The 114,431-nt window shown below is 47.6% G+C and overlaps 3 protein-coding genes across 5 annotated transcripts; 2 read left to right on the top strand and 1 right to left on the bottom strand.

Annotated features, from left to right (window-relative positions):
* The first annotated feature begins 4,549 nt into the window (after positions 1 to 4,549).
* ZSWIM1 (zinc finger SWIM-type containing 1) lies at positions 4,550 to 8,459 on the top strand. Of its 2 annotated transcripts, none has more exons than XM_075347528.1 (2): positions 4,550 to 4,721; positions 6,496 to 8,459. In XM_075347528.1, the coding sequence occupies exon 2, from the start codon at positions 6,540 to 6,542 to the stop codon at positions 7,947 to 7,949; it is 1,410 nt and encodes a 469-aa protein (XP_075203643.1). In that variant the 5' UTR covers positions 4,550 to 4,721; positions 6,496 to 6,539; the 3' UTR covers positions 7,950 to 8,459. The 2 variants fall into 2 exon arrangements, with proteins under 2 accessions (XP_075203643.1, XP_075203644.1); XM_075347529.1 differs by lacking the exon at positions 4,550 to 4,721 and adding an exon at positions 5,106 to 5,282.
* Positions 8,460 to 26,976: 18,517 nt separating this feature from the next.
* On the bottom strand, positions 26,977 to 43,462 carry NEURL2 (neuralized E3 ubiquitin protein ligase 2). The gene is made up of 2 exons (XM_075347527.1): positions 42,751 to 43,462; positions 26,977 to 28,263 (listed from the first exon to the last, which is right to left on the bottom strand). Exons 1-2 carry the CDS (start codon positions 43,457 to 43,459, stop codon positions 28,148 to 28,150), a joined length of 825 nt encoding a protein of 274 aa, XP_075203642.1. The 5' UTR covers positions 43,460 to 43,462; the 3' UTR covers positions 26,977 to 28,147.
* A 4,489-nt stretch (positions 43,463 to 47,951) lies between these two features.
* LOC142311382 (lysosomal protective protein-like) lies at positions 47,952 to 71,733 on the top strand. 2 transcript variants are annotated; one of them, XM_075349758.1, is made up of 15 exons: positions 47,952 to 48,042; positions 50,690 to 50,853; positions 51,150 to 51,261; positions 51,371 to 51,421; positions 51,515 to 51,601; positions 60,403 to 60,558; positions 61,296 to 61,387; positions 61,831 to 61,915; positions 62,039 to 62,130; positions 63,029 to 63,101; positions 64,840 to 64,988; positions 65,902 to 65,977; positions 66,113 to 66,202; positions 67,088 to 67,189; positions 71,193 to 71,733. In XM_075349758.1, the coding sequence occupies exons 2-15, from the start codon at positions 50,690 to 50,692 to the stop codon at positions 71,274 to 71,276; spliced, it is 1,413 nt and encodes a 470-aa protein (XP_075205873.1). In that variant the 5' UTR covers positions 47,952 to 48,042; the 3' UTR covers positions 71,277 to 71,733. The 2 variants fall into 2 exon arrangements, with proteins under 2 accessions (XP_075205873.1, XP_075205875.1); XM_075349760.1 differs by lacking the exon at positions 47,952 to 48,042 and adding an exon at positions 48,857 to 48,869.
* Positions 71,734 to 114,431: the final 42,698 nt, after the last annotated feature.

Raw genomic sequence — 114,431 nt, 5'->3', positions numbered from 1 at the left:
GATGTGTATAGTGTGCAGTGCAGAGCTGTTGGGATGTGCATAGTGTGCAGTGCAGAGCTGTTGGGATGTGTATAGTGTGCAGAGCTGTTGGGATGTGTATAGTGTGCAGTGCAGAGCTGTTGGGATGTGCATAGTGTGCAGTGCAGAGCTGTTGGGATGTGCATAGTGTGCAGTGCAGAGCTGTTGGGATGTGTATAGTGTGCAGTGCAGAGCTGTTGGGATGTGTATAGAGTGCAGTGCAGAGCTGTTGGGATGTGTATAGTGTGCAGTGCAGAGCTGTTGGGATGTGTATAGTGTGCAGTGCAGAGCTGTTGGGATGTGTATAGTGTGCAGTGCAGAGCTGTTGGGATGTGTATAGTGTGCAGTGCAGAGCTGTTGGGATGTGTATAGTGTGCAGTGCAGAGCTGTTGGGATGTGCATAGTGTGCAGTGCAGAGCTGTTGGGATGTGTATAGTGTGCAGTGCAGAGCTGTTGGGATGTGTATAGTGTGCAGTGCAGAGCTGTTGGGATGTGTATAGTGTGCAGTGCAGAGCTGTTGGGATGTGCATAGTGTGCAGTGCAGAGTTGTTGGGATGTGTATAGTATGCAGTGCAGAGCTGTTGGGATGTGTATAGTGTGCAGTGCAGAGCTGTTGGGATGTGTATGATGTGTATAGTATGCAGTGCAGAGCTGTTGGGATGTGTATAGTGTGCAGTGCAGAGCTGTTGGGATGTGCATAGTGTGCAGTGCTGTTGGGATGTGTATAGTGTGCAGTGCAGAGCTGTGTGTGTATATAGTATACATTGCAGAGCTGTTGGGATTTGTATAGTGTGCAGTGCAGAGCTGTGTGTATAGTGTGCAGTGTAGAGCTGTGTGGGTGTGTATAGTATGCAGTGCAGAGCTGTTGGGATGTGTATAGTATGCAGTGCAGAGCTGTTGGGATGTGTATAGTGTGCAGTGCAGAGCTGTTGGGATGTGTATGATGTGTATAGTGTGCAGTGCAGAGCTATTGGGATGTGTATGATGTGTATAGTGTGCAGTGCAGAGCTGTTGGGATGTGCATAGTGTGCAGTGCAGAGCTGTGTGTGTATAGTGTGCAGTGCCGAGCTGTGTGGGTGTGTATAGTATGCAGTGCAGAGCTGTTGGGATGTGTATAGTGTGCAGTGCTGTGCGTATAATATACAGTGTAGAGCTGTGTGGGTGTGCATAGTATGCAGTGCAGAGCTGTTGGGATGTGTATAGTGTGCAGTGCAGAGCTGTTGGGATGTGTATAGAGTGCAGTGCAGAGCTGTTGGGATGTGTATAGTGTGCAGTGCAGAGCTGTTGGGATGTGTATAGCGTGCAGTGCAGAGCTGTTGGGATGTGCATAGTGTGCAGTGCAGAGCTGTTGGGATGTGCATAGTGTGCAGTGCAGAGCTGTTGGGATGTGCATAGTGTGCAGTGCAGAGCTGTTGGGATGTGCATAGTGTGCAGTGCAGAGCTGTTGGAATGTGTATAGAGTGCAGTGCAGAGCTGTTGGGATGTGTATAGTGTGCAGTGCAGAGCTGTTGGGATGTGTATAGTGTGCAGTGCAGAGCTGTGTGTGTATAGTGTGCAGTGTAGAGCTGTGTGGGTGTGTATAGTATGCAGTGCAGAGCTGTTGGGATGTGTATAGTGTGCAGTGCAGAGCTGTTGGGATGTGTATAGAGTGCAGTGCAGAGCTGTTGGGATGTGCATAGTGTGCAGTGCAGAGCTGTTGGGATGTGCATAGTGTGCAGTGCAGAGCTGTTGGGATGTGTATAGTGTGCAGTGCAGAGCTGTTGGGATGTGTATAGTGTGCAGTGCAGAGCTGTTGGGATGTGTATAGAGTGCAGTGCAGAGCTGTTGGGATGTGCATAGTGTGCAGTGCAGAGCTGTTGGGATGTGCATAGTGTGCAGTGCAGAGCTGTTGGGATGTGTATAGAGTGCAGAGCTGTTGGGATGTGTATAGAGTGCAGTGCAGAGCTGTTGGGATGTGCATAGTGTGCAGTGCAGAGCTGTTGGGATGTGTATAGAGTGCAGTGCAGAGCTGTTGGGATGTGTATAGAGTGCAGTGCAGAGCTGTTGGGATGTGCATAGAGTGCAGTGCAGAGCTGTTGGGATGTGTATAGAGTGCAGTGCAGAGCTGTTGGGATGTGTATAGTGTGCAGAGCTGTTGGGATGTGTATAGAGTGCAGTGCAGAGCTGTTGGGATGTGTATAGAGTGCAGTGCAGAGCTGTTGGGATGTGTATAGTGTGCAGTGCAGAGCTGTTGGGATGTGTATAGAGTGCAGTGCAGAGCTGTTGGGATGTGCATAGTGTGCAGTGCAGAGCTGTTGGGATGTGCATAGTGTGCAGTGCAGAGCTGTTGGGATGTGTATAGAGTGCAGTGCAGAGCTGTTGGGATGTGTATAGAGTGCAGTGCAGAGCTGTTGGGATGTGCATAGTGTGCAGTGCAGAGCTGTTGGGATGTGTATAGAGTGCAGTGCAGAGCTGTTGGGATGTGTATAGTGTGCAGTGCAGAGCTGTTGGGATGTGTATAGTGTGCAGTGCAGAGCTGTGTGTGTATAGTGTGCAGTGTAGAGCTGTGTGGGTGTGTATAGTATGCAGTGCAGAGCTGTTGGGATGTGTATAGTGTGCAGTGCAGAGCTGTTGGGATGTGTATAGAGTGCAGTGCAGAGCTGTTGGGATGTGCATAGTGTGCAGTGCAGAGCTGTTGGGATGTGCATAGTGTGCAGTGCAGAGCTGTTGGGATGTGTATAGTGTGCAGTGCAGAGCTGTTGGGATGTGTATAGTGTGCAGTGCAGAGCTGTTGGGATGTGTATAGAGTGCAGTGCAGAGCTGTTGGGATGTGCATAGTGTGCAGTGCAGAGCTGTTGGGATGTGCATAGTGTGCAGTGCAGAGCTGTTGGGATGTGTATAGAGTGCAGAGCTGTTGGGATGTGTATAGAGTGCAGTGCAGAGCTGTTGGGATGTGCATAGTGTGCAGTGCAGAGCTGTTGGGATGTGTATAGAGTGCAGTGCAGAGCTGTTGGGATGTGTATAGAGTGCAGTGCAGAGCTGTTGGGATGTGCATAGAGTGCAGTGCAGAGCTGTTGGGATGTGTATAGAGTGCAGTGCAGAGCTGTTGGGATGTGTATAGTGTGCAGAGCTGTTGGGATGTGTATAGAGTGCAGTGCAGAGCTGTTGGGATGTGTATAGAGTGCAGTGCAGAGCTGTTGGGATGTGTATAGTGTGCAGTGCAGAGCTGTTGGGATGTGTATAGAGTGCAGTGCAGAGCTGTTGGGATGTGCATAGTGTGCAGTGCAGAGCTGTTGGGATGTGCATAGTGTGCAGTGCAGAGCTGTTGGGATGTGTATAGAGTGCAGTGCAGAGCTGTTGGGATGTGTATAGAGTGCAGTGCAGAGCTGTTGGGATGTGCATAGTGTGCAGTGCAGAGCTGTTGGGATGTGTATAGAGTGCAGTGCAGAGCTGTTGGGATGTGTATAGAGTGCAGTGCAGAGCTGTTGGGATGTGCATAGAGTGCAGTGCAGAGCTGTTGGGATGTGTATAGAGTGCAGTGCAGAGCTGTTGGGATGTGTATAGTGTGCAGAGCTGTTGGGATGTGTATAGAGTGCAGTGCAGAGCTGTTGGGATGTGTATAGAGTGCAGTGCAGAGCTGTTGGGATGTGTATAGTGTGCAGTGCAGAGCTGTTGGGATGTGTATAGAGTGCAGTGCAGAGCTGTTGGGATGTGCATAGTGTGCAGTGCAGAGCTGTTGGGATGTGCATAGTGTGCAGTGCAGAGCTGTTGGGATGTGTATAGAGTGCAGTGCAGAGCTGTTGGGATGTGTATAGAGTGCAGTGCAGAGCTGTTGGGATGTGCATAGTGTGCAGTGCAGAGCTGTTGGGATGTGTATAGAGTGCAGTGCAGAGCTGTTGGGATGTGTATAGAGTGCAGTGCAGAGCTGTTGGGATGTGCATAGAGTGCAGTGCAGAGCTGTTGGGATGTGTATAGAGTGCAGTGCAGAGCTGTTGGGATGTGTATAGTGTGCAGAGCTGTTGGGATGTGTATAGAGTGCAGTGCAGAGCTGTTGGGATGTGTATAGAGTGCAGTGCAGAGCTGTTGGGATGTGTATAGAGTGCAGTGCAGAGCTGTTGGGATGTGTATAGAGTGCAGTGCAGAGCTGTTGGGATGTGTATAGTGTGCAGTGCAGAGCTGTTGGGATGTGTATAGTATGCAGTGCAGAGCTGTTGGGATGTGTATAGTGTGCAGTGCAGAGCTGTTGGGATGTGTATAGTGTGCAGTGCAGAGCTGTTGGGATGTGTATAGTGTGCAGTGCAGAGCTGTTGGGATGTTGTGTATAGTGTGCAGTGCAGAGCTGTTGGGATGTTGTGTATAGTGTGCAGTGCAGAGCTGTGTAAAGTACAGTGTGCACAGTTCCCCTGTTCTCTATATTACACGTCTATATGAGCTTCTCGCCAGCACAGTCTCACACACTGGAGCACTATCCCCATAGAATCCTCACCCAGCAGCACAGCGCAGCGCCTGACTCCTCCCACACAGGTGACTGATCACATGGTTATGACATCATCAAAGGTCCTTTCGCTCAGTCCATCGTTACCGGTGGGGGCTGTTATTTTCTTCCGCTGTAGTGGTGGTGTGCTGTACCCGCCGGTAAGGCTGCTGATTGGGTACAGCCGTCAGGTGCTCACATACGCCACGTCATCACTGCCTTACAAGTGTCCCCACTGGAGATTTATCAGGTATGGTTTTCTATAGTTGAGCCTAGAATGTATGGGCTCCTTCCCATTTAGTGGGCGTGACCGGCTTGGTTAGTGGGCGTGTCCACTATAATCATGCAAAGTGGGTGCTTGGACCCCCACCCTGCATACTCCCCGCCTGGGGGGTCTTTACCCCCCAGACCCTCGCTTCTGTTATATACAACTGCATGCCCACGTGGACTTGAGAATGTTTATTCCGTCTGGAAAGCATGCCGCTGCATTTTGAACACGCCCCCATCACGTGACAAATTACGTCATACCTGGACGGAGCCCATACATTCTAGCATCTATCGGGGTTTTTTTTTCCCTACTTTAGTAAAATTCCCTTTTAAATGAAGCAGTGGGGGAAATGAGTAGAAAAAAATTAAAGGGATTTTCCAGTCTCAGAAAAAAAAATCCATGACTGCATACTGCTAAATAGTGACACTGTGCAATCTGTACTCTGCTTTGACTCCCCTTTCCGCCCCGCGTAGGAGGGCAGCCATGACCGGTGTGATCAGCAGAAGATCATTCATAGGTGTGCCGTTTGGACAACCCCTTTAAGTACGCTGTGCGGTAATAGCAGTAAAAAAAAATGTGATATTTTGGGTTACTCATTGATGTTTGGTTATTTTATAAACAAAGGGTGACGGGGGAGGGTAAACGAGCAAAGCGCTATTAACAGTAGTTTGAAAACCATCTATATTGTAAGAAAAATGATGTTTTGTCTTTTTTAGCGCACGTTCGTAGATGTGGCAGTGCCAACTATGTGCCGATTTTCCCTGGTAGGTGCAATATGTACCCACAACCACGAGCAGTTCTGGGTGTATATTGCTAATCCCTGCCTAACAGTCCCTGTATACACTAGAATAGATAGAGATCTTTAGAAAAGGTATTTCTAAACATCCTTTATCATATGCTAATGAGTGCAGGGACTAGTCACAAGGGTGATACTTCCCTTGGCTAGTTGCCCCCCTTAGCATCTTACCACGCCCCTGTGGCGTGCTAACATGCTAATGAGTGTGCAGTGTCATAGGCATGGCTGGGCTCACCTCTGCTGCTACCGCTGGTTTCCGACTCAGTGCGCAAGATCAGAATGTCCCCAAACTTCCGGTCATGCGCACTACAAAAATTTGAAGCCAGGACTCATACACCCGGCTTCATAGTACGTATGACTGGAAGTCCGGGACTTCTGATCATGCGCACTAAACCAGCGGTGGCTGCAGAGAGGTGAGAGCGAGCATGCCTCTGACGTTGCACGTTCATTAGTATGTTAGCACGCCACAGGGGTGTACTAACATGCTAAGGGGGCTGACTATCCAAGGGATATAACGCCCTTGTGACCAGTCCCTGCGCTCATTAGCATATGGTAAAAGATCTTTAGAAATACTTTTTCTAAAGATCTCTTTATCTATGCTAGTGTATACAGGGACGGTTAGGCAGGGATTAGTAATATGCACAGAACTGCTCGTGGTTCTGGGTGCATATTGGACCTGACCGGTTCCCTTTAATACACTGCAATACGCCTGTGCACTGCAGCTGGTTCCAGGTCCTTGCCATTTATAGTCGTATGCAATGACATCACATGCACCACAAAGTCATCATACAAGAATCGCTGTGCTGGGCCTTAATTGGCTGCCATGGTCATGCAATGTGACATTACATACTATTATACACAGCTAGGAGCAAGGATCGTATCTTCTATGATGCAGAAGATAATTATGTTACATTTTGGCGGTTTGTTTTTACATTTTCATATTTTTTTTCGTTTTTCTAGGATATTAAGGACTGGAAACCAGATCTTTTTGTGATTCTGCAAACATGAATATTGAATTTTTGCAAAAGCTCCTGACTGAAGACCCCAGTGCAAAAGTCGTTTGTCAAGTCAGCAAAACACTCAGTTTAGATTACGTCAGTGTCCAGACCAGCATGATGGGCAGCATATTCAGCAAATTCCCTGAAGTTCTGCTGCTGATCCGCTGCCACAACGCTGACCAAAAAGCTCTGTACACCTTTCTGGCAGACGGGCCTCGTGTTGGTGCCCCATATGAAATGACAAGAATTGTCCATGTAGCGGTGCCAACGGATGAAACCCCGCAGGGACTTGCAAATATGTTTCACATTATGAAGGAACTGAACCCCTATTGGCCTTCAATTCAGATATTTTTGGTGGATCCTGATTTTGTGGAAGTTAGTGCTATCCTTGAGGCATTTCCATCTGCTGAGGTGGTTCTTTCTGCCTCCTTTGTCTACGCTCAGATCCAGCAACATGTCCGTGAGCATTTCTTAACAGACAAGGCGGAGAAGATTGTGCTGACCGCGCTAAGGAATACAATGTGTTCAGCCACAGACAGAAATTTAAAGGGTATGTACAAGATTCTGCAACAGTTTGCAGATCCCAGTAAGTTCGTACAGGCAAAAGCCAACTGGCTTCTAACAGATCGGATCTGGGCACTGCACCGCTGGAGAAGCTGGAACGATTGCTTGCAGTATTTTGAAATGGTGGAAGGTTTGTGGCATGAGTTGAATGTAGTCTTTAAAGTATCACCTTGCTTGATAAAGACCATGAACAGTTTTGTGTTATTTTTGGGGCAGGCTGCTCTGAAAAGCAAGCCAGAGGCACGACTCTGCAGTCCTGAGGACCTGGAATGTTTAAAGGGCAAAAGTGAGATATCTGCAGGACCATATGAGGTACCCAAGATGGAGCCTGAAGCTGCAGCTTCCATGTTTGAATCACTAAACCTTATGTGTAACACCACAGCCGTCCACCTCTGCGCGAATGAACTAGATGTTACCCACAACTCAGTAGAACTTGTAGGGGCCAGGGCGGACCAAGTGTTTGTTCAGGTTCTTGAGAACCAAAATGAAGTCAGTGGTGATAAATGTAAGACGTGTACCTGCAGCTTTTACCGAAGCACAATGCTTCCCTGCCGCCACATCCTGGCAGTGCTCAATGCCCGTGAGGTGACCATACAGAAAGATATGCTTCACGCAGCCTGGCAGAAGCAGACTAATCCTACAGCTGTGCTCCCTGTCACTCCAGAAAACCAGGAAATCAAGGAGGCCCAAGGGCAAAAGGTGTCCGAAAAACATGTCCCTATTAAAACCCTGACGAGCCAGATATCGGAACTATTGGCACAGTGCAGTGATGAGGAATTTCACCACCGATATGATGCCCTACGAGAACTGGCAGACTCGTGGATCGGGCCCTACGAAGAAGTGAAGCTTTAGAGTGGAGCTTACTAATTACACTGAGGCTCCAGCTTACTTCTACTGTTACATGTCCTATTGTAGATATAACAACATGTGAATAGGCTGCATTTAACTATTACAATCTGTGCAAAAATGAACAATTGCATAATTATCACTGTGTGTAAATGGGCAAATTGTACCGATCGCAATATTTTCTCCATAGCCGAGTTTACACAAGTGTATATACAATTGTCCGAGTTTTCTGTATGCTATTCCTTTTTTTACAGTTAATAATTTACAGTTTCCTATGTTACAGAGTTGCAATATATCCATAATAAACAGGTGCTGCCAGGGCTGTGGAGTCGGTAAGCCAAACCTTCGACTCCGACTCCTCAAATTCTCTTGCACCGACTCCGACTCCGACTCCGGCTCCGACTCCGACTCCGGCTCCGACTCCGACTCCTACATATATTGCTTATAGTTAGGTGAAAAATTTATTGTAGTACATGAATATGTGTATGTGAACATCAGACATTTAATAATTTTTATGATACAATAATCAAGATATTTGGATAGAACATAAAATATATTTATTGGAATACAACTTTAGAACACAAAAAACTGTAATAAATTGTAAATATGTAATACACCATGTAATATACAGTAGATTACATATATATCTTGTGTGTGTATATACACTGTATATTTTATATATATATATATATATATATATATATATATATTACATATTTACAATTTATTAGTTTTTTGTGTTCTCAAGTTGTATTCCAATAAATATTTTATGTTCTATCCAAATATCTTGATTATTGTATCATAAAAATAATTAAATGTCTGATGTTCACATTGTACTACAATACATTTTTCACTTAAATATAAGCATTATACTAAATGTTATTATTTAGTAAAATATTCAGCACATTCTGCATTGCACTCCTGTCCCCAATTTATTATATATTTTAGGAGTCGGAGTCGGTGCATTTTATACCGACTCCGACTCCGACTCCGACTCCACCAAAATGAGCTCCGACTCCGACTCCGACTCCACAGCCCTGGGTGCTGCACAGATGTTCCATATGGGTTCCAGTTTTGTATGTGCACCCATTGATTTGAATGGGCAAGTTTCACCCAACACATGGTGTGATTTTTTTATTTTTTTTTTTATTTATTTCTTTTGTTTTGTTTTGTTTTTCACCAATTTAAATAACATTGGTCCTAGTTCTGTACATTTTGTCACTGCCAGCACTCAGACTGAAAATACGCCAAGAACCTACCCTGGCCATGATTATCCTCACCGCTGCATTTACGATGATCTTAGAGCAACTTCTTAGGGGCTGGATTGATTTTTGTGACATTTGATGTATAGTTATTTCTTTTTCTCCATATGGTGTGCAGGTTGAAATGTGTTGCAGTTCTGTGGAGGTCCAGATCCTTAAACGTCCAATGATTACTCAAAATACTATACAGCAGCACTTCAGGAGGCAGAAGGGCTCAGCTCTGAGCACGGAACAGTGTATGAGCTCCTAAGCTTGAAGCACCACCGCAGCGTTTTGCTTTTTTTTTAGTGCTGGGGTGGTGCTTTAAAGTCTTATACTTTCCCTCTGGTGTCTTCACTTTGTTTCAGCGTTGCTCCAGTTCTGTGACAGCATCTTTTTTTGTGACTGTAGCTTTTGACTGGCTGGAAGTCAGACGTTACATCACAAGCCCTTAATACAACTCTATGAGAGCCAGAACAAGGCTCTCATAGACTTGCATTGAGTTGTGACCTTCGGCGTGCTCCAGGAAACATTGGAGCTGCCGGCAGGTTACAAAGTACTGGAGCAACACTGGAAAAAGATGAAGACACCAGAGGGTGAGTATAAGACGGGGACTTAGATATACAGCAAAATTCCAGTGGTGCAATAAAACAATGCTGCAGTGGTGCTTTAATAAAAAAAACCTATACATTGCTCCCCCACCAATCTGCAAGTCCTTTTAAAGGGGTTATCTCATCCTATTAAATGGGTAAAGTGCTTGGAAAAATAAGCAACTTTGCACCTTACCTGTTCTAAGAAAATCTCCTTCCTCAAGATCAGAGAGAGATTGATTTCTTTAGTGTACTGCTTGTTGCCAATGTGGCAGGGTCTCTAGCCAAGGAGAGCGGGCAGCAAGCTGTTTAGTTTGCAAGGGCCGCTCTGAAGTTAAGCTGGACACATGGCCAGGTTCAAAGCCCCGGTTCTCCTCCGATGTTCCAGCATTGATGAATTAGCAGTTCAGGCCGGTGAATCAGCGAAGCCCCTGGCCCAAATTGTCAGCTTGCAGGAGTGCACCACCCACTGACAAGCAGGAAGCCGGTGGGCCGTAGAAAAGCAAGGACCTGAGACATCCCCTCTAAAGGGGTATTTTGACTACACTCATTTCCATGTCTGAAGGGGAGCTGGCACCATTAATGCTAGGACGAGCGTGCAATTGGCAGATATTGTGCACCTCTCCAATTCATTCGAAAAGGATGGGTGCAGTATAACTTGCTAATAAAGTTCTCTTAGGCCAGTTGCTGCCATTCTCTAATCCCACACCTATTCAGGTCCTAGCAGTTTGGATTCCAGGACATAGGATTAAGAAGCTTCTGGTAGAAATCTTACACCTAGTGTAAAAGAGCTATACAGTATTAGTAAGTTACATAGCTTATGATTTACAGTGAAAGCATGAATACTGTTTGCCTGGAAAACTCCTCTAAGGTTGTGGAAAATGTGGAGATTCTAATACAGACATGTGCAGGAGGCATAACTATGGTAGCTACAAGATGTGATCCAAAAGCTTCATCGTTAAAGTATCATGAAGGATTAATTTACACACAAAGATAGCTTCGACCATTACCACATATTTCCCTGTGTCATGAAAATATAATAAACAAAAATGGCATAGGTGATCTCCTTGACTGGAGACTGCCCTTCCCGTGGTTGTTCCTTCCCGGTGAAAGACCTGGCTAGTTTCCTGCCAGCGTTGAGAAACATGTGATGGTGTCTCCGCGGCTTCCTTGTTTTGCATATTTCTCAGGGGGCATTGCTCTAGAATCACTGCGTTGAGAAAACACGTGATGGTGCTCCGCAGTGCTGGATGTTGATCTCCCTAAGGTCAACCATCCTTACCTATATGAAAATATACCGTAATAGTCAGATATGTCTCCATGACCCGTGGATCAGGAGTGACCTTCTCCATCAGGAGAGCTCTACATACAGGCAAATGTTCACCTGGCAGACCAACTTAATTAAAGAAAGGAAATAGTTCTCATTTAAAGGGAACCTGTCAGGTCCAATATGCACCCAGAACCATGAGCAGTTCTGGGTGTATATTGCTAATCCCTGCCTAACCATTTCTGTATACACTAGCATAGATAAAGAGATCTTTAGAAAGAGTATTTATTCCCCAGGGCGTTGGTTCCCCTTGATAGTCAGCCCCATTAGCATGTTAGTACACCCATGTGGGCGTGCTAACATGCTAATGAATACACAGCGTCACAGGATGATCTCACTCACCTCTCCACCGCCATCGCGTCCAACGCAGGATTTCGGCTCAGTTTGCATGACCCCGGAGTTTGGCTCATGCGCACTACTTTAGTTTGAAGCCAGGACGCGTACATCCGGCTTTATAGTGCGCATGACCCAAACGCCGGGGTCATGCGCACTGAGCCGAAATCCCCCGTCAGACGTGTTGGAGGCGGAAAGGTGAGTGAGATCATCCTCTGACGCTGTGTATTCATTAGCATGATAGCACACCCACAGGGGCATACTAACATGCTAATTGGAGCGACTGGCAAGGGGAACTAACGCCCATGGGACTAGTCCCTGCACTCATTAGAATACGGTAAAAGAACTTTAGAAATACTTTAGAAAAAGATCTCTTTATCTATGCTAGTGTATACAGGGACAGTGTGGAAGGGAATTGCAATATGCACCCAGAACTGCTCGTGGTCCTGGGTGCATATTGCCCCTGACATGTTCCCTTTAAATTCAGGAAACCCCCTGGTGCTAAGAAACACATATTTTAGCTTAATCGTAGAACATATACAAGAACCCCAAATTAATATCTGCCAATCAGAACATACTAGACACCTCTTATTTACTATCCACATTCTGCTAAAATCGTCTTCGGGAATATGACGGCAATATCTTCACAGGCAGAGATATGAAGAAAGTGGGAATTCCATAATTCTGTGAGAGTGAAGCCCCCTCCCCCATCCTATGTCACTAGAAGGGGGTAGTATAAGCAAATACTTCATTACAATCTGGGTCAATGCCTAGAGGAATACATGCTGTGTATAGGATGGTCCACCTTCTTCTGGGGTGTCTCTCCCCCTATATCTGAGCCATATCCATGACCGGGTGTAGCAGTGTGCTTTCATTTTTCCCTTTTTATTTTATGTAACTGTGTAGATTGTATTGTATAGTTCCCTTCTGTATATTCCGGTATATTTTATAAACGTCTTTTAGTTTGGATTAAATAGTGTAAATGTAATAGCTTCTTTCCTCTTGCTCTATATACAAACCTCGAACCCGAAAAGCCTTATGCTATCTGAAACGGGTGTCCAGTCGACTTACAGATTGGTGGTGGCAGAGAGATTATTTTTGTTTAGGATTATTGTGGTGTTACCAGCAAGGTTACCGAGGTATATATATTCCATTAGTGGGAATCGGGGATATATATACATTACCCTCACTGTGAGACCTTCAATATTCAGCATATTAGCAGAGGGCCGCCTCATTTACTTATTGTCAGGTAGTTCTGTAGTTCACCTGACAGTAAGGGGAGCGCTAGAGAGCAGCTTTTTATGACACCCTGTGTAAATGTTACTGACAATTTCTATTGTGCTTCCGTTAAACTATAATGTATCCGTTCCCTCCCCAATAAATACTAAATGGTTGTCCTTGTGACCTCCTGCACAAAGCAGAGCCAACAGACTTTGCCGATTTGTTCTAGCGAATGGCATGCTGGTAATGTATACATTTGCAATCATCCCTAGGAAGCTAAAGGAAAAAGTCTAAAGAAATATTTTCCAGTCAGCCATATTATGTTAGGGGTCTATTGTTCTCCTTCATGGCGTCAAGTTTATTGTGGCTTCGAGTCAAGAACCCAGATTTGGATTTTTTTCCAAAAACTGTTGTGCTGCTTGGATCATCTCTTGGCTCACTCCAGGAACAGTAACGGTGGGTATACCTGCAATCGTCATGGCCAGAGCCAGTATAGACATATTGGACGATGGTGGAAGTTTGGCTCTTCGTGAACCCCCACACTCCATGCTTGGCAGTGATATAGACTTCTCTGCTCAGTCACTACAACCCCTTCACATAATAGACCACTGCCCCTCCCCCATAAACTTCCTCCCCACCATCACCGAAGAAGAGCTTGCACTTCTTCTCTCAAAAGCGCACCTCACCACCTGCGCACTTGACCCATCCCATCCCACCTCCTCCCCAACCTCACCACTATCCTTATTCCAGCCTTAACCCGTCTTTTCAACCTATCTTTAATGACTGGTACCTTCCCCTCTGCCTTTATACACGCAACAGTCACACCTATCCTAAACAAACCTTCCCTCGACCCAGCCTCTACTAACAGCTACCGCCCCATATCACTACTTCCGTTCACCTCAAAACTCCTGGAACAGCACGTCCATGCTGAACTTTCCTCCTCACTTCTCATCTAATTCTCTCTTTGACAACCTACAGTCGGGCTTCCGTCCTCATCATTCTACCGCAACTGCCCTGACTAAAATCACGAATGACTTACTGCCAAAGCTAACAAGCACTTCTCCATACTCCTACTTCTAGACCTGTCCTCAGCCTTCTATACTGTCGACCACTCCCTCCTATTACAGATCCTCTCTTCCCTTGGTGTCAGAGATCTCGCCCTCTCTTGGATCTCATCATATCTTTCCAACCGCACTTTTAGTGTCTCCCACTCCAACACAACCTCTTCATCCCGCCATCTCTCTGTTGGCGTCCCTCAAGGCTCTGTCCTGGGACCCCTACTTTTTTCTATCTACACATTTGGCCTGGGATAACTCATAAAGTCCCAAGGCTTCCAGTACCACCTATATGCCGATGATACTCAGATCTACCTCTCTGGCCCAGATGTCACATCTCTGCTGTCCAGAATCCCAAAGTGTCTATCTGCTCTATCCTCCTTTTTCTCCTCTCGCTTCTTAAAGCTCAATGGGGCCAAAACTGAACTGATCATCTTTCCTCCATCTCACGTACACTCTCCACCTGATCTATCTATTACAATAAATAACACCAGGCTCTCGCCAGTACCCAAATTTCGCTGCTTCGGAGTGACCTTTGACTCTGCCTTGTCCTTCATACCACACATCCAATCCCTCACCACCTCCTGCCGTCTTCAATTCAAAAATATTTCCAGAATCCGTCCTTTCCTCAACTCGCAATCTACAAAAATGCTACTACATGCCCTCATAATCTCTCGCCTCGATTACTGTAACATCCTCCTCTGTGGCCTCCCTGCTAACACGCTCGCCCCTTTCCAGTCCATTCTTAATTCTGCTGCCCGTCTGATCCACCTCTCTCCTCAATACCACCCCACTTCTCCTGTCTGCAAGTCCCTCCACTGGCTCCCAATCTTCCACCGTATCCACTTCAAACTACTAACACTGACCTACAAAGCTGTGCATAATCTGTCTCCTCCGTATATCTCCGAACTAATCTCCCACTACACTCCAACACGTCACCTCCGGTCCTCCCAAGATCTCCTTCTCTCCTCCTCTCTCATTCGCTCCTCATGCAACCGACTCCAAGACTTCTCCCGAGCATCCCCAGTCCACCACGACCACCGTGCGGAGCCGCCGCCTGACCACTGAGCGGAGCCGCCGCCCGACCACCGAGCGGAGCCGCCACCCGACCACCGAGTGGAGCCGCCGCCCGATCAATCTACACCCCACCTACTGTCTCCTCCCCAAAATCCTATAGAATATAAGCCCGCAAGGGTAGGGCCCTCTTCCCTCTGTACTAGTCTGTCTACTGTAACTTGTGTTTGTATTCTGTATGTAACCCCTTCTCATGTACAGCACCATGGAATTAATGGTGCTCTATAAACAAATAATAATAATAATAATAATAATATAGACGATGGTGGAGGTTGAGCTCTTCGTGAACCCCCACACTCTATGCTTGGCAGGGATATAGCAGAGCTTGATATGTTGTGACACATATTATTCTCGTAGTTGCTTGTAACTGACTGATTTAGGACCAGATTAGGGCTTTCTGGATGAAGTACCACCAGTTCAGGGTAGGATTGTGGCAGCATTCTATAGATCTGACTTCTGAGTTCGCTTGGAGTAGCTGTGAAATAGGCTAAACAGGTAAAGGTTTTGGCTAGTCTTGTTCTGGATCTTGCCGGGGGTCTATTTATTAGAATATCACCAATTGTAGATTGTGCCTTCTAAATAGAATGTGTTACAGGCAATTTTGGCCTGAGAGTAGGGATCTGATGGTGTAAAACTGCTCTTTGCTAATACATGGTAGATTTTGGTGGAGGCATACATTAGATACGGGGTCTTGTAAGCATTGCTTGTTTTTGGACTCACTATATCATAAGGCCTTTAGTAAGATATACAAAGTCAAACAAATCTACCGATCTCCACCGGATCAGCTGACCATCTGATGTGTATGAGGACCTCTCAACTCTTCATACCGCATGATGTCAGGTGAGGCTATGAATTCAGACACCCAATCCTTTTGTTCTACAGCTAGATATCTAGCTAAATTCAGATAAGAGCTGAGCTTTACAGATCTCTCCAGAATTTGACCTTTTCTCACCTTTGAAACTGCAAAAACTCTTAGGTCCCACGTGCACGCTGAAGTTTTTGATGCTTTTTTGGTGCACTTTGTGGTGACCTTTTAGGGCAGACCTGGGCAAGGGGCGGCCCGCGGGCCACATCCGGCCCGCCTACTCTCTGTGACCGGCCCGCCCGTCTTCAGCCGGTGCAGTGGAGGCGGGCTGCAGCGTGCCGGGCAGGGAGAGATCCTGCAGGTCTGCACAATCAGTGCAGGCAGCGGAACGCAGGAATCTCTCCTCTGTTCCCTGCCGGCACTTTCTCTGTGACACACGCGCGCTCTCTGATGTTATCAGTACTGCGCGGCGTGTGTAATTTCAAAAGTTCCCGCCCGGCAGGAGAAGAAGCGGCACAGCGGGGGCCTTCACAGAGAGAAGCAGCGACGAAAGCCCCTCGGAGAAGAGCATCAGCGCAGCCAGGGCCCATACAACAGAAGGAGCAGCTCAGCGGGGGGCCTGTACGGAGCTGCCTGAGGATGGGGACAATAAGAAGACAGAGGTTAGTAGTGACTAATAAGCTGAGGAGGGGACAATGGGGGAGGGGTGGACTGGTGACTAATACTGGGGGTGTAGTGGTGTAGGTTTACAGGTGTAGTATATGGCGTTGTGTATATAGTGATGTAGTATATAGTGGTGTAGTACATGGGGTGTAGTGTTGTAGTTTTATTACAGGTGTAGTATATAGGGGTGTAGTATATGGGGGTGTTGTATATAGTGATGTAGTATATTACAGGTGTACTATATGGAGGTGTAGTATATTACAGGTGTAGTACATGAGGGGTGTAGTATATTACAGGTGTACTATATGGAGGTGTAGTATATTACAGGTGTACTATATGGAGGTATAGTATATGGGGGTGTAGTATATTACAGGTGTACTATATGGAGGTGTAGTATATAACAGGTGTATTATATGGGGTGTAGTATATTACAGGTGTATTATATGGGGTGTAGTATATTACAGGTGTATTATATGGGGGTATAGTATATTACAGGTTTATTATATGGAGGTGTATATTACAGGTGTAGTACATGAGGGGTGTAGTATATTACAGGTGTATCATATGGAGGTGTCGTATATTACAGGTGTACTATATGGGGGTGTAGTATATTACAGGTGTACTATATGGAGGTGTAGTATATTACAGGTGTATTATATGGGGGTGTAGTATATTACAGGTTCATTATATGGAGGTGTAGTATATTACAGGTTTATTATATGGAGGTGTAGTATATTACAGGTGTATTATATGGGGGTGTAGTATATTACAGGTTTATTATATGGAGGTGTAGTATATTACAGGTGTATTATATGGGGGTGTAGTATATTACAGGTTTATTATATGGAGGTGTAGTATATTACAGGTGTATTATATGGGGATGTAGTATATTACAGGTGTATATAGGGGTGTAGTGATGTAGTATATTACAGGTGTAGTATATGGGGGGTGTAGTGATGTAGTATATTACAGGTGTAGTATATGGGGGTGTAGTGATGTAATATATTACAGGTGTAGTATATAGGGGTGTAGTGATGTAGTATATTACTGGTGTAGTATATAGGGATGTAGTATGTTACAGGTGTAGTATATAGTGGTGTAGTATATGGGGGGTGTAGTGATGTAATATATTACAGGTGTAGTGTATGGGGGTATAGTGGTGTGGTATATTACAGGTGTAGTATATAGGGGTTGTAGCAGGGTGGGGGTCCCCCAGGACGACAAAGAGGCAGTGACCTAAAAAGTCCAATCAACATAAGTTTATTTACCGCTGCTGCACAGGATATACGTCCTCCAGGATACAGCCAGGCTATATACAGTCCATAGGTTACCACGTCACACAGGTACCCGCTGCCGTAGGAGACGGTCTTACTGTACCCCGTACTGCTTTTCAGGGGGCCCACAGACCTGTGTTATCACACCACACGGGTCTGAACTCCTCTCAGCTTCTTGCTCTGCAGCTTACAAAGCAACTCTGCCCCACCCAGGCCTTTACAAGGAGCTTTTAAATGAGAACTGTAGCCATGAGCCACCTGCATAACCCGGACTGGAGGTTAGTGGACTGCCCACTATGTAGGGCTCTAATATGTTTCTGTACGCATTCTGGGAGATACGTACCGTCCGTCACATATGAATGTCCCCACTATCTCACAGGGTGTAGTATATGGGGGGTGTAGTGATGTAGTGTATTACAGGTGTAGTATATGGGGGGTGTAGTGATGTAGTATATTACAGGTGTAGTATATGGGGTGTAATGATGCAGTATATTACAGGTGTAGTATATAGTGGTGTGGTATAATACAGGTGTATATGGGGGTGTAGTGATGTAGTAAATTACAGGTGTAGTATATAGGGGTGTAGTGATGTAGTTTATTACAGGTTTAGTATATGGAGGGGGTGTAGTGGTGTAGTATATTGGGTAGAACTGAGTTAATTATATTAGTCCGGCCCTCTAAACCAATCCCAATTTCTCATGCGGCCCCATGGGAAAATTAATTGCCCACCCCTGTTTTAGGGTATGTGCCCATGATTCGGACATGCTCCGCAGGAGACCATAGCTGCCTGTGCCCACGATCAGGGTTCGGAAAGCTGTGGACTTTCTCTCTATTCTCTCCATGGAGAACATTCGCGGCTCCACAGCAATAACTTGACATGCTGCAGCTCCGGAAGCTGCACCGAAGGTCAGTTCACGCTGCAGGAAAAACAAGCACAATGGACATGGGATTTCTAGCAATACATCCACTGTGCTTGTACTGTTCAATGCAGCATTTTGGACATGGTGAAAACACTCTGCGTCCACAATGCTGTGAACCATGATCGTTGGCACGCAGCCTTAGTCACCACAAATTTCATTCTCTTCCTTCCCCAGCAAAGTCTATGAGATTTCATTTTTGCTGTGCGCACGTTGAAGCTTTTTGCGTTTAACCTCCGTTTTTCACCCATTGGTGATAAAAGAAAATGCATCAAAAATGCATGGTCAAAAATGCATGAAAAAACGCATGGTCAAAAAACACATCAAAAACACGTTTTTTATGATTTTTTTTGTCACAAGATGTGTTTTTTTGGCCACAGGGTGCATTTTTGTGGTTAGCACAAAAATGCAGCATGTGGTCATACCCTAAGAGCAATAGGAAGGCTATGTCTGCATGCTGTAGTTTTGTCATAACAACAAAAATGCACCCTGTGGCAAAAGAAAGTCGCTGACATCAACCTCAGGGGTTAGTAAGGGGAAGGCATCTATCAGACATCCCCATTACTAACCCAACAAGTATAAAGTTAAAGGGGTGGTTCACCCATATTTTTTATTGTCTAGATCGATATTATATTGAGAAACAATGTTTCTCTCAAATACCTTCTGTTGTCAATAGTGCCTGTGAGAGGCGCTATTGCAGACCGCTGCTCCCCGTCCAGTGACGTACCCGTCCAATGCTGCCACGTCACATCCGTGCAGCCGGCTACAGTCTTCCAGACTCTGAGCTGTGAGTGGTGTTTCACTGCTGTCACAGCCCATTTGCTCCCCCCTCCTCCTCCCTCCTCCCTCACAGCACGTCTCCTGCTCCCCCCTCCCTCCTCCCTCCTCGCAGAATGCTGCAAGCAAGAGACGTGCTGTGAGGGAGGAGGGAGGGGGGAGCAGGGAGCAGATGGGCTCAGAATGTAGCCAGCTGCACGGATGTGACGAGGCAGCATTGGACGGGTACGTCACTGGACGGGGAGCAGCGGTCTGCAATAGCGCCTCTCACAGGCACTATTGACAACAGAAGGTATTTGAGAGAAACATTGTTTCTCAATATAATATCGATCTAGACAATAAAAAATATGGGTGAACCACCCCTTTAACAAAAATAGACACTGGGAAAAAAAATAAGTTTATTTTAATAAAGACTCCCCCACACACTCTCATTCACCAATTTATTAATGCAAAGTAAATTCTGGAAGTTTATTTTTATTTTATTCCCTTCTAAAGCGCCATTAATTACATAGCGCTTTACAAAAATTGCAACGGAATTTAAAGTGTAATGTCCCACGATGTCCATTGATTCCTATAGAGCTTTGTTCTGAGAACTTTCTCAGAATAAAGGCCACTTTACACGCAACGACATCACTAGCGAGATGTCGTTGGGGTCACGGAATTCGTGACGCACATCCGGCCTCGTTAGCGACGCCGCTGCGTGTGAAACGCACAAACGGCCATTAACGATCAAAAATACTCACATATCGTTGATTGTTGATGCGTCGTTCAATTCCAAAATCAGATTATCGTTGCTGTTGCAGGACACAGGTTGGTCGTCGTTCCTGCTACGTGTGACACCGCAGGAACGAGGAACATCACCGTACCTGCGGCCGCCCGCAATGAGGAAGGAAGGAGGTGGGCGGGATGTTCATCCCACTCATCTCCGTCTCCACCCCTCCGCTTCTATTGGGCGGCCGCTTAGTGACGCCGCTGTGACGTAGCACGAACAACCCCCTTAGAAAGGAGGCGATTCGCCGGACACAGCGACGTCGCTAGGCAGATAAGTATGTGTGATGGGTGTAAGCGATGTTCTGCGCCACGGGCAGAGATTTGCCAGTAACGCACAACCGACGGGAGCAGGTACGCTCGCTAGCGATATTGATAGCGATATCGCTGCGTGTAAAGTGCCCTTAAGGCTCCAAAGGTCACTGCCGGTCAGCGGCAGCTCAGAATTTAATAAATAATGAAAAAAAAAATGGCTTGGGATCCCCTCTATTTTTGATATGAAGCCAGGGTAAAGCAGACAGCTGAGGGTTGCATGCGCTGGTTGTCAAAAATAGGTTGGCGCACAAGACTTCTTTTTGTATTCACAGCAGCATACAGCCATCTTCCGCATGCAGTAAAGCTTGTTGATTGGCCACACTGCAGCCTTTCAACAAACTTTATTAGCATATGAACTGTCCCAGAACTCAAATACAGACTTTCTTTTAAAAGTTGAAGTTCGAGCCCCGGACACCCGGTGTCCAGTATGAACCCCAAACTTACAATCGGGTTCGCTCATCCCTAGTCCCCGCTATTGCCTTATATATGTTAAGCTTGTGAGCTGGGCCATCACTCCCTCTGTAACTCTTGAAATATGTGTTACTTCATGCTGTCTTTATTGTCTGTACATGTTTCCACTTAATTATAAAGACCTGCAAAATATGTTGGGGCTATATAAATAAAATAATTATTTTTTATTATTTAGACCTATCACGTCTGCAGATTTTTGATATGATTGTGTCTGTGTGCTCATCTGCATACCGGACCAATGGAGGAGCTGCCTTCTATTTATTCTATGGATGTGTCTGTTACATAAATAGGACCAGACCAGCTCATGCTGCCATTTTTTCCAACACAGTTTGGATGCAGTCTGTTGTGAAGAAGCTCTTCTGGCAAGCCGAGCGTTTATGTGTATTGTGAAGCCAGGAGAGATGTCTATCAGCCAATATAAAGGGTTATTCCCATCTTCATTTTCAGGTATTGTCAATGCTTGTAAAAACAAACACTTGCAATTTAATGTTTATTAAAACATTCCTCTGTTTTTGAAATGTTTACAGCTCGTTCCCTGGGAGACCGGCTACCGCTGGCCAAACATGCACAGTGCTTATAAGCTCCTGTATTGAGCTTGTAAGCACTGCTTTGAATCTGGCTGGGATAGTTGGATTGCGTTGCTACCCCCTAATCCTCACCAGTTTTATTGCTGTGCTTACAAGCTACACAGCAGCAGTGGTCAGTCTTTAGTACGAGTAGTAAACAAAAGGAGAATTGTGATATTAAACTGAAAATTGCAAAGTGCTTGTTTTATAAGCACAATCTGATACCAGATGAAATAACCTTTTAAGACAGATTGTACAATAGCAGGGCATAACAAGCACTTATGAAAAAAATGACTTTATAAATGTAAGTATTTCCAGCTGAGACACTTATGGCATATCCGCAGGGTATTAGAAAGGTGCAGGTTCCACCAGCTCGAGAATCCAGGAAGGCACAGGGTTTCATACATTTGGGAGTTCTGAAAATTGCTGCAGAAGTGTGCTCACACATTTTGGGGATTCACATAGAAGTGAAAGGAGAGAGCTGCCAAAAACAGGTGTTCTTGCATGTATAGCTATCCTGTATTCAATCCCTATACAAGCGAATGGAGAGAGCTGTGCATGTGTGACCCCATCTACATTCACTGCGGCGCAAGATAGGGCCCCATTCTTGAGTCAGGTGTAGGTCCCAGAGGTAAATATGTCATAAATGTCCACAATAGGAGTAAGGCCGCTTTCACACTGCGTGGTAATCTCCGTTCAGTGGTCCCGTCGAAACTTACATGTGAACTCCCTTCCCCCACATAACAGGTTTCGGACACATGCGCCGACAGGGCCATTGACTATAATGGTGCAGCCGCAGTCACCGTGTGCTCTGTCGTGCACCATTTTCAGGCGTATACGTTTTCTGGAGGCGGAGTGAGGTAGTAGTCTGCGTCTGGGTGTCCTCCTCCTGTAAGTATACTCACGAAAATGGTGCACAATAGAGCAAACATTGCCTCCATCTTTATTATCATTTATTATTATTATAGCGCCATCAATTCCATGGCGCTTTACATGTGAAAGGGGTATACATAATAGGGTCAAGTACAATAATCATAAACAATACATGACACAGACAGGTACAGGAGGATAGAGGTCCCTGCCCGCGAGGGCTCACAGTCTACAAGGGATAGGTGAGGATACAGTAGGTTAGGGTAGAGCTGGTTGTGCAGCGCTGTATCAGACTCAGGGTTACGGCAGGTTGTAGGCTTGTCGGAAGAGGTGGGTATTCAGGTTCCTTTTGAAGCTTGCAAGGTAGGCGAGAGTCTGATGTGTTGTGGCAGAGCATTCCAGAGTATGGAGGAGGCACGGGAGAAATCTTTGATGCGTTGGTAGGAAGAGGAGATGAGAGGGGAGTAGAGAAGGAGATCTTGTGAGGATCGAAGGTTACGTGCATGTAAGTTCCGGGAGACTAGGTCAGAGATGTAGGGAGGAGACAGGTTGTGGATGGCTTTGTAGGTCATGGTTAGGGTTTTGAACTGGAGTCGTTGGGCAATAGGAACCCAGTGAAGGGATTGGCAGACAGGAGAGGTCGGGGAGTAGCGGGGGGACAGGTGAATTAGCCAGGCAACATAGTTTAGAATAGCTTGTAGAGGTGCGAGACTGTTAGAAGGGAGGCCACAGAGCAGGAGGTTGCAATAATCCAGGCGGGAGATAATAAGGGGATGTACTAGGGTTTTTGCAGCTTCTTGGGAAAGGAATGTGCGGATCTGGGAAATATTTTTGAGTTGGAGGCGGCAGGAGGTGAAGAGGGCTTGGATGTGTGGCTTGAAAGAGAGATCAGAGTCTAGGATTACTCCCAGGCAGCGAGTACGAGAAACTGGGGAAAGTGAGCAACCATTGACATTGATGGATATGTCAGGTGGGGGAGTTGAGTGATGAGGAGGAAAGACAATGAATTCTGTTTTGTCCATGTTCAATTTTAAGAATCGAGCAGAGAAAAAGGATGAAATAGCAGACCGACATTGTGGGATTCTGGTTAGTAGGGAGGTGATGTCTGGTCCAGAGAGGTAGATCTGTGTATCATCAGCGTAGAGATGATACTGAAAGCCGTGGGTCTCTATGAGCTGCACCATTATAGTCAATGGCCCCATTGGCGCATGCGTCTGAAAACCTGTTTTGCGGGGGGTTCAGACGGGGCCACTGAACGAAAGTCAGAACGCAATGTGAAAGGGCTCTAACTCTTTTAAGGACCCATGCACACGTTGAGTATTCAGTAATTGTAGCCAAAACCAGGAGTGGAACAATCAGAGGAAAAGTATAATAGAAACACAGGCACCACTTCTGTATTTATTACCCAACCCTGGTTTTGGCTTACAAATACTGAGGTAAAAACTCACCATATACTCAATGTGCACAAGGTCTAAAGAGTGCTTTACACGCTGCAACATCGCTAGCGATGTCATGCGCAATAACACCCGCCCACGTCGCTGTTTCGTCATGGGGGTGATCACTGCCATAGCGAACAATATCGCTACGGCAGCGTCACACGCACATACCTCCTTAGCGACGTCGCTGGAGACACCGAACAATCTCTCCTTTAAGGGGGAGGTTCGTTCGGCGTCACAGCGGCGTCACTAAGCGGCCGCCCAATAGCAGAGGAGGGGCGGAGATGAGCGGCCGGAACATTCCGCCCACCTCCTTCCTTCCTCATTGCTGGTGGACGCAGGTGAGGAGATGTTCGTCGTTCCTGCGGTGTCACACATAGCGATGTGTCGTGCCGCAGGAACGATGAACAACCAGCGGCATGCACCACCAATGATATTATGAAAAGGAGCGACGTGTCAACGAGCGACGATTTTTGACGTTTTTGCGATTGTTGATCGTCGCTCCTAGCTGACACACGCTGTGATGTCGCTAACGATGCCGGATATGCGTCACAAACACCGTGACCCCGACGATATATCATTAGCGATGTCGCAGCGTGTAAAGCACCCTTAAGTCTCCTTTGGAACTGATCTTGTGTGTTTAGAGATAATGGTGATGTCACAGACTTGCCAAGTGGAGATCTGTGAAAGTCGCAATCTGAAGAAGCTATAGGTTCTCTGTGACATGTCAGAAGACGTTCTGGGGTCAATCTTGGAAAGACAAAAACATTTTAGCATTAAATGAAGGATATGACAATGTGTTTTATTACATTTTCAATTTAAATCTTGTAACTTAAAAATACAGCATATTCAATGGATGTTCCACAAGCGTGAAGCCTCAATCTCAACCACTGAAGAAAAAAAATGGCACTAAAGTTTAGGCCATGTTCAGACATTGAGTATTTGGTGAGTTTTTCACATCAGTATTTGTAAGCCAAGACCAGGAGAGGAACAATCAGAGGAAAAGTAGAATAGAAATACGGGCACCACTTCTGTATTTATCACCCACTCCTGATTTTGGCTACAAATACTGAGGTAAAAAACTCACCAAATATTCACCATGTGCACATAGCCTAACACTGCCTTCACATGTGTGTGATTCACGGACCGGTCGTGGGTTTCCTGAACCAAACTCAACAGCTTCATAGGCCTGGAGGCCCATGTCGTTCCATATAATCGTAATCGGACCATGACACAGGTATGTGTGAATTCCGCCTAATTATTACTTGCTTTACCCTACAGAGAAATGTTACCTTGGTTAGGAAATGTTTGCACAATAGTCAAGACGAATCGCAATATCAGATGTTAGGGTATGTACACACACAGTGAGCCGGTCAAACGTTTTTCAAGCAAAAACCACTTTGTGTTCGTGTTTTATTAACATTTCCTTAAACATTTTTAAATTGTTTTTAAAGCGTCTATTTTCTCATATTTTTTTTCAGAAATCATTAAACAATGAATAAAACACTAGTGTTTTATATGGTGAAAATACCTGATAAAATGTTTTAAAAGATGCAGAAGGTGACCTCAGTTTGGATGGTCCCTAAAGCCTACTTTACACGTTGCAATTTCACATACGATATCGTATGCGATCGTAACCGCCCCCTTCGTATGTGTGGCACGTTCAATTTGTTGAACGTGCCGTACAAACGATTAACCCCCGTCACACGTACTTACCTTCCATACGACCTCGCTGTGGGCGGCGAACGTCCACTTCCTGGATTGGGAGAGACGTTCGGCGTCACATCGACGTCACGCGGCAGCCGGCCAATAGAAGCGGAGGGGCGGAGATGAGCGGGACGTAAACATCCCACCCACATCTTTCCTTCCGCATTGCAGGCTGGAGTTGCGGAACGCAGGTAAGATCTGTTCAATGTTCCCGGGTGTTCCTGCGATGTGTGCTGCCTCGGGAACATTGCACAACCGCACGTTCAATTCATGAGGAATGAATGACGTGCATGCGATGAACGGATTTTCGTTCAATCGCAATCGCACGTACCTGTCACACACTACAATGTAACTTACGATGCCGGATGTGCGTCACTTACGATGTGACCCCGCCGACACATCGTAAGATATATTGTAGCGTGTAAAGTGGGCTTAACTCTAGGCACTAATCTCTTCATGTGCCCAGCTAGGCCCCAAATAAAGTGAAGAATCGGTATGAAAAGATTTTTAATAGACACTTCAGTAAAACGCTGTTTGGTGGTTTTCACCTTTTTAAGAGCTTTCTGTATGTAAGATAGTGGCAGCCTCCAAGTGGAAGCTGCTATTAGAATGGACTGGCCATTTCTTTTAGCCACTTCACAGCTTTTGGAGCCTGGGGTGAGTAAAAGAAGTTACAAAACACAGAACTTGTGCATGGCAAGTCATTTTGACAGGGGGGTTCCAGGGGGATGTTCATAAACTTAAAATACTCAAAAAATTGAGCGTATGAACAACACGTTTTTGTGCAGTAAACATTAATTGAGTGTTTTAGGCAGAATTTTAGCTATGGAGGGCACACTGAACATTGCACTAAAAATATCACAGCATGTCTTACTTTTATCTGTATCCTGAATCAGGCTCCCCCACTTTCACATATGGGTCCATTTCATGGATTCATTACAATCATTAAGATGGGAAACTGTACTTGACCTTTATTATATATTATATACCTTTATTATTTGTTAAAGGGAACCTGTCATGTGCAATATGCACCCAGAACCACAAGCAGTTCTGGGTGCATATTCCCAATCCCTGCCTATCAGTCTCAGAAGCATAGATAAAGAGATCTTTACAAAAAGTATTTCTAAAGATCCTGTATGATATGCTAATGAGTGCAGGGACTAGTTGAAAGGGCATTATTTCCCTTGGCTAGTCAGCACCCTTATTGTAAGCACATCCCAAGGGCATGCTAACATGCTAATGACGGCGCAGCATCAGAGGCATGCTCATGCTCACCTCTGATGCCACCGTCGCTGGTTTTCGGCTCAGTGCGCTTGATCAGAAGTCCCCGGACTTCTGGTCATGTGCACCATGAAGCCAGGTGTATGCATCCCGGCTTCAAACTGTTGTTGTGCATATGATCGGAAGTCCGGGGACTTCTGATCCATGCACACAGACCCTAAAACCAGTGGTGGCAGCAGAGAGGTGAGAGCAACAATGCCTCTGACGCTGTGTATTCATTAGCAGGTTAGCATGTCCACAGGGGCATGCTTACATGCTAAGGAGGCCGACTAGCCAAGTGAAATAACGTCCTTGCGACTAGTCCCTGGGCTCATTAGCATATCATAAAAGAACTTTAGAAATACTTTTTCTAAAGATCCCTTTATCTACGCTACTGTAGGCTGGGACATTTCAGAAGGGTTTAGGAATATGTACCGAGAACTGCTCGTGGTTCTGGGTGCATATTGCACCTGACAGGTTCCCTTTAAATTGAACATGTAAAAAACAGGTGCCATATGCATGTTGTACACAATAGACACAGGTATCCAGAATAAGGATTAAAGTAGCGCATGCTGCAATTGTTTTACACGTACACCATAGGTTCGTGTGTAAAAATGTTCATGTGAACTACCGCTTTGACTTGCATTGGTCATTGAGTTTTCTGTATGCGATCAGTTTTGCATACAGACAGCAGATGGAAATGATGAAGTGACAGCAGATGAAAATTTTTCAACCTTTTCCCACATAGTACGCTCCTCTGAACAAGCCCTAAGGCCATGGTCAGAAGAGCACATGAAAACTCATCCAGTTGTCATCCAGCTACTCGGACAATTTTTATCCATATTGACATTCATGTGCCATCTGTGGGTCCATATTTAAGATCAATGTGGTATCTGCATTTATATAACAACAGTTTAAAAGGCACAAAATCAAATACAGTTTGTTAATAATGACAATACCGTATATCGACAAAATATCAGATTCTATATGGATGATCCGTAAGAGATCCGATTTGTTTTTGCATGCCCATAGACTTATATGGGCTAATCTGAAATATGGAAGAGAATAGTAGATGCAATTGTTTTACACAGTCTGTGAAAAAAACTGTAATCAGTCCTTGTGCTGCCATATTCTTACTAAGCACGTGTCCGTATTATACACTTTTTGTATTAACGAGCCTTTATTAAAAGCTTTGCCTCCTTACTGCTGTTGTCAACTGTGGAGCAAAAGACCCAAATGACTGCTCAGGATACTAGCTGTTTGGTTCTGGAAGTTGTAACCAGTCCACAAGTGAAGAGAGTTAGCATTAGTGTACACGGTTCTGGTTCCAGTAGGAAATTCTCAGGTAAGTCATCAGTGGTATCTCTTGCAGTCGGCAATCTTCCTATAGTAAACGTCACTCTCCTTTGGATGCACTAGGTGGTCCACAGATGAAGGTGGTCCACAGATGATGGTGTCGCCACTCTTTTCTTGGCTACGTAGATTCTAAATAGTGTGAAGTCATCTGTTTCCTAAAAGACAGCCATTGTTTTCATTATTCATACTTGCAGAAATTCTTTAGTAGCTGTGGTAAATCTAACCAATCGATTGCCAGTCTATGGACCACATGCTTCTGGATAACTAAGCGGCACAGGGTCTGTAGGGAGGGAACTGAGAGAAAAATATCATGTCTAGATTATTTCATCACCGCATAGGTCCCCTCAATCATCACATGTAAATATGCCATATCTGAACCATGTACAAGCTAACATATTAAAAACTCTAGTACTAATGAACACTATATATGTGTATATATATATATATATATATATATACATACATACATATATACATATATATATGTATAATATATATACAGTGTCTTGCGAAAGTATTCGGCCCCCTGGAATTTTTCAACCTTTTCCCACATTTCAGACTTCAAACATAAAGATGTTAATTTTATCGTGAAGAATCAACAACAAGTGGGACACAATTGTGAAGTTGAACGAAATTGTTTGCTTATTTTAAACTTTTATAAAAAATAATAAACTGAAAATTGGGGAGTACAATATTATTCGTCTCCTTTAATGTAATACTTTGTAGTGTCACCTTTTGCTGCGATTACAGCTGCAACTCGCTTGGGGTATGTGTCTATCAGTTTTGCACATCGAGAGACTGAAATTCTTGCCCATTCTTCCTTTGCAAATAGCTCAAGCTGAGTGAGGTTGGATGGAGAGTGTTTTCAGTTTTTTATTTTTTAAAATAGTTTAAAATAAATAATACATTTTGTTCAACTTCACAACTGTGTCCCACTTGTTGATTCTTCACCATAACATTACATTTTTTAGTTTTATATTTGAAGCCTGAAATGTGGGAAAAGGTTGAAAACTTCAAGGGGGCCGAATAAAACCTGTTGGAGTCTGCAAAAGACCTGAGACTGGGACAGAGATTTGTCTTCCAACAAGACAATGATCCAAAACTTAAAGCAAAATCTACAATGGAATGGTTCACAAATAAAAGGTATCCAGGTGATAGAATGGCCAAGTCACAGTCCAGACCTGAATCTAATTGAGAATCTGTGGAAAACTGCGGTTCACAAACGCTCTCCATCCAACCTCACTCAGCTCCAGCTATTTGCAAAGGAAGAATGGGCAAGAATTTCAGTGTCTCGATGTGCAAAACTGATAGACACATACCCCAAGCGACTTGCAGCTGTAATCGCAGCAAAAGGTGGCGCTACAAAGTATTAACTTAAAGGTGAGGAATAATATTGCATGCACCACTTTTCAGTTTATTATTTTTTAAAAAAGTTTAAAATAAGCAATACATTTCGTTCAACTTCACAATTGTGTCCCACTTGTTGTTGATTCTTCACCATAACATTAACATTTTTATCTTTATGTTTGAAGCCTGAAGTGTGGCAAAAGGTTGAGAAATTCAAAGGGGGCGAATACTTTCGCAAGGCACTGTAGGTGAGTGGTGACAGTAGGGGAAGGGGATGCAAGGAGGAAAGAGAATGCATTATCATTGGAGACTTGGAGATAATTTTCTGTCATATATGGTCATTTTATTCTTTAAAATAATTGTCCAGATCGTCCGTGCTGAGGTTGGTGGTTGGGGCCTTCACTCTTGAACCAAGGAAGGAATGAAAAGTATCAAAGAGCGATTCAGATTATTGGATACTGAGGTGATGTAAAGCTTGTTTGGAGAGATGAAGGGCAGAGTTGTATGTTTTAAGCAATAGCATTAAAGGATAGCACTGCTATTATCCACAGGTCGTGTCTGGTATCGCATTTCATGCCAATTCATTTTTCCCTCTCTATTTTTATATGACAACTTTAGTATATCATACTGTAAATATTTAGATAAATGTTTATGTGTAAATCAATCAGGGGCTGACCCACCATTGGTGAAACCTAAGCATCTGTAAAGGAGGCCAATAGCTTACAGGGGGCACTGTCATCTTAAAAGCTGTTTCCTACTAGCAATTAGATTATACATAATAGCTTGAGGTAATAAATTTGATAGCTCACAATTACCGGTGGATTGTTAGAGAATAATATTTTGGTGCTTTATGATGAGCTATAATAAGAGGGGGCCCTCAGTTCTTGCAGAAGAGCCTTCTACTGTCTGTGTCCACCCCTGAAATTAATCACACAATCTTAATACAATCCTCAACATTGACATTGGAAAATAAACAAGGAAAAGTCGTGGAATTATGGAAATCACAGGATGGATAGACATGTTATTGACACCCAAATGATGAAAAATGGAAACATTTTCAAACTTCAGAATTAATTTAGTATTGAGCATCATTGCAACATGCTGAAATACCCACACATAAGGCCCCATCACACACAGAGATAAATCTTTGGCAGATCTGTGGTTGCAGTGAAATCATGGACATATTGTTCCATTTGTACACAGCCACAAACCTGGCACTGATTGTCCACAATTTCACTGCAACCACAGATCTGCCGCAGATTTATCTCTGTGTGACAGGGCCTTTACACACCTTGGCATTGCCGACCAATGACATCCCAGATGTGCTGAATAGGAGACAAGTCTGGGACACTACAGGCCATGGTAGCTTGTTTAGGCCACTCAGATTGCTCAAGTACAAGTAACATGTTGCCTGGCGTTGTTATGTCGAAAAATAGCTACTAGGACACTTTGGAAAAATGGACTTACCACTGGTTCCACGATTGATACATTCAAGACTAAGGGGTACTTTGCACGTTGCGATATCGCTACTACGATATCGTCGGGGTCAAATCGAAAGTGACGCACATCCGGCGCCGGTAACGACGTCGCAACGTGTAAAGCATAGATGCGCCGATAAACGATCGCAAAAGCGTCGAAAATCGGTGATCTGTGTAGCGGCGGTCATTTTCATAATATCACAGCAATAGGAGATGCGATGTTCCTCGTTCCTGCGGCAGCACACATCGCTGTGTGTGAAGCCGCAAGAGCAAGGAACATCTCCTTACCTGCCTCCACCGGCTATGTGGAAGGAAGGAGGTGGGCGGGATGTTTACGTCCCGCTCATCTCCGCCCCTCCACTTATATTGGCCGCCTGCCGTGTGACGTCGCTGTGACGCCGCACGACCCTTCCCCTTAGGAAGGAGGCGGGTCGCCGGCCAGAGCGACGTCGCAGGGCAGGTGTGTGTGAAGCTGCCGTAGCGATAATGTGCGCTACGGCAGCTATCACAAGATATTGCATGTGCAACGGGGGTGGGTACTATCGCGCTCGGCATCGCTAACCGATGCTAGCGATGTCGCAACGTGCAAAGTACCCCTAAGGTATTAGTTTCTTCACAAACCATCAGAAGGCGTTTGCAGGTCATTGGGCTATGATTCAGATGACCACTCACAAAGGCTATCGTTGTGCAGAGCAAGATAGCAATGGAGCCTGGAATGGAGGTCTATAATCTTTAGTGATGAGTCTCGCTTTTGTGTTTTATGCTTTTATACCTATAATGCAGGCACTGGTGTCACCCCACTGTCCTGCCTCCCTCTCCCGGCAGGGACGCCGGCATGCTCCCTCTCCTGGGTGCTCAGTGGTGGCAGCTCCGTCCCTGCTTTCTGCTGCCGGTTCCCAGGACCTGCGCACACAGCACAGGTCTCCTGGGAGTACACTTAGGGGGTACTTTGCACACTATGACATCGCAGGTGCGATGTCGGTGGGGTCAAATTGAAAGTGACGCATATCCAGCATCGCAGGCGACATCGTAGTGTGTAAAGCCTAGATGATACGATTAACGAGCGCAAAAGCATCGTAATCATATTATCGGTGTAGCGTCGGCGTAATCCGCTGTGTGTGACGCCGCAGGAGCGAGGAACATCTCCTACCGGCGTCACCGCGGATCCTGTAGGATATACGGAAGGAAGGAGGTGGGTGGCATGTTTACATCCCGCTCATCTCTGCCCCTCTGCTCCTATTGGCCGCCTGCCGTGTGACGTCGCAGTGACGTCGTACGACCCGCCCCCTTAATAAGGGCGACGTCCCAGGACAGGTGAGTCCATGTGAATCTGCCGTAGCGATAATGTTCGCTACGGCAGCTATCACAAGGATATCGCAGCTGTGACGGGGGCGGGGACTATCGCGCTCGGCATCGCAGCATCGGCTTGCGATGTCGCAGCGTGCAAAGTACCCACTAGGGTGTGTGCCTGAGCACCTATTCTTAAAGGGGCAGTACACCCTGACCCTTAAGTTCCTATCAGCCATAGGCACGTGACAATGTGGTCTAGACGTTGCTAGTTGTCAGGTGCCTTATGCTGCTGGTGCTGCAGCTACTATCTTGCTGTGTGCTGTATCACTAATACGTGTCTATGTTCAAGTACCTGACGTACCGACTGCTGCATCAATCAGTACCAGCTGTATCTAATGTTCCCGCCGCTGCACTGATCCGTACCAGCTGTGTCTGCCGAACCCACTGTTGCATCCATCAATACCAGCCATGCTTGTCGCATCAGCCATCCTGGCTGCACCTGCCATATCTGAGACTATCAGCTGTCACAGCACCATGTTTCTGAGTGGCACCTGGTTGCTACTTGCAACCAAATCCAGCCTCACCATTAGCTCCGGTGAAAACCTGGTGTGAGCCATAATCAAGCTCTCAGGTGTACTGTGTGCTGCAACCCAGTGGGTCCATTCCCCGCTCGCACTCGCTAACATTACAAAAGCCAAAAATTGGTCATGAGACCATGTGGTCAATGCCATGAAGAGGATTTCACAAGAAAACATTACACCAGTCCCACCTTAGGGATTATCGCGAGAGGTGGAATAATGTACGGTAGCTGGACCCCTCTAATCTACATTACCATTACACTAAGGGCGGCGTCACACGCTACGATATATCGGACGATATGTCGTCGGGGTCACGGAGTTTGTGACTCACATCCGGCATCGTTAGAGATATCGTAGAGTGTGACAGCTACGAACGACTGTGAACGAGCAAAAATACTCACCTTATCGTTGCTCGTTGACACGTTGTTCATTTTCATAATGTCGTTCCTCCTTTTGCGCGCCGGTTGTTCGTCGTTCCCGAGGCAGCACACATCACTCCGTGTGACATCCCGGGAACGACGAACACAGCTCACCTGCGTCCCGTCGGCAATGAGGAAGGAAGGAGGTGGGCAGGATGTTACGTCGCGCTCATCTCCGCCCCTCCGCTTCTATTGGGCGGCCACTGTGTGACGTCGCTGTGACGCCGAACGTCCCTCCCCCTTTAGGAAGAGGATGTTCGCCGCCCACAGCGACGTCGTTAGGGAGGTAAGTACGTGTGATGGGTGTTTAACGACTTTGTGCGCCACGGGCAACAAACTGCCCGTGATGCACAAACGACGGGGGTGGGTGCAATCGCTCATGCGATCGTACGATAAATCGTCTCGTGTGACGCTGCCATAACATTGATTTGGACGAAAAAACAGTGGTACAGCTACTTGTCAGCCATGGAGACTACTGGTCGGCAATTGCAAAGGGAGCTGCCAATAGCAGATCTTAATGATTTGCATGTCCAAGTGCATTCAGCGTGGCAGAACATAACTGACAACCATTAATAATGTTATTGATACGTAGCAGCCAAGCGGTGCTAACAGTCCATACTGGATACATTTAAAATGTTTTGAAACATTTTTTCCATGTTTTCATCAGTTCCTTATCATTAACATGTCTATCCATCTTGTCATTTCCATACCTCCATGACTTTTTTTTCTTGGTGTGGTGTTGCAAATTCAATGTTGAGCAGTGTCTCTTGCTAACCACATGTTGGCCTATGTGATTTATTTACATTTTGTGTAGCGTCTTTCCTCTATCTGATCTTACATAGAGAGAGATGCTGCTGCATGTCTAGCAGGACAATAGAAGGCAACCATCCGATGTCCTGCAGGACATGATGACATGTCCTAGTAATCGTGCCTGCAGCAGCGTCTTCCCTTTCCGGACATTGGATCCAGCAGAAAAGAGAGGTGCTGTGTCGCGGGCGGAGGAGGGGACGCCGCGCTCTCCCTCTGCTTGGGTCCGGCTGCCGCTGCTGCTGCGGCCTCTGCTGCTTGGTGGCTCGAGCGATGTGCCGGATCCCGGGGACTCGAGCGGCGCTCCTCGCCCGTGAGTGAAAAGGGGGAATTGGGTTTAGGGGATTTATTGTCCGTGACGCCACCCACGGTTGTGGTGATTGTGTGGACACCACCGCTGCTCTGTATGGGGATCCCGGGAGCGATGGTATGGAGCAGCTAGATGTTGGCCCTCCCCTCCGTGGGTAGGGGATTTGGTGGTCCCGGGGCCCGATGATGGAGAGTTAGTATGGTTGACAGGCGAGTTATGGGGCCTGTTGAGGTGCAGGGGCGCAGGGGCAGCGCTGTGCCGCACGGCACGGAGGTACTCACTCAGCCCAAGGATGATGACACAGTTCACGGTAAACAAGCGGCTGGTTGGACGGCTCCCTCGGACGGCTGCGGTGTTGATGTTCCCTGCAAGTTAGCGGTGACTGTCTCTTTCCTGCACCTAAATACGGTTGTTGGTAGCGATGGATTCCCACCGGTAACCCGCTCCCCAGCTTGGATATGAGCCAGAGGAGCCCCTCTTTTGCCCGCAGGCGCTGGCCCTGAGAAACTGGTGCCCTGGCGGTGGCGGTGTCTCTCCAATATGGTTGGACTGTTGCCTTCAATCGGGACTTTGGCTGTTGGGAGAGCCAGGAGGTCCCCTTCACTGACGGATTTGGCAAATTCACGGCGACTCCTAGCCTTGCCGGGATCCGAAAGGCCCCTGCCAATGGTGCTGGCTTCTCTTCGTATACCGCTCCGGTACCGCCGGGCCACCACCCGTCCACGGTCCTTTCGGCAACCTCCGATCAGCCTCTCCTGCAAACGGTCACCGCCATCTGCCAACCTTGCTATCTCAGTCCGGGGCACACACCCGGACCAACTTCAGGTTCTTAACTGTCACTTTCTCTTCCACCTTAATGCCTCACTCTAGCTCCTCTACCACTTCACTTCTACTCTCCAACTCAACTGCAACTAATCTGCCTGGTTTTCCCACCTCCAGGGCTGTGAACTCCTCGGTGGGCAGAGCCAACCGCCTGGCCCACCCCCTGGTGTGGACATCAGCCCTTGGAGGAAGGCAACCAGGGTTTTGTGTTCTGACCTTGGTGTTCCTGCAGGGAATGTGGGGTGTGTGGTGGTGTCATGACCTGTGACCCCTGGCTTGCCCAGGGCGTCACATTCCCCCTTAGCAAAACGCAGACCGTCCTCGGGCTGCCCGTCCAACACCGGTTTTATTTTTCTGAAAAAGATAAAAAACGGTAACATATACAAGTAGAAGAACATCATCCCACAACGGGAGGCACTTTTTCTTAAACGTTACGGTAACATTTAAACGGTTGCTGCTGCCGCTCTCTCCCACCCAAGTAACCTGGCCCTGATGCTGCCTCTAAGAAACAGGCAGCACCCCTTGACCCCAGTCCTGAACCAAATTACCCGAGCGGGATCTGTCCTTCCCCTCCAGAGGGTAGCCACCGGTTCCTGTGGTGGCTGGGCCCCAGCCTGCTCCACTGCGGGCCCTCCGTCCAACCTGCCTCTCCGGAGGCGGTAACGGTGCTGCAACAAACATATTTTATTTACATGCCACTTAATGTTTGTGGTTGCCCTGCAAGTTCTCGGGCCTGTTCATAGAAGTTCCTATGCATAAAATGTGGATGGTCCCCACGGGGACAACGGTGCCGGCAACGGCTGGTTCAATCACGGTGCTGACAATCAGGTTACTCCATCAGTTGATCATTTTCATTTTTCTCTTTCAAACTTAAAACTTTCAACACACACACTGGTGGTCCCAACGGGGACGGTGCAATGGTACTCCGCTGCCATCACTCTGAGTCCTCAGCATCACCTGAGGGAGGGGGCGCGGCGCTCACACGGGCCTCCTGGCTGCCCCTCAACTTAGCATCCAGCGCGAACCACCCCCTCTCCCCACAGTGCCAGGTGTACTGAACTATGTCGCCCGGCATCAGGTTACGTACGGGGTGCTCCTCTGGCAGGTGAGCATTCACATCCCGCCGGGCTATAAACACTTCGGCCTCCAGGCCCGGTTCATAAATAAATCCATAGCCCCGGCGGACATCAAACCGCCTCACCTGCCCCTCATACAGCGGGCCTCGGACCCGGAAGGTAGCTTGTCTCAGGCTCTCCTTCTCCCGGATCGTACGGGCCACCATCTCCGCCTTCTTTCTTTCTCTCTCACCGATTTCCAGGCCCAACGGTACCGGCTCCCTGTCCCAGTACGGCGCTGCTGCGAGCTCCGCCGCATGGGTCGGGCCCCGCGAGACCTGTTGGACGCTGCCCACTACTGTTGGTCTGGGCGGCAGGTCCCGCGGTGACTTGGCCTTGGACGCCGCCTTGCAGCGGCAACCCGGCGCAACCTCAGCCGAGGTGTGGGGGATGGGCACAGGGGCTTTCCTCTGCTGGGCCTTCGGCACGGAGCGGGCTGTCGGCCCCGGCTCGGGGAACTTCTCGGGGGACGCCTCCGATTCGGGCTTCGGGGTTTTCCAGGGCAGCACCTCCGGTTGCGGTGGTAGCGGGCCTAGTGGCCGGGTCACGGCTTCCGGGATGGGTGGCGAGGGAGGCAGCAGGGTGAGAGGGTTTAGACCGGGTCCCGCAGCCGCGATGACCGGCCCTTCAAGGGCATCGGGGCGTGGGTCACTCACCCTCCCTTCCGCAGCTTCCTCCTCACGTCTCCGCACGGTCGCTATGACATCCGCCATGTCGATCTCCCACTCCTCCATGAGGAGCTGCATCTTGACCTGCAGCCTCTGGTAGAGCTGCGCGGTCCGGATCTCCACCCACGCCGCGGTTCAAGGCGCGGGGGCTACGGTGCTTCGGGACGGCATCCACATGTTGCTGGCGGCCTCTCCCAGGAACAAGATGGCTGCAGAGTCCTGGCGTCCCTGCTTTTATAGCCGCGGCTACATGCGTCCAGTCGCCATTTCCTCCCCCTTAGCCTTTTTTCCGGCCCCTCCTCTATCTGGGCGGGGTTTTGGCCTTCGCGCCTCCACTACTCGAGAAGACGCTCGAGAGGGTACTTTTCGCGCCAAAGATGGCGGCTTCTGAAATTTTGCGGCCGGACACCTCCGGTGGTAACAAGGCGCACCTCTACCAGACGGCAGAGCGGTAAGATCCTGTTCGTGACGCCAAGTTGTCGTGGGCGGAGGAGGGGACGCCGCGCTCTCCCTCTGCTTGGGTCCGGCTGCCGCTGCTGCGGCCTCTGCTGCTCGGTGGCTCGAGCGATGTGCCGGATCCCGGGGACTCGAACGGCGCTCCTTGCCCGTAAGTGAAAAGGGGGAATTGGGTTTATGGGATTTATTGTCCGTGACGCCACCCACCCTTCAGATTCCTGGGTTCAGTATGCTAGTCCAGCATCGACTCTTCAGGGGACATAATGCTAGATGTATACCAGGTCCTTATTGCCAGCACTCACATGCCTCAGATGTCAAAGGTTGACAAAGCTTAGGGGTCCAACTCTGCAATTTAGATGTGGACCATCCTTGTTAGGACAGGAGTTTGGGGCGGCAGGTAACTTTGTTATTTTTTGGTCTCCTGGTTGGATAGGGAGAGTGAATGCTGGACTAGCATACTGAACCCAGGAATCTGAAGGAGAGACTGCCTGCCCCTCTTTTTGGAAGGATTTGGTGAGACAATTCCTTTTTATATGCCTTAACATATGTTAATAATTATGGTATCTGACCATTGTCAGTATCAGGTGTGAATTGACAACATTTTCTGTTAGGTATATTTATTTTTTATGCTTAGTTTTTCTATCAAACTGGACCATTGTCCGTTGACCTGGGCATAATCACTTTTTGTTTTGTTTATTGTGTTGGTTTGTTAATTTTTTTTTTTTTACCTAGTGGCCACCACCATGTTTATCCACATGCAGTATGATTTGCCTATAAGCTACCTGGGCACTCATGTTACATATACATGGTGAGGGCTTTGTGAGCTGATGTTATATGAATTAGAGGAACTGTTGTTCTTCTTTTTAGATTAATTATAATAAAGGATTAATTTTAATGCTATTATACACTAGGTTAATCATGGCAGGCGTCTATGAGACACCCCCCATGATGAACCTGTAAGTTAAAGAAAATAAACACAAACACCGAAAAAATCCTTTATTTGGAATAAAAGACAAAAAAACCCACCCTCTTTCACCACTTTATTAATCCCCAAACACCCATCCAGGTCTGGCGTAATCCACACAAGGTCCCACAAAGCTTTCAGCTCTGCTACATGAAGCTGACAGCAGCGGCCATAGACCACGACCACTCTCTGTCAGATCCACGCAGCAACTGAAGTGAGTCACGCGATCACGTCACTCAGGTTACCCGTGGCCACCGCTCTCAGGTGGAGGACTCCAGCTGTGGCCGCGGGTAAAATGAGTGACTGTACCGCTGATTGCGTGGTTCACTTCAGTCACTCAGGGGATTTGCGGTCACCGGTGAGTCCTTCACCTGTGATCGCAAATCAGGCCACGGCACACAGAGAGAGCCGCGGGATGACAATGAAGTCGGGTGAAGTTCATCTGAGTTCATTCTGATCGCGCGGCTCTGTCTGGCAGCCAGCCATGCTCTATGGGGATGTAGCAGAGCCGAGTGAGACCGCACTGTCAAAAATGCATCCAAAACGCATTCAAAATGCAGGCGTTTTGTATGCATTTTTTTTTGTCAAATGCATTGTTTATGTCGCGGGCGGAGGAGGGGACGCCGCGCTCTCCCACTGCTCGGGTCCGGCCGCTGCTGCTGCTGCCGCTGCTCGGTGGTGGCTCGAGCGGTGTGCCGGATCCCGGGGACTCGAGCGGCGCTCCTCGCCTGTGTGTGAAAGGGGTGTATTGGTGGTGGGGATTTGGTTATTGTCCATGACGCCACCCACGGTTGTGGTGATTTTTGGTAATACCACCGCTGCTCTGTATGGGGATCCCGGGAGCGGTGACAGGGAGCAGCTGAGTTGTTAGTTCTCCCCTCCGTGGGTAGGGGTTGGTTGTCCCGGGGCCCAGTGATGGGGTGGAGGATGGGTGATGGCAGGCCGGTTGCGGGGCCTAGTGAGTGCAGGGTCGCGAGGGCAGCGCTGTGCCACACGGCACGGTGGTACTCACTCAGCCTGAGACGATGACACAGTTCTCGGTAAAATACACGGCTGGAAAGACGGTTCCCACGGACGGCTGCTGTTGCTTTTCCCTGGTAGTTAACGGTGACTGTCTCTTTCCCTGCACCTAGTACTTCTGTTGGTTCCAATGGGTTCCCACCGGTAACCCGCTCCCCGGCTTGGATATGGGCCGGAAGAGCCCCTCTTTACCCGCAGGCGCTGGCCCTGAGAAACTGGTGCCTTGGCGGTGGCGGTGTCTCTCTCTGCTGGTTGGACTGTTGCCTTCAATCGGGACTTAGTTGTTTGGAAACTCGGAGGTCCCCTTCACTGACGGATTTGGCAAATTCACGGCGACTCCAAGCCTTGCCGGGGTCCGAAAGGCCCCTGCCAATGGTGCTGGCTTCTCCTTGTGTACCGGTCCGGTACCGCCGGGCCACCGCCCGTCCACGGTCCTTACGGCAACTCCGATAGGCCACTCCTGCAGATGGTCACCGCCGTCTGCTAACCTTGCTGTCTCTGTCCGGGGCACACACCCGGACGCTCTCCGTCAGTTGCTCTACTCCACTTCACTTTTACTCCTTCCACTTTCACTTCCCTAGCTCAACTCCACTCTTTTCCCGCCTCCAGGACTGTGAACTCCTCGGTGGGCGGGACCAACCGCCTGGCCCACCCCCTGGTGTGAACATCAGCCCCTGGAGGAAGGCAACAAGGATTTTTGGGCCTAGCTTTGATGTGCCTAACCGGGGTGTAGGGTGTGGTGATGTCATTACCTATGACCCCTGGCTTGTCCAGGGCGTCACATTTACAAATGTCCAGTCTGCCAGAGGATACATTTTTTTCTGCACTTGACAGAACGCAGCGTGCGCACATACCCTAAGAGCATTGATGCTCCGTCTAGAGTCCTAATTGTGTGCACATACCCTAAAATTGCCAGCATCAGTGAAAGGCAGCAGTCAGGGCATGCTCGAAGTTGTAGTTTTACAACAGCTGGAGTGCTGCAGGTTGCTGAACCCTGCTTATGTGTTTCAATGATCCCACATTCTCAATGTTGGAAAAATAAGAAACTACTATATGGGCAGAACTGACATCTGTAGTGAACAAGTCCAGTCTGAATCTGCATGCAGTTTTTATTATGTATTTTTTTGTTTTGTGCTATATTCATATTTATTATCTTTACACATTGACTGCAATGTATTTATGTTACTGTTTAAATTTATAACGCATGAATTCCAGTTTAAAGGATTTGTTCACAAATCAATACCATTCAGAGAATAAGTGTCTGGACACTACAACCCCCACAATCAAGAGAACACGGGTCCAATGTCCACAGGTTGAATAAAGCCGTAGTAAAAAAAAAAAAAGTACTCTGCAGCTTCATGTAAAGTCTAAAGAACATACGGAGATAGCCGAGAGCTATACTCAGTTCATGATTAGACACTTATCACCTATCCTCTGGATATGTAGTAAGCTTTCTTGTTGGGAAACAAAAGCTCTTAAAGGGGATGTATCAACGCCACCCTGGCCCGATATAGGAACATATGGAGTCCCTATAGGTCATTGTACATGCAGTTTCATCTGTCGACAGCTTTGTATAGAGAAGCTGAGCAGAATTATATATATATACAGTATATATTTGGTAGGTTTCTGGGAAAAGATCCAGTATAACTTGTATATTATTCACTGAAATCCCTGGTGCTTGTATGTATGAGTCCAGTGGGCAGTCCTACTAGTGATTGACATTTATCACTGCATGGCAGGCTGTCAATCACTCACTAAGACCGCCCACTGGACTCATACATACTATCTATATATATATCTAATATATAAAGCTGAATGTGTGTATGTGTGTGTATGTATGTATGTATGTATGTGTGTATGTCCGGGATTGGCATCTGCACCGTCGCAGCTACAGCCACAAATTTTTGCACAGTCACACTTCTGGACCCCGAGAGCATCATAGGCTATGTTTTGAGGTGAAAGTTTAACCCCGCGCTTTCCAGTTATTCGCCAAAAAACCTGCCTCCATTAAAGCGAATAAAGCTGGGAGCCACAGTGCAGCCAGAACTTCAGAAGAATGCACAGCCACGCCCTTATATGGAATGTTGGCATGTCACAATGCAGCCAGGGAAAGAGACAGACACAGACAGGGAAAGAGGCAGACACAGACAGGGTAAGAAACAGACAGACAGGGTAAGAAACAGACACAAAGAGACAGACACAGACAAAGAGACAGACTGACAGGGAAAGAGACAGACAGGGAAAGAGAGGGAAAGAGAGAGACAGGTTAAGAGACAGACACAGACAGGTAAAGAGACAGACACAGACAAAGAGACAGACACAGGGAAACAGACAGACAGGGAAAGAGAGGGAAAGAGACAGACAGGGTAAGAGACAGACAAAGACAGGTAAAGAGACAGAGAAAGAGACAGACACAGGGAAAGAGACAGAGGGAAAGAGGGAAAGAGACCGACAGGGAAAGAGACAGATAGGGAAAGAGACAGACAGGGAAAGAGACAGACAGGGAAAGTGACAGAGATAGATAGACAGACAGGGAAAGAGATTGAGACAGACGGAGAAAGAGACAGAGACAGTCAGAGACAGACAGGGAAAGAGACAGACAGACAAAGAGATAGAGAGAGAGACAGAGAGATATAGACAGAGGGGAAGACAGACAGAGAATGGGAGAGAGAGAAACAGAGGGCCCGTTACTATCCCAGGCAGCGGATATTGTGTGCAGAATAAATTTTTATTAATACATTCTATTTTGTTAACAACAGTTATTAACCCGGGCAAAGCCGGGTAGTACAGCTAGTATATATATATATATATATATATATATATATATATATATATATATATATATATATATTTAGATAAACACTATCATGGTTTACTTAATTTTTTTCCCATAAAAATATACATCGATCTGCTTAGATCTACATGACCTGTATCATTCTGCCTGCAGATGAAACATGATTTTCATAGGTTCCTTTAATGCAGAGCCATTGTCTGTATCACCCAAATGATGCCATAGCCTATAGCTCACTATACATCGAATGCAATGGTTTCAGCATCATCTTACCGTTTCAGTTCTAAAATATGTAGTATGACTTTACAGTATGATAACCCAAAATCCTAGCAGGACTAGCAACTATAAAAAACAACCCATCTACTGCTGATGGCTTATTGGGACCATCTAACTATAGACAAGAGCTGTGAGGACATGCATTGTACAGTAGATATCTTTCTTGGATCCAGTAATAAATCTCAGCCAGTCATATGGAAATCTAGGGCAGGTATGTTGACTGATGAAATACAAAATGATGTTGTCTCCACCCGCCGACCCAGATCAGGAGAGAGAATGGCAGACTATAGATAGATAATGACACCATGCCAGTGATAGGAAGATGTGACAAAGTGCAGGAATGTCTGTGGGAGAACAGCTCTGTCTTATTTGGAAATCTCGCCCAACCCCTAATTTACAGAGTCCTATACCCACAGCACACGGCTGAACGTGATACATACATCCATATTCCAACTGGATCACCCGGACACTCTTGGTGGAGGCAAAGACGTCAATCACAGCAAATAATGGTTGAGATCCTGGAATCCCACGAGCACTGGCACCCATGTCTTCTCCATTAATGATGATGTGCATTTGACAGGTGCCATCTGTCTGGGGCTCATACAGCACCCCGACCCGGCTTCTGCGAGCAGTGGGTGGCAGAATATTGGTTTTGTACAAATCATCCAGGATATGACTGAAACGACCAGGCCTACTACGGGCTATTAGTTTGTCGCGAGGAATTTTAAATTTGCCCACTTTTAGATAAGGATCTGAGAGGTCTTTTCCTAACCTGGACATGTCCTCGTCTTCATCTGGCAGCACCCTGTTGTGGTTCCGAGTGATAGCAAATATCCAGCTATCCCCCTGGTTTACAAGATCTGGTAGTGAATATTCTGGCACTATGTCCAAGCTGCGAGGATCCCGGGCCATAAGCCCAACTCTTAGGTGACCACACCAGCCCAATTCTTTTTCTTCAATTTCCACCAAAAACAGCTGCCCAGGTGCCAGCGGGTCTCGACTGAAGCAGATGCCATTAGCAAAGCTTTCTACTCTGGTGGCTTGAGTGCCCGAAGGGTCGATACGAACGTTTGTCCCATGGACAGTGTGGAAACATGTAAATGGCTGACCCTGCATGGCCATTGCTCCGGCACAGAGCTCAGATGACATGCAGCCTGGTGCTATTTTTAAAAAAGGCTCTGACTTGTAGTGAGACAGCTGCAGCGGTGTGCTGGAGAGCCATTTAGGGGACGCGGAGCTGCCCACCACCTATGCTATCTCCTATTACAAGGAGTAGTGTGGACTTCATCAATACAACAGCTGAACCCTGCTAAATTGTGCAGTAAGCGGACTGTGACCTCTGACAACTGAACTATGTGCAAATTTGGCTATTCGGCCTCTACTAATACTACAACCAAGCCATAAAAATCCTGTGTGGGTAGGGCTATGTTCACAGAGGGTTTTTTCAACAGTTTTCTTGACAGTAACTGCTGCAAAATGCCCCTCAAAAATGCTTTAAAAACTTTTTCTATTCATATGTATGGGATATCTTCATATGTGCACACAGATTCTTTTTCAGGCAGTGTCCGCGGGGAATTTGCCTGAAACCGCGCCCCATAAAGGTCAGGCAGTAGGCAACACAAGTGAACCCTGGTTAAAGGGAACCTGTCATCACTTTTTTGGCCTATAAGCTGCGGCCACCACCACCCTTTATAATACTTATAATACCTAGAAGGTCGCTCCGGTGCACAACAGTCGGATGGATGGCGCCGTTCTCCGGGACCGGCGCCTCCCCTTTCGGCCATCTTGGTCTTTCTTATTCTGAAGCCGCGCTGCATGACGCATCTACGTCATACACACGCGCCGGCATTGAGGTCCTGCGCAGGCGCACTACAAAACTTTGATCTGCCCTGAGTAGGGCAGCTCAAATTGCGCCTGCGCAGGACCTCAATGCCGGCTCTTGTGTATGACGTAGACGCATCTGCAGCGCGGCTTCAGAATAAGGAAGACCAAGATGGCCGAAAGGCGCCACCCAGCTGACCAGTCTGCACCAGAGCAACCTCCTAGGTGAGTATTATAAAGTGTTTGTTATGTTATACCCCCGGCCTGAGCTCTTATATACAGCAGGTTAGAATGCTGTATATAAGAGCCCAGTGGTGGTGGCCACAGCTTGTAGGCCGAAAAAGTGATGACAGGTTCCCTTTAAGTGTTGCATCTAACGAAGGTAATTCACAATAATGTCAAAATGACATTACTGTACACGTTCCGACTTATGTCATGTCTTTTAACCGCTTCGGAGTTAGGAAACCATGAAGTGGTTAATAGACGATACATGCTCATTTTTTGGACAGCTCCAGATGGGAAGTTGCCTGCTCTATTTACTTAATGGGTTTTCCCACGAAAAAAGTACATGTTAATTAATAGATCTTGAAATATTACTTTCCACAATTGGATGTGTTAAAAAAGATGTTCCTGTGCTGAGATAATCTTATATATGTGTCCCTGCTATTTACTGTGTAATGGCCGTGTCTGACCGTACAGGACATGGTCTGATCATACATCTCCTGACCAGGGGAGGACTCAGGAGTATACAGACAGGAAGGCATGGGATTACAGCTGATTCTTTTTGTGAGGTAAAACATTTCCCTGTCTGTTTTTATTTTTTTTTCCTGTGCTGAGATAATCTTATAATTGTTCCTGCTAAGTACTGTGTAATGGCTGTGTCTGACCGTACAGGGATATGGTCTGATCATACCACAGCTCCTGGGAGAGGGAGGACCGAAAAGAGTATACAGACATTACAGCACGATATCATAGCTGCTGCTTTCTTTGAGGTAAAGCAAGTTTTTAAAAAGGCAAGTAAATGTTTTACCTCACAGAACAAATCAGCACATGAACATTTTTTTTAACACACCCAATTTTGGAAATTATTATTCCAAGACCTATTGAATAAAGTAAACTTTATTGATAGGACAACCTCTTTAACAGTATAGAGTCAAAGTTGGTGCAAAATCGACAGCAAAGCCACATCAGGAAAACTTGGCGACTGCACATGTGCAAATGCCCGAACTCATGTATACCCTAATACATATGTGAAGTTTTTTTTTTAAGAGGTTTTTATTTGTCATAAAGAGGTTTTGGGAAAAAAAAGGACATGCCACTTCTTTTAGGTACATCCTGATGAGAATTACTACAAAATAAGGCACTGCAAAGGTTGCAAAAGAAAAGCCTCCTTCAAAGAATATGTGCACACATAAAACATGGAGGACTATGTGTAAAGTATAATATATGGAGAACTATGAGGTGAATTATAATTTATGGAGGACTATGGGGTGAATTATAATTTATGGAGGACTATGGGGTGAATTATAATACATGGAGAACTATGGGAAATGCATTATAATACATGGAGGACTATGTAGCTGCATTCTAATATATGAAGGGTTATGTGGAACCCTTTATACTATATGGAAGGCTATGCAGGGGCCATTATAGTATTTGAAGAACTATATACAAGGGGGGACAAAGATACAATCAGGGGATGGGAATGTTCTGTGCTGAGGGAAAAAGGCTCTTTCCCTCAGCACCCAGCTTTCCCATGCTCTGCTATACATCTTCTCTCAGCACCCAGCTTTCCCATGCTCTGCTATACATCTTCTCTCAGCACCCAGCTTTCCCATGCTCTGCTATACATCTTCCCTCAGCACCCAGCTTTCCCATGCTCTGATATGAGAAAGCTGGGTGCTGAGGGAAAGATGTATAGCAGAGCATGGGGAAGCTGGGTGCCGAGGACAAGATGGATATCAGAACATAGGAAAGCTGGGTGCTGATAGAGGGATTTCAGATCATGGGAAATCTGTATGCTGAGGGTAAGGCTATGTGCGCACATTGCGTATTTACATGCAGTTACGCTGCGATCTGCACCACAGCGTAACTGCATGCGTCCTGCGTCCCCAGCATAATCTATGGAGATTGTGCAGGAGCCATGCGCACGTGGCGTATTAGAGTGCAGCGCTTTGGCTGCTGCCCGAAGCGCGCGTTCTAAGAAGTGACATGTCACTTCTTTCCTGCGCTTTGCCTGCAGCACCCGCTCTGTCTATGGGAGGGGCTGCAGTCAGTGCGCATGGAATCGGCTTTTTTTTTTTCCATTACGGACTGTTTCTGCAGCGATTTGAAGCGCACGTGTGCTTTTCAAATTGCTGCAGAAAATTCTGCAGGGACAGTACGCAACGTGCGCACATAGCCTAAGAGCCAAGTGTCAGCGTCATTATCCCATACCCCAAGTGGCAGTGTCATTATCCCGTACCCCGAGTGGCAGTGTCATTATCCCGTACCCCGAGTGTCAGTGTCATTATCCCGTACCCCAAGTGGCAGTGTCATTATCCCGTACCCCGAGTGGCAGTGTCATTATCCCGTACCCCAAGTGGCAGTGTCATTATCCCGTACCCCGAGTGGCAGTGTCATTATCCCGTACCCCGAGTGGCAGCGTCATTATCCCGTACCCCGAGTGGCAGCGTCATTATCCCGTACCCCGAGTGGCAGTGTCATTATCCCGTACCCCGAGTGGCAGTGTCATTATCCCGTACCCCAAGTGGCAGTGTCATTATCCCGTACCCCGAGTGGCAGTGTCATTATCCCGTACCCCGAGTGGCAGCGTCATTATCCCGTACCCCGAGTGGCAGCGTCATTATCCCGTACCCCGAGTGGCAGTGTCATTATCCCGTACCCCGAGTGTCAGTGTCATTATCCCGTACCCCAAGTGGCAGTGTCATTATCCCGTACCCCGAGTGTCAGCGTCATTATCCCGTGCCCCGAGTGGCAGTGTCATTATCCCGTACCCCGAGTGGCAGCGTCATTATCCCGTACCCCGAGTTTCCCGTAGCCCGAGTGGCAGTGTCATTATCCCGTACCCCGAGTGTCAGCGTCATTATCCCGTACCCCGAGTGTTTGTGTATGTGGATGAGGGGGAAGGGGCAGGTCCGAACATTGCATTGGGCCCCATCAAACTCCAGTTATGCCACTGGAAGGTCCTGATACTGTCCCATCACTGCTGATATGTCTCCTGCTTAGAAATAATAGAATTCCCATTCTCACACAAGCATATGAAAAATGGCTCCCATCCTCCTCCAGTAAAGTGGGGTGATCTTTTTCTCGTCATCTGTGTGCTATTTTTTTCCTCAGCAGCTATTTTTCATTTACAATAATTTAGTGTCCTATGTGTCTGTAAGAAAAAAAAAAATGGATTCCGCTAGTATGGTATGCGATATTTTTCTCGTACCTATAGACTTGCATTTGCGAGTCTTGTTTGATTAACGCTGCGGTTTTTTTCAGGTCGAATACACCAAGAAAAAAATTGCACATCTGCGCTGGCTCATTGCATAACATGGGTCTGAGTGCAAGCCCTTTTTATCTCACATTGCACTCCTCTGAGTTATACTCCCGTGAGTGAGCCCTGATATACGGACTTTCCACCCTGTATAGTGCAGCAATTCAGCTACAGCTGGTAAATAGAGCCGCTGCTGCCACTGGGACATAGTATGGACGGCACATCAGGCGTCTGCCCACACCTGTGCCAGCACTCAGCATGGAGGATCCTTGCAAAGCATCTTGGGAATCGTAGTTAACGCGGAGACACGTGACCTCCTGCCACGTGATAAGAGCACGTGACCCGAGTCATATGAGTGAGGAAGTGGGAGACGTACTAGAAATTCGGGGAAGAAGGAGGAAGTGCGCGAGGACCGGGCGGAGGGAAGGTAGGCTCTGGGAGGTTGGGGGGACCTGGCGGAGGGAAGGTAGGCAGGCGCTGGGAGGTTGGGGGACCAGGCGGAGGGAAGGTAGGCACTGGGAGGTTGGGGGGACCGGGTGGAGGGAAGGTAGGCACTGGGGACCGGGCGGAGGGAAGGTAGGCACTGGGAGGTTGGGGGGACCGGGCGGAGGGAAGGTAGGCACTGGGGACCGGGCGGAGGGAAGGTAGGCACTGGCGACCGGGCGGAGGGAAGGTAGGCTCTGGGAGGTTGGGGGGACCGGGCGGAGGGAAGGTAGGCACTGGGGACTGGGCGGAGGGAAGGTAGGCACTGGGGACCGGGCGGAGGGAAGGTAGGCACTGGGGACCGGGCGGAGGGAAGGTAGGCACTGGGGACCGGGCGGAGGGAAGGTAGGCACTGGGGACCGGGCGGAGGGAAGGTAGGCACTGGGGACCGGGCGGAGGGAAGGTAGGCACTGGGGACCGGGCGGAGGGAAGGTAGGCACTGGGGACCGGGCGGAGGGAAGGTAGGCACTGGGAGGTTGGGGGGACCGGGCGGAGGGAAGGTAGGCACTGGGGACCGGGCGGAGGGAAGGTAGGCACTGGCGACCGGGCGGAGGGAAGGTAGGCTCTGGGAGGTTGGGGGGACCGGGCGGAGGGAAGGTAGGCACTGGGGACCGGGCGGAGGGAAGGTAGGCACTGGGGACCGGGCGGAGGGAAGGTAGGCACTGGGGACCGGGCGGAGGGAAGGTAGGCACTGGGGACCGGGCGGAGGGAAGGTAGGCACTGGGGACCGGGCGGAGGGAAGGTAGGCACTGGGGACCGGGCGGAGGGAAGGTAGGCACTGGGTGTGACTGTCCTGGTGTGCCTCTTACACTGGCACCAGGTCTGTGCCTCCAGCAGTAATGGCGCTCTGTCCGGTACAATCGTGCCTCCTGTCACACGGGTCCCGTCATGTGGAGCCCCTCCCTGCCTTCAGCCTGAGACCTTTGACTCCTTCCCACTCATGGCCTGTGTTTTCTAACCCATCCTGTGGGTGGTGGTCTCGTACTAGGCAGTAGGATGGGCCCCATAGGGTGTTGTGGTGATAATGGGATACGGACCCCACTAGCACAGAGACCTGGATTCCCCTTCATATGTCCCCTAATGGCAGAGGAGCATTCTACCCTGCAAAATTATGGACTGGATTAACCCCTTAACCCCCCCTCCCCCATGATGTATGGTACATGGAGCTGAGCCTGTGGGGCAGGAGTCAGGTGTGTGAAAGAGATTAGATCCCGTGATCCCAACGTATTGTTACCCCTCTATAAATCACTTGTAAGGCCACATCTGGAATATGGGATCCAGTTTTGGGCTCCACATTTTAAAAAGGACATTCAGAAGTTAGAGTCAGTTCACAGGCAGCAACTAGACTATTACAAGGAATGGAGGCCTCCCATATGATGACAGGTTGAGAAAGTTAGATATGTTTAGCTTAGAAAAAAGACGTCTCAGAGGAGATCTCATTTATATGTATAAATACATGTGTGGTCAATATAAAGGACTGGCACATGACTTATTTCTCCCAAAGACAGTACTAAGGACCAGGGGGCACTCACTGCGAGTGGAAGAAAAGCAATTCCAACAGCTAAATAGGAAAGGGTTCTTTACAGTCAGAGCATTCCAATCTGACTGCTCTAGCACAAGAGGTAGTAATGGCAGATACTAGAACAGCTTTTGAAATGGGGCTGTTTTTTTTTTTTTTTTCCTTTCTCAGAGCACATAACATTGTTGGTTATAAATGATTTAGGCTAAGTTCACACACTGCGTTTTGTTTTTTTTTTGATGCTGCGTTTTTGTTTTTTGGCTGCTAAAAACGCACAAACGCACCCGTGGCAAAAAACGCACGCGTTTTTACCGGGATTTGGTGCGTTTTCTGGCTGCGTTTTTGATTTTTGCGGTTTTCCAATGCATTGCATGGGGGGGAAAACGCAGGAAAGAATTGACATGTCCATATTTTTTTTTTTTTTTTTCTCAAGCTCAAAAACGCAGCTTAAAAAAACATTGTGCGGACAGCAAAATTGAAAACTCATAGACTTTGCTGGGGAAGCAAAGTCATGCAGTTTTGAGGCCAAAAACGCACCCGAAAAACGCACTGTGCACACATAGCCTTAGTGATGAAATTAGTAATTGGGGGAGGAAGGGTGACCTAGCCGGACTGTGGGGTGTTTGTTTTTTCTTTTTCCTTCCTCTCAACCCATGTACGTACTGTAACTATGTACTCAGCCATCCACTGCCTTTCACATGTCATTCAGTTCTCAGCTTTACATTCTTAAAAGCATGTTTGTTGTTTCCACATCCAAAAGTCAAATCAAAATATATAAAATAGTATGTTTACTTTTTTAAAAGCAAACAACTGAAATATTTTAATTCCAGAATCATCCCCCCCAAAAAAATAAAAAATTGCATCAATTAATACTACAGCTTGGCATGCAAAAATAAAACTGGGCCTGAAAATGGTGGCACAAAACAACTTGTTTGGCAGCTCCATGTGACTAGTAGCTTAGGTTTCGTGATGCTGCATGTTCTTGCTACTCTGGATGATCCATTCCCACCCCCACATGTGGGCTCGCAGTCCTTTAATTGATGGCCTTTACCTCTCCTCTTCTTTCTCCTAGATGCATCTGCCTATACTTTGCTCTGTGCTCCTGGGAGCTGTACTGGTAAATGCTGCACCCTCTGCAGATGAGATCACTTACCTCCCAGGACTTAAGAAACAGCCATCCTTCCGCCAATTCTCGGGGTACTTGAATGTGCCAGGAGGAAAGCATCTCCACTACTGGTGAGTATCGTCAGTTGTTCTTCAGTGTACTTAATTCTCTTACATGTATAACTCCATTACTTTCATAGCACGTTTGCTATGATTAAAGGGAACTTGTTACCGGCTTTCACATCCTAAACCAATATGACAGCCATATTGGGGCTGGAGAGCCATTACACCACAAATTCCATGGCAGCATTATTAAGGGATACCTTGTAGAAAAAGATCAATAGCTTTCTCCATACATTCCCCATGTGTCCACTGGGTGGATCCTCAACAACAATCACCTCTTATCCTCTCTCAATTTCTGCCTCCAGGTTTGTAGAGGCTCAGAAGAATCCCAGCTCTAGTCCGCTGGTCCTGTGGCTGAACGGTGGTCCTGGCTGTAGCTCCCTGGATGGCTTGTTGACGGAACACGGCCCCTTCCTCGTAAGTAATCGCCCGGAGATGTGTTTTTAGGATGACAATCTCCTATCATTGAATCACCGTCCCTGTCTTTACTTTATTTATTTATTTTTTTTCTTCCTTCCCATCCCAGATCCAACCTGATGGAACAACACTGGAATATAACTCCTACTCTTGGAACTTGGTAATTCTGGGATGTTTGTAGGAAGTCCTGTTTTATCCAAATTGTTGGTTTTAATCATGCTACTTTTGAATTTTTTTTTTTTTTTTTCCCTAGATTGCAAATGTCTTGTATCTTGAGGCTCCCGCCGGTGTGGGCTTCTCCTATGCTGATGACAAGAACTACAAGACCAATGATACGGAGGTAGTAAAACACTCTAAAAGTATAGTCACATAATATATTTTCTAATAACTGTTTTATGCTAGAGAAACTGTAGCCTTGTTCAGATCTTGTTCACACACAGCAGTTTTGGCTATGGGAATTGCCTAATGACCTGAATCCTTGGCCTTATGAACTACAAACCATGTTGATAAATGTGAACTGCCAGTAGTTAATACTGCCCTTCAGTGATGATGGATGATAAATTACAGCTTGAGCATTGATTTATTATAGCGCCATTTATTCCATGGCGCTTTACAAGTGAAAAAGGTGTACATAAACTAGTACAAACAGACTGGTATAGGAGAGAGGACCCTGCCCACAAGGGCTCAGTCTACAGGGGATGAGGAGCATACAGTAAGTGAGGACAGAGCTGGTTGCGCAGTGGTGTACTGGACTGAGAATTATTGTAGGCTTGTTGGAAGAGATGGGTCTTCAAGTTCCTTTTGAAGGTTTCCACAGTAGGAGAGTCTGATATGCTCGGGTAGAGCGTTCCAGAGTATGGTGGAGGCATGGGAGAAATCTTGTATGCAATTGTGGGAAGAGGAGATAAGAGAAGATCTTGTGAGGATCTCAGGTTGCGTGCAGGTAGGTACTGGGAGACTAGGTCACAGATGTAAGGAGACCGATTGTGGGTGGTTTTGAACTGGAGTCTTTGAGCAATGGGAAGCCAGTGAAGAGATTGGCAGAGATGAGGCTGGTGAATAGCGAGGTAAGAGGTGAATCTCAAACAGGCCGCAGAGTTTAGGATCGATTGGAGGGGTGCAAGAGTGTTGGAAGGGAGGCCAGAGAGCTGGTGATTGCAGTAGTTGAGGCGGGAGATGAGAGCATGCACTAATGTGTTTGTGGATTCTTGGTTAAGGAAAGCACGGATCCGGGAGATATTTTTGAGTTGTAGTCGGCATGAGGTGAAGAGGGCTTGAATGTGCGGCTTGAAGGATAGAGCAGGGTCGAGAGTTACTCCAAGGCAATGAGCTTGTGAGACTGGGGAGAGTGAGCAGCCATCAACTTTGATGGATGGGCTTGTTGGAGGGGTTGAATGAGGAGGAGGAGGAAAGAATGAATTCAGTTCTGTCCATGTTAAGCCTTAGGAATTGTGCAGAGAAGGCTGAAATAGCAGAGATATTGTTTGGTTAGTAGGGAGGAGATGTCAGGTCCAGAGAGGTAGATCTGAGTATCATCGGCATAGATAATACTGAAAGCCATGGAACTCTGAGCTGTCCCAGGCCGAAGGTGTAGATGGAGAACAGCAGGGGTCCAAGAACAGAACCTTGGGGGACACCAATGGATAGAGGGTGGGATTAGGAGGTAGTGTGGGAGACGCTGAAAGTTCGGTATAAAGAGATCCAAGATAGGGCCAAGTCTGTAATACCCAGAGATGAGAGAATCTGTAGTAGGTGGGAATGGTCCACTTTGTCATTAAGTCTTCTCTGTGTAAAGAATCAATTTCAGTTGTTTGTTGTTTTTAAAAAAAAAAAAAAAAAGCTTACACTGGGTGTGACTAAGGTTTTGTCGAAGCTTTATAACAATTTTGGCAGTATAGGTGTCAATTTATTCTTAATATGTCACATAGTGTCTGTTTTTCTTTGTCGCTCCATTGGGAGACCCAGACAATTGGGTGTATAGCTTCTGCCTCCGGAGGCCACACAAAGTATTACACTTAAAAGTGTAAAGCCCCTCCCCTTCTGCCTATACACCCCCCCCCCCGTGCATCACAGGTTCCTCAGTTTTCATGCTTTGTGCGAAGGAGGCAGACATCCACGCATAGCTCCACAGCTTAGTCAGCAGCAGCTGCTGACTATGTCGGATGGAAGAAAAGAGGGCCCATAACAGGACCCCCAGCATGCTCCCTTCTCACCCCACTCTTGTCGGCGGTGTTGTTAAGGTTGAGGTATCCATTGCGGGTACGGAGGCTGGAGCCCACATGCTGTTTTCCTTCCCCATCCCTTGATGGGCTCTGGGTGAAGTGGGATTCTAATCTGTCTCCAGGCACTGAGACCGTGCTCCATCCACAGCCCCTGGGGACTCTGCTGGACAAGGAGCCGAGTATCGTCAGGGACAAGGCCCTGCTACTTTGAGGTACTCTGTGTCCCCGTGGGGACCGCGCACAAACACTCCAGCATTGCTGGGTGTGTTAGTGCGCCGGGGACCGCAGCGCTGACCGCGTTTGTGCCATCACACACTGCAGCGTGGCTGGGTGTGTTAGTTTACTGGGGACTACCGCGCTGACCGCGCGCTGCCATTTCACACTGCAGCGCGCCTGGGAGTGTTAGTACGCCGGGGACTACCGCGCCGACCGCGCTTATAACTTTAGTCCCCGGCTTTTGCGGCCTAGTCTCACTCTTTTCCCGCCCCCAGGCCTGCCAGTCAGGGGAAGGGCGAGACGCTGTACAGGACGTCAGCGCTGAGGGCTGGAACGTGCTTTGCATACTCCACCCCTCTCACTGTGCACAGTGGGGTACCGGATTCCCGCACTTTCTAGGGCACGCCCACGGCCCCCTCCTCTCCTCAGGACGCCGGCAGCCATTCCTGTCAGCTTGGCTGACGCTGGAGAGGGGAGACAAGCGCTGGGAGACCCAGGCAGTGATTCTGGTGATCAACACAACCGCTTTGAGCGGGCGGTAAGCAGCACCTGAGGTGCTGGCCCCACTAGTGCAGAAGTGTACATATAGATTATATGCTTATAGACTATACTTTACACTGTATGGTGCACGGTTGATTTTTGGCTATATACCCTCCTGGATTGCTCAGAGGAGACAACAGCTTGTCGTCCACATAAAGAAAGGGTGCCAAAGCACAGGCTTACTATGCTGCCTGCGCCGCATGTACGGCTATACTACCGGCAGGTTCCACTGACCATCATTGTGTGCAATGCTCGGCCCCTGTGGCACTTACTCAGCCGGAGCCTCTGCTAAGGGTGGCCCAGGGGGAACCACCTGCTAACACTGTCCAGGTGACGGGGACGGAGTTTGCAGTTTTTGCTGATAGACTTTCTGAGACTATGGCTAAGATACTAGAAGCCTTGCAGTCCAGACCGGTATCTCAGACCATGGGCACTGTGGAATCATTGCACCCTGGTCCCCCTCAATTGGAACAACAATGTGCTCCCGGGGTGTCTCATAGATCCCAGGGTGAGGTCTCTGACACGGACCGCAGCCCCAGACCGCCTAAGCGAGCTCGCTGGGAAATTCCCTCGACATCATCACATTGTTCAGGGTCTCAGCGGGAGGACTCTCTGTATGATGAAGCGGAGGTAGCTGATCAGGATTCTGATCCTGAGGCCGCTCTCAACCGTGAGACGCCTGATGGGGACGCCATAGTGTATGATCTTATCGTGTCCATCATTCAAATGGTGGATATTTCTCCCTCAGCTCCTCCAGTGGAGGAGTCAGCTTCTCAGCAGGAGAAATTCCGCTTCAGGTTTCCCAAGCGTACAACGAGTATGTTTCTGGACCACTCTGCCTTCAGAGAGGCAGTCCAGAAACACCGAGCTTGTCCAGATGAGCGTTTTCTAAGCGCCTTAAGGATACACGTTATCCCTTCCCCCCCCCCTGACGTGGTCAAGGGCTGGGCTCAGTGTCCCAAGGTGGATCCTCCAATCTCCAGACTGGCGGCTAGATCCATAGTTGCAGTGGAAGATGGGGCTTCACTCAACGATGCCACTGACAAACAGATGGAGCTCTGGTTGAAATCCATCTATGAAGCTATCGGCGCGTCTTTTGCTCCAGCAGTCGCAGCCGTATGGGCACTCCAAGCTATCTCAGCGGGTCAAGCGCAAATTGACGCAGTCACACGTACGTCTGCGCCGCAAGTGGCGTTCCTAACCTCTCAGACGTCGGCATTTGCGTCCTACGCTATTAATGCTGTCCTGGACTCTGCGAGCCGTACGGCGGTTGCATCCGCCAATTCGGTGGCAATACGCAGGGCCTTGTGGCTACGGGAATGGAAGGCAGATTCTGCTTCCAAAAAAGTGCTTAACCAGTTTGCCATTTTCTGGCGACCGCTTGTTTGGTGAGCGATTGGATGAAATCCTCAAACAATCCAAGGGAAAGGATACATCCTTACCCCAGGCCAAACCAAACATACCCCAACAGAGGAGGGGACAGTTGAGGTTTCGGTCCTTTCGGGGCGCGGGCAGGTCCCAATTCTCCTCGTCCAAAAGGCCTCAGAAGGATCAGAGGAACTCCGATCATGGCGGTCTAAGTCACGTCCTAAAAAGACCACCGGACGTGCCGCTACCAAGGCGGCTTCCTCATGACTTTCGGACTCCTCACACCGCATCCTCGGTCGGTGGCAGGCTCTCCCGCTTTTGCGACACCTGGCTGCCACAGGTAAAAGGCCGTTGTGTGAGACATTCTGTCTCACGGTTACAAGATAGTTCAGCTCTCGTCCTCCGACTCGATTCTTCAGAACATCTCCGCCTCCCGAGAGAGCCGATGCTCTTATGCAGGCGGTGGGCACTCTGAAGGCAGAAGGAGTGGTGGTCCCGGTTCCTCTTCAGCAACAGGGTCACGGTTTTTACGCCAACCTGTTTGTGGTTCCAAAGAAGGACGGGTCTTTCCGTCCTGTCCTGGACCTGAAACTGCTCAACAAACACGTAAAGACCAGGCGGTTCCGGATGGAATCCCTCCGCTCCGTCATCGCCTCAATGTCCCAAGGAGATTCCCCTGCATCGATCGATATCAAAGATGCTTATCTCCACGTACCGATTGCTCCAGAGCATCAGCGCTTCCTGCGCTTCGCCATAGGAGACGAACACCTTCAGTTCGTGGCACTGCCGTTCGGCCTGGCGACAGCCCCACGGGTTTTCACCAAGGTCATGGCTACAGCTACAGTACTAGCGGTCCTCCACTCTCAGGGTCTCTCGGTGATCCCTTACTTAGACGAGCTGCTGGTCAAGGCACCCTCTCAAGAGGCATGCCAACACAGCCTCAACGCTACTCTGGAGACTCTCCAGAGTTTCGGGTGGATCATCAATTTTCCAAAGTCAAATCTGACACCGGCCCAATCGCTGACATATCTTGGCATGGAGTTTCATACCCTCTCAGCGATGGTGATGCTTCCGCTGAACAAACAGCGTTCACTGCAGACAGGGTTGCAATCTCTCCTTCAAGGTCAGTCACTCCCCTTGAGGCGCCTCATGCACTTCCTAGGGAAGATGGGGGCAGCAATGGAGGCAGTCCCTTTCGCGCAGTTTCACCTGCGTCCTCTTCAATGGGACATCCTACGCAAATGGGACAGGAAGTCGACGTCCCTCGACAGGAACGTCTCCCTCTCTCAGGCAGCCAAAGCTTCCCTTCGGTGGTGGCTTCTTCCCACTTCATTGTCAAAGGGGAAATCCTTCCTACTCCCATCCTGGGAGGTGGTCACGACGGACGCGAGTCTGTCAGGGTGGGGAGCAGTCTTTCTCCACCACAGGGCTCGGTACGTGGACTCAGCAAGAGTCCTCCCTTCAGATCAATGTTCTGGAGATCAGGGCAGTGTATCTTGCCCTAAAAGCGTTCCAGCAGTGGCTGGAAGGCAAGCAGATCCGAATTCAGTCGGACAACTCCACAGCGGTGGCTTACATCAACCACCAAGGCGGAACACGCAGTCGGCAAGCCTTCCAGGAAGTCCAGCGGTTTTTGATGTGGGTGGAAGCCACGGCCTCCACCATATCCGCAGTTCACATCCCGGGCGTAGAAAACTGGGAAGCAGATTTTCTCAGTCGCCAGGACATGGACGCAGGGGAATGGTCCCTTCACCCGGACGTGTTTCAGGAGATCTGTTGCCGCTGGGGGATGCCGGACGTCGACCTAATGGCGTCCCGGCACAACAACAAGGTCACGGCATTCATGGCACGATCTCACGATCACAGAGCTCTGGCGGCAGACGCCTTAGTTCAGGATTGGTCGCAGTTTCAACTCCCTTATGTGTTTCCACCTCTGGCACTGTTGTCCAGAGTGTTACGCAAGATCAGGTCAGACTGCCGCCGCGCCATTCTCGTCGCTCCAGACTGGCCGAGGAGGTCGTGGTACCCGGATCTGTGGCATCTCACGGTGGGCCAACCGTGGGCACTACCAGACCGACCAGACTTGCGGTCTCAAGGACCGTTTTTCCATCTGAATTCTGCGGCCCTCAACCTGACTGTGTGGCCATTGAGTCCTGGATCCTAGCGTCTTCAGGGTTTTCTCAAGAGGTCATTGCCACTATGAGACAGGCCAGTAAACCAACGTCTGCCAAGATCTACCACAGGACGTGGAAGATATTCTTATCTTGGTACTCTGATCAGGGGTTTTCTCCCTGGCCATTTGCCTTGCCCACTTTTCTTTCCTTTCTTCAATCAGGATTGGAAAAAGGTTTGTCGCTCGGCTCCCTTAAGGGACAAGTCTCAGCGCTTTCTGTGTTCTTTCAGAAGCGTCTCTCCAGGCTTTTCTCAGGTACGCACGTTCCTGCAGGGGGTTTGTCACATTGTCCCTCCTTACAGGCGGCCGTTAGAACCCTGAGATCTGAACAGGGTTCTGAGGGCCCTTCAGAAGCCACCTTTCGAGCCTTTGAAGGATATTTCTCTTTCTCGCCTTTCGCAGAAGGTGGTCTTCCTAGTAGCAGTCACATCACTTTGGAGAGTGTCTGAGCTAGCAGCGTTGTCATGCAAGGCTCCTTTCCTGGTGTTTCACCAGGACAAGGTGGTGCTGCGCCCGGTTCCGGAATTTCTTCCTGTGGTATCCACCTTTCATCTCAATCAGGCAGGTGTGCCAGGCGGCTACCTGGTCGAGCCCGCACACTTTCACCACACACTATCGGGTGCATACCTATGCTTCGCCGCCTAGGTAGACGAGTCCTTCAGGCGGCGGTTGTCCACCTGTAGGAACGGGCCGTTTTTACGGCTCTATTACGAGGTATTATTTTACCCACCCAGGGACAGCTTTTGGACGTCCCAATTGTCTGGGTCTCCCAATGGAGCGACAAAGAAGGGAATTTTGTTTACTTACCGTAAATTCCTTTTCTTCTAGCTCCAATTGGGAGACCCAGCACCCGCCCTGTTCCCTTCGGGCTGTTGTTTTTTCGTGTAAACATGTTGTTAATGTTGAATGGTTTCAGTTCTCCAAAATTTCTTCGGATTGAAGTTACTTTAAACCAATTTATTAGCTTTCCTCCTTCTTGCTTTTGCACTAAAACTGAGGAACCCGTGATGCACGGGGGGTGTATAGGCAGAAGGGGAGGGGCTTTACACTTTTAAGTGTAATACTTTGTGTGGCCTCCGGAGGCAGAAGCTATACACCCAATTGTCTGGGTCTCCCAATTGGAGCTAGAAGAAAAGGAATTTACGGTAAGTAAACAAAATTCCCTTCTTTTACAAATACTGATGCCAACTCTTCTGTGCCTTCCTGCTGGTGTTTCAGTACTAGGGCACAGCAGTAGTGTGCCTTAACACATGGATAGAGCTGGAAGACATTGACCAAAGTTTTAAATGTCTGTCCTGATAATGCCATAACTTCACTGCAAGGTAATAAGCAAAATCTGGTGAGCAAGCGCATGATTGCAGGGGAAATGGATTCCGGTTACATGATCTTACGTTTTGTCTGCTGAGTCAACTTTGTTAAATAGAAGGTAAATGGGCGTGCTAGATGTTGTATATCATCGTTATTCTCCCAAATATTGTCTTGTCATGAGTGTACACATACTGTATATACTTGCTGTCTACATCAGTATAGCTGCAGTGTGATGTTTTGCAGCTTATTGTAGAGCTCAGTTCTCCTACACTTACACCACAGCAGAGCTTGTAGTAATTGCGCAGAGCTGAAGCACAAGTTGAGCTGTTGTGAAACTGCAAATTCTGCTGTTTGCACATGAGTTTTATTTTTTATTTTTTTTTAAAAATATCCATAGAGCAGAATTTGCTGTTTCAGATCACTACTCTTTAAGCATCATGTAGCAAAGCTTTGTACTCTGTACTACCTAGTTATTTCAAGCCCTGCTGTGTAGTGCAGGAGACTTGAGCTCTGCCGGAAACTAGCGCCTTTTGCTTACACACCCCCCTCCATTGCTAACTGTATGGAGTAGAGCAAATCAGGCAAGCAGGGTATTGTAAAGCAACATAGTGCAGAGGTTTAAGGTAAATTGTACACTTGGATGAGCTTGATGAAAACAGACGGAGGCGTCTGCAGCACTGAAGAGTGACTTTAGTAAATGTCGTGTAAGAATCAGACCACTCATTCAGTTATGTCAAGATGGGGGGCAGATAAAGGGGGGTGGTGGGGGGGGGGGGGGGGGGAGAGGTAGGGGAATGCAGATTTGTGTGTGTGTGTGTGTGTGTGTGTTCTGACCGACTAAGCACACCAACGCGAAACATACGTGTTGGGACGCCTACGGTGATCAGACCTCAGTGACTAATTTCTGCCTCATCTCATGCAACACATGGAAGCATATTTTGCATCCTATGTGAGTGCCTCTGTACTAAATTGATGTAGGTTTCTCCTTGTACTCTGGCCATCTTGCCTATAGGTCTTAACTCCCCCTTTACTCTTCCGGGACACGTGGGGTTTCTTTCTCCTGGTCCTATATTGACCGTATTTATTGTTATACCCTACAGCACTTATTTAATGTTTTGAAACATTCAATCACTGCTTGTTTGGGGTGGTTTTTCTTCTTTTTTTTTTTTTTTTTTTTTTTTTTTTTTTCTTGTAATGCTCTAGACTTCAGTCCCCTGTTGTAATGTTACACAATTGCCAGGCATTCTGAATCGTGTATGAATTTCTCCTTGTATCTACTTGCTTGTCCTGATCCAAGTTGGCTTTGTTTTGCAGGTTGCCCATAATAACTACCTGGCCTTGAAGGAATTTTATAGTCTATTCCCAGAATATAGTAAAAATAGCCTTTACATCACAGGAGAGAGCTATGGAGGAGTCTATGTCCCATCACTGGCTCTGGAGGTTTCCCAAGACTCCAGTATAAATCTCAAGGTAAGGCTGGGGGAAATCAGATGCTATATGCTAATGACACTGGGCTCAAACTCTACTGTGAACCTGGGCCAAGTGTCATTCTACAGTGATCCTATTCAGATCACAGGTGAGAGGAGATTGATTTCACTATTGTCTGTGTGTATATCGGACTTCACTGTCATCAATGCAGTTCAGTGTTTCTCGCACGTGTATAGACTTAATTAAGACATCAGAACACTGGTCAGTGTTATACGGTGGTGTGAGGGAGCCCTAAGATCTGTCAGGCGAGCTGAGTATCCCTAGTACAACGGGTGCTGGATCCTGGAAATAGTTCACCATATGCTCGGCATTCAAGTAATGTATCACCAGGAAGAAAGTGTCCTGAACATGTAGCATACTGACAAGCCTGTATTGTGATTCGTGAGATGCTACCTGCCTCACATGGTGCAAACATGGATACATGGATCAATAGATATACTGTGCATTACTTTTTAATAACGCACAGCTCCTTTAAATTTGGGGTGTACGGGTCATCCCACCCCCCCCCCTCCCTTTTCCCGCATAAATGTAATTAGTTTTGTTTCCCAACTGGGTAATTCTTGCATTTTTAGATCTAACCTTACAATTACATGTGTTCTCAAGATCTGTGGTCTCCTAAAATCAACCTTCATTGCATATCTGTGGGATAGGTGAAACACCCAAATTTAGTAAAAAAAAAAAAAATTTCCCTCTTCTCTCCTACCTTCATCTGGCTTTAGGGTATTGCTGTTGGCAATGGACTGAGTAGCTATGAGAGCAATGACAACTCCCTGATTTTCTTTGCCTATTACCATGGAATACTGGGTAGTGCGTAAGTATAATGTAATTTTTCACATTGACCGTTTTTAGTTTTTTTTTTTTTTTTTTTTTTTTTTTTTTTTTTTTCCTCCTGCATGCTTTCCTGTATGTCTGCTATTTATACTATAGTTATATATGCTGACCCTTACCACTTTCTAACTGAAGTAGCTAAACTAGCAGATTTCAGCAGTTGAGTGTTTCAGCTTCAAAGGCTACAACAGATTAATGTTGTCCAAAGGCACAGATTTTGGTGTGTAATATTTAGTATGATCTATACAATATCAAGGGGGGTGTGGATGGAAAGCAGAGCCTAACCCATGTAGCTCAAGCATCTCCTGATAGTGTATTTAATGGGTCACCCTGCATCAGCCATTGTCTGCAGACAAATCTTGCATATTTGAGACATTGGAAGTTGTGGACATTTTGTTTTCAGTTGCGTTTCCTTGTTTCTTGCAGCCTCTGGAAGGAACTGCAGAAATTCTGCTGTAAAGAGGGAACTTGTCAGTTCTACAAGAACCCTGACACTGAATGCTCCCTGCGGGTAAGCTACGTCATTGTGGCTATAATCAGTTGGGTTTGGCAAGAGTAAGTGGTCGGGGGTGTTAAACCGCCCCCCCCTCCATAATTTGGTTTTGCTGTATCTTAACCATTTGTGTGTATGCAGGTACAAGAAGCCATGCATGATGTATACAGCACTGGACTAAACATCTATAATCTGTATGAGAACTGTGCCGGCGGAGCGCCAGGGGAGATCCGGTGTGTATTGTCCCTGATGGGTATACATTTACACTAATACTACTTTTTTGAAGAAAAGTCAGTTGTAACTTCTCATTTTGAATAACTTGCTCCCTCCAACTACAAAGCATGCATACTCATATCAGCGGAGCGTGCATGCTTACTACAGGGAGAGGAGAGCTCTCCCTTCACTAGGGACAGAAGATGGTTGGCCTGCACTTATACACTGCAGAATCTAGAATGAAGTCCTCCTCACGAGAGACTGTTGGTGCAGTTTCATTATATTGCTATCATGTATATCAAAATGAGGCAGTGCTCCAGAGTGCAAAAAAGTTGCCTTTTATCAACACTTAGGTTCTGTGACAGGACCATTCAAGTAGATGATTAGCATTGTCACTTTCCAGCGCTGGGGTCCTGGGTTCAAATCTCACCAAGGACGACAGGACTGTAAGGCGTTTGTGTATTTTCCCTGTGTTTGTTTCCTTCCACACTCCAAAGACATGCTGATAGGGAATTTAGATTGAGAGCCCCAATGGGGACAGATGTCTGTAAAGTGCACTGGGATTAAGGGTGCTAATAAGAAAGTTGTATAAATATACACTCACGATCTGATACAAGTGCATTGTTTTAGTATATGGTTTACGAAATAGACTGCTGTATAGTCAGGCAGGAGGGATAGTCTGCCAACAATGAAAATTAAATGCAAATTCTAGTTTGCATGATCCTTCCTCCTGATCAATCTACTAACTGTAATCTAATATGATGCTGGTTACTAGTAGATTGTGTAAAAGAACACTTAGAACTTGGTATCATACTATCCTACAATCTAAAGCCTTAGGTTCTGGTTGGGGACATTTATAAAGACCTAACATGTTCCAACTACCTTTGGAAAATCTTGTCCTAATTTTGTGTCTTGCAGAGATAAAGGCGATCACATAGTTGTCAATTTCCCTGGATTAATTTCACCAAAAATGCATGCACATTTTGAGAAAGTAAGTGCATTGTATATGTAGCATAAGAAATAGACTAACATTAATTTGTTACAAATTTCTCCATTTATGTATTTCTGATGTCACTTGTAATATCAATTCACTTCTGCCTGGATACCACTGTTATTCAAATGTGGGTTGTTCCAGTCTCCAGCATCCATAATGTAAGGCCAGTCACCCTTATTCCAGTAATGTCACTTACTGGGCTGCGTGCGGCTTTCTTTGCTAGCTATTTACCAGTTCTCTGAATGCTCAGCCCTGTAGAACTCCACCCACACCAGTGATTATAGCTTGAATATTTACATGAACAAAGCTGCTAAAGGTATATCAAAATAGAATTAAACCAAGACTGAACCTATAGAACAAATATTTATTAATATGCATTAAAATTCTTAATGGCCAAAATATGTGTGGGTGTGATTTTTAATGACACACAAGCCATGCAAAGGTGGGCACATGGGATAGATTATTCTAAAATGGTGTGGGATAGCTGGGTGTATCTAAGCCATTAGATGGCTATCTGCAGCTCCGCATCCACCCGGGACAGGATGTACCTCATCTAGCACTGTCTTTAATAAGAATCTATCTTCTGAGGATTATGGCACCAATGCATTGCTGAGCCTAATCTAGATGGCCTTCATATGTGGATTGTTCCCACACTTAATAACATCTCCTGATGAACCCCAAGACAAGTGTATCTCTCTGACTGGCACTTTTTTGATAGGCCTGTAAATTGTTAGATCATGTCAGCCGTGTGATGCTGATTGACACTGTTTCTGGTACTATATACTCTACCAGGGGTCATTTTGGTTTGAACACTTATAGGTCTGTTATAGATTAGCAACAAGCCTAATGTATGTAGAAATTAATCTAATATTCTAATCATTGACCTTTTTTTTTTTTTTTGTCGTATGTGTGCATTTTAATGCATATCAATAAATATTTGAGGTTTTCTTCAGTCATGTGCAGCTTTGTTCATGTACAGTGTGCCCAGTAAGCTGCCAGTCAGTGGTGGGTGCGGGTTTATGTAAAAGTCAAGAATATAGACATGGCAGTGGGATTACAAATCCTCTAGTGGTGGTCTATATATCAAAGCAGCCCATTAAGTGATCACTGGAATTTTTGCTACTACATTATGCTGCTCAGATAATGCTGCAGAATCCTAGTGACAGTCTTTTAAGGAAGACTTCACATGACAGTATTGCATCAGTATTTGCATTATAAAATGGAGCGGGTCAAACCTATAAAAGCTTATAAGCTTTCTCTGTATAGGCTAAATTACTTAACTAGAGGGCAAATGTAAAAGCTTTGGAGAACATAACCACTGAATTCACACAGGCTCAGGAACCACTAAGCTTATTAAACATATATGTAAAGTCCATGGTGGTATCCCACATTAATAGGCTTCAGCGGTATAGAAAGCATGCCTATTCCACCAAATGGTCTTTTTTGCAAAAGAGGCTAGATGGATTCTCTGCACAGGAGCACAAGGACCTCCCAGGTTTTAATAAGTCAAGTCTTTTGTAACAGTTTTGTAGTAGTTTCTCAAACATGAGGTGTGATTATTAGTGTGTACTCAGGCCTGTGAAGCATTTGGGTTCCAAACAGCCTCCACATGTATTACGTGTGTGTGCTGGAGTTATCCCACTGCTGTGTTTCCTAGAGATGTATGTTCCAAATCTGTCAGGACAGAATTCTCATTGTGACAAAATATATATTTTTTTTTTTTCTTCTAATGCAGAAATTGGTTCTTCTTTCTGGCATGGATAAGCCTGTTAAATTAGACCCACCATGTGTGAACAGTACGGCCTCCAGCATGTTCCTGAATGACCCCTTTGTGAGAGAGGCCCTGCATATTTCTCCTGAGGTCAATAAATGGGAGGTCTGCAGGTAAGGACTGTCCAGTCACCCACACACTAACACTTAGGAGATTTGCAATAAAGATGTACGTCTCCTAACTATAACATGTGTATCTTTGTACAAAAAACAATGAGTGGGTGTTCTTCTTTTTTTTTTTTTTTTTTTTCTTCCCTCTCCACCCCTGTTGCTTTATCAATGAACCGATCAACCTGATGACAAGCAGTTTAATACTGGGAAGTTACAAAATAATGTGCCCATGTCACTAATCGGTGGCTGGCTGGAGTAGGATACACCCCCCCCCCCCCCTTCCTCATGGTCTTGTATGGAGCAGCACTATCTGCATAATTATATGCAGTTTTGGGGATTTGTAGAACAATATCTGTTGCTGGATTTCACAAACCATCCACTTAAAAAAACAAAACAAAACAAACTTTTCATATGCAGAGGTTACAAACCGACTAAACAAATCTCATACTGTACCACACTTATACCTAACACACCAAACTCCGCGCTTCTAAAGCCTGATCTGTGGAAGACCTTTATGCAGAGCGCAGCACCATGCGTTACAGCAGTGTTTCGCTGCAGTATTACAAGCCAAACTACACATGAGGCCTGAAGTTTGCCATAAACTTTTCCATTTAAAAAGCTGTGATTTGCTGCATGAAGTGCACCTATTATAACTTAACCCCTTAGTGACTTTTGCTGTACTTGCACAGGGCATGTATATAAAGAATCCCTCACTATACTAGTCAGATGCCAGCTGCTTTGTTGGAGGAAAAGGACAAAAAACCTGACTGGCAGGAAAAGACTTTGGGGGCAACATTGTACCCAATTTAATCATTTGGTTTTACTTTCTATATGAATTGCATGGCGTATTTTTTTGTTTTAATATTGTGGGGTGTGTTTTTTTTTTTTTTTTTTTTTTTTTTTTTTTTTACTGCAGTTTTGATGTGTACCAAAGCTATGGCCGTGTGTATGAAACAATGAAAGATCATTACTTGAAGCTGTTGAGCACCCTGGTAAGTGAAATCAGGTGACTGGGTGCAGGAAGCTGCATAAAGCCCATTAGTTATGTCATCATGTAAAATGGTGATGCTACCATGCTTGAATGTCATAATTTGTCAGGGGAGCATAATGAAACTTTCTCTTTATAGAAATATCATATTCTGGTGTATAATGGTGACGTAGACATGGCCTGCAATTTCCTGGGGGATGAGTGGTTTGTGGATTCTCTGCAACAGAAGGTAATACCCTCCCCCCCCCCCCCCCCCCCTTGTCTCCCACTACTCTAAAGGTGACTTTACACACTGCAACACATTGCTGTAACGTCACCGGTTTTGTGACGTTATAGCGACCTCCCCAGCGACATTGCAGTGTGTGAAACACATCAGCGACCTGGCCCCTGCTGTGAAGTTGCTGATCACTACAAATCGTTCAGGACCATTCTTTGGTCCTTTGTTTCCCGCTGTGCAGCAAAGTCTCAGTGTGTAAAGGGGACTTTACAGCGACTTCGTTAGTGACTTCCCTTTCAAAAAGCTGCTTTACAACATCTCCAATGACTAGCTAGGTCGTTCTGCAGGTCCGGATCGCTGTTGCGTCGTTGGCCAGGTTTGCCTGTTTGACAGCTCACCAGAGACTTTGTAGCGATCCCGGCCAGGTTGGGATCGCTGGTGGGATCGCTAGAAAGTATCAGTGTGTAAAGGGGCCTTTAAACTATCCTGATCTCTGACTTTCCTTTCAGAATATTTTGCCCACCTCCTCAGACTGTTTTGGCTCAGCGCTAATATATAGTGTGTATGTAATACTAGTATGCCATTAGATCAGAAGATCCCTCTTGCAGGCTGTCAGTTTATACTGATTTGGATTTCTGTATCGGGCAAGCAAAGATCTAGCCATTCTAAAGATGTAAAATAGGATCTAAAATTCTATCTCAATAGTGTGCACACTTTTGCTAACTATCTGCTGGGAGTTCTCTGATTGGGATCTGCCCATCTGATGTCAGGCTGCCATAAAAAGCAGCATGCTGTACCCTTAAATTCTAAGTCTTTGGTTTGTAAAGCAATCAGTTCTGTCACTTCCACTAAACTGTTTTATAACTCTTTTCTCACCGACCCACTTTCCATGTGTAGCTTCAGGTACAGCGCCGGCCATGGCTTTATACAGATGGAGGCCAGCAGCAGATCGGAGGGTTTGTGAAGGAGTTTTCCAACTTGACCTTCCTGACAATCAAGGTATGATAAAGCACTTGAGGGATAAACCACTTTAGATGGGTTCTCCAAGAATCAGACAAAATGGAGTCCCTGATATTAATCAAACTACAGCCTGTCCTAGTCACTTTGTCAGACTGAAGATTGCAGCTCCCGAGATCTGTGTTTCAACTGATAAAGATGCATCATACATGTCTCATTCAGTGAGCAGGGCTCAATGACGAAATGTTTGAACCCACATTGTGTTGGCTGAGGAGATCTCAAGCTTCAGCCTTCTCAATCGGTCTGACAGCGGTGCAGAGACTGACGTATTGTTTCCAAGTGGAAGACAACTAAGTATTGAAGGATGACCCTGGTGATTCCAGTAGTGCTTATTGAGGAAGAGATATAGACTTCCTCATATAACTATGCTCCCTACTGACTGTGTGTGACACAGCTCTTGTGAGTTGACATTTGAGTCTACAGACCAGTGACTAGTATGGGCTGCAGTTTAAGGCCCCCTTCACACGCACGTGCCTCCGGTACGTGTTGGGTCCGTTCCTGCACGTACCAGAGACAAGGGCACACGTACTCCAATGTTAATCAATGTATTGAGTTGCACGTTCGTTTTTCCATACAGTGCGTGTATGATACGTTTGTTGGTGCGTTAAAAACTGAAGCATGTCCGTTTTTCTCCGGCATCACTGTCACACGGAACGCAAAACGGACCACACGGAGGTGTTCCGTGACATGCGCTGGAGAAAACACGTGTCTGAGGAAAGAAAAAAAAAAAAACTTGACTCACATTCTGCAGCCCTCCTGTCTCTGCCGCTGCTGTCACTTGCTTCTGACCGCCGCTCATTATGCTCATTGAATATTCACTTCATTGCGGCCAGAAGCAGCAGCAGCAGTGGGGAGTCGGCAGGGCTGGTGACCGAAAATCAGAACCACGGACAGGTGAGTAGAAAGTTCCCGTTCTCCGTGTGTTATCACGGAGAACACGCGTAGCCCATAAACACTGCTCACGGAGGCCAAAATGCACCTTTGACACGTCCATGAAATACGTGCGTGGTTTTTCACGGACGGGTGAAAGAGGCCTCAATGGAATTCCTGATACTCATTGTTTTATGTATGCCTGCACCATAACCAGGGGCTTATAATTATTTTCAGAGATGGTCTTAAATATCTCTTCTTCCCCCACCATTCCCATAAACATCAATCCACAGTATTCTTTAAATAAAATAAATTTTCATTTATTCAAATTCAATGATGTCAACACGCAAAATTTGTCAAATATTCATCTCACTTGTTCTTTAACCCCTTAACGACCCTTGACGTACTGGGTACGTCATGGTGACATGGTGCTAAACGACCCATGACGTACCCAGAACATCATGGCGAAATCGCGGCCCCGGTGAGTGCAATCTGTTTACAAAAACCTTAGATTCGGGGAGGAGGGGACCTCTGCCTAACCTCAGGAGGGGTGGTGCCTCCTCCCCGGACCTACGGAGGCTGTGATTGTCTGAGCGATGTTTGTCAGCCAATCACAGCCACTGTAATATTTTAGCCACTGAAAATGGCTGAAACATTGAAATCCAGCCCTGATCAGTACAGCTGTAGCACTGGCCATTGGCTGGAGCTGGGTGATCGGTGCTTCACCCGCCCCCAGCTCTGATTGGCCTTGTGACCAATCACCGTGGATCTGGGGCCGGAGACCGCTCCCCTCCGCTTTACTCCATCTGTGGAAGCCGAGGGGAGTGATCCCTGCAAGTGCCCTGGTAAGCCCCTGGCCCCGATCTGCTGCCGATTCCCCCTAAACCCCCCCCCCCCCGATGCGCTGCCACCGCCGCTGATCTCCTTTATCTGCTGCAGCCGCCTCCATCTGCTGCTGCCCCCTCCGTGATTTCCTGCCCGCTCTCTCCCATCCTCATCTGCTGCCCCCTCCGCAATCTCCCACCCTGTGCAATCTGCCATCCGCCATCTCACCTTCCCGATCTCCTGCCCACTGTCCGCTATCTCACCTCCGCGATCTGCTGCCCGCCACGCCATCTCGACTTCCTGATCTGCTGCCCACTCTCCCTCATCAGCTGCTGCCCCCTCCCTGATCTGCTGCCTGCTCTCCCATCCTCTTTATCTGAAGCTCCCTCTCACCCTCCCTGATCTGCTGCCCGCCCTCTCCCATCTTCCGCTGCGCCCTCTCCCATCCTCCGCCCATTTTATTTTTTTTATCCCACCTAGTCTCCCCCTTTTTTGCAGTACATCCGTGCGTGCGTCCTGTTTTTTTTTTTTTTTTTTTTTCTCTAAATTAAGATACAATAAACTTAGTTTAGGGCCAGTAAAATTTATACTGTAGTAATTGTCAACTACAGTATATTATACTGAATATTGTAAGGGTCAGCCCAGTGCCACACGTGAGAGCGAATAACGAGTCTCACATCGCATCAGACAGGAGTGTGCGGCTGTGCCGGATGATGCGATGCGAGATTTATTGTCAGTTGCAGGCGCTCATTTTATTTTTTTTTTTCCGCCAAACTTATTTTTTTTGTATAGGGGGTGTTGGGGGGTGGTGTATAGTTTCCAAAATGGGGTCACATGTGGGGGAGCTCCATTTTTAAAGGCACCTCGTGGGGGGGGTTGGGTCTCCAAACGCAACATGGCGTCCGCTAATAATTCCAACCACGTTTGCTGTGGTATGGCGCTCCTTCTCTTCCGAGCCCTGCCGTGCGCCCAAACAATTGCTTTCCACCACATATGAGGTATCTGTGTACTCAGGAGAAATTGCACAATACGTTTTATGGTTTGTTTTTTGTGTTTTTTTTTTTTTTTTTTTTTTTTTTTTTCCCTGAGACCCTTGTGGGAAAAAAAGCTACCTAGTTGAAGCAACAGTTTTGTGGTAGGTTTTTTTTTTTACAGCTCAACGTTATAAACTTCTGTGAAGCCCCCAAAGTGGACATCAAACATCTAGAAAATTATTTGAGGGCTCTAGTTTCCAAAATGGGGTCACTTGTGGGGGAGCTCCATTGTTTAGGCACTTCAGGGGGTCTTCAAACCCGTCATGGCGTCTGCTTATGAGTGCAGCTAATGTTGCACTCAAAAATTGAAATGGCGCCCCTTGCCTTCCGAGCCCTGTCATGTGTCCAAACATTTGATTTCCACCACATATAAGGTATCTGCGTGCTTAGGAGGAAATGCACAATACATTTTATGATGCATTTTTCCTGATGCCCTTGTGAAAATGCTACATTTAATGGCTAAAATAACATTTTTGTTTAAAAAAAGCTTTTTTTAATTTTTTTTTTTTTTTTTTTTTCCCCTTCTACATTGCTTTGGTTGCTGTGAAGCTCCTTGGATGTGGCTTTGAGCAGAGAGGGGTGCAGATTTTAAAATGAGGTCACTTTTGGGTATTTTCTGTTGCCTAGGTTTCTCAAATCGCTCCAAATGTGATGTGGTACCTAAATCTTTTTTTTTTTTTTTTTTTTTTTTGTAAATTTTGTTGGAAAAATGAAATTGCTGATTAACTTTAAACCCTTCTAACTTCCTAACAGAAAAAAAATTTCAAAAATTGCGCTGGTGTAGACATGTCGGATATGTTATTTAGTAACTATTTTGTGACATATCTCTCAGATTTATGGGCATAAAATTTTGAAAATTGCGAAATTTTTAAAATTTTCGACAAATTTCCAAAATTTTCACAAACGCAAAACATATCGGCCTAAATTTACCACTGAGATGAAGTACAATGTCACGAAAAACAATCTCAGAATCGCCAGGATCCGTTGAAGTGTTCCAGAGTTATAACCTGTCAAAGTGACACTGGTCAGAATTGCAAAAAATGGCCGGGTCTTTAAGGTGAAAACAGGCTGGGGGCTGAAGGGGTTAATGTCATCCCTGACTGTAACTAGGACTTATATTCCAAACCAAATCCAAAAAATCATGCTAGGGTTTATTTTTGGGCTTGGTCTTAGATTTTTGGGGAAACACAGTATGTACAGCTTATGTTCGGTAGGTTACATTATGTTCATTGTTTGTTTTTACTCTCTTCCTCCAGGGAGCCGGTCATATGGTGCCAACAGACAAGCCCAGCTCTGCCTTTATCGTATTCAGCCGCTTTATTAACAATGAGCCTTTCTAAAGCCCATCACTGCGAAGACTGAACAGTATTTATTCGGGGCACAGCCTCCAATCCAGGAGCACTTTTTTTTTTTTTAGTTCTGAAGTCTGTAAAAAGTGCTGCTAATTTCAGTTACTTGACAACTCGAGTGTCCTTTTTTGCTAGAAATCTTCTGTTTTTCCTATGAACGGGTCATTATCTCAGGGTGGTTATTGGCACTGAAATACAATTAGTCACTATCTTTTGCTGATTTACTCTATTTATAGATAATTGTCAGAAGCGGTTATCCAGCTTTGAGGCAAAACAGTCAGTGACTTATTAATATGTTCCTTGTAAGATGGCATGTATTCCTTATCTGTGACCTGATATTTCAGCTGTATGTTACAGAGTGTGATTGCTTTTGCACTATAAAGTTGTTTTTCCTTAAATTTTGTACAAATCAGGATATAGAAAATATTAAATTCTGAATTTATTTAGAGTCTCGTATGTCTTTCATAATTTGCTCTGAAAAAATGTTTGCAGATTAGCTTTGGTTTTAAAGAGATTGGGGGGGGAATTCTATTGTTGCACGCATTTAGAATGGAAACCTCATTTAAAGTCTCCCTATGGTGAGAGGTTGTAACAACATTTAATATTTTTTCAGATCATGCTGATATTAATCAGTGAAAAAAAAACATGTTAGGGACTTCATCTCGGTCATTTGGGGACAGCCAGTATAACTGAGAGCAGACATGTGCTAATTTAGAGATCTAAAGTATATCGCCGCCATAAGAAATCCAATATAGCGGTGTTTCCACAACCACATGGAGTGCTGCACTTGGGGGAACCATTCACTGTAGTCTGTTATTAGCATTTTGTTATGGGGGAGGAAAAAGGTCTGTGGGCTTAACTGACAAGTGTGGTGATATATCGCCGCCCTGTGCCATAGCAAAGTGGCTCCTCTTCTGGGAGTTGTGTATTCCAGCGCTTGTCATTAGTGCTCATATCTGTAGTGAGACCATCTGAGCACCTCTATGCTTTAACTTTGGTGGACTGAATTACAAGAACACCTCCATTTATATAGAACGCCGCATTCATTAAACTACCTGGCTCTAGACCAGTCAGTAGCGCTGGAGGCCATGGAAGCATAAAGCCGGGCCCACTGATGGTAGCAAGTATGGCTTTCAAAATTACATTGCACAGTGCTACACTTAAAGGGAGTTTGTCACCAGGTTTTTGCCACCTAATCAGAGCAGCATAACATGAGAGCAAAGACTGATTCCAGTGATGTCACTTATTAGGCTGCTTGCTGTAGTTTTGATAAAATCAGTTTAATCCGCAGTGATTATAAGGTTACTAGGCCTGCTGCCAGGTAGTCCAGTATATTAGTGAGCTCTGTATAACTGCTAGATCTGCAGCAGAAACAAACATTCATTTTTATCAAAATGACAGCACACAGATCAGTAAGTGACATCACTGGAATCAAGGTCTGTCTCTACATCATGCTGCTCTCTGAGGGAGCAAAAACCTGAGATATTCTCTGCTTCCCGAGGTTATTACTGATGATACAAATTTCTATGCCAGCATTAACCCCCCCCTCACTCAGCTATAATATATACCGTATATATATATATATATATATATATATATATATATATATATATATAAATAAATATTTTTTTCTACTTTTATTAACAGTCAAATCTGACACGGTACATCAAATTGTGCATAATATTATACAAACCAAGCACAAAAGAGCAGCATAATATCTCAGGAAATCCATAACCTCAGCAGTACCTGGAACAAAATTGTTGTTACACTTTTTACATTGGTACATTCAGTGGATTCCTGTGATACACATGCAGACAACTTATTCGATAAGGTCTGAATTAACCAAAGAACATAAAATAAAGCAGAAAGGAAGTGCAACAGTAGTAACTACCTACTATCACCATTTGCTGCTTGAAAATGTTCCACATTTGAATAACGAGAGGGGTTGTTAGTTCCAGTAAGCTCTCAAGCTTCTGTGAGTGTGCTGGAAGGGGAGTTCCACAGGTCCCAGATTTTACTGACTGTGTTTCTAGATGACCCCTGTTCATAAAGTATGATTGAGTTGACTACTTTTAACCCAGGATCTTACAGTTGGATCTGAACCACCTCAAGCCTATCAATTTCCTGGCCATAAACAGGGTGTCCCTAAGGAATATTCTTATGAAGTGGGCCCACAACTCCTCCTAGTAAACCCCCCCCCCCCCCCCACAGTGAAAGGTCACACAACACAAACGACACTAGTGACGAGAGTAAAGAAGTCACCTCCTGCTAGAACAAAGATAGAGAGAGAGAATGAAAATATATATATTTCCATTTTTTTTTTTTCTTTTTCGCTCCTAATTGGGAGACCCAGACAGTGGGTGTATAGCTACTGCCTCTGGAGGCCGCACAAAGAACTACACTTAAAAGTGTAAGGCCCCTCCCCTTCTGGCTATACACCCTCCCGTAGGAGTACGGATTCCTCAGTTTTAGCTTTGTGCGAAGGAGGTCAGACACGCACGCATAGCTCCATTGTTTTTAGTCAGCAGCAGCTGCTGACTATGTCGGATGGAAGACAAGAGGGCCCATACAGGGCTCCCAGCATGCTCCCTTCTCACCCCACTGTATGTCGGAGGTGTTTGTAAGGTTGAGGTACCCATTGCGGGTACGGCGGCAGGAGCCCACATGCTGATTCCTTCCCCATCCCTTTTTACAGGGCTCTGGGTGAAGTGGGATTTACTGGTCTCCAGGCACTGAGACCGTGCTCCATCTACAGCCCCTGGAGAAGATGCTGGATGGAGCGGAGTACATCAGGGACATGGCCCTGCTTCCTCAAGGTACTCTGTGTCCCCGTGCATTTGGCGCTCACACCGCAGCATGCTGGGTGTTGTAGTGCGCCGGGGACATCAGCGCTGCGGCGCTTGTGCCATGGCCTCATTCAGCTTCGCTGAAGCAGGCACACTTCTGGGAATCGGTCGCGCCGGCCGCTGGGACTGCGGCGCGGCTGGCACTTGTGGTGCGCCGGGGACTTCAGCGCGGGCCGCGCTTTTACGGCGGCCGCGCTGATAACTCGAGTCCCCGGCTTTTGCGGCCTGCTTCCGTTCGTTCCCGCCCCCAGACCTGCCAGTCAGGAGAGGGGCGGGACGCTGGTCAGTGCATCAGCGCCGAGGGCTGGAGTCGTTTTTACATACTCCAGCCCTCACAATAGGCACAGAGGGGACACTGTTTCCCGCACTTTTGTTTAGGAACTCCCACGGACCGCCCCTCTCCACAGACGCCGGCAGCCATTCCTGCTGACACGCTGAGCTGCAGAGGGGAGCCGGGGAGACCCAGACAAGGAATTCTGCGCCTCTTACCCGCTATTCAGCGGGCGGTAAGCAGCCCTCAGGGCTCACCCCCTCTTGTGCCAGTAGTATTCTTAGTATTTTGTTTCTACAAATACTTTGTATTGCATAGCGCTGGTCGCCCTTTGGCTATAGACTCTCTCACACTGCAGAGAGCCAGCAGCATGTCGTCCGTAAAACGCAAGGGTGCCAAGGCACAGACATTATATGCTTCCTGCACCGCATGTGGGACTTTTCTCCGGCAGGCTCCACGGACCCCCATTGTGTGCAGTGCTCGGCCCCTGCGGCGCTTGCACAGTCGGGACCTCTGCTGGACGTGACCCAGGGTGTACCACCTGTGAATGCTGTCCAGGTGACAGGAACTGAGTTTGCAGCTTTTGCTGACAGAATGTCTCTCACTATGTCACAAATTCTTGACACATTGCGAGCTAGGCCTGTACTTCAGGCCACGGACACTGTGCAATCATTGCCCCCTGGTCCCCCTCAGCTGAATTACCTCCAAGCTCCGGGACGGGCACATACACCTCAGGGTGAAGACTCTGACTCGGACGATGGCCCCGGGCAGCCTAAGCGGGCTCGCTATGACGGGCCTTCACATTCATCTCAATGGTCAGGATCCCAGCGAGATGAATCTATGGGTGATGAGGCGGACGTAACTGATCAGGATTCTGATCCTGGGACCGCTCTCAATCTAGATACACCAGATGGTGACGCCATAGTTAATGATCTTATATTTAACATCAATAAGATGTTAAATATTTCCCCACCAGCTCCTCTTGTAGAGGAGTCAGCTTCGCAGCACGAGAGAATCCATTTCAGATACCCTAAGCGTACATTAAGCACTTTTCTGGACCACGCTGACTTTAGAGACGCAATCCAGAAACCCCACGCTTATCCTGAAAGGCGTTTTTCTAAACGGCTTAAAGATACACGCTATCCTTTTCCCCCTGAGGTGGTCAAGGGTTGGACCCAGTGTCCAAAAGTGGATCCTCCAATTTCCAGGCTTGCAGCTAGATCCTTGGTTGCAGTTGAGGATGGAGCGGCACTTAAAGATGCCACTGACAGGCAGATGGAGCTCTGGCTGAAATCCATCTATGAAGCGATTGGAGCGTCGTTAGCGCCATCTTTTGCGGCCGTATGGGCACTCCAAGCTATCTCAACCGGGCTTGCGCAAGTCGACTCAGTCACACGTGCATTTGCCCCGCAGGTAGCACCATTGACCTCGCAAATGGCGGCATTTGCGTCGTACGCGATTAATGCTGTTCTTGACGCTACAAGCCGCACGGCAGTGGCGTCAGCCAACTCCGTTGTTTTGCGTAGGGCCCTGTGGTTGAGACATTGGAAAGCAGATTCTCATTCCAAGAAGTGCTTAACCAATTTGCCTTTTTCTCGTGACCGATTGTTTGGAGAGCGTTTGGATGAAATCATCAAACACTCCAAGGGTAAGGACTCATCCTTACCGCAACACAGACAAAACAAACCCCAACAGAGGAAGGGTCAGTCTGGTTATCGGTCCTTTCGAGGACCGGGCAGGTCCCAATTCGCCTCGTCAAAAAAGACTCAAAAAGACCAGAGACGCTCAGATTCTTGGAGGTCTCAGTCACGCCCAAAAAGGACAGCCGGAGGAACTGTTGCCAAAAAGTCAGGAGGTTCCGGATGGAATCCCTACGCTCCGTCATAGCCTCAATGTCTCAAGGAGATTTTCTAGCATCAATAGATATCAAAGATGCGTATCTCCACGTGCCGATTGCACCAGAGCATCAGCGTTTCCTACGCTTCGTCATACACGACGAACACCTGCAGTTCGTAGCGTTACCTTTCGGTCTGGCAACAGCCCCCCGGGTCTTCACCAAAGTCATGGCAGCAGTAGTAGCTGTTCTGCACTCGCAGGGTCACTCGGTCATCCCGTATCTAGACGACCTGCTTATAAAGGCACCCTCTCAAGAGGCATGCCAGCACAGTCTGAAGGTGGCACTAGACACTCTCCAGAGTTTCGGGTGGATTATCAACTTTCCAAAGTCTCATCTAACCCCGACCCAATCTCTGACTTATCTTGGCATGGAGTTTCATACTCTCTCAGCGATAGTGAAGCTTCCACTGGACAAGCAGTGCTCGCTACGGACTGGAGTGCAATCTCTCCTTCAGAGCCAGTCGCACTCACTGAGGCGCCTCATGCATTTCCTAGGAAAGATGGTAGCAGCAATGGAGGCAGTCCCGTTCGCGCAGTTTCATCTGCGCCCTCTACAATGGGACATTCTACGCCAATGGGATGGGAATTCGACGTCCCTCGACAGGACTGTCTCCCTCTCTCAGACTGCCAAGGACTCTCTGCGTTGGTGGCTTCTCCCCACCTCATTGTCACAGGGAAAGTCGTTCCTTCCCCCGTCCTGGGCAGTGGTCACGACGGATGCGAGCCTATCAGGGTGGGGAGCGGTGTTTCTCCACCACAGGGCTCAGGGGACGTGGACTCAGGAAGAGTCCACCCTGCAGATCAATGTTCTGGAAATCAGAGCAATCTATCTTGCCCTGCGAGCCTTCCAACAATGGCTGGAAGGCAAGCAGATTCGGATTCAGTCGGACAATTCCACGGCGGTGGCGTACATCAACCACCAAGGGGGAACACGCAGTCGCCAAGCTTTTCAAGAAGTCCAGCGGATTTTGACGTGGGTGGAAAGCAGAGCGTCCACCATATCCGCAGTTCACATCCCAGGCGTGGAAAACTGGGAAGCAGACTTTCTCAGTCGCCAGGGCATGGACGCAGGAGAATGGTCCCTTCACCCGGACGTGTTTCAGCAGATCTGTTGCCGCTGGGGGACGCCGGACGTCGATCTGATGGCGTCACGGCACAACAACAAGGTCCCAGTTTTCATGGCACGGTCTCACGATCACCGAGCACTGGCGGCAGACGCCTTGGTTCAGGATTGGTCGCAATTCCGACTCCCCTATGTGTTCCCACCTCTAGCATTGTTACCCAGAGTTCTCCGGAAAATCAGGTCCGACTGCCATCGAGCCATACTCGTCGCTCCAGATTGGCCAAGAAGGTCGTGGTACCCGGATCTGTGGCATCTCACGGTAGGCCAACCGTGGACACTACCAGACCGTCCAGATTTGCTGTCTCAAGGGCCGTTTTTCCATCTGAATTCTGCGGCCCTGAACCTGACTGTGTGGCCATTGAGTCCTGGATCCTAGCGGCCTCAGGTTTATCTCATGAAGTTGTTGCCACAATGAGACAGGCTAGAAAACCATCCTCAGCTAAGATCTATCACAGGACGTGGAAGATATTCTTAGCGTGGTGCTTGGCTCAAGGGTTTTCTCCCTGGCCATTTGCATTGCCAATTTTTCTTTCCTTCCTGCAGTCTGGGTTGGAAAAAGGTTTGTCGCTTAGCTCTCTTAAAGGTCAAGTCTCCGCGCTATCCGTATTCTTTCAGAAGCGCTTGGCACGGCTTTCTAAAGTACGCACGTTTCTCCAAGGAGTTTGTCATATCGTTCCTCCTTACAGACGGCCATTGGAACCCTGGGATCTGAACAAGGTTCTCATTGCTCTCCAGAAGCCGCCTTTCGAGCCTTTGAAAGAGGTTTCCCTTTCTCGGCTTTCACAAAAGGTAGTTTTTCTTGTGGCGGTCACGTCTCTTCGAAGAGTGTCCGAGCTAGCGGCGTTATCTTGCAAATCTCCCTTCCTGGTGTTTCACCAAGACAAGGTAGTACTGCGTCCAATTCCAGAGTTTTCTCCCAAGGTGGTTTCTTCCTTTCATCTCAATCAGGATATCACTTTGCCATCTTTGTGTCCGCATCCAGTTCACCAATTTGAAAACGGTTTACATCTGTTGGACCTGGTGAGAGCACTCAGGATTTACATTTCTCGCACGGCGTCTCTACGCCGTTCTGATGCGCTCTTTGTCCTAGTCGCTGGTCAGCATAAGGGATCGCAAGCTTCCAAATCCACCCTGGCGCGGTGGATCAAGGAACCAATTCTTCACACATACCGTTCTGCTGGGCTTCCGATTCCATCTGGACTGAAGGCCCATTCTACCAGAGCCGTGGGTGCGTCCTGGGCATTGCGGCATCAGGCTACGGCTCAGCAAGTGTGCCAGGCGGCTACCTGGTCGAGTCTGCACACGTTTACCAAACACTATCAAGTGCATACCTACGCTTCGGCAGATGCCAGCCTAGGTAGACAGGTCCTTCAGGCGGCGGTGGCCCACCTGTAGGAAGAGGCTGTCTGACAGCCCGTTCATGTGGTATCTTTTTACCCACCCAGGGACTGCTTTTGGACGTCCCACTGTCTGGGTCTCCCAATTAGGAGCGAAAAAGAAGAAGGGAATTTTGTTTACTTACCGTAAATTCCTTTTCTTCTAGCTCCAATTGGGAGACCCAGCACCCGCCCTATTTGTTCTTAGGGTTTCGTTTTTCGGGTGCACATGTTGTTCATGTTGTTTCTTAAGTTCTCCGATCTTGTTATCGGATTGAATTTGTTTTTGAAACTGTTATTGGCTTTCCTCCTTCTTGCTTTGGTACTAAAACTGAGGAATCCGTACTCCTACGGGAGGGTGTATAGCCAGAAGGGGAGGGGCCTTACACTTTTAAGTGTAGTTCTTTGTGCGGCCTCCAGAGGCAGTAGCTATACACCCACTGTCTGGGTCTCCCAATTGGAGCTAGAAGAAAAGGAATTTACGGTAAGTAAACAAAATTCCCTTCTTTTTTTCCCCTCCCCCTTTTCAGGATCAAAAGGGGGCGGTCCGCTCGCCGTCTCAGTTGGTTTCTTGTCCTTGATGGATTCCTCAGGATTCGGCCCTGGTGGGCCGTGGATTTTTCTATGTCGCAGGGAACCCTTGGGTGGCTAGATTTATTAGAGCCAGTTCGCGTTCATCTCTGTTAAATGTCTCTCCCTTAAGACTGTCGTCCTGGTAGCTCTGACCTCGGCCCGTAGGATCAGTGACATTCAGGCCCTCTCGATCGACCCGCCTTACACTCATACTGGACGATAGAGTAGTGTTGCACCCTGACCCTGCATACTTCCCTAAGGTGGTTTCTCTGTTTCATACGTCCCAGGAAATTGTGCTGCCCTCTTTGTGATAACCTGACGCGTGCTGAGGAACGGCAATGGCATTGTCTGGATGTGTCATTGTCTCATCCAGTATCTTCTTGTCACCAGTTCCTGGAGAAAGGACAAGTCCCTGTTTGTCTCTTTCTAGGGCCCTCAAAAGGGGATTAACAGTTTTAAGGGGTGCTTCACACACAGCGAGCTCGCTGCCGAGATCGCTGCTGAGTCACGCTTTTTGTGACGCAGCAGTGACCTCATTAGCGATCTCGCTGTGTGTGACACTGAGCAGCGATCTGGCCCCTGCTGCGAGATCGCTGCTCGTTACACACAGCCCTGGTTCGTTTTCTTCAAAGCCGCTCTCCTGCTGTGACACACAGATCGCTGTGTGTGACAGCAAGAGAGCGACAAATGAAGCGAGCAGGGAGCAGGAGCCGGCGTCTGACAGCTGAGGTAAGCTGTATCCAAGATAAACATCGGGTAACCAAGGTGGTTACCCGATATTTACCTTAGTTACGAGCCTCTGCAGCTCTCACGCTGCCTGTGCTGCCGGCTCCGGCTCTCTGCACATGTAGCTGCTGTACACATCGGGTTAATTAACACGATGTGTACAGCAGCTAGGAGAGCAAGGAGCCAGCGCTAAGCAGTGTGCGCGGCTCCCTGCTCTCTGCACATGTAGCTGCATTACACATCGGGTTAATTAACCCGATGTGTACTGTAGCTAGGAGAGCAAGGAGCCAGCGCTCAGTGTGCGCGGCTCCCTGCTCCCTGCTCACACTGGTAACTAATGTAAACATCGGGTAACCATACCCAATGTTTACCTTAGTTACCAGTCTCCGCAGCTTCCAGACGGCGGCTCCGTGCAAGCGCAGCGTCGCTTGCACGTCGCTGCTGGCTGGGGGCTGTTCACTGGTCGCTGGTGAGATCTGCCTGTTTGACAGCTCACCAGCGACCATGTAGCGATGCAGCAGCGATCCTGACCAGGTCAGATCGCTGGTCGGATCGCTGCTGCATCGCTAAGTGTGAAGGTACCCTAAGTCCACGCTGGCCAGGTGGATTAGAGACGCCATTGTGTTAGCTTACATGTCTAAGGGTATGTGCGCACGTTGCTTTTTACCTGCTTTTTTGCTGCTTTTTCTTCTGCGCTGTTTAATGCCAAAATGGATGTGTTCTTCTATTCAAGCAAAGTCTATGGGAATTTGGGTTTCTTGTTCACACTATGTTCAAAATGCTGCCTTTTTGTGGCAGAACTTTGGTCAAAAACTCAGCTTTGCAGTGCAAAACCCAAATGGCAAAAACAATTGACATGTTGCTTCTTTGAAAAGCTGAGTTTTTGACCAAGTTCTGCCACAAAAAGGCAGCATTTTGAACAACAGTGTGAACAAGAAACCCAAATTCCCATAGACTTTGCTTGAATAGAAGAACACATCCATTTTGGCATTAAACAGCGCAGAAGAAAAAGCAGCAAAAAAGCAGGTAAAAAGCAACGTGCGCACATACCCTAAGGGTGCCGACGTTCCTGTGGGTCTGAAAGCCCATTCCACGAGGGCTATAGCATCTTCTTGGGCAGAACGGGCTGATGTTTCCATTGCACATATCTGTAAAGCTGCCACGTGGTAGTCACCCTCGACCTTTTATAAGCATTATAGGTTGGATCTTTCTTTCTCCGACCTCACCTTTTGGGAGGCGTATTCTACAGGCTGTGGTCCCTCCCTAAACTTTTTTTTGCTGTAAATCTCTCGTGGTGCCGTCATAGGGTGAGGGAAAAATACGTAATTACTTACCGGTAATGTGATTTTTCCGAACCCATGACGGCACCCTTATATTCCCTCCCTGCACTGGGGGTTGTTGGTTGGTTCACCTTCCCTTTTCCCACGTATTCTGGTGGGGGCCTTACGTTAACCTGTTTTTTTTTTTTTCTTTCTTTTTTTCAGAGGTCCTCTCATGCTCTGTAATCAACTGAGGCGGCGAGCAGACTTTTTTATCATGCAGGTTTCCTCTCCTTGATGGGCGGATCCTCTTTCGTGGTGCCATCATGGGTTTGGAAAAAAACACATTACCGGTAAGTAATTACGTATTTCCTGAACTGGCAAAGAGGTCGACTTCACTCCCACCGATTACAGGTAAGTACTGTATATATGGTCGATTATCAAACCCCGGGGTCCCTGTGATTTCAGGATACCTATCATTAGGAATGACGATATTAATTTCCTGGCCCCTGTTCTCTGTAAGTGGGATTGGAACTTGAAGGTAGCAAAAAACAAACTGACCTTGGGACATTAGTCTATTTGAACCTGCCTAAAAGATTGAAGGTGTTAGTTCCCAGGGTAAAAAAAAAAAATCCCACAGAAGAACATTGAGTAACCCAGAACTGCGCTGAGGGATGATCAGAGTGGGGAAGTAACCCATTCCTCAATGGGAGCTCTGCCATCAACTCCTCAAAGTGTGCTACCTTCATAGCTTGTCACCATACTGATTGTGCCAACTTGAGGATAGGCAACAGCCTCGGTACGCCCGGCCCATCTGACTCCAAGAAGCCCAACAGACTGCACGTGCCAAATGATCCTCTGAGTTTGCAGCCCAGCGTCCAGGGGCCCAATGTCTTAAAGTTGTCCCGCCAGGTAATAGAGGAAAAATTCTGGCGGAGCCATCCACTCCAACTCCTTGGATCCCTGCAGACTAGACAGCTGAAGTTTAGGTCTTGACTTCCCCCAGATAAGAGGATGTGAGTTAAGTGTGGAGAAGAGAGACAACCTGAGCACCACTACCACGCTATGCTGTAAAGCAGGGGTCTCAAACTCGGCTGGGTGTATGGGCCGCACACAGGAAAAAATAATTTGAGGGGCCGCATTCCTTTCAGGACAAAGTGACATTGGTAGTGGTACCATTTTTTCTTTCTATACACCCTTGAATCACTGTTTTTGAACATTTTTCATTTGTCCATTATAACAAATGTGTAGTGTGTGTGTGTGTGTGTGTGTGTGTGTGTGTGTGTGTGTGTATATATATATATATATATATATATATATATATATAAATATTTTTTCCTTTTTTGTAAGTAATAGTTTTACAATAACCACCGCATAGTAATTTTGGCCAACATCTTGTAGTAATGTGCTCCATCTTGTTTCCCATTCTGTAAAAATGTGCGCATCCTTGTCCCCTTGTAGCAATGTGCCTCAGCTAACACCCCCCCCCCACCCTGTGCAGCCTCAGCTCACACACACCCCCCTCACCCTGTGCAGCCTCAGCTCACACTCACACACACACCCCCCCACCCTGTGCAGCCTCGGCTCACACACACACCCCCCCACCCTGTGCAGCCTCAGCTCACACACACCCCCCCCACCCTGTGCAGCCTCAGATCACACCCCCCCCCACCCTCACCCTGTGCAGCCTCGGCTCACACACACCCCCCCCACCCTGTGCAGCCTCAGCTCACACACACACCCCCCCCCCCACCCTGTGCAGCCTCAGCACACACACACACACACACACACACCCTGTGCAGCCTCAGCCAGCAACAGAAACACACACCACACACGAAAACATTCTTCTCACCTGCTGTCAGCGGCATGCAGGCACGTGGACTCGGTGAAGCCTCAGCTACCACACACACACACACACACACACACACCAGCCTCAGCCAGCAACACAGAACCCCACACACACACGAAAACATTCTTCTCACCTGCTGTCAGCAGCACGTGGACCCGGTAATGATCACAGCTGCTGTCATCGCTGAACTTTCGGCCGGCGCGTGCAAAGCAGTTCTCACTGCACAACAGCCACTGGCCAATCACAGGCAATCATCTGAGGTCATATGCAGCAGGTGCTTGCCTCTGATTGGCAGGCGGCTGTTATTGCGTTCTGCAGTGAGAACTTCACTGTGTGCGGCAAAGACAAAACTGTAGGCTGAAATAAATAACTGGCAGCTGCGGCCCCTGCACCGGTCGCCATCTTTACCAGGTCCACGGGCCTGTGGGCCGCAAGAAGCCACCTGAAGGGCCGCGTGTTTGAGACCCCTGCTGTAAAGTGTAGCTATGTTTAGGAAGCAATATCATTTTGATCAGGTTTATCCTACAGACTAGAGAGGGTGACAGTTTGCCCCATAAATATATTTGTGTTTTTAGACTGGAGAACTCCCCAAATCTATGGTATCAATAACAAGTCGGGTTTCCCACACCTTGTCCATAAAAGCAACTATATCGTCTGCATATAGTCCTATGGTGTCTGTACGATTTAGCTATGGTGATTCCAACAATTGATGAATGAGATTGGATCCGGATTGCCAGGGCCTCAATAACGAGTGCAAACAGGACCGGGAACAAGGGGCACCCCTGCCGAGTGCCTCGCCCCAAAGCAAAGGGTGCAGATAGAACATTATTGGCTATTATCCTGGCTGTGGGGGATTTATATAGCATGTGGATCCATTTGCTAAATTTAGGACCAGAAGCGAACTTTCTTTGTCGCTCCATTGGGAGACCCAGACAATTGGGTGTATAGCTTCTGCCTCCGGAGGCCACACAAAGTATTACACTTAAAAGTGTAAACCCCTCCCCTCTACTATACACCCTCCCGTGCATCACGGGCTCCTCAGTTTTCATGCTTTGTGCGAAGGAGGCTGACATCCACGCATAGCTCCACATCTTAGTCAGCAGCAGCTGCTGACTAGGTCGGATGGAAGAAAAGAGGGCCCATATAGGGCCCCCAGCATGCTCCCTTCTCACCCCACTCTGGTCGGCGGTGTTGTTAAGGTTGAGGTACCCATTGCGGGTACATAGGCAGGAGCCACATGCTGTTTTCCTTCCCCATCCCTTAATGGGCTCTGGGTGAAGTGGGATCCTTATCGGTCTCCAGGCACTGGGACCGTGCTCCCTCCGCAGCCCCTGGGGAAGCTGCTGGATAGGAGCCGAGTATCATCAGGGACAAGGCCCTGCTACTGTGAGGTACTCTGTGTCCCCGTGGGGACCGCGCATGGAGCGCTGGTGCCATATACACTGCAGCACTGCTGGGTGTGTTAGTGCGCCGGGGACTACCGCGCCGGCCGCGCTTATATGCCGGCCGCGCTTATAACTTTAGTCCCCGGCTTTTGCGGCCTAGTTTCGCTTATTCCCGCCCACAGGCCTGCCAGTCAGGGGAAGGGCGGGACGCTGCACAAGACGTCAGTGCTGAGGGCTGGAGCATACTCTGTATCCTCCTCCCCCCTCACTCAGCACAGTGCGGCATCAGATTCCCGCACTTTCTAGGGCACGCCCACGGCCCCCTCCTCCTCACAGAACGCCGGCAGCCATTCCTGTCAGCAATTCTGACGCTGGAGAGGAGAGACAACACTGGGAGGCCTAGGCAGGGATTCTAGTGATCACACAAGCGCTTGTGCGGTCGGTAAGCAGCACCTGCGGTGCTGGCCCTACTGAGTGCCGAAGTGTAATATATAAATATATAAATATATATATATATATATATATATATATATGTTTGTATGCTTGATTTACACTGTATGATCGCACTGTGCATTACAGTCCAGGCTGGTGAGTCAGCCCGGGCACTGTTCAATCATTAAACCGCCCCCGGTCCTGCCAGCAGGGGGAAGGGCGACACAGTCGGGCTGACGCCGACAGTGAGGGTCGGAGAACACTTCGCTGTCCCCCGCCCCCCTCACTAAGCACGCTGATCCTCGCAAGTTACTCAGTGTCCCCTTGGGGACGGTGCAGAGAGCACCTTGGCCTCAGACTTGGCGACCACCGCGCCGACCGCGCCTGCTAGCGGCCGCGGTCTAACTTTAGCTCCCGGCTTTTGCGGCCTAGCGCCTTAAACTCCCGTCCCTGGCCCTGCCAGTCAGGGGGAAGGGCGGAACGGTCAGTCGGAGGCTAGCAGTGAAGGCTGGAGCACACTTGGTGTCCTCCGCCCCCCTCACTTTTCACTCAGGGTACCAGATTCCCGCACTTTTGGGGTTATGCCCACGGCTCCCCCCCTCCACTGTATACGCCGACAGCCATATTTTCAGCAGCACATACTGCTTCAGGGTCGGCACACCAGGGAGTTTCTGCTCGATGCTGGGCCCCCTAAATGTGATGAACTGTATATATGGATATATAATGTTTGTATGCAGTTTCACAGTTCGGCTGTACATATGTATCCTCAGTGGTCACTGTGAACATTGCTCGGGCCATGTGGCACTCGCTCAGCCGGAGACGGGGGCACTGGTTGAGCTCCGCCGGCGTTCCCTGTCCAGGCGGCGGGGACAGAGTTGCAGTTTTTGCTGAGAAACTCTCTGGGACATTTTCACTATCCATGTCTCAGGCTATGGACAAATGGTCGGCTAAGAGACTAGGAGTTTGCAGTCCAGACCGGCCCCTTACACAGGCCCCGGGCACTGCGGGATCGCCCCAGGCCTCTATCGGTCTGCGACGAAGCGTGTTCCTGGGGTGGCCTCTAGTTATTACGTGGTGAACTCCAGCACGAACCGCAGTCCCAGTCCGGCTAAGCAGCCTTGCTTGGAATCTTCCCCGACTTCTCCAAGGGTCTCAGCTTGAGGACCCTCTAGAGGATGGGGCGGAGGTCGCAACCCAGGACTCTGTCCGGACGCGGCTCTCAAGGCTTCACAGATTCCGTCCAGAAGCACACCTTCCCGGACAAGCGTTTTACTGAACGCCTTATAACACACGTTGTCCCTTCCCCTCTGACGTTGTTAAGGCTTGGGCTCAGTGTCATAAGGTGCCCTCCAGCCTCTTGACTGGCGGCTAGATCAGTAGTAACAGTGGCTGGCGAGTCCACGCTCAAGAATGCCACGGACAGACAGATAGAAATGAGATCCATCTATGAAGCCATAGGCGCGTCCATTGCCCCAGCCTTAGCAGGGGTGGGCACTCCAGGCTATCTCAGCTGCTCTGTCTGAGATCAATGCGGTCTTCCTGTGCTCCGCAATTAGCGTCTGACGTTTCAGGCGGTGGTAACTATTTTCATCCTCCGCCGTGCACAGAGAACCCTTTCTGCATCCAGGTCAGGGGAGTGGTCCCCACATGTCCAAGACCGATGTAGGAGGCATTCTGTCTTACGGTCACAGGATAGAGCTCAGTTCTCGTCCTCCGACTCGTTGCTTCAGAGCATCCCCGTCCCCCGGGCGAGCCGAGGCACGTTTCCAGGCGGTGAACACTCCAAAAGCAGGAGGAGTTGCGATCCTCGTTCCCCTTCAAGAACGTAGTCGCGGCTTTTTACTCCAGCTTGTTCGTGGTACCAGATAGGACGGATCACTCCGGCCCGTTCTGGACTTCACACTGCTCAACGGACAGGGAACCTGACGGTTCCGGATGGAATTTCTCCGCTTGCCATCGCCCTTGATGGCCCAAGGAGGCTTCTTAGCGTCAATCGACATCAGGGATACTTATCTCCACGTGCCGATTGTACCAGAATATCAGCGCTCCTGCGCTGCGCCTAGCGGTCCTACTATCTCAGGCAATGTACTGGTCAAGGCCCCCTCTCGGGTGGCATGGCATCACAGCCTGAACATTGTTCTAGAGGCTCTCCAGAGATTCGGGTGGTTCATCAATTTTCCCAAAGTCAAAATTGACACCGGCACAATCACTGACATATCTCAGCATGGAGTTTCATACTCTATCAGCGATAGTGAAGCTTCTGCTGGACAAACAGCGTTCACTACAGACAGGGGTGCAATCGCTCCTTCGAGCCCAGTCACACCCTTTGAGGCGCCTCATGCATTTCCTAGAGAAGTTGGTGGCAGCAATGGAAGCAGCTCCGTTTGCGCAGATTCATCTGCGCCCACTTCAATGGGACTTTCTCCACAAATGGGACAGCGTCCCTCGACAAGAACGTTGCTCCTTCTCGGGCAGCCAAGGCCTCCCTTCAGTGGCGGCTTCTTCCCACTTCCTCTCGAAGGAAAAGTCCTTCCTGCCCACATCCTGGGCTGTGGTCATGGCGGACGCGAGTCTGTCAGGGAGTCTTCCTCCGCCACAGGGCTCAGGGTACATGTACTCAGCAGAGTCCTCCCTCCAGATCACTGTTCTGGAGGGAAGGGCAGTGTCTAGCCCTAAAAGCGTTCCAGCCATGGCTGGAAGACAGGCAGATCCGAATTCAGTCGGACTACGCCACGGCGGTGGCATAAATCAACCGCCAAGGCGGCACAAGCAGTCGGCAAGCCTTCCAGCAAGTCCGGCGGATTCTGCTGTGGGTGGAAGCCACAGCCTCCACCATCTCCGCAGCTCACATCCCGGGCGTAGAAAACTGGGAAGCAGACTTTCTCAGTCGCCAGGGCATGGACACAGGAAATGGTCTCTTTGACCGGACGTGTTTCAGAGATTCGTTGCCGCTGGGGAAGCTGGACGTCGACCTATTGACGTCCCGGCACAACATCAAGGTCCCGGCATTCATGGCATGTTCTCAAGATCACAGAGCTCTGGCGGCAGACGCATTAGTTCGGGATTGGTCGCAGTTTCCACTGCCGCACGTATTTCCCCCTCTGGCGATGCTGCCCAGAGTGTTGCGCAAGATCAGATCCGACTGCCGCCGCGCCATCCTCGTCACTCCAGACTGGCCGAGGAGGTCGTGGTACCCGGACATGTGGCATCTCACGGTAGGCTAACCGTGGACACTACCAGACCGGCCAGACTTGCTGTCTCAAGGGCCATTTTTCCATCTGAATTCTGTGGCCCTCAACCTGACTGCGTAGCCGCTGAATCCTGGATCCTAACGAGTCCCTCCTTACAAGCGTCGGCTAGAACCCTGGGATCGGAACAGGGTGATACCGGCTCTTCGGAAACCACCCTTTGAGCCAATGAGGGATATTCTCTTTCACACCTTTCGCAGAAGGTGGTCTTCCTAGTGGCAGTCACGTCACTCCGCAGAGTGTCTGACATAGCAGCGCTGTCATGCAAAGCCCCCCTTCCTGGTGTTTCACCAGGACAAGGTGGTTCTGCGTCCGGTTCCGGAATTCCCCCCGCAGGTGGTATCCTCTGTTCATCTCAATCAGGATATCTTCTTACCTTCTTTTTGTCCTCATCCGGTTCACCAACGTGAAAAGGATTGGCACTTGATAGGTCTGGTGAGAGCACTCAGACTCTACATTTCCCGTACGGCGCCCCTGCGCCGCTCGGATGCACTCTTTGTCCTTGTCGCTGGCCAGCGTAAAGGGTCACAAGCTCCCAAGTCAACCTGGCTCGGTGGATCAAGGAACCAATTCTTGAAGCCTACCGTTCTGCTGGGCTTCCGGTTCCCTCGGGGCTGAAGGCCCATTCTGCCAGAGCCGTGGGTGCGTCCTGGGCGTTGCTGCACCAGGCTACGGCTCAGCAGGTGTGTCAGACGACTACCTGGTTGAGTCAGTGCTTCGTGAAAGCGTGCAATCTAGTGCATACCTACGCTCGGCAGATGCCAGCTTAGGTAGGCGAGTCCTTCAGGCGGCGGTTGCCCACCTGTAGGAAGGAGCCGTTTTACGGCTCTTTTTACCGAGGTATTCTTTTACCCACCCAGGGACTGCTTTTGGACGTCCCAATTGTCTGGGTCTCCCAATGGAGCGACAAAGAAGAAGGGAATTTTGTTTACTTACCGTAAATTCCTTTTCTTCTAGCTCCAATTGGGAGACCCAGCACCCGCCCCTGTTCCCTTCGGGCTGTTAGTTCTTTGTGTACACATGTTGTTCAGATTGAATTGTTCTTGGTTATGGTTTCAGTTCTCCGAACATCCTTCGGATTGAATTTACCTTAGACCAAGTTATAAGTTTCCTCCTTCCTGCTTTTGCACCAAAACTGAGGAGCCCGTGATGCACGGGAGGGTGTATAGCAGAGGGGAGGGGTTTACACTTTTAAGTGTAATACTTTGTGTGGCCTCCGGAGGCAGAAGCTATACACCCAATTGTCTGGGTCTCCCAATTGGAGCTAGAAGAAAAGGAATTTACGGTAAGTAAACAAAATTCCCTTCTTTGGAGGCAGGCTTATAAGCCAAGCCCCACTTGTTTTCCGGGACCAATATACTATATTGCACTATGGATTGAACCGGTCTGATATTAAGAGGTGTTTTTCCCAGGCATAAATCCGTTTTGATCCGGATGTACTATAGCCGATATGACAAAGTTAAAGGGAAGGTGGCGTCCAAAAAAAAAAAAAAAAATTTCAATAACTGAAAAAATGTAAAGTATTAATGTTTTAATGTTTTGTTTAGAGATTATTTGTTTTTAATTGAGCAAAATATAAAAAAAAAATTCAAGTTTGATATTTTCCACTGTTAAACACTAGGGGGAGCAGCTGCTGAAATCCTACAGAAATCCTACTGTGGAAATAGCTTGGATTACAGCTGCAGTAAAGTGGGCAGAATCGGCTCTCCTGTGTGTGATATCACACCTCCCCCTCCCAATCTGGATGTTTCCAAGGGATAACAGAGAATGAAATGTAGGGACACAGTGCGGAGCCATTTTGCTGGTGACCAGAAATGTCTAAAATGTCACAAAGGACAGCTGTAATATCACACAGGATAGGATTAGATACAGCAACTCAGCAGACAATATCACACAGGATACGATTAGATACATAGCTCAGCAGACAGTATCACACAGGATAGGATTAGATACACAGCTCAGCAGATGGTATCACACAGGACAGGATTAGATACACAGCTCAGCAGACAGTATCACACAGTATAAGATTGGATACATAGCTCAGCAGACAATATCACACGAGAGGATTAGATACACAGCTCAGCAGAGGGTATCACACAGGACAGGATTTGATACACAGCTCAGCAGACCGTATCACACAGGAGAGAATTAGATACACAGCTCAGCAGACAGTATCACACAGGAGAGGATTAGATGCACGGCTCAGCAGACGGTACCACACAGGACAGGATTAGATGCACAGCTCAGCAGAGTATCACACAGGAGAGGATTAGATACACGGCGCAAGGGGGTGTCATTTGAGACGGTAGCAGCGGGGGAGGGGAGCCGGTACTCACACACTGTTCTGTATGCACGCCTGCAGCGGCTGCAGCAAGGAGAGTGGAGGGGGGTGTCATTGGAGCATTGGAGACGGTAGCAGCGGCGGTGGTGAGGGGAGGGGCGCCGGTACTCACATGCTCTGCATGCACACAAACACGCACAGCTCTGCTGCATGCACGCCAGCAGAGGCGGCGTGGGGGAGAGCGGGGCTGGGTAGAACAGGGGCAGGGGGGTGTCATTGCAGACGGTAACGACGGGGGGAGGGGAGGTGGCCTGGCGCCCCGTACTCACACATCCCGGCGGTTGACGGGTAAAGTGGAGCAAACAGCATACGCTGTGAGCTCCACAATGATGGCGCTGATCTCCTCCCTCTGCTGTGATCTGGACAGCCCAGGGGCCGCGCCCATTTCACAGCAGACGCCTTCTCTAATGTTACTAAATGGGGTCGGAGCCCGACTATCAGAGTCTATGCCCATTGGGCTTCCATAAAGGAGGTGAGTAACTGTCGTTACACACACCAAATTCAAGATGGCAGCCCCCAGTGCCATCTCAGGTATGGCTGCTGTTATCTCTTCTATTGTGATGTCTGCCTCCAAAAAGTCCCGCTGTGACTGACTCAAGTAGGGAACTCGAAATCTGACAGGTATGCCAAGCAATCGTGGATCCTGTGAATACTTCTAGTGCTATACAAAGTCTTATAAAACATGTAAGAACAAGGCGAGATGTCATCTGGGGATGTAACGACCTAGCCGTCAGCCCCCCAATACTGCATTTGACGTATTATGCTGCCTGACCATATATGACAGTAGTTTACTCGACTGGTCTCCCAGCTAAAAATATGACTGTCGGGTAAAGAATACTTTACTTTTAGATCTGGTTTCAGAATGTTGTACGTATGACATACATGAGTGCAGCCAGGCCACCCTGTTCCCATCAGATGGGCTACCTATGTACCTTGCCTCTGAGTCCCTAAAGGCTGCTTTACACGGTACGACCGATTGTGCGATTTCACAATCGATCGTACCCGCCCCCGTCCTTTTTGCGTCACGGGCAAATCGCTGCCCGTGTCGCACAAAGTCAGTAACCCCCGTCACACATACCTCTCGTGCGACCTCGCTGTGGGCGGCGAACGTCCACTTCCTGGAGTGGGAGGGACGTTCGGCGTCACAGCGACGTCACACGGCCGCCGGCCAATAGAAGCGGAGGGGCGGAGATGAGCGGGACGTAAACATCCCGCCCACCTCCTTCCTTCCACATAGAGCCGGCGGCGGCCGCGGGAGGCAGGTGAGCTGCTCATCGTTCCCGTGGTGTCACACGGAGCGGCGTGTGCTACCACGGAAACGATGGTCAACTAAATTAAACGATATTATGGAACCTAGCGAGCAGTACCCGACTCACGATTTGTGAGCGATACTGCGTCGCTAGGAGGTGTCACACAGGCCGGCATCGCCAGCAATGCCGGATGTACGTCACAAAAACCGTGACCCCGACGATCTATCGCACGATAGATTGTCTGGTGTAAAGCAGCCTTTAGTCTTCTTTCAATTACCTCGTTGTCCACCTTAGTCATCCGTTTAATGTGCATTTTACTCAAAGCTAGGCAACCCCAAAGATAAGGATTTAAGGGTATCGAACACAAGCTTATTGTTCCTGGTTTGGGGATGAGCTGCTAAAAAGTACTTTAGTTGGGTTAGGGTCCTGTCACTCTGATCAATTAATTTAAGCTAAAAGGAACTTAGCCTCACAAGAGGTTTGCTGATGTTCTGACCAAACCTAAGCGTAAGGATCACTGGACAGTGGTCTGATATGCCCCGTACCCTGTGTACCACACCTTCCATCCAGGCTGCCACGTTGCTTGACCCAAACATGTAAACTAAACATGACCGCCTACACTTTGTTGAGGAGTGACAAGTAAATTCCGGCGTGTTGGGATGTCGTAGTCTCCAGAGGTTGACCTACCCTCAATACATTGTCGCCATTCAGTCAGAGTTGATGTCGAGTGCAATCCCCCACTGTGCAGTCTAACCCTGTCCAGTTCCTTATCTACCACAAAATTAAAGTCTCCCATGCATAAAACACGCGTCTGGGTAATTAAGGGCAAAACTCAATGCCTGCCTAAGGGCAGAGGTACGCGCTGGTGGGGATTTGTAAATGCCCAAGAGGCCATAGTCCCTGCAGTCAATGGATGCATATACAAAGACAAATCGCCCTTCTGAATCTCTCCTGACCACCTTTGCCTCCCACCGAATGGATTTACGGACTAAAAGGGAGACGCCTCTAGAATAACTAGTGGGGAATGTGTGTACGAACCATTGAACCCATGTTTTTTTCACCAACCTAGCCGTGTCTCTCGTAAGATGGGTTTCGATTACCACCAATTGGCTTTATAACGCTTGAATTGGGAGAACATCTTAATTCGCTTTTTAGGTGATCTGATGCCCCTGACATTCCAGGTCTTAAATACTAGTTCCGAACCCATCTCATAAGACTCACATATACATAATCCGCATCCCAACCACAAATAAACAGACCTTGTGTCCAGTAAAAAAGAATTCCTCCCCCTACATCCAGCCTCTTTCACGAAGTCCCCTCGGCTGCTTCTCGTCCTGAAACAAAATGTAGTTAGTATTCCAGTGGCAATAAACATATCCCTGCAAAACAACAGGATTATTATATATAACCTTGAACAAAAAGAACACTTGATTAACTCCGGAACAACTTCTCGGAGTCCCATAGAACATCCTGAACATGAAAGAGGATACCATCACTGAGCCCAGTGTCCTGGTATAAATGGTTTGGGAGCACAAGAATCGGGGCTCCCATTCCGCAAGTATCAACTCCCAGTCAGTTCTTCCATCACTTGAAGCACTTTAAAGTCCCGAGTGTCTCCTAAAAAGAAAAACATATGGGGAGAGGGTCATAGAGAGGGACTATCCAACAAATACGCATCTCAGTGCGCCTGCCCCCACCGCCCCGGGTGGAGTTGGAGCCAGTTGTCCACCTCTGCAGGTATCAAGGAGAAACATAGACGCTCCTTCGTAGACTATGCGGCGTCGAGCAGGATACAGCATGGAGTACACAATATTCCTGTCCCTTAGTTTCTTCTTTATTTCCATGAAGGGGGCTCTCTGCTTCTGGAGGTCTACCGAGAAGTCTGGAAAGATTGAAAGAGTAGCATAGTTGTATTTAATAGAGCCCTTCTGCCAAGCCAGCTGGAGAGTTGCATCTCTATCTTTGCAATTGAGAAGCCGGGCTAGAAAGGGCCGCGGTGGCGCACCTGGAGGGAGAGGTCTCGTCGGGACTCTGCGAGCGCGTTCAACCACAAAGGTCGATGGAAATTAATCTCCGAGGGTAGATTAACCCATTTCTCTAAAAACCATTCAGGGTACTTGCCTTCAGAGTCTTCACGTAGACCAATGATTCATATATTATTCCGATGCATTCAGTTTTACAGATTGTCTGCTTTCTTGCTCCATGAATTCATAAAGCTGGCCACCTTAGTTAACTTGGCTGTCAACTGCGTCACCTTGTCCTCCAGTTCAGACACTGTCAGCCAGACCTCCGCAGTGCGAGCCCTCAAACTCTGCATATCCTGGCATAGATGGCCGACCTCTAAAGGCTACTTTACACGCTGCGATATCGGTACCGATATCGCTAGCGTGGGTACCCGCCCCCAGCTGTTGTGCGACACGGGCAAATCGCTGCCCGTGCCGCACAACATCGCCCAGACATGTCACACATACCTGCCCAGCGACGTCGCTGTGACCGGCGAACCGCCCCCCCCCCCCAATAGAAGCGGAGGGGCAGAGATGAGCGGGACAAACATCCCGCCAACCTCCTTCCTTCTGCATAGCAGCCGGGAGGCAGGTAAGGAGAGCTTCCTTGTTCCTGCGGCGTCACACGGAGCGATGTGTGCTGCCACAGGAACGAGGAACAACCTCGTTACTGCTGCAGTAACGATTTTTGAGAATGGACCCCCATGTCACCGATGAGCGATTTTGCACATTTTTGCAACGATGCAAAATCGCTCATAGGTGTCACACGCAACGGCATCGCTAATGCGGCCGGATGTGCGTCACAAAATCCGTGACCCCAACGAGTTTGCATTAGCGATGTCGTAGCGTGTAAAGCCCCCTTAAGTGTACCTCCTCAATCTTCTCTGTGAGGCAGCTTTTACATGTAGAAATCGCCTGCATGAGCTGCTCATATACTTGTCTCAAGGTCAAGTCGTCCTGCTCGTCCGCATCACCCTATGCCTGTGTGTGGCCCTTGGAAGGGGCGTTATTCTTGGCCCTAGAGGTGTCTGTATGATCGCCCCTGGCAAATTCCCTGAGCTTGTCAATGGCTCCAGATTGCTTTGAGCAACTCATAGTGAACTGTTGGATTTGTGGCTTGTGTCCCGCTCATGTTGTGTCCAAACACTCTCGGTCTTGTGCCTCTGTGATATGCCAGTTAAGAAGTTATCAGTCACTGCTTCCCACCTAATTCAGGCTACCAGGTGGTTGCAGCTTATACATCGGGTTAGGATTTAAAGGGGTCCTGGGTTCACGTTTTCCAGGACACACACTGCAGGCTCTCCGGCCCTTATGGAGTTAATGTTCCTTCACCACCCATGGACCCTGTAGATTGCGTCACCCGCCGACAGCCAGCAGTGCGGTGTGGTGCCCCTGCAGCTTTAGGCACCACAGGGTACTGCACCTCAACCGAGGTGCAGTATTCATCTCGGATACGGAGGAAGTAATCACTGGTAAACCACCACAAGACATCCAACACACACCACGGGAGCTCCGTCACTGCGACTGGGCCAGGGTAGGTGCCGGGGGTAGCCATCATGAGGCATGGGACCTCTTGCCCACTAGTTCAGCAACCCGTGAGGTGGGGCACCTCCAGGGACAGTGAAGAGCCATCTCAAACAGCAGTTAGTTAGCCTCGGGCGCAGCAAGCGGCAGGGCAGGAAGAAATGTGACGCTCTACACTAGTCAGGGTGTCACAGGGAACTGCACTCTTGTCCTTATAGAGCAGAACCCACCCTCTTTGGTTCCAGGTTCCACCCAGTGGTATTGCTACTAACCACATTCAAATCCCCAATCTACACTCACACCAGTACAGGACAGACGAGCCAGTGGGTAGGTCTAGCAGGAGAGTGCCGCCCACCTTGAGGCATAGGCAGACTGGTGGGAGGTGGCAAGTCAGTGGGCTCGAGGGGAGCAAAGGGAGAGGAACTGTCATAGAAACTCTCAAAGGGAGAGGGAACTGGGGGTTGGAGCCCCCAGGAAAAGTGAAGTAGTGGCCCTCATAGTGTGAGGGGCTGGGGAGTTGAAGCTCCCAAGAGCTCGGACGAGATTGGGACATAGCAAAAGCAATACTATTGGGAGCGGATACCTAGACGTGCTCTCCTTCCCAAAGCAGTGGTACACTGGGACTTTTTGTTCACCTGCAGCATGTGTGTGTAATGACTTTACAAAACATCATCCAACACCACGATAACCGGCCTGAGTGAGTACATGGTCATCCCCTGCTTTCAGCAGCCCTGCGCTCCCCTGAACCCCACCATCCAGAGTCCCGGGGCCTTCCCTACCTGACGAGGGAAAACGTCATCTAGCTGCCCCCATTCAATCAACCCCAGTACTCCCATCTGCAGTGGCGGTACTCTCCATTACCACACACCACGGGTGACGTCACAAACTATATCTCCCCTGTAAATTACCCCTCCTTTTACATTTAAGAGTAGCCCCCTAGCCCCTGGGTCCGGAGACCCTCAAGCCTCAGCAGCAGACCCCCGGATTCGAGCGGTTCGACCGCTGCTGGGGGGGCACAGAAACGTCACATGACACTGCACAGAACGGGGCTCATGGTCAGAAGCTGGAGGATCGACCCGGTTTCTTAGGAAGAAGGGGGATCCCAGGGTTCGCTGGGAGTGCAGCAGGCACCCGTGACCCATTCCACGGCCCAGGAGCTGGAGGTGGAAGGAAGACCACTGGAAAGGACACAAAGAGGGAAAACATCGTCCTTTACCTCCAAACTATTTGGGATCAGCTTAAGCCCATCACAGCGGAGTCCGGCAGTCCAAAGGCGGTGACTTCAGTGAGTAAAGAATTTGCACTGCACCCTCTGTGTCATCCCATTATTGCCGGTGTTCCCATCATCGCGCCCCTGCGTCATAGGCGACTACTACTACCAACATTCTCCCTGGGGCCTAGATCTACCTGTGGAGGGCTGCAACACCCAAGCTACATTACCATCTGGAATCCACAGCCTCTAGAGGGGACCTGTCGGGTGAAATCCTTCCTCCTAATCTGGTACATCTGAGAATGGTAAGTGATGTTCGTGAAAGTTCACTTTGTAATAGTGTCTTCTCTTGTCATTTTATTATATCTTCAATGCTGGAGAGTAGAAGGGGTTATCGCCTCACTGTCGCCAAAAGATAACAAAATTGTTGATTTAATGAAAGATTATTTTGTACCTCCCCTGTGGAAGCAGCCGAGCTGCTTGGATCCGGGTTCGCTGTGGCTCGAGGGTCTCCAGACCCGGAGGTCGTGCGGCCACTCAAATGAAAGGGGGTATTTACAGGGGAGTTGATGTATAGTTCGTGACGCCACCCGTGGTGTACGGTAAATTGGGGAGTACCACCGCTGGGACTATCCGGGGTGATGGAGTGGTGCAGCAAGGTGTTTTAACCCTCCACGGGTAAAGGAGATGCCCTGGGACTCGGTGAGGGGGTGCCGTGGTGTGCAGGGGTCACTCTCGTACTCAGTTCATAAGCAGACACTGACAACCAGGTAAACCAAGTCTCTGGGTTCCACTGCCGCTGAGGGGAGCTCATCCGGGTCCCATCCCCAATGGTGCTTCCTGGTGATCCATGACCTGCCTCCTGGCACTTAGTTTGACTTCAACTTGTGGGTCCAGTAGCATGGAACTAGACGGGCCCTGCTCCCTACTATGGCTAAGTATGGGAGCTTGCTCTCAGGTCTCACGCTTGGGGTTTTCTGGACCGTTTTGGATTGGGAAAGTCCTATCCCCCTCGTTGCGCTAATGCCCCAATTCCTGAGTGGGTGGGAACAAATCATAAAGGCTCTGTTCTCCTCAGGTGAATTGTCGGGTTGCCTGAAGCTACTCCCCGACCTAACGTCCGTGTACCCCGTCGTGCCTTTGGTCCCAAACCGGTGATGGTGGTAGGCTGCCGGCTGTCCTTCTCAACAGGTACGAGCACCTCGCCACAATTCCCTGCGACCGGGTGTCCGACTCCTCTAGGCCCAGACCACCGTCTGCAACCTAGACGGTACTTCAGGAGTCGCCACTCCCGACTTCCTCTCTCACTCCTGTACACACACTGACTGACTCACTACACTCCTCACTTCCCCTCCCTGACCCCCCAGGTGGGCGACTCTATTCCACTCAAGCTGTCCACTGGTGTGTCTGGTGGGTGTGGTGCAGGGTGTATCTAGGATTTGCTGTTGGCGGCAACACCATTTAGTTAGGGACCCAGAACCAATAGAGAGGCGGAATACTGCATGGAAGGGCAGCTTGTGCAGTACCCTGTGATGACCTGGTAATCCAGGGGCGTCACATTCCCCCTTGGTTAAACGTAGCTCGTCCCCGAGCTACAGGACATGCAGAGATTTATTTTCATAACTGTAAGATAAAAGGGAAACATTTTATTTACAAGATTTTCATCCCACATTAGGGAGGCATATTCCTTAAACGTTACTAAACAGAGTTCATCATTTCAACTATGGAACGCTACCAGTTATGTCAGTAGTGGAGGCTCAACCTACTCTGTTGCAGCCTCTTCCTGCGACAGTCCAGTCCCAACATCCCAGATCCCATCAACCCGCCACCCAAACAACCTGACCCGCTGCATTCCTATCCGTGGGTCCGTGACCAGGTTAAGGTCCCGGGTGTTGCAAAGATGACTCTGGTAGGCACAGGAGGTGCAACTATGTACAATAACACAAGTCTGTGTTGGCCACAACCAGTCCCGTGACCATGGTATATATTTACTACTAAAATATATAACCGAAGTCCATGCACCTTGTGTAAACATTATATCAACTTTTCTCAACCTGGTAAAGTTCTCTGTTGATTAAACCGGTATGATTATGCAGCATTTTATTCTTTCTTTCTTTCTTAAACATTACTATTTACTAAAAATAACAAACTGTGGAAAACAATAAAAGAAAACACAGATTTTCTTTCTAACGTTGCTAACTTTAAATGGCCGGGTTCCACTCACTTGGGTGCCTATAATCGACGGCGGAGGCTAGCAGGACCTGCTCATTATCCATGGCAAGCCACTTCACATCGAGGGCATACCAACATCCCCCCCCCCCCCAGTGCCGAGTATAGGACACCACCTCTCCCGGTTCTAGGTTGCGGCCCGGGTGCTCTCTCGGAAGATGCGCCTCTATATCTCTGTTGGAGGCTACACGATTTAGTTAGGGACCCAGAACCAAGAGGGAGGCGGAATACTGCACGGAAGGGCAGCTTGTGCAGTACTCTGTGACGACCTGATAGTCCAGGGCGTCACAATTTTATTCCATAGGTCTATACGTTTCGAGGTGAGGACCTCTTCTTCAGGACCACAAAAATCAGAAAAATCAACAATACATGTTCCACTCTCCAGCATTGAAGATATCTACACGTGGGGCTGCGGCTGACGCCTATTAGCTGTGTGCTTTTTGTGTTGGTTGTGACTTTCACAACCACACTGTGAGTGTACAGTAACATACTTTTATTTTAATATCTGGTAAGCAGTGGCGTACTGTCAATAGAGGCAGGCCACGCGGCTGCTACGGGGCCAGTGACCTGAATGGGCCCGGAGCGGCAGTCCACGTGTGTACTTTACTTTCCTCATGCTCAGCCCCGGGGCCATCACCAAGCAGCCGATTAAGGGTGGACCCGCACTGTTTGTATAGCTGTAGATGCCAACACAGAGGTGCAGACTCACACTGCACAAGCGCGGCCTCTGCTGTGGAGGGGGGAGTGGCCAGGCAGCGTCTTCTACCAGTCAGAAAGCTACGAGAGATACCAGGAGGAGAACAGTCAATCAGGAGACGGGGGGGAGCGTGATCAATACAGCCGCGGGGGATTAAAAATATGGAAAGGAAAAAACAGAGCAGGAGAAGGAGCAGAGACCTGAGCAAGGAGAGACAACAGAGAAGGAGAAGAGATCTGACAAGGAGATACAACAGAGCAGGAGAAGGAGCAGAGACCTGACAAGGAGAGACAACAGAGCAGAAGAAGCAGAGCAAGGAGAGACAACAGAGCAGAATAAGCAGAGGAAACAGAGAGCTAAGCAAACAAAAAGGGAGAGCAGAAGCACCAGAGAGAAAAAGCAGAGGACAGGAACTGAACACAGCCAGGAGGAGCCACAGGAAGTGGAGGCAGAAGCCACTAACATCATCTCTCACAGCACAGGAGCAGGTGAGTATAATAATGTACAAATGTCTGCCTGTAACACTACAGAAAGAAACTGCCCTGTACTGTGACATCTCTGTGTGTAATATCGCTGTACTAAAAGGGAAAAAATCAGGAAGCCGTAAGTAAATGATCTGTGCAGCGCTGTACAACTGAGCATGAAGCAGAGCTAATATACCAGATGTGACTCTGCAGAGGAGTATCAGAGTAGGAGGGAAGCTGTTAGGAAGCCCCACACTTATCACTGCCATAAGCATGGGGCTTCCCTCCTACTTTGATACCCCCACTGCAGCACCACATCTATATTGGCTCTGCTTCATGCTCTGTTGCAGAGTGCTGCACAGAGTGTTTACTTAGGGCTTCCTGACGGTTTCCCTTTTACTCTAATACTCTTTTGCAGTACCTATATCAGACTTATCAGGCCTGCTTTATGCTTTACTGTGCAGAGCATTTACCCAAGTCCTCCACCCACTTTCTCTTAGCCTGGCACATGTATATTTCTGTTCTTCTTGGCATATTTTTGAACTCATTGTCCCATATCTATATCTGTACAGGGATTGATAGTTCCTAGTTCAATGGATCATCATACTGGGTATAGGATCCTATATATTACTTTATCGTTATTTGATTGGATCACATTGATGCCCTGACATGTTAGTGTGAGCTATTGTAGCGCCACTGAAGCCATCAGGGTGCTACAAGGTTCTGCATCCCGACAAGGATGCAGAGCCTACCTCCTAGGGCCCCGGGAGAAAAGTGCCGGTAATAACAAAAACCCCAGGTAATCCCAGTTTTTACCCAACAATTCCCCATACAATGGTACATAGCTAGGGTCGGACCAATGGATGGCCGCCTAGAGGGGGAGCCAATCCACTCCACTAGTTGACCAGGTGGGAGGGGCAGACTGAAGAGAGTAGTCAGAGAGAGTCAGAGGAGGAGAGGAGTGAAGGTGGACGTGAGGAAACGTTCTGACTCGGGTTAACGGCAACCTGGTACCCAGGAGAGTATTTGCCAGGCGAGTATGGTGGAGTACTCCTGGAACTACGCACTGACGGGGTACAGGACCCTAGGACAAAAAAAGAGCTCCAAGTTGACCTGTTAACACCTGCACAGCGAGGGGACTATCAAGGACCTTGCTGACCCTAAAAACCTGAAGACTCAGTAGCAAAGGGAGAATCGGGGACAGGACCAGAGACTCCAAGCCCACAGGGTTCACTCTACTGTCAGACAGACAGAAGTGGACAAACCACCGGACGGGGACCCCCAGTAGCTCTACACCACGGGGACCCATTTACCAGAGACAGGTGCAGGGGAAGAATGTACCAGATTACTAAACTGGCACTGGGACGAAGGGAACCTGGAGGTGAAACCAGCCAGCCTCGGGTAACCAGTTACCACCAACCAGCAGGGAGTAAAGACCAGTTGCACTATACCTCTGTGTGGACTACCTTCTTCCAACACCTGTCACAACACCCATCTTCTGGGGCCCGACCCTGCTTGCGGAGGGTCTACCATCCAGGCTGCAATTAACACCAGCCCCAGTAGTGACATTCTGCAGCGGCGGCTCAATACCTATAGGCGCAACACCGCAAGTGGCGTTACGTATGAACACTAACCTAATTCCCTGTAAATACACCCCATTACAAAAAGGGCCCAGGGCACGGAACCGGGCAACTGCCAGCCCAATGACATTCCCAAGACATATACTGCCCAGAACCGATGTAGCACGACGCATATTTAATCAATGTATTAAAATGATAACATTTTTCAGGGCAGATCAAAGTATTGTAGTGCACCTGCGCAGGACTTCAATGCCAGCGCAATTGTATGACATAGGACGCGTCATGCACCCCGGCTTCAGAAGGAGGAAAACAAAGATGGCTGAAAGAGGAGGCACCGCACCCGGAGACCTGTCTGCACTGTACTGACCGTTTAGTATACAGTGTGTCCACCCATATCCTGTCCACCGCCATTAACTTGAGAACGGCGGCAGCTATAGGAATAGAAGTGGTGTCTAGGTATAGTAAAGTAGCCATGCGATACGCAATGAAACCACCTATAGCGCCACCTGGTGGAAAACAATGGAGTTAGCATTTTTATCTCGAAAACAGAACGAGATAGAGAAAAAAAGTGAATTAAAAAATTGCATCATCAATTCAATACGAATCGACACCTTGCATACAGAAATCCTATGATATGAAACCCATGACCCCCCTAAACGTTTCACAGGATATTTTAGTTCAACCCCTTTAATTAAACCTGAAAGTCTCCACTTCAATTGCATCTCATTTGTTTAATTTTAAATAAAAAATATCGACATAAAGAGCTGAAATCGTGAAGATTCAGTCACTGTCCAAATATTTCTAGACCAAACTGTATGTATATATGTACAGTACAGACCAAAAGTTTGGACACACCTTCTCATTCAAAGAGTTTTCTTTATTTTCAGGACTCTAAAAATTGTAGATTCACATTGAAGGCATCAAAACTATGAATTAAAACATGTGGAATAAAATACTTAAAGTGTGAAACAACTGAAAATATGTCTTATATTCTAGGTTCTTCAAAGTAGCCACCTATTGCTTTCATTACTACTTTGCACACTCTTGACATTCTCTTGATGAGCTTCAAGAGGTAGTCACCAGAAATGGTTTTCCAACAGACTTGAAGGAGTTCCCAGAGATGCTTAGCACTTTTTGGCCCTTTTGCCTTCACTCTGCGGTCCAGTTCACCCCCAAACCATCTCGATTGGGTTCAGGTCTGGTGACTGTTGAGACCAGGTCATCAGGCGTAGCACCCCATCACTCTCCTTCTTAGTCAAATATCCCTTACACAGCCTGGAGGTGTGTTTGGGGTCATTGTCCTGTTGAAAAATAAATGATGGTCCAACTAAACGCAAACCGGATGGAATAGCATGCCGCTGCAAGATGCTGTGGTAGGCATGCTGGTTCTGTATGCTTTCAGTTTTGAATAAATCCCCAACAGTGTCACCAGCAAAGCACCCCCACACCATCACACTTCCTCCTCCATGCTTCACGGTGGGAACCAGCCATGTAGAGTCCATCTGTTCACCTTTTCTACAAAGACACGGTGGTTGGATCCAAAGATCTCAAATTTGGACTCATCAGACCAAAGCACAGATTTCCACTGGTCTAATGTCCATTGCTTGTGTTTTTTAGCCCAAACAAGTCTCTTCTGCTTGTTGCCTGTCCTTAGCAGTGGTTTCCTAGCAGCTATTTTACCATGAAGGCCTGCTGCACAAAGTCTCCTCTTAACAGTTGTTCTAGAGATGAGAAGGTGTGTCCAACCTTTTGGTCTGTACTGTATGTATATAGGTTAATGCTGTCCATTTGGAGGTCCTCTCATGCTCTGTAATCCAACTGATTTGTGGGAGAGGTACCGCCCTATTATCCTGTAGGTTTCCTTTCCTTGAAGGGCGGATCCCCTCTCTTTGTGGTGTTGTCATGAGTTCCAAAAAAAATCACATTACTGGTTAGTTAATTACATATATTTTTGACAGTAGAGTTGTGCAGTTTGTAAAGGAAACTGCACTAACAAGTGCAGGAGGAGAACTGGTCATACCTATATAACAGTAGGATCCACAAAATCGTGTCCTGAACACATCTGTTAAAATGAAGTTAATGTGGCCAATCCCATTTACTCATTCTGTAGCCAGTAATAGACAGTGCAATACAATGACTATAGGATATAAACTGTGCAAAGTTTTTAATAACCAAATTGCAAAAGTAATTTTTAGCCCCTATTGAATAAGAAACTTTTTCAGGAAACATTTAAGTAAGAATAAAAATTTGTGGACAACCCCTTTAAGTCTAGTCTTTTGAGCCAAGAGTTGTGGTCCTCAAGAACAATGCTATAGAGAAGCATTCAGGATCATGCCTGCTTGGCTCTAAAGATAACAGAAAGAATGGTCAAGAATGGAGAGGGGCAGGATCAAAAGAAAAATGGAATAGTGAAATCAACAGCATTTACACCAGGTAAAAAAATGATTCTGTCTACATAACGACCGATATTATTCTGCAATGAATCTCTGCAGATTTGTGAACTATGGGGATAATCATGTTCCTGTGTCTAAATAGACAGGAGTCTGGCTGCGGCTCCCTTCCTGCTTTATATACTGGCCATGATGTATTTGTGGTAGGTCTTTGGGTGATCCTATGCAATGACATAGTGCTCCTTTTCTTTTCTGAGAATGCAGATTATTTCATGTCATTCCATCTTTGATAACAGTACCCTGAAGAAGCACAACAGACATTCCTGGAATAAGGTGATAATTCCTTCCATATCTAGAGATCATGATCCATATGTTTTAGCGCACATCTGGTTAGCTTACCACCAAGCTTTTGCTTTCAAGTCCTCTTGTGCAGTATTTTATTTTCATGTAATGTATACTGTAATCTACTACTGTCATCGGTTTATGGCGTTCTAAAATGTAGGTCTTCTGTAAAATTGTGCCGAAGCCAAAATACACAACTTGGATCAGTAACATATTATACATATGGTTGTGCTGTCTAAATATTTAGAGACAAGCAAATGTACTAAAATTCATTTTGGATTCAATTTCTATCATTAGTCAGGGAAATTGGACTTGGACAAAATGTTCGAAAGCCTTCAATTACCCTGAAAAGAAGTGTATGTCACTCTGAGGTCACATAGGACTGTATACAACCAATTTTGCAAAGTCAACCTTAGTGATATCAAAAATTCGTCAACCTATATGACTAGAGGTAAGTTTCCAGCAGATGCCAGAGGGACAGACAGGAGATGTCTAGATTTGTAGGGACATTAGCAGCACCATTCAGATCATGATATTCAGGCAGTGACAGAATTGATCGTTGGTATCTGGCAGCGGTGTGTGAAAATCCTCACAGATCCACGTCTGTTTCTTTTTCTGAAATGTAATGTTTTCCACATTTCTGCAGGATCATCTTCTGAACTTTGATCTAAGTCTGACAATGCCACCTACGCGGTTGAATATCCTTTCCAACAAGATACAAATGCCAAACTAGACCAGTTTCCGTAACTGGTCTAATCTAATGACCCAGAAGTCCATAGGGTCTCTGTGATGACTGTAAATAAAGTATCGCCTACCTGGACAGACATGAAGTCAACAAGCTTCTGCTCTGTGATAGATGAACCAAGCTGCTTACAGAGGTTATTTAAAAAAATCCTACATTTTGTTTTTATAATGAGGGTCTAAAAGTTATCCAATAGTCATTAGTTTGCTTTGCCTGTCAGCAACTAAGTATGCATATTGCCATGCTAGCCAGTATGATTGACCCAGTTGTTTCATTCTCTGCTTGGTACTGCAATGGGTTGGTCATAGAAACCATCGTCGTCATCATCACAATGTCAGCCTCGTTCCCTGACCATGCCTGTGAAAACTTCTTTATCCTCCTGAAATTGAACTCTTCCTTCTCAAGCCTTAGTTTCTCCCCTTTCCCCTTTCTCTCCTGCATGTAATAATGTTCATGTGAGTCCCCAACGGCCCTAAGGCAGTGAGCATGATGTTGAAGCTTTCGTTCCTCTATTTCTTGTAGATCACGGTTGACCCTACTCACAAATCTTTGGCTTGAGTAGACAATACGCATCCTTGATGAGCTGCCAATGTCCAGCCTCCAAATAATATCTTCCATGTACTCTATGTAGTATAATGTTATACAGTAATTACCTTCATTCCGCTGTCCATACATATGGTCTAGCATTTGTAAGGTGGAATTCCTCCAAGTTGGAACATCACAGTTTAAACAGTGCACAGCAGACCGTTCTGTTGCTGCAAGTCCAGGAGGGCTTTCTGGGCCACATAGATTGAGATGCACAGACACATTTGTGGCTATTGGCATCACCTTCTGTAAGCCGCCTTTTTTCCCCAACCAATTTATTAAGTTTGCTATGCTGGAAGAATGTGTTAGATCGCACAACTGCAATGCAGCCACCTTGTCCCTGCCATTGTGGCTAACTACATTACTCAGTTGTAGTTGTGGGAATTGTGGGGAAATTTGCTGCAGAATGCAGAGGAGCAACTGCCCTCCTGTGTGGCTTCTCTCATCCAGGCTTATCAGTTGAAAGACAGCATGGCAGTCAGCACTCACATCAAATTCTCTAAAGTAGTGTGAGTGGAAGCAATGTTTTGTTCTGTTGCTATTGGGGCTAATTAGATGTCCATTGAGGAGTAGTAGATTGATAAGCACCACTTAGTGTTGGAACAAAAGATATCCAACTATAGAGGTATCACAAGTACTTGGCCTTGTTTTGAGTGATGCTTTGTAGCTGTTGCTATGCAAAATATTGACTCAGTGGGAATAGAAAGAAGTGTATTATCCAAGCTGCAAATGCTGTTCCACATGTCAATGGTGGGGTGCACCTTTTTGTACAAAAACAATTCCAAGGAGCGGTTAGGTGAGAGTAAAAGGTAAGGGTGGATTTTTTGGAGAAACAACCATAGAATCATAGCATGTTAGAGTTGGAAGGTACCTCCAGGGTTATCGTGTCCAACCACCTGCTCAATGCAGGATTCACTAAACCATCTCAGATAGATGTCTGTCCAGCCTCTGTTCGAAGACTTTTATTGAAGGAGAACTCCTCACCTCTCATGGCAGCCTGTTCCACTCATTGATCACCTCACTGTCAAAACGTTTTTTCTAATATCTAATTTGTATCTTCTCCCTTTCAGTTTCATTCCATTGCTTCTTGTATTTCCATGTGCAAATTAGAATAAGGATTATCCATCTACACTGTGACACTTGTAAAGCCCATGCCGGCATCCTCACACTCTCTTGCCTCCCTCCCCCAGTGCAGACGTCGGTTTCCTCACCTGTCCAGGCATCCTGCGGCGGCGGTCTTGTCCCCGTCCCATGCTGCTGCCTCCCGGAGCCTCTATACACCTTGCAGGCTTCCGGTCTCTGCTCGTAGGGCACGCCCATGGCCATGCCCCCTTTCTTAAAGGGTCAGCATACTCTTTACCCGGAAGTGGCTCCCAGATCAGGGAGGCTGCAGGTACTTAAGGCACCTATGCCCTATGGGAGGTGCCTGGGAAATGAGTTTTAGTCATTGCTAGTTGTCAGGTCCCTTAGCGCTGCTGGTGATAGTCTGCTGTCTGCTATTGCTGACACTTCTTTATATTTCAGTGCTGTGCTACCTTGCTGTTCCACTGCTGCTGCTGCCATCCACACCAGCCGGCTTACATGATTCCCGTCTCTGCAGGTATCCATGCCATTTGCAGCTGCTGTACCATCCCTCCATCCATCCATCCATCCCAGATGGAATCCTGAGACCTGCTGCTGCTGTAATCTACTACAAGAGAGAGTCGCTCCCAACCCCCTGGGGCCAGCTGTCACAGCACCAGTATTCTTGAGTGGCACTCTGACTCATACGTGCAGCATAACACCCTCACCATTAGGGACTCTGGAGAAGACCAGGCGCAGCTCCATAGTCGAGCCCCTCTCTGTTTTCTGTGTGCTGCGGCCTAGTGGGTTCACTAAACATCTCTGCTCGCCAGGCGAGCATAACACTGCCCTTCACATATTTGTACACAGCTATTAATTTTTTCTTAGCAAGCTAAACATTCCCAGATTCTTTAACCGTTCCTCATAGGACATAGTTTGCAGTCCGCTAGCCATTCTGGCTGCTTTTCTCTGAACTTGCTTCAGTTTTTCTATGTCTTTTTTAAAATGTGGTGCCCAGAACTGGACACAGTATTCCAGATGAGGTCTGACCAAAGGGGAGTAGAGGATGATAATGACTTCATATGATCTAGACAGCATGCTTCTGTTAATACATCCCAGAACGGTGTTTGCCTTTTTTGTTGCTGTATCCCACTGTTGACTCATTTTCAATCTGTGATCAGTTAGTATACCAAAGTCTTCTTCACACGTCCTGTTGCTTAGTTCTATTCCTCCCATTCTGAAGATGTTGTTTTCATTTTTCTTGCCCAGATGTAGAAGTTTGCATTTCCCCCTGTTAAATACCATTATATTAGTCGCTGCCCATTGTTCCAGCTAATCTAGATTCTTCTGAACCCGTATTCTGTCTTCTCTACTGTTAGGGTCCCATTACACGTATCGACGTTCCAGCGATCCCGACAATGATATGACCTGGTCAGGATCGCTGGTACATTGCTAAATGATCGCTAGTGAGCTGTCAAATAGGCAAATCTAAGTAACGATGCAGCAACGATACGGCGATCCTCGGCAGTCGTTGGGACCCTGTCACACAGCAGCTATTCTGACGGGCATTGAAAAGACAAAGCAAAAACACAGCAATGCATGCTGTCCAGTGGGACACCAACAATCAAATAATGAACCAGGACGTTCAGGTACGATCGGCGATATCGCAGCAGAGGGGCCAGTCGCTGCTATCTGTCACACGTAGCGAGATCACTAGCGAGGCCGCTGTTGCGTCACAAAACCTGTGACATTTCAGCGATCTTGCTAACGACATCGCTATGTGTGACGGGGGCTTTAGCTATCCCTCCAGGCTTTGTATCATCTGCAAATTTGATTAGTTTACCTACAGTTCCCTTATCTAGATCTTTTATAAAAATGTTGAACAACACTGGGACCAAGACAAGTTCATCGTGCCCTAGGATCAAATATTTACAATAGTGAAGGGTTTGATGATGTTAAAAAGTGTCTTTTAGCCCCTTTTTACCACTTAGATGCCGCTGTTGTGATTGAGAGCAGCATTTAAGGGGTTAATTGGCCCCAGTTGGGTTAGATGCTGCAGGGTCTTCACTGTATATATACAGTGTATATACAGTTGTCACTTGCTGGATTTTTGCCCATGCACGGCACTATTTACTTATTTTAATACAGATATGAGTACATAAGGATGCCATTTTAATGCGCATCAGTGATCAAGGGGTTAAATGTATTTTATTGGGATTTTATGTGATATAGCAGCACAAAGTAGCAAGTATTTGTGAAGTGTAAAGGAAATGATACATGGTTTTCTAAATATTTATTTTAAAAATATAAATCTGAAACTAATGATGTGCATTTGTATTTAGTTTGCATTCAGTGCCCTGTAGTCTGATACCACTAAATAAAATCCTGAGTGACCAATTGCCTCCAAAAGTCAGCTAATTAGTAAACTCAGTCCAGCTTTGTGTAATTTATTCTCAGTAAAACAACAGCTGTTCTGTGAATACCTCTGAGGTTTATGTAAGAACATTAGGGATCAAACATGATCATGAAAATGAAGGAACACACCAGATGGGTCAGGGATAAAGTTGTGTAGTGAGGCAGATTTAGGTTATAAAAAAAAAAACCAAGCTCTCAATATCTCACGGAAGATTGTTCAATCCATCATCCAAAAATGGAAAGAGTATGGCACAACTGCAACCAAGACATGACCGACCCCTTAAACTGAGATCAAAAGCAAGGAGAGCACTATTTAAAGAAGCAGCCAAGAGGCTCATGGTCACTCTGGATGAGCTGTAGATCGACAACTCAGATTGGTGAATCTGTCCATAAGACAACTATTAATTATATATTTCCCAAATTTGGAGTTTATGGAAGAGTGGCAAGCAGAATTCATTTTTTTAGAGCAGGCCATTAGAAGTCCTGTTTGCAATTTTCAAAAGCCATGCAGGGGACACAGCTAGCATGTAGAAGAAGTTGCTGTGGTCAGATAAAACCAACTTTTTGGGCTAAATGCAAAACGCTATGTGTGGTGGAAAGCTAAAATTGAACATCACTTTGAAAACACCATTCACATTGTCAACCATGGTGGTGGCAGCATCATGCTGTGGTGATGCTTTTCTTCAGCAGGGACAGGAAAACTGTTTTGAGTGGATGGGAAGATGAATGGAGATCACTACAGGGCAATCCTGGAGAAAAACCTGTTAGAAGCTGCAAAAGACTTGAGACTGGGGCATAGGTTCACCTTCCAGCAGAAAAATTACCCTAAATATCCTGCCAGAACTACAACGGAAGGGTTTAGATCAGGGGTGGGGAACCTCCGGCCCGCGGGCCGCATGCGGCCCGCCGTGACCTTTTATGTGGCCCCCGGGCAGATTCCCGGGGGAGGCAGTGCTGGTGCTGTCACTGCAGTCTTGCTGCCACCGGCCCTTTAAATCCACACATTGCTGTTTGTGCTCCAATGTGTTCTCCCGTCGGCCAGTGCCAATTGTGGGCGGGTCCACAGCAGCCTCACAGCTTCCAGCCTTGTGTGTCCGCCCCCTGCCCTCCGGAGATCAGTGCCTGCCTTCTCCTCCTGATGCTGTGTGTCCGGCTCCTGCACTCTGGTGATGTGAATGCAATGCTGCTGTGAGTCCAGCGCCGACCCTCTGCTGCTATGTGCCCTGCCCAATGCTTTGTGCCTCCCCACACCAGTTCTGTAAACCCTCTCCCCCAAAGTTGCATGAAACTCTCAGCGCAGTGTGCCCCCCAATGTCCTGTGTGCACCCCTCCCCCAGTCCTGTGTGCAGCCCCCCAATGTCCTGTGTGCAGCCCATCACCCAGTAGTCCTGTTTGTACCCCTCCAATCCCGTGTGCACCCCTCCCACAGTCCTGTGTGCAGCCCCCCAATGTCCTGTGTGCACCCCCACACAATCCTATGTGCAGCCCATCACCCAGTCCTGTGTGCACCCCCCAGTCCTGTGTGCACCCCCCAGTCCTGTGTGCACCCCCCAGTCCTGTGTGCACCCCCCCAGTCCTGTGTGCACCCCCCAGTCCTGTGTGCACCCCCCCAGTCCTGTGTGCACCCCCCAGTCCTGTGTGCACCCCCCAGTCCTGTGTGCACCCCCCAGTCCTGTGTGCACCCCCCCAGTCCTGTGTGCACCCCCCCAGTCCTGTGTGCACCCCCCCAGTCCTGTGTGCACCCCCCAGTTCTGTGTGCACCCCCCCCAGTCCTGTGTGCGCCCCCCCCAGTCCTGTGTGCAGCCCACCCAGTCATGTGTGCAGCCCCCCCAGTGATGTCTGTGCCTCCCCCCAGTGATGTCTGTGCCTCCCCCCAGTGATGTCTGTGCCTCCCCCCCAGTGATGTCTGTGCCTCCCCCCAGTGATGTCTGTGCCTCCCCCCAGTGATGTCTGTGCCTCCCCACAGTGATGTTTGTGCCTCCCCACAGTGATGTCTGTGCCTCCCCACAGTGATGTCTGTGCCCCCAGCCCCTCCAGTGGTGTCTGTGCCTCCAGCCCCTCCAGTGGTGTCTGTGCCCCCAGCCCCGCGTGTGGTGTCTGTGCCCCCAGCCCCATGCCCCCAGTTAATTAATTGCTTCACCCAATATAGCAGGGTCATTTAAACATTGATAATTTTGTGTGGCCCCCGAAGGTTGGTAGAAATTTCCAAATGGCCCCCGACAGAAAAAAGGTTCCCCACCCCTGGTTTAGATCAAAACATATTCATGTGTTTGAATGAGCAGTGCAAACCCAGAACCAAATCCCCTTGAGAATCTGTGGCAAGACTTGAAAATTGCTGTTCACAGATGCTCTCCGTTCAATTTCACTGAGCTACAGCTACAATGGCATGTAAAAGTTTGGACACCCCTGGTCAACTTGCTTAACTGTTCACAATAACAGTAATTTTGAAGATGAAATGATATCTAAATGGCATAAAGTTAAAGATGACACATTTCCTTTGTATTTTAGGCAAATATACAGTATATATATATATATATATATATATATATATATATATATTTTCCGCTTTTACATTTTAACCCCTCTACAACCAAGGACATAACTGTTCGTCCTTGGTCGCCTGCCTCCGGTAACCGCGGGCTCCGGTGGTGAGTCCGCAGTAATCCCTGCACATCTCTGCTGATCTGATCAGCAGTGATGTGTGGCTAACAGGCACAGGTTGATGGCAACATTTGGTGTTGCCATGGTAGCGCAGGGTCAGCTGATGACCCCTCACTCTACCATGACTCCCTTCCTATGAGAATTGACAGAGCGCTGGACTCACAGGAAAGCAGCATTTTTGCTGATCAGAGCGATGCTGCTGTGATGAACATAAATGCACAGGCAATCGGACTCTGCAGGCATAAAGTCTCCTAGCAAGACTAGTAAAATAAATAAAAAATGTAAAAAAAAACGTTTTTAAAAATATGAAGCAATTAAAAAATCTAAAAGTTCAAATCACCCCCCATTCAGCCCATTGAAAATAAAACAGTTAAAAATATACACATATTTGGTATTGTAACATTCAGAAATGCCCGATCTATCAAAATATATAGTAAAAGCAGTTAGGCAATGTGCGCACGGTGTGCTTTTCGCGGTGTTATTGCACGTTTTTCGTGTGCGTTTTTTGTCTAAAAACTGCATGACTTTGCTTCCCCAGCAAAGCCTGAGTTTTTATTTTTGCTGTCCGCACAGTGCAGTTTTGTTTTAGGTGCGTTTTTGTGGTGACCACAAAGATGCAACATGTCAATTATTTCTGCATTTTTGCCAGTGTTTTTCACCCGTGCAATGCATAGGAAAAAAAGCAGCAACAAAAACGTGGCAAAAAATGCGTTAAAACGCGCAAAAACGCATGCGGTTTTTTTCATGCTTTTTTTTTCTTCAGGTGCGTTTTTGTGCGTTTTTTAGTGGCCAAAACCGCACAAGAACGCTGCACCTTTGTGGTCACAAAAAAAGGCAACGTGCGCACATAGCCTTAATCTGATTGGCACACAGCGTGGCAAAAAAAAAATTCCAAATGCCAAAATTACATTTTTTGGTTGCTGCAATTTTTTTTTAAATACAATAACAACATAGCATCTGAATAAAAATGGTAAAATTGAAAATGTCACCTCAAGATGCAAAAAATTAGCCATCACTGAGCTCCAGACCCTGAAAAACGAGAACACTATAGGTCTCGGAAAATGGTGACAAAAGCGCTATTTTTTTTTTTTTTGGACAAACTTCTGAGTTTTGAGGCATCACACCGACATATTAGTTTTATCATATAGTGAACCTGGTGAATAAAAGACTCCCAAAACAATTGTGCAATTTAGATTTTTTTGTAATTTCACCGCACTTGGAATTTGTTTCCCAATTTCCAGTACACTATAGGGTAAAACTAATGAATACAACTCGTCCTGCAAAAAAAGCCTTCATATTGCAATATTGACAGACAAAATAATATATCTCTCTTGGAAGAAGAGGAAGAAAAAACAAAAATGACAAATAGAAAAGGCGTTAAAATTAGCAAAAAAGGAAAATGGGCCGATGCAAAGGTTTAGGCACCCTGCATGGTTAATACCTAGTAGCACCCTTTTTGCCAAGTATCACAGCTTGTAAATGCTTTTTCTAGCTGGCTAAGAGTCTTTTAATTTTTGTTTGAGGGATTTTCATCCATCCTTTGTTGGAATGGTCTTGCATGCACTGCTCTTTTGAGGTCTAGCCACAGATTTTCAATTATGCTCAGATCAGGGACTGTGAGGGCCATTGTAAAATCTTCATCTTGCTCCTTTTGAGGTAGTCTACTGTGGATTTTGACGTGTGTTTTAGGATTATTATCCATTTGTAGAAGCCATCCTCTTTTCAACTTCAGTTTTTTACAGTTGGTGCTGTCTTTGCACCAAGAATTTGTTGAAATTTCATTGAATCCATTCTTTCCTCTACCCCTGAAATGTTGCCCACGTGACTGGCTGCAACACAACCCCATAGCATGATTGATCCACCCTCATGCTTAATGGTTAGTGAGATCTTCTGTTCCTGAAATGCTGTGCCCTTTTTCCCACACATACTGTACCTTTAATCATTGTGTCCAACGAGTTCAATTTTAAACTCATCAGTCCACAGGACTTGTTTAGAAAATGCATCAGGCTTGTTTAGACGTTCTTTTCCATACTTCTGACGCTGAATTTTATGGTGAGAGAGCAGTAGAAATTTTCTCCTGATGAATCTTCCGTGAAGGCCATATTTGGGCAGGTGTCTCTGAACAGTAGAACAATTTTCCACAAGTCCAGTCTGCTAAATCTTCCTAAAGGTCTTTTGCAGTCTGACTGGGGTTCTGATTTGCCTATCCTATAATTCTATGAGCAGCTCTCACAGAAATTTTGCTTGGTCTTCCAGACCTTATCTTGAGCTCCACTGTTCTTGTTAACTGTCATTAATTAACTACATTTTGAACTGAGGAAAGGGCAACTTGAAAACACTTTGCTTTCTTTTTATAGCCTTATCCTGCTTTGTGGGCCTCCACCATTTTCATTTTCAGAGTGCTAGGCAGCTGCTTAAAAGAACCCATAGCTGCTGTTTTTTGGCGCAAGGTTAAAATAGGCTGAGTTATTATAAAGCTGTGAAATTTGCATCACCTGGCCTTTCCTAATGATGATAGTGAACAAGCTATAGCCCTAACAGGCAAATTAAGGTCTGAAACCTTGGTCTAAGTTATCTGAGCTCACAAATCTCCAAAGGTGTCCAAACTTTTGCATCGGTACATTGTCCTTTTTAGTTAATTTTAAAAAGTAAAACATGAAAATATTT

The sequence above is a fragment of the Anomaloglossus baeobatrachus genome, chromosome 5, assembly GCF_048569485.1.
Source record: "Anomaloglossus baeobatrachus isolate aAnoBae1 chromosome 5, aAnoBae1.hap1, whole genome shotgun sequence".
NCBI classification, from domain to species: Eukaryota; Metazoa; Chordata; class Amphibia; order Anura; family Aromobatidae; genus Anomaloglossus; species Anomaloglossus baeobatrachus.
Note: the sequence above shows the minus strand (reverse complement) of the source record. Positions and strands in the feature narration are given on the sequence as shown.

Coding starts and splice junctions, on each gene's coding strand:
- LOC142311382 (XM_075349758.1), top strand. CDS start 50,690: ATGCATCTGCCTATACTTTGCTCTGTGCTCCTGGGAGCTGTACTGGTA. Junction 63,102..64,839: donor TGCATGCACATTTTGAGAAA/GTAAGTGCATTG, acceptor CTTCTAATGCAG/AAATTGGTTCTTCTTTCTGG. Junction 64,989..65,901: donor AATAAATGGGAGGTCTGCAG/GTAAGGACTGTC, acceptor TTTTTACTGCAG/TTTTGATGTGTACCAAAGCT.
- ZSWIM1 (XM_075347528.1), top strand. CDS start 6,540: ATGAATATTGAATTTTTGCAAAAGCTCCTGACTGAAGACCCCAGTGCA.
- NEURL2 (XM_075347527.1), bottom strand. CDS start 43,459: ATGTCATCTGAGCTCTGTGCCGGAGCAATGGCCATGCAGGGTCAGCCA. Junction 28,264..42,750: donor GATCCAGTTGGAATATGGAT/GTATGTATCACG, acceptor TTTTTCTCTCAG/TTCCCTCCCTACAGACCCTG.